Source organism: Amblyomma americanum, chromosome 10 (assembly GCF_052857255.1).
Source record: "Amblyomma americanum isolate KBUSLIRL-KWMA chromosome 10, ASM5285725v1, whole genome shotgun sequence".
Lineage (NCBI taxonomy): Eukaryota > Metazoa > Arthropoda > Arachnida > Ixodida > Ixodidae > Amblyomma > Amblyomma americanum.
Genome location: NC_135506.1, coordinates 132,193,035 through 132,337,213, shown reverse-complemented (window position 1 = coordinate 132,337,213; position 144,179 = coordinate 132,193,035). Strand labels below are relative to the sequence as shown.

Genomic DNA, 144,179 nt, shown 5'->3' with positions numbered 1-144,179 from the left:
GAGTCGCACGTCCTTCAAATATCAATTGGTAAATGGTCTTCTGCGCAGGGAATGTGTAATAAGAACACAGCACACTACTAATACAGCACACACAGCACAGTAATAAGAGCACAGCACAGTAATAAGCACAGCGTCACGAACAACCAGCCGAGCCGTCCAGGCACAGAACAGAGACCGCGTTCAGTCCAGAGCACGCACGAGCGACCGAGCGTTCGGCGCTCGAGCTTCGCAATGTTCGGCGCTTCTCGTCGTCTTCGTTGAGCGCCAGCCTCTGAAGATTCTAAAGCCCGTGTCCAGTCTTACAATTCCCCTCGGGCGAAAGGGCTCCATCCTGGCGGCCTAGGGCGATGTGACGACGGCGGGGTCGTAGTAAGGTTTGAGGCGGGTCGTGTGGACAATTTCGCGGCCTCGGCGGCGATGATCAGGGGATGGCGTAAGGGGTTCGATGAGGTAATTGACGGGGAATGTCTGCTGAAGACTACGTTAGGGTCCCTGGTACTTGCTAACAAGTTTGGAGGAAAGGCCGGGACCTGAGGAGGGTACCCAGAGCCAGAACAAAGAGTCAGGAAGGTAAGCTGGAGGAAGTGGAGGGGGATCACGGGTGCTTTTCTGCTGCTGCTGGGCGTGACAAGTGAAGGACCGGGCAAGCTGTCGGCATTCTTCGGCATAAGTTGCGGCTTGAGAAAGAGTTGTAAATTCGGAAGCATCAGGGCGGTAAGGAGAATGGTGTCCATTGTGCAAGAAGGCTCACGGCCGTACGGGAGAAAGTACGGAGAGAATCCGGTGGTGCATTGAGCAGCGGAGTTATAAGCGTATGTGACAAAAGGGAGAACGCGGTCCGAGTTACAATGGTCGGAAGCAACATACATGGCCAGCATGTCGCCGAGGGTGCGATTAAAACGCTCAACCATGCCATTTGTCTGGGGTTGGTAGGCGGAGCTGGTGCGGTGAACAACGTTGCATTCCTGAAGGAGAGCTTCTACAACTTCTGAGAGGAAGGCCGGACCTCTATCACTGAGCAGCTCTTTGGGCGCACCATGGCGAAGAATGATGCGATGGAGAATGAAGGATGCAATGTCGTGGGCTGTAGCGGATGGTAAAGGCGATGTTTCAGCGTAACGTGTAAGGTGGTCGATGGCAAAGATGATCCAGCGGTTCCCGGATGATGTGCTGGGAAGAGGGCCGTAGAAGTCGATGCCAACACGCTCGAAGGGCTGTACTGGGCAAGGCAGCGGCTGCATAGGAGCGGCGGGTCGGTGAGGTGGATGTTTTTGTCGCTGGCATGTGGTGCAGGACTGAACGAACTGGCGGACATAACGGGCCATCCCACGCCAGTAGTACCGCTGCCGTAGACGGGTGAAAGTCTTCAAGAATCCGGCATGGGCACACTCTGGATCATCGTGGTAGGAAGAGCAAATGAAGGAGCGCAGGTGTGTCGGAATGACGAGAAGCCACTTGCGACCATCCGGGAGATGGTTGCGGCGGTAAAGGAGGTCGTCTCGGATGGCGAACTGGTGGGACTGACGACGGAGAGCACGGGAAGGAGGTCGAGACGATTGGCCAGATATGAGATCAAAAAGACAAGTGATCCACTGGTCTTTGCGTTGCTCGGAAGCCATATCAGCGAACTCAAAGCGCTGCCTCAGATGGTACAGGGGAACGTCAGAGGGCATCAGCATCGGCATGTTTGCGGCCGGAACGATAGATAACGCGAATGTCATACTCTTGGAGTCGCAGAGCCCATCGCGCCAGTCGGCCAGAGGGATCTTTCAAAGAGGACAGCCAGCAGAGGGCGTGGTGATCGGTGACAACGTCAAAAGGGCGCCCATACAGGTAGGGGCGAAATTTGACGATCGCCCAAAGGATGGCTAAACACTCCTTCTCGGTGACAGAATCGTTGGCTTCAGCTTTTATGAGTGTCCGGCTAGCGTAAGCGACAACGTATTCGTCAAAGCCTTGCTTGCGTTGAGCGAGTACGGCACCGAGGCCGACGCCACTGGCATCGGTGTGGAGTTCCGTCGGAGAACCAGGGTCGAAGTGACGCAGAATTGGTGGAGTGGTGAGGAGGCGACGGAGTGTCGTAAACGCTTCATCACAGGCTGGCGACCAGGCCGAAAGGTCGTGGGTGGAAAGGAGCTTGTTCAGAGGGTCGATGATAGTGGCAAAATTGCGGACAAAGCGGCGGAATTAGGAGCAGAGGCCGACGAAGCTGCGGAGGTCTTTGACAGAAGTGGGCTTTGGAAATTCGGCCACAGCTCGCAACTTGGCCGGGTCCGGGAGAACGCCATCTTTCGATACGACATGACCGAGAATGGTGAGCTGCCGAGCTCCGAAGCGGCACTTTTTCAAATTAAGTTCGAGGCCAGCGTCGGCCAGGCAGCGAAGAACAGTCTCGAGGCGCTGGATGTGAGACGGAAAGTCCGGGGAAAAGATTACAACGTCGTCTAGATAACAAAGGCATGTGTGCCATTTGAGCCCTCGGAGTATGTTGTCCATCATGCGCTCGAATGTAGCAGATGCATTGCAGAGGCCGAAAGGCATGACATTAAAATCATAGAGCCAGTCGGGTGTGACGAATGCAGTTTTTGGGCGATCGGCTTCCGCCATCGGCACCTGCCAGTAACCGGAGCGCAAGTCCAATGAAGAAAAGAACTCAGAGCCCTGCAGGCAGTCAAGGGAATCGTCGATACGGGGGAGAGGGTAAACGTCCTTGCGTGTAATCTTATTCAGACGACGGTAGTTCACGCAGAAACGAATGGAACCGTCTTTTTTCTTGACCAGAACCACTGGCGATGCTCACGGGCTGTGCGACGGTTGTATCACGTGAAGCTGGAGCATGTGGGTCACCTGGGCGTCAATGATGCTGCGCTCAGCGGCTGACACGCGGTACGGACGTTGGCGCAAAGGGGCATGGGTTCCAGTGTCAATACAGTGGGTAATGGTGGTGGTGCGGCCTATGGAAGGTTGCTGGTAGTCAAACGAAGCTTGAAAACGCTGCTGAACGGCTACAAGCTGGTCTCGTTGGGTAGACGTCAGGGCGGCGTCGACGGAACGGTGAAAAATATCTACAGACGACTGATTCGTGATGGGAACAGGCGTAATGGCGCTGACGTGAAGGCCGGCCGCGCTATCGACGAGGGGGTATGCGGAGGCGGGAACGAGAACGGCAACGCTACCAAGCGATTGGGCATGGAGTAAAGTGGTAGTGCAAAAAAAGACGAACTGCGCAACAAGAACACGGACGAAAGGGAGGCAGACACACACTAACGCAGACTTACAACTTTACTAAAGGAAGGAATACAAGGCAAATATATATAGCGATCCCAACGCACTTCAAATCTGATCAATATGGCTCGTGACAATCTGCCCAGGCGATAAACAGACCACACAAGAACCAACGCTTACAAGATAATCTTATACCGGGCCGGCCCTTTCTATGAAAACAAAAAGCAAAGGAACGCTTAGCGACAGTGCACTCTTGAGAATTACGCGTTCTCCAAAGTAAGAAAATTCAAAACAAAACCACACCACTGTAGCCATCTGATACCACTGAAGCTCGAACCGCTTACAAGCGCAGGTGCTGACACCAAAACCAAGAGACGAAGCACAACCCCTTTTGAAAGCAAACAAAACGGGAAACAAGAACAACCACATCGGTTATCGTCAAAATAAAAAAAACAGTGAAAAAAGGCACCAGGTCAAAAGGGTAAAAACACCATGAATCAGCTCAAGAAGCTACGTCACAAAAACAGTGAAAATAGGCACCGAGTCATTTAAAAAACAAAAAGATGAAAGACGGGACAACAGTTTAAGACAACAACGGTTTTAAAAAAGGGGGAAGGGTGAATGAAATCCGAAGCGTAGGAAAACATCTCAAACCATGACAGAACCGAAACAAAACTGAGATCGCTAATCAAATGAACAACGAAAGCATCAAACGCAATCAGGAGGCACTGCTCAATCACCAGGGCACAAACAGGCCACTAGGCTACACATGCCCCCGCAAAAACGAAAATTCTTTGGATGATAAGGAAATGGAAGCCTTGCTAACACAGTTGTCCGTGGTGCCGATGTAAAAAGTTTCGACGACGAGACGCTCCCATTTGTCATTCAATCTGGCCAGAAATTCCGTCTTTTCGAACCATGGTACACAGTCCCGTTGCTTCATTTTTGTGCAGTCCGCACAATGCTTAGCCAAAAACCCTCCATCGTTGTTTGCCACGCTCAACCGGTGCTCCCTTGCTCTTTCATTAAAGCATCTGCCGGTTTGGCCTATGTAGACTTTTCCGCAACTAAGGGGAATGCGGTAAACAACGCCGGAAACGCAATCTTTGAACTTCCTTAGATGTTTGATTTTGCAAGGGGTCTTCTTAGTGTTCTTCATCATCACGCACACCTTGGACAGTCTGCATGGAGCCGAGAAGACAACGTTGACGCCTCCTTTTCTCGCCACTTTCTTGATGTTGAGCGAGAATTTGTGGATGTATGGAATGACATGGGCCTTCTTTTGCTCGGCGTCTACTTTGTCTTTGCGTTCTCTCTTAAAGACAAAGTAGACGCCGAGCAAAAGAAGGCCCATGTCATTCCATACATCCACAAATTCTCGCACAACATCAAGAAAGTGGCGAGAAAAGGAGGCGTCAACGTTGTCTTCTCGGCTCCATGCAGACTGTCCAAGGTGTGCGTGATGATGAAGAACACTAAGAAGACCCCTTGCAAAATCAAACATCTAAGGAAGTTCAAAGATTGCGTTTCCGGCGTTGTTTACCGCATTCCCCTTAGTTGCGGAAAAGTCTACATAGGCCAAACCGGCAGATGCTTTAATGAAAGAGCAAGGGAGCACCGGTTGAGCGTGGCAAACAACGATGGAGGGTTTTTGGCTAAGCATTGTGCGGACTGCACAAAAATGAAGCAACGGGACTGTGTACCATGGTTCGAAAAGACGGAATTTCTGGCCAGATTGAATGACAAATGGGAGCGTCTCGTCGTCGAAACTTTTTACATCGGCACCACGGACAACTGTGTTAGCAAGGCTTCCATTTCCTTATCATCCAAAGAATTTTCGTTTTTGCGGGGGCATGTGTAGCCTAGTGGCCTGTTTGTGCCCTGGTGATTGAGCAGTGCCTCCTGATTGCGTTTGATGCTTTCGTTGTTCATTTGATTAGCGATCTCAGTTTTGTTTCGGTTCTGTCATGGTTTGAGATGTTTTCCTACGCTTCGGATTTCATTCACCCTTCCCCCTTTTTTAAAACCGTTGTTGTCTTAAACTGTTGTCCCGTCTTTCATCTTTTTGTTTTTTAAATGACTCGGTGCCTATTTTCACTGTTTTTGTGACGTAGCTTCTTGAGCTGATTCATGGTGTTTTTACCCTTTTGACCTGGTGCCTTTTTTCACTGTTTTTTTTATTTTGACGATAACCGATGTGGTTGTTCTTGTTTCCCGTTTTGTTTGCTTTCAAAAGGGGTTGTGCTTCGTCTCTTGGTTTTGGTGTCAGCACCTGCGCTTGTAAGCGGTTCGAGCTTCAGTGATATCAGATGGCTACAGTGGTGTGGTTTTGTTTTGAATTTTCTTACTTTGGAGAACGCGTAATTCTCAAGAGTGCACTGTCGCTAAGCGTTCCTTTGCTTTTTGTTTTCATAGAAAGGGCCGGCCCGGAATAAGATTATCTTGTAAGCGTTGGTTCTTGTGTGGTCTGTTTATCGCCTGGGCAGATTGTCACGAGCCATATTGATCAGATTTGAAGTGCGTTGGGATCGCTATATATATTTGCCTTGTATTCCTTCCTTTAGTAAAGTTGTAAGTCTGCGTTAGTGTGTGTCTGCCTCCCTTTCGTCCGTGTTCTTGTTGCGCAGTTCGTCTTTTTTGCATTATGATCAACCAACTAGCCCGACAAGTCCTGTTTAAAGTGGTAGGGCAGGAGAACGGGTTGGCCACATAAATAGCGCTGGAGCCACGAACAATTGTCAGCACAGCATGAGGCAGCAAAACAGACTTCTGGTCAGCGCATCGTAGAGATGGGGTATAAGTCACTGTTGCATCTGAGAGCGCAGCACAAGAATGAGGCACCAGCACTGAAGAGAAAGGTGGAATGTCTGTGTCCTCTGAGACGACCACAGTAGCGGCAGCAGCACCGGTTGCGTCCAAGGGGGCGTCACTGTAGGGTAACAAGTCAAGCTGAGCACGGGCGCAATCAATAACGGCGTGATGTGAGGAGAGGAAGTCCCAGCCAAGGATAACGTCGTGAGAGTAGCGGGCGAGGACGATGAACTCGATTGTGTAGGGAACGTTCCCGATGAGCAGGCGGGCGGTGCAGGCGGCTAACGGTCGAATTTCCTGAGTGCTGGCCGTCCGGAGAGAAACGGCAAGAAGGGGCGTCGTCACTTTTTTGCGTCTGCGACAGAGGGTGTGACTGAGAACCGAAACGGCTGCGCCAGTGTCAACAAGTACTTCGACGGCGACTCCTTGAACGGAAACGGTAATAATATTGGCAGGCGCAGAAACAGGTCTTGAGTGAGCCGCTGGTGACGCAGTTCTTGCCTCCGGAACTGCGGTGGTTAGTTTTCCGCATGGACGGCGGGTTGGCGACGGAGCATTGTGGAACGGGAACGACGGCCAGGAGACGGCGAGCGGTGGGAGTGGTGATGGTAACTAGGAGAATAATACGGAGGCGGCAAGTGTGACGCAGGCGAGGACAACGGCGGAAGGTCGTACGTCGGCTCACGCCTATAATCGTAGAGACGGTGGTCACGACTGCGACACAAACGAGCAACGTGACCAGCGACGCCACAGGCGTAGCAAATAGGGCGGTTGTCTTGTGTGCGCCAGGGGTTGAGTGGCTGCGGCTGTTATCGGGGGCGGGCAACCGGACGGTAAGGTGGGGTTGCAGGTCGCTGGGGTTCTAACTGCCGGGTAGGTGGCCTGTACACAGGGGCAGCAGGTGAGGGTCACGACCGCACCAGCCATCGGCGTATGTAAGAGGAGCCGCGATCAGGGGTGGCTGAGAAGGAGGTGGCAGGACTTCAGCGACCTGCTCCTCAATAACACGCTGTAGGTTGGGAGTGAGCGACGGCGCAGGCGTAGGCGGGCAGGTAGGCAAAGATAGCTGGCGTGCGACTTCCTCACGTACAAACTGCTGGATGCTCTGGAGGAGCGACAGTTGGTCCAGAGCGCCGTCACCTGGCAGGGCCAAGCTGCAAAGTGCGGCCTCCTGTAAGCCTGCACGCCGGGTAGAAAGGCGTTTGCGCAGCTCATCGAAACTTTGGCAGTAGCCGATGACACCGGAGACAGTCTGGGGATCTTTGGCGACGAGCATCTGGAAGGCATCATCCTCAATGCCTTTCATAATGTGTCTGATCTTGTCGGCCTCGCTCATAGAAGGGTTGACACGCTTGCAGAGGTCGACGACATCTTCTATATAACTGGTGAAGTTTTCACCGGTTTGCTGGGCCCGACTTCGCAAGCGTTGCTCGGCGCGAAGCTTTCGCACGGCGGGACGGCCAAAGACTTCTGTCAGACTGGTTTTTAGAGCTGCCCAGCTTGAGATGTCAGCCTCGTGGTTTCGAAACCAGAGATTGGCTACGTCGCTCAGATAAAAGATAACGTTGGGGAGCTTGACGCTATCGTCCCACTTGTTGTATGCGCTTACGCGTTCATAGGAGGCCAACCAATCCTCCACATCCGTGTCATCGGTGCCGCTGAAGATGGTCGGGTCACGCTGCCGCGCAGCGCCGGAACAGAAGACAGCCGACGGAAGCGGTGAAGCGGTTTGGGTGAAGGTCTCATTCATTGCAGAGGTGGTAGTCAATGCGCGGGTGCGAAGCTGCAGGGCGAGGGATCGTTGGCACCTCCACCACTTGTAATAAGAACACAGCACACTACTAATACAGCACACACAGCACACCACAGTAATAAGAACACAGCACAGTAATAAGCACAGCGTCACGAACAACCAGCCGAACCGTCCAGGCACAGAACAGAGACCGCGTTCAGTCCAGAGCACGCACGAGCGACCGAGCGTTCGGCGCTCGAGCTTCGGAGTGTTTTGCGCTCGAGCTTCGCAATGTTCGGCGCTTCTCGTCGTCTTCTACGTTGAGCGCCAGCCTCTGAAGATTCTAAAGCCCGTGTCCAGTCTTACAAATTCATATTTAGTTCCGGAAGGCGGGTCCAACAGCTGGTGTTACCAAGAGATATGCGAGAGACCGTGCTACGGTTTGGACATGACGCCATTATGGCCGGACACCAGGGTGTTCAAAAAACGGTGTCTAGGATAACCGAGGAGTTCTTTTGGTCGGGTGTTCAGAGTGACGTTAAGCGCTTTGTTCGCACATGTGATGTGTGCCAGCGCACAGTTCCGAAGGGAAGAGTTAGTCCCGTAACTCTGGGCAAGATGCCAGCCATCGACCTGCCGTTTCAGCGAGTGGCTATTGACATTGTGGGGCCAATCTCTCCTGTATCCGCCAAAGGGAATAGATATGTGCTTACTCTAGTTGACGCGGCCACTCGTTATCCTGACGCTATTCCTGACGCGGTAGCGCACACGGCACATCTGTTGATTGTCGCCTGTCTACGCAGATTCTTCATCGGCCGCTGTCTTCCTGGCTGTAGCCTACGTGACGCCCATCTCCCGGCTATCGTGCTGCATCGCGCCGTGTGTCACCTGCACGTGGTGATTGCTCGACTGTGCTGCTATCTCCAGCTGAGGAAACCACCGCTGGGTGCCACTACCATCACCAGTCTTCGCTATAAAGCCGTCGACCCCTGAGGACAGCAACCTTTTGGCAGCAGCGGTAGCGCACACGGCACATCTGTTGATTGTCGCCTGTCTACGCAGATTCTTCATCGGCCGCTGTCTTCCTGGCTGTAGCCTACGTGACGCCCATCTCCCGGCTATCGTGCTGCATCGCGCCGTGTGTCACCTGCACGTGGTGATTGCTCGACTGTGCTGCTATCTCCAGCTGAGGAAACCACCGCTGGGTGCCACTACCATCACCAGTCTTCGCTATAAAGCCGTCGACCCCTGAGGACAGCAACCTTTTGGCAGCAGCGGTAGCGCACACGGCACATCTGTTGATTGTCGCCTGTCTACGCAGATTCTTCATCGGCCGCTGTCTTCCTGGCTGTAGCCTACGTGACGCCCATCTCCCGGCTATCGTGCTGCATCGCGCCGTGTGTCACCTGCACGTGGTGATTGCTCGACTGTGCTGCTATCTCCAGCTGAGGAAACCACCGCTGGGTGCCACTACCATCACCAGTCTTCGCTATAAAGCCGTCGACCCCTGAGGACAGCAACCTTTTGGCAGCAGCGGTAGCGCACACGGCACATCTGTTGATTGTCGCCTGTCTACGCAGGTTAGTCCACGCCCTGTAAAATTTTGCTCTCGTTCTTAGTGTGTTGTCTATTCTTCCGCTGCTGCCACGTAAAATTGATTTTTTTTTTGTTTCTCTGTGCTGCATTTTCTGCTTCTATGCCTGCGCACAATGTATGTCCTGCGTGTAACGAGCCTATTAGCCCGGATGAACTGTCTCTGTCGTGTGGTGAATGTAGCCACTTTTTCCATGTTGGAGCATGTGCCGGAATGTCGGAAAAACAGTATAAAAAGGAATCTGAATCCGCCAAACAAAAGTGGACCTGCTCTATCTGCAAAGATGATGGAAAAAATGCCGAAAGCACAGAAGGGAGACCGACAGCTGAAGAACTTACTGATATCAGGTCTATTCTGGCTGTTATAAGCCAAAAGTTGGACGAGTTGTTGCCGCTCAAAGAAACTGTGCCAAGCATCGAACGGTCGGTGCAGCTCATGTCGGACAAGTACGACGAAATGTTGACGCGACTAGCTGCACAGGAAAAAGAATCGAAAGAAATACGGAAAAGGCTAGAACACCTTGAACAGAACACTCGCGCTTGTGACGATGCAACTAGAAGACTTGAGGCAGATTTGAACGACTTAGAGTGGAGAAACCGGAAGCTAAATTTACAAATTCACGGTGTTGGTGTTTCTGAGAATGAAAATTTGCTTCTAAAAGTAAACTCTGTTGCCAGTTTGATTGAGGTTCCTGCACTTGCTGAAACAGACGTCGCCGCTATTCACCGCCTCCCATGCAAACCTGGAAAAATACCAGGTATAATCGTTCGGTATATCAGGCAATCTATCAGAGATCAATGGCTGAATAACCGATCTAAACTAAAAGAAGAGAAATCTAACCTGTTCATCCAAGAAAACATGACCAGTCAAAGCCGGCAACTGCTTCGAGAGGCTAAGGATTGGGCCAAACAAAACGAGTGCAAGTACGTGTGGCACAGGAACGGAAAAATCTTGCTGCGCAAAGCGGACGGTGACTCTGCGGTAGTAGTGCGTCACAGGTCAGACCTTCCAACCTAAGCCTGCTGACTATAGACCGTGTCAAGATTAATTTTTGTTAAAAATGGCTAGTCACAGTCATATTCTTCCGCATGAGTTAAACACCTTTGTCTCAAGTCACCATGCTGTTTCACTGAAATGCCTTCACCTAAACGTTCGCTCGCTGTACAGCAAAGAAACCGACATAAATGGCTTCATCACTGGTTTTAATTTTTTGTTTGATGCAGTCATGCTTAGTGAAACTTGGTGCAGGGATGACCGCGAGCTGCCCAATTTTCCGTCCTACCGGTCGTACAGTGTGAATCGAACAAATCGTCGGGGCGGTGGTGTAATGCTGTTGTTAAGAGAGCATGTGAACTGCGAGTTGCTTTCCGACTTTTGTATCTGCTGTGATGATTTTGAAATTATAACAGCTTTCGTGATTGACTATACGTTTTCTGTTTGCTACAGACCACCACATGGAAACCTTTCTAGCTTCTTTTCTTTTTATGAGCAACAGCTGTCATTTACTTCAGAAACTGGTAATTACTTGGTGTTTGCCGGGGATTTCAATATTGACATGTTGACCATCTCTGCACCGCAAATGGCCATGCTAACCATTTTAACCTCAAACGGATATGAAAATGTCATCCGTGCGCCAACTAGGATCACAACCGAAAGCGAAACACTGCTTGATCTGTTTATTACAAATGCCGATTCTACAAACGCTGCTAGTGGGGTAATATCATACGACCTAAGTGACCACTTTCCAATATTTTTTCTGTTAAGAAAACAATCTTATATCAAACAAAAAGCATCAGTACGTTTCCCTCCAGACCATTACACAGACTGGTTTAGATAGTTTCAGAGCTGAGTTACAGTGTTGCGACATGAAGGAAATTCTGGAAACAGATAACGTAGACATCGCGTACTGCAAGCTTATTGATGAGATCTCTCAAATATATAAGCGCCATTTCCCAGAACAGAAGTTTAGACTGGGTAAAAAGATAAGAAAGCCATGGATAACTCCCGAATTGTTAAAACAAATAAATTGTAAAAATGCACTCTACCACAAGTTTATTAAGACCAAGGATCCATGCGTATTAAAGGAATATAAATCATTTAGAAACAAACTGAGCAGAAAACTAAAAGTGCATAGGAAATTCTATTTTCATGCCGAATTTGACAGCTGCTCGAATAAACCTGATATTTTATGGCAGAAGTTAAATACCCTCTTGAATCGTCGCAGGTCATCTCCGCGTGTAGAAAAGCTACTTCTTGGTGGCAAAGAAATATCGGGAATTGCTCTAGCAAATACGTTTAACGATTATTTTGTGGGCTACTCCAATAGTTGTGCATCGACTGATATTTCGACATTACTGCCTGATAGAAATCAATTTTCACTTTTTTTTCGCCCTTTTACGGAACTTGAGGTACAGTCAGTTTCCCTTTCACTCAAAAATAGCTCAAGTTGCGACGTAGAAGGCATGCAGGTCCGGCCAATCAAATATGTGCTCGATATTCTTTCTCTATATCTCACTTGTATCTTTAATATGTCTTTGGCGAGCGCTATCTTTCCGAGGAGGATGCAGATTGCAAGAGTTTCGGTCCTGTTTAAGAAAGGTGACGTAAACGATATCAAAAATTACAGGCCTATTTCCATTTTACCGGTGCTATCCAAGGGATTAGAGAAGCTAATACATATGCAAATGTCTAATTTTTTTGATAAACATAATCTTATTTCCTCTGCCCAGTTTGGATTTAGAAAACGCCGATCGACGGAATTAGCACTACTTGAGCAAAAAGAATTTATTCTGTCGCAGTTTGACAACAAGAATTTTGTGCTCGGCCTTTACATAGATTTCACTAAAGCATTTGATTGCATCCATCATTCCATATTACTTGAAAAGCTTGAGACTTACGGCGTTCGAGGACACAGTCAAAATCTCATAAAATCGTACCTAGATCATCGCCATCAATATGTACAAATAGAGAACTGCCGTTCAGATTTGAAACAAATCAACAGAGGTGTTCCTCAAGGCAGTATTCTTGGCCCGTTCCTTTTTATGGTCTATATAAATGACTTAGTTCATATCTACAAAGATGCAAAATACATTTTATACGCTGATGACGCTAGTACATTTTTTTCATCACCTGAACCTAGTAGCCTTCAGAATAAAGCCAACTCTGCTCTAAGATCCCTTCATAAATGGTCCGCAGCAAACAGTCTACAAATTAATACAAAAAAGACAAAAGCCGTAATTTTCAGACCGAAATCGAAGCAAATAAACAGCAGTCTAATCACCCTTCTTTACGAGAACGAAAAATTCGAAATAGATAGTAGTGTTAAAATACTTGGAGTTATCTTCACACAAAATATGCTTTGGGATGCGCACATTGAATCTGTGTCAGGGAAGCTATCTCGTGTTGTTGGTATGACGGCGCGACACAGAGCTATATTGCCTTTCAATATCAAGCTTCTTATTTACAATACTCTTTTTTTCTTCTTTGTATTATTGTGTATTGGTATGGGGTACCACGACACGTACAAATCTTGAAAGAATACATATACTTCAAAAAAAATTGTTCGAGCACTTTTTAATGTACCGTATCATTCCCATACTTCACAGCTATTTTCGAAAGCAAACATAATACGCGCGTTTAATCTTTATAACTATAAGTTAAGTCTGGCTTTCAAACGGGAGGTGAAAGAAAATCTCAAGTTTTTTCATGAATTATCAGATCTCGATAAAAACACACATTCCTACACCGCCCGTTACACAGAACCGTGGAAAGTGGTCACTGCGCGGGTAAATTATTCCAGGCAAAAAGTGTCATACACACTGCCAACCCTTTTAAATTCATTTCATAAATCAGGTATAGATTTGCATACGATTTCTGTACGAACCCTACGCCAACATTTCATTAACAATCCTTGCTTACAATAACAACTAAAAGTGTTATCTTGCCTTTTGTTATGTTTACCTGTTGTGACTATCAAGTGTGCGTGCATTAATTTTGAATATTGTGCTTTCTGCGAGTTTTTGTTTTTTTGTTGTTGTTGTCCTATCGCTGCCTGCTTTGTAGGGAGGCTGCGGGCTTCAGTAAAGTCGCTTGTTGTCAAGCGGCTTTTATCCGCAGTCTCCCCCATCACTGATGGAAATAAACAAGTTGTTATTATTATTATTATTATTATTAACTATTTACAGTATCCAAGTGGCGGAGGGTCTCGTGGAAATGTTTTCGCGTTACCGGGGCTCGAATTTCACATAGGAACTAATGAAGAAGGCTAACCGCCTTTTGTCAGTAAGACAGTTACTGACGACGCCTTACAATCCCATGTGTAATGGGCTTGTAGAGCGGTTCAACGGCACCCTCAAAAATATGATCAAGAAAATGTGCCAGGAGAGACCTACTGATTGGGATAGATATCTCCCAGCTCTTTTGTTCGCTTACTGCGAAGCAGCACAAACGATTCTTGGTTTCTCGCCCTTTGAGATGGTGTATGGGAGAATCGTTAGAGGTCCACTTACAATATTCAAGGAGCTGTGGGCTAATAAGGAGATTAATCAGATCTGAAGACAACATACACATACGTTCTGGAGTTGCGGGACAAGTTTGGAAGAAACATGCAGGCTTACACATCAAGATCTGGAACGGGCGCGCGAACGCTATAAGGGCTTGTTGGGGACGAGGGGTCCTTGAGTGAGCTGACTCTTTCAGCGCCGCAGGTCCCTTCTCCGAATGACTTTGTCGGACTTGATTATGAAGGAAACTGTACAGGGGGTTTAATTTACATTAATTTCAAGATTTTGGAACCCATTGGAGGGTGATGGGGGAAGGTCGGAGGATCTGAGAAGATCTGAGGACGATCGAGGATTCCCTTCTCACGGCACTCGTCGTCCGGTTTTAAAAGGGTCCGGTCCCTAGGATTCCCTAGGTCCGAGAATGTCTTCGCCAGGTTGGGCGTGGCCTAACTTGCGCTGTCGTACACACACACCACTTCACCTAGGGACACGGCCCCGTCACATGTCTCGCCGGAGAGAGAGGGTGCCGCTGGACAATCGCCCCCACCAGAGAGAGCGGTGTCTTCGCTTCCGAACGACAGTTCTCACGCTCCAGCCGAACACGTCTTCCGGGAAGTCCGAATGGGCGAGGCGCCGGCGAGCAGGCATAGTTGAAGGGGTGAGTCACCCCTGCTCGATTCTGGCGGTCGCTAACTGCCTCCGGGCCACACGATCTTCCGGGAACAAGGCTTTCAAACGGCAGTGGAATCCTTCGTCTGGAATCCAATGAACCTCGTGAGGACCGGCCGTGGGAACCAAAATGCCTATCGCCGTGCAGGGACCCCGGCTGCAGGTGTCCTGGCCGAATACGCAGCTGAATCAGACCACCGGCTGTCGCCAGAAACCTTACAGCTCCTCCGCGGCCCGAAAAATCTCGAATGTCCAGCGTTGACGACCGCTGGGCAGGAAGAGATGAGATGGCGTCCGTGTTGGTCCCCTGGATTGCAATATCATTGCCCCCAAGGCAGAACCCAAAGCACCACCAACAAAGGAAAGCGCAGGTGGGACGTTCCAAACAGCAAAGCACTGCCCCACCCGCAAGCGCTCGGACTTCGCCAAAGAATCACCAGGCTTCTTCCATTGACAATACACTTTTTAAAAAATGTGTTCAAATTTGGGTTAATGTTGTGCCGACTGAGCGCGAAACATCTCCTTTTGAAACTGCCACAGCCGGATTACTCGGAACAATGTAAAAAAAACACTCACACAGGAGGATATTCCTCTTAGTTCTCCCGCTTACATCAGTCTGCTCAAGCCATCAGCATTTCCGTGCAGTTTCCACATTCTTATAACGCACTGAGAAATTGTACTGTTGAAGAGCCAGACTCCATCTGAGCAAGCGACCATTTTTGGGGGACATCTGTCGCAGCCACGTTAAAGGACAATGGTCAGTCTCAAATACAAACTTTGCTCCGTACAGGTAACACGACAACTTCTGCGCTGCCCAAACTAAACACGCGCACTCTTTTTCGGATGCGCTGTACGCTTCCTCTCTACTGGTCAGTTTGCAGCTGATGTACAGAACTGGGTGTTCTTCATGGTCGTAGCCAACTTGGCTTAAGACAGCACCCAGCCCTCTATCACTGGCATCACACTGGACTATGAACTCTTTCCCATAGTCAGGGGTCCTGAGCAAGGGTCGGGACACGAGTGCTTCCTTCAGGCTTTTGAAGGCGTTTTCTTTTTGGTTATCCCAACTTACGTTAGTAGGTGCTCCCTTTCGCAAGGTGTCAGTTAGAGACTAGCCCGCTGTGAGTAGTTAGGAATATATCGCTGGTAGTACCGAACTAATCCCAAAAATGAGCGAATGGCCGTTTTCGTCCGTGGTTGCGGAAATGCTGCGATCGGGGCAATCTTTAACTTGGATGGGCTCCTAGTTCCCTGGCCTACAACGTGGCCCAAGTACGTCACCTGTGCGCAACCAAATCTACACTTTTCTGCCTTCAGTGTCAGTCCAGCCTGTCGTAAACTGGAAAACACGGTCTTTAGGTGTTCTAGATGTTCTTGCCAGATTTCCGAAAAAATTGCCACATCGTCTAAATAAGGGAGTGCAAAGCACTGCATGTCCTTCAGTACGATGTCCATGAGTTTCGAGAAGCTGTAGGGGGCATTCTTCAACCGAAAACTGAGCATTAAGGGTCGAAAGGTGCCCGCTGGGGAGATGAAAGCGGCATGCATACCTGCTCGCGCTTTCTGAGAGGGGACCTTGCCAATATCCCCGTACGAGATCGAGGGTGGAAATGAATTTCGCGCCGCTCACCCTTTCTATCCTTTCCTCTATGTTGGGAATCGGGTATAGCTGATCCCTGGTAATTGCATTAAGCTTTCTATAATCCACGCAGGGACGAGGATCTTTCCCTGGGGCCTCAACAAGAATTAGCGGTGAGGTATAGTCACTTTCCGCTGGCTCTACAACCCCTAACTCCAACATGCGCTGAATTTCCGCGTCCATTATTTCTTTTTGCCGCGGGGATACCCTGTAGGGTTTCGACCGTACCGGCTCATCAGAGGTGAGCTCGATTTCGTGTGTCAGGAGGTGTGTCTTTCCCGGGCGACTGCTAAATAGGTCAGCGAATTCGCTCAACAACTGCTTTAGCGTGTCGACCTGTGTCCCGCTTAGGAAATCTGCATTCACGGAGTGAGCCAGAATGTTTTCCACGTTGTCACTAGCGTCCACACCTCCCTTCCATCCCTGACTCTCGCTGTCCAGCTCTTCTGGTTCATTTAGAGTCAGATTGACGATCCCGCTGCGTTCCACGAACGGCTTCATCAGATTGCAATGATAGATTCTCACCTGCTTTCCCCTGCCTGGAACCCTTAGCGCGTAATTCGTCTCCAAAAGTTTTTGCAACACTTCTACTGGACCATCCCAGTGAACTTCCAGCTTGTTTTTTTCTCGATGGCCGGAGGATCATCACGCGATCGCCCGCGGTGAAACCTCGAAGGCGAGCGTTTTTGTCATAATAGACCTTGGCGGCCTCCTGGGCAGCTTTCATATTTCGATTTACTAATTCCCTCGTGTTGTTAAGGCGGTCCAGTAGCTTAAGCACGTACTCAACCACTGTCTGGTTCTCTCCTGTCCCTTCCCACATTTCTCTCAGTATTCGGAGGGGAGAGCGGAGGGCTCTTCCGTACACGAGTTCTGCTGGCGTAAACCCCGTAGCTTCGTGGGGGACTGTTCGTAAAGCGAAAAGTGTGGCCGGCAGACAATCCTCCCAGTCTGCTTTATGCTCATAACAAAGAGCGCGTAGCACCCGCTTCAGCACCGAATGCCATTTCTCTACACTGTTGGACTGCGGATGATACACCGAGCTGTGCAACAGTTTTATTCCGCATCTTTCTAGGAATGTGGTCGTCAAGGCGCTTGTAAAGACCGTCGCCTGATCGGCTTGGATTTCGGCCGGAAATCCTATTCTCGCGAACACTAACAAAAGGGCATCAACTATTTCTGTGGAGCTCAAGTCCTTCAACGGAATTGCTTCGGGAAATTTTGTGGCGGGACATAGCATAGTAAGCAAGTACTTATAGCCTGATTGCGTGTTAGGCAAAGGGCCTACTGTGTCTATTACAAGCCGGCGGAAAGGTTCCGAGATCAATGGTACAATTTTCAATGGAGCCTTCCATGTCTCTCCCGGCTTGCCCAGGCGCTGGCACGCATCGCATGATTTTACGTAGCGTTCTGCATCTTTGAAACAACCCGGCCAATAATATTGCCGCCAATATTTGCAGTGTCTGTTCGTTTTTCAAATCTGCCGCGACACCACCTTATCGCTTTGTTTGCGACGCAAGACGCGACTAGATTTATCTCGATTGATCGCAGCCAGGCAAAGCTGATTCTACGTTGTTCCGGAATGTTCTAGTAACTTTGCGCCCTTTATCTCGAATGTTCGCTATCAGCTTTAAATTGAGCACGGCCGACAGCGGCGGGCATTCTGTTCGACGACCGCCGAGCACGCTTGTCGCTTCGCCGCCGCCGAGTGATTCAGTCCATTTTGGGTGCAAGTCAGCCCAATAAACAGTTCTTTTAGAAGACCCTTTCGTCCGTCTTCATCGCTGCTTCGACTGCCGTCACCACTACGTGACATCTGGTGGAGGTGCTGGGCAGCCTTCCATGTTCCAGTAGTAGTAGTAAAAACATTTATTTTCACAGAAGGAAGAGTAAGGGAGTAGGGTGTTGGGGATAGATAGAAGTGGAGCTGCAGTGGTCGGTATTCCCTAGTCCAGGATCCCGTTGGCCTCCGCCGCTGCCTTGACCCTCGTCACCAGCATAAGCTGTGTGCTCGGGTCGGAGTCAGCCAGGAGGGCCTCCCACTGCTCTAGACTAGGGCTATTTATCTTTGGTAGTAAAGGGCTTTTTTCACAGCCCCAGGTGGCGTGGTACGTTGTGGCGTAGCCCCCACACCACACGCACTCTTTCGCATATCTGTTCGGCCACATTTTATGATACATGGCTCTGCTTTGGTAGGTGTCTGTTTGTAGTCTTCTGAGCGTGGTGGCCTGCTCTCTGTTGAGGATATCCGCCGGAGCCGAGTACTTCTTGCGCGCTCCCAACAACGCCTTCATTGCCTCCCCGTACGATTCTGGCGTGCTGAAGGGTTCGACCGGCAAACCCGCCCTCCGGTTCGTGAACCCTCGGACAACGGTGTCTGCCATGAGATTTCCCTCAACCCCAGTGTCAGGGACCCAAATGATGGTGTGTTGAATGTGTGTGTTGTTTGATCCATGTCTGTGTTGGTTTTGTGCGAAGAGAATCCTCGCGGCTTTTTGGCCGATCCTGCCATCTCTGTATGCCCTCGCTGCAGCCTGAGAATCCGTCGCTATCCAGTAACTCAGTCCCTGCCGATGGGCTTCAGTCAGGGCTAGAGCTATGGCGATCTCTTCCGCTGCTTGAGTTGTCCTTGTGCGCACTGATGCACCAGTAATTATCTTCCCATTGGCGTTCACTACTGCTACCGCCCTAGCGTTTTCCTTCGTTCTGTACTTGGACGCGTCAACATACAGAACCATCTGTTTCTTCTTTAGGAACCTGTCCAACTCCAATGATCTCGCCGCCCGTCTTCCTTCGTGGTTCTTCGGGTCCATGTTTCTGGGCACTGGTTTAACCAAGAAAGTGCTCCTAATTTGGCTGTCAATGTCTGTCTTGTCTTCGCCCTCGCCTTCTGCCGGGTATCCTAGCTTTAGCAGTAGTGCGCGGCCAGTGGCTGTTCTTTTAAGTCTTTCGAGTTGAAATCTGAGCATAGTTTCACTGTGCTCCTCATAGGTGCCGTACACACCCATGTTCATTAACTTTTCTGTCGAGGCGCAGGTCATGACGCCTAAGGCTTGCTTATACGCCTTTCTGATGCATGTTTCCATTTTGTTCTTTTCCCCTTTATTAGGTTGTAGGTACGGAAGCGCGTACGTCATCCTCGGTATGATGAGCGCAGAAGTGATCCGTAACGCATCTCGCTCCTTCACCCCTTTTCTCTTGTTCGTAATCCGGCTTAACATCCTGCATATCTGTTTCGTGGAGTGTTCCAAGAGCTGGATGGTATGGTCTCGTTTGCCTTTCTCCTGCAGCCACATTCCCAAGATGCGAAGCTTATGTGTCCTTCTTACGGGTTGTCCATCGATCTCTAACTCTATCGATCCCCTGTCCTCTTTGTTTTTGTGAAGTCTAATAAATTCTGATTTTTCTGGAGAGCACTGCATCCCGCTAAATAAAGCAAATTGACCGATCTCATCCGCCGCTCTTTGCAGTATTTCTTGCTTGTGTCCTGTCGATCCTTTTGTCGTCCACACTGTTATGTCGTCCGCATAAATTGAATGTTCTACATCTTTGATGTTTTTCAGTCTCCTAGTTAATCCAATCATTGCTATGGTAAAGAGCAAAGGTGAGATGATGGATCCTTGTGGTGTCCCTCTGTTTGGCGTCGTCTTCTTTTCTGACCTAATATTGTTGATGCCGATCGTTGCTGTTCTGTTAGACAGGAAGGCCTTTACGTATGCGAAGATCCTCTCCCCACAGTTTGTTGTCGAGAGTTCTGCGAGAATGGCGTTGTGGCTGATGTTGTCGAAGGCCCCCTTGAGGTCTACAGCCAAGATTACGCCTTCTCGAGTCCCCGATATTTGTTTTAGTACCATGTCTCTTAACTGGAGCATCACGTCTTGCGTGGAGAGTCCCGTTCTGAACCCGAACATAGTATCCGGAAACAGACCGTTGTCCTCCATGTAGTTGCTCAGTCTAGTCTTGACCACTTTCTCGTATAGTTTACCAAGGCATGAAGTGAGCGATATCGGCCTAAGGTTCTCTAAACTGGGTGTTTTCCCTGGTTTAGGTATCACGATAATCTCAGCGTGTTTCCACTCCGCCGGGACCGTGCCCCTTTCCCAGTGCTCGTTGATTAGTCCGGTCAGGCTTTCCATTTGGTCATCACTGAGGTTTCTGATCATTGCATTGGTTACTTGATCTTTTCCCGGTGTTGTGTTCCTCGTGAATGACCTGGCAGCCGCGTATACCTCGTATTCTTTTATCGGGTCATCCAGCTTCGAGTTCCTTGTCCCTGAATATACCATGGTGCAGGGTAGCACCTGCGTGCTTCCGACGTACCTGGACCAAAGAAAATCTGTAATCTGGGCGTCCGTGCCCTGAAAATTGTGCGTGATACGTTCAATCGTTTTGCTGTTTTCTCTCTTCGATTTTGTCGGGTCTATGAGGTGCCTGAGCAGCGCCCATGTTTTAGCGCTACCCAAGTTGCCGTTTAGTTCATCGCAAATTTGGTGCCAATTATCTCTAAGTAAGTTTGCGGTGTGGTCTTCTATCTCCTTATTGATTTGAGCTATTCTGAGTCTCAATTTTCTGTTATGTTTTTGTTTCTTCCATCTTTTCGTCAGTCCCCTACGAGCCTCCCAAAGATGTAGCAATCGTTTATCCGCACGTGGAAATTCATCGGTAACCTCTAGCGTCATAGTATTTTCTCTGTGGACCTCCCGTAGTCGTTTGGTCCACTTTTCGATGTCCGTTATCGCATTTCTTCCGCCTTCATTCTCCAACTGTTGTCGGAATTTTTTCCAATCTGTGATTTTTGTCTTCCTCTGGATTGTGCTGAACCTTGTAAGTTTAATTTGCGTTTGAATTACGTAGTGGTCGCTTCCGAACTGCTCCCCGGTGTTAGACCATTCGTAGTCTAGGATATTTCCTATGATGGTCAAATCAGGGCTAGTGTCTCTTGAAACGCTGTTTCCGACCCTAGTAGGGTATCTGCTATCGGTAACGATTTCCAGCCCGTGCGTGTCCACTCCATCTAGGATAGTTTTTCCTTTCTTTGTATTCATCTTGTAGCCCCACTCTTTGTGCGGAGCATTGAAATCTCCTACAATCACAAGGTGGTTTTGTTTTACCAGGCCGATCACCGCTCTAATGATTTCTCTGAAGTCATGTCTCCTCTTGCGCGGTGGGGAATAAATGTTAAGTACGAACAGGCTCTTCTCCCCGCGCTTCTTAGGTATTACCTCTATTAAAAGGTGTTCTATATCTTCTTCTGGCGTCGTGTGCTTGTGCGTAGTGACCCCCTTCTGACATAAAATGGCCACTTTTTTATATCTTTCATCTACTATGGTGTCGTAGCCGACTATCTTCGGCGAAGTGTTAGTTTCTTGCAGCGCTATTACAGTAGGTGGGTGTTTATGCTGCATTACATGTACGTTGAAATCGTTTTTGTTTCTAAATCCTCTACAGTTCCATTGCCATATTGTAAATTTTTCTTCTGCGTTAGCCATGATGTGACACTACTGCTGCGCCGCGAAGATCTTCGCGCTTTCGTTTAGGTCGACCTGTTCTGGTGCTCTCTTGTTTTGTCTCCTGAACAGTTCTGCCAGTCTCTGATCGGTCGCGTTCAGTCTGGTCATGATTTGTTCCAGCGTCGTCAAGACTGTTTTCTGTTGTTCCTGTATTTGGTGTAGTGGTTTAGTAGCATCTATTGATTCCGTTACTTGCGGTTGTACGGCTGCTGGCCCCTGCGTGCTTGTTGTCGTCGAGGGCGATTGTACTCCGTGTACTTTTCCTTGGTTTGTTTGTTCTCTTTGTTGTCGCTGTTCTATAAACGAAAGCCTCCTGTTTAGTCGTTCGTTTTCCTCTCTAAGTTCCCTGTTTGTTTTTTCTAGAGCTTCGAATCGAGCCTGTATGGAATAGTCTAGAGCAGTGGGATAGACTGGAGACTCGCTCCTAGACTGACTCACCTTCTTGGACTTCTTGGTCTTCTGTTTGGTTGCGGAAGCGTCATGAGCGTTCCCAGGAACCCAGGCGTTGCCGCCACCGTGGTCGGTGGATCTCGCGTCTGCTAGCCCCGGAAAGTCTCCATCTTTGAAGAACGGCGTTCGGCTTCTGCTGCCGCCGCGCCTGTTCCGAGACGCAGATCTCGAAGATCCGTTCTTTCCTCTCGTTTCGGCTTCCTCGCTGTCGAACCACCGCGGCCTGTGGCCACCGTGGTAATTACTTTCTTTTTTCTTGCCTTGCTTGTTCTGCTGGCCTTTCTGCTTGAGGCGTCTCTTGCATCCTATATCGCCCGTGGCGTGAGCGTCGCCGCACCACTCACACCTGGGCTCCCCACACTCGTGTCCGTCGACGTTGGCACGTTTGCATCTAGGACACTGCGGAATGGGTTGTGGTTCCGGGCAGACGTCTGATCGGTGCCCCTGCAGGTGGCATCTGAAGCACACCTGCTTCGTAGGTTGGTAAGGGTAAACTCTGTACAGTCCTCCCATCACTGCGACTGTCTTGGGCAACCTCGGTCCATCGAACGCGATGAGCGCTGACTCTGACTTCCCGTGCATTCTGGCGTAGACTGCACGAATTCCCGGCGTTGCTACTTGGATGTGGTTCATTAGGATTTCTTGCGTGGTGCCGGCCATCACTCCGTGCACCACACCCCGGACAGTTCCCTCCGCTGTGGAGCAGTAGGCATTGAACTCGAATTCTTTGTCTCCGAGGCACAACTTCCTCGTCTTTTGCAGAGCTTCTGCCTTCGCACCATCTGGCGTCCGGACTATTATTATGTTTGAGATGGCTTTCACCGCGACAAGCATGTCGCCGATGTAGACCAGGTTGCATTCCTTCACCAGGGCTTGTATGTAATCGCTGGGCTTGAAATCTCCCACTCTTAGGTTGTGGCTCTTCGGTCGGAATACGATTTTGTATCCTCCTTTCGGGAGCTGTACGAAATCTCGCCTGTTACCAGCGAGCGTCTTCAGTTGTTTGTTTACAGCGGACGCCGGTGGCGCGTTCGGGACCATGGCGTTCGGTCCCAGCGTCCCAGGTTTCTGCTGCTGCGGATCGCTCGTACTCACTGGAGTCTTGTTTGCCTCGGAAGGTGTACTTGCTTGACCGGTAGCTTTCCTATCCTTCTGGGCTCTGCGCTCCACTAATTCCTTCATCACTCGCCACGGGGTCTCGTTGACTGGGTAGACTCTTGGTTGTTCTTGCGGTCCCCTCGTACCTCCGGCGTTGCTGATGCTTGCAAGCTCCATGGCTTGGGGCTGGTCCATACCCGGGCTATTTTCAATAACCGGGGCCGTAATGTGTGCCGCAGTCGATGCTGATGCCATGCCGCCGTCGAGGCTGCTCAGCCCCGGTAGGGCCAGCGAAGCCCATGCGTCTCCTGCTTCGGCCACGGCCGACGCTACGTCGGCGTTAGGGTTAGCGTGACTCTCGCCGCCTCAAGATTTCAATGTCCCGTAAGTGGAAATAGATTCTACTCACAGAGATAAAATTGGTGTTCAGATGGTCCTCGTAACTTCACGGAACACATCCAATAAACACTTTGCATTAAACTCGGGTTGTCCGGTCAAAAACACTGACGATTCACGGAGCCCATGCAGAGCACGTCCGCGTTCCCGCGCAGTTCACTCCAACCTCCCTCCATGTTCCAGACGCACCCTTCAAGTCGTGAAGCCAGCCCTCAGCGCATCGCACCCGAGGACGAGGCAGCAGCTCCGCGAGCCAGCCGACGTCTCCAGGGAGAAGAGCCTGAGTTCGGGAAACTGCCGGACCGCAACAGACAGCGAAAAGACGCTGCTACGAGCACCGCAATCTCGCCGAAGATGCCGACACTGATCATACTACAGCAGCCGCGGGTGCCGCCAACTTTCAATGGATCCCTAGGCGAAGACCCTGAAGAATGGTTGGATCAATCTGAGCGCGTGGCGTCATTCAACAAGTGGGATGATGCGGCAAAAATTGGACACGTGTTCTTCTCATTGGATGGCTCCGCACGCACGTGGTACGAAAACTACGAGTCGTCCCTTACGACATGGGAGGTATTCAAGAGAGAACTATCGAAGGTATTAACCAGTGTCGTGAGGAAAGAAAGAGCCGAACGACTCCTCGAGTGCAGGATCCAGCTTCCGAATGAACCCGTCCGCGGTTACGTCGAGGAGATGAAGCGCCTATTTCACCGCGCAGACCTTGGGATGACCGAGGAAAAGAAAGCTCAGTTTTTAATGCGCGGCGTAAAAGAACAACTCTTTGCAAGCCTCGTCCGCCAGCCGCCAAAAAGAGTCGAGGAGTTTATGCAAGAAGCACGCACGATTAATAATACCCTCGACGTTCGAGCTCGGCAGTACGATCGCCCTTCCTCTGCCTGTGCAATCCGTTCGGACACGCCGGCCACCACCAGCGACAGCTTGCGGGAAGTTATCCGCGAAATCGTCCGAGAGGAGCTACGCCGATTACTGCCATCTTCCCCACAGCCACAAGCAGCGACTCTGATGGATGTGGTACGGGAAGAAGTGCAACAGGCACTTGGCACCCCGACGGCCACAGAACCCCAGGCCATGACATACGCCGCTGCAGTAAGTACTGCTCAGCCCCAGCGACAACCCCCACGTCCTCCCCGAGATGAGCCAATCGTTCCACAACGCCGCCTCCCAGCCCCCGCCCGCCCAGCCTATGACCGACGCTCAAGCCCCAGGAAATGCGACGCCTGGAGGACTTCCGACAACCGGCCGTTGTGCTTCCATTGCGGTGAGGCCGGCCATATTCTTCGTCACTGCCCGTACCGACGTATCGGTCTTCGAGGATTTGCCGTTAACGCCCCACGACCACGCTTCGGACAACGTCCGCACGAAATCGACGAGTACCTGCGTCGAGAAGAGTACACGCCGAACCGCTTTTCGCGCTCACCATCGCCGTCAACCTCGCGCTTTGCGTCGCCACGCCGCAGCTACGCAGCCGCGGTACGAGGAAGGTCGCCCAGCCCCCGTAGGGGAAACTAAAGGCAGCAACCTCTGGAGGTGAGGTTGCTCACGAGCTAAACACCGAAGATCCCCCACCCACCACGCCCCATGAAGACGCTGCACCCGCGACGCCGCATGAAGAACCGACACTCGCTGCACCGACGCCGCACACAATGAGAACCTCGACCACGACGCAAGCTACCTTGAAATCGACGCCGCCACCCAGAGGAGCTTCGACCACACGCCCAGCCCGTGACTCGCATACGCGACGAAGCCGTGACCCGACGCCGAGAGCGACATGCAATGCAAGAGCCAGGACCTCCGACCTAGAAGTGACTATCGACGGCCGGAAAGTTACCGCTCTAGTCGACACAGGAGCCGATTACTCGGTGATGAATGGAACATTCGCTGCGCAGCTCAGAAAAGTCACAACGGCTTGGGACGGCCCACAAATTCGCACCGCTGGGGGCCACCTTATTACGCCATCAGGACGATGCACAGCGCGAGTGACTGTCAAAGGACATACCTATCCTGCGACCTTTGTTGTGCTACCGCAATGCTCCCGCGAAGTGATCTTGGGTATGGATTTCCTTAATGAGCATCAGGCGATCATCGACCTGCGATCCAAGCTGATCACGCTTTCGACGGACGAAGCCATCGCTTCGATGAAAACTCGGGAAAATCACGTTGCCCTATGTGTCCTGGAGGAAGAAGTGAGCGTCCCACCCCGTTCAAGCGTTGTCGTGACCGTAGGCGCCACGAAAGCCATAAACACTGAAGCCATCATCGAGGGGAACATGCAGTTGCTACTAGACCGAGGAATCAGCATCGCAAGAGGCATCGCACATTTGCGCAATGGCCAGGCCGAAGTACTGCTGACTAACTTCAGCGAAGAATACCGGCATATTAACAGAGGAACGACGATTGCTTTCTACGACGAAATATCTGACGTACCAGATTCCTTCGCCCCCTCCGACCCCTCCGCAGAAGATCCGCCTGACCAAGAGAACTCGCCCACTTTCGACATCAACCCAGCCCTGCACCGGAACAGACAAGACCAGATCCGCAATCTGCTTCAAAACTACAGTGAGTGCTTTTCGACATCGCCGAAGGTGCGACAGACGCCAATTGCCAAGCATCGCATTATAACGGATCAACACGTCCGACCTCTCCGTCAAAGCCCCTACCGTGTGTCTCCGCGAGAACGACAAGCCATCCGGGACCAAGTCGAAGAAATGCTTCGCGACGACGTCATCCAGCCTTCAAACAGCCAATGGGCGGCACCGGTTGTTCTAGTGAGAAAGAAAGACGGCGCACTTCGATTCTGCGTGGATTACCGCCGCTTGAACAACATAACAAAGAAGGACGTCTACCCCCTCCCCCGCATCGACGACACACTGGACCGCCTCTGCAACGCCAAATATTTCTCATCGATGGACCTCAAGAGCGGCTACTGGCAAATTGAGGTCGACGAAAGAGATCGCGAGAAGACAGCATTCATAACTCCGGATGGGCTGTTTGAGTTCAAGGTGATGCCATTTGGTCTCTGTTCCGCACCAGCGACGTTTCAGCGAGTAATGGATACAGTGCTGGCAGGCCTGAAGTGGCAGACTTGTCTGGTATATTTAGATGACGTCGTTGTCTTCGCCTCGAACTTTGAAGAGCACCTCAAAAGACTTCGAACAGTACTAGACGCAATCAAGTCGTCTGGCCCAACCTTGAAAGCAGAGAAATGCCACTTTGCCTACGAAGAGCTGCTGTTTCTAGGCCACATCGTTAGCAAGGAAGGAGTACGCCCAGACCCGCAGAAAACAGCTGCTATTGAACAGTTTCAACCGCCGACCGATAAGAAAGCAGTGCGCAGATTTCTCGGACTATGCGCATATTACCGACGATTTGTGAAAAACTTTTCGCGCATCGCCGAGCCCCTGACCCAACTGACGAAGGCAGACGTGCCGTTTAAATGGGAAGCGCCGCAAGCAGAAGCCTTCAAGGAACTTCAGCGTCGTTTACAGTCCCCACCGATCCTTGCGCATTTTGATGAAAACGCCGATACTGAAGTTCATACCGACGCAAGCAGCGTGGGACTAGGCGCCGTTCTCGTTCAAAAAAGTGACGGGCTGGAGAAGGTCATCGCATACGCTAGCCGTTCCCTTTCCAAGGCCGAGGCTAACTATTCGACCACTGAGAAGGAGTGCCTTGCCATCATCTGGGCTACGTCGAAATTCCGCCCCTACCTCTACGGACGGCCGTTCAAGGTGGTCAGCGACCACCACGCGCTCTGCTAGCTTGCCAATTTGAAGGATCCCTCTGGCCGACTCGCTCGATGGAGTCTGCGTCTCCAGGAGTTTGACGTCACCGTCGTTTACAAGTCCGGACGCAAGCACACTGACGCCGATTGCCTCTCACGAGCCCCTGTAGATGCACCGCCGCTGGACGACGATGAGGACGCCTTTCTGGGACCCATCAGCGCAAGCTCTTTTGCTCAGCAGCAACGCTCGGACCCCAACCTAAAAGGCCTCATCGAGTACCTGGAAGGCAAGGTTTCTTCACCCTCCGCTTCATTCAAGCGAGGACTATCTTCTTTCTGTGTGCAGAATGAGGTCCTTGTGAAGAAGAACTTTACAGCGAACAAAACAGCCTACCTCCTTGTTGTACCTACTTGTCTCCGCGAAGAAGTTCTACAGGCTTCACACGACGAGCCGACAGCTGGACATCTCGGGTTTACTCGCAACCTCCGCCGCATTCAAGACAAGTATTACTGGCCCCGACTGTCTGCCGATGTCGCACAGTATGTGAAAACATGCCGAGATTGTCAGCGACGAAAGACTCCTCCCACACGACCAGCAGGATTTCTGAACCCCATTGAACCTCCCTCAAGACCCTTTCAGCAGATTGGCATGGACTTGCTTGGCCCTTTTCCAACGTCAACATCTGGAAATAAGTGGATCATCATAGCGACCGACTACCTGACCCGCTACGCCGAGGCGAAAGCCCTACCGAACGGAACAGCAGCAGAAGTGGCCAAATTTTTCGTGGAGTGCATTCTTCTTCGACACGGCGCCCCCAATGTACTCATCACGGACAGAGGAACAGCATTTACGGCGGAACTCACGCAAGCCATCCTGCGCTACAGCCAAACCAGCCGCCGGAGTGTGCACAGCTTCTTAACGACGCATTCGTCTCAGTGTTCACCCATGAAGATACCACTTCCTCGCCCATGTTACAGTCATCTTCCGTCACTTCCATGCCAGAAATTATCATTAACGAATCAGGAATTCTAGCCCTTTTGAATAACCTCAAAGTTACTACTAGCTCTGATCACCTTGGATTTAATAACAAAATACTAAAGAATGCCTCTCTAAACCTCTATCAAGTATTGACATCACTTTTTTCACAATCATTATCATCTGGTACAATTCCTGACGACTGGCGTACAGCGAAAGTAATACCCATTTTCAAATCCGGAGACCGCACCATTCCACTTAACTATCGCCCTATCTCATTAACCAGCAACATCTGTAAACTCCTGGAACACATAATTCATACTCAAGTAATTAATTATCTAGAGGAGCACGATATCATTTTCAAATACCAGCACGGTTTTCGCAGGGGTTATTCATGCGACACACAACTCACTGGATTTACTAACGACATATTTTCCGCAGTAGACGCTGGCTTACAGGTTGACGCAGTATTTTTAGACTATTCTAAAGCTTTTGATCGCGTTCCCCATCACAGGCTCCTAACCAAATTGACAAACTTAAATCTCCATCCCAGCGTTATTTCATGGATAAAACAATTCCTCGATAACAGAAAACAATTCACCTCTGTCAACGGCTTTAACTCGTCTTCTGTCCCCGTAACATCTGGAGTCCCCCAGGGAAGTGTACTTGGCCCTCTGCTCTTTTTAATTTTTATTAACGATCTACCCAAGTGTGTATCGTCTCAAATTAGGTTATTCGCGGATGATTGTGTAATATATCGTAATATTACTAATGAAACCGACCGCCAATCACTTCAAACTGATCTTGACGCTGTAACGGCTTGGTGTTCTTCCTGGCTAATGTCTCTAAATGCATCTAAAACAAAGTTAATGTTGTTTACTAACCGTTCCACTCGAATTGCTACAACATACTTCCTCAATAACGATAAAGTTGAACTTACAACAACTTACAAGTACCTAGGAGTTCACTTTCAGTCTGACCTAACTTGGCATTACCATATTAACACAATCTTAGCATCAGCAAATCGCGCACTCGGCCTTCTTAGGCGTAATCTCAAACACGCGCCTTCACACTTAAAAAAACTTGCTTACATCACGCTAATCCGCCCGAAAGTTGAGTATGCGTCTGCCATATGGGACCCTCATCAAGCTTACATCATAAACAACCTTGAATCCCTGCAAAACCGTGCTGTTCGCTTCATCTTTTCAGATTATTCACGCTTCACCAGTGTCACAGCATTAAAACAACGTGCCGAGTTGGAACCGCTATCATGTCGACGCCATTTCGCTCGCCTAACCTTGCTTCACAAACTGTATCACCATCCCACCCTCCACGACGACTTCTTTTTGCCACACCCTGCAGTCTTTCCTCGCCGCGACCACGTTAACAAAATAAAACGCGTCACATGCCGTTCATTGCTCTACTCGAAATCATTCATTCCTCGCACTATAATAGATTGGAATAACTTGCCATCACACATAGCTACTGAGGTTAACCCACAATCGTTTCAGCATTCGTTAAAACAAACCATGGACTAACAGATTTGGTATTTTTGTTGTATTATGTGCATTTACAGAGTATTTTCTTCTGCGTTGTTTGTTGTTGTTATTTGTGTACATTACTAGTTTTTAATTAATTATTACGTGTATTTTGTTTCTAATGCCTGTACCATATTTTTATGCTTGTATCGCCCCCCCCCCCCCTATGTAATACCCTCGCACGAGGGCCCTTAGGGGTATTGTAAATAAATAAATAAATAAACTGCATACCATCCGCAGACCAACGGACTGACCGAGCGCCTGAACAAAACCATCGCCGATATGCTCGCTATGTATGTCGATGCCGAACATAAAACCTGGGATGTCATCCTGCCTTACGTCGTCTTCGCCTACAACACCGCAGTGCAGGAGACCACCCAGATGACGCCTTTTAGGCTCGTCCATGGCAGGGATGCCTCGACCACGCTAGACGCCATGCTGCCCAACGTTACAGAAGAAGAGAACGTCGACGTTGCCGCCTACCTTCAACGCGCAGAAGAAGCTCTAAGGCTTGCCCGATTACGGATCAAAAATCAGCAGCGGTCCGACGCCAGACGCTACAACCTACGAAGACGCAACGCGGAATACAAGCCAGGAGACCAAGTCTGGGTGTGGACGCCCATTCGCCGCCGTGGATTGAGTGAAACGCTTTTGCGCCGATATTTCGGCCCGTACAAGGTTCTTCGTCGGCTGGGTGAACTGGATTATGAAGTCATCCCTGACGCAATGACTGCATCCCAGCGACGCCGCGTACGACCAGAAGTTGACCATGTAGTCCGTCTGAAGCCGTATTATGCGCGCTAAAGGCCGCTGCATTTCCATGCTCTATTTTCGCAAGATCCGTTTTTTTCCCTTACTAGTCGCATTATTTGTTTTAATGCATCGGGTCGATGCTTCTTTGAGAGGGGAGTAATGCTGCCAATATTTGCAGTGTCTGTTCGCTTTTCAAATCTGCCGCGACACCACCTTATCGCTTTGTTTGCGACGCAAGACGCGACTAGATTTATCTCGATTGATCGCAGCCAGGCAAAGCTGATTCTACGTTGTTCCGGAATGTTCTAGTAACTTTGCGCCCTTTATCTCGAATGTTCGCTATCAGCTTTAAATTGAGCACGGCCGACAGCGGCGGGCATTCTGTTCGACGACCGCCGAGCACGCTTGTCGCTTCGCCGCCGCCGAGTGATTCAGTCCATTTTGGGTGCAAGTCAGCCCAATAAACAGTTCTTTCAGAAGACCCTTTCGTCCGTCATCATCGCTGCTTCGACTGCCGTCACCACTACGTGACAATATTCCATTAATAGGCGCTCCTTTGTTTTGTTGATTCCCAGATGTCCTGCCCAGCCATTTCCGTGGCAGAGACTCAGAATGTCCGCTCTGTATTTTTCGGGCACGACCAGTTGATCAAATGTTTTGCAGTGTCGGTATAGTAAGCCTCCCTTCTCATGCATCGTTATGTTGCGTTACGCGATACCCTCTTTAGCTGTAAGGTGCAGTCTTTCCAAAGTGGGATCCTGCTTCTGTTCTTTTGTTAGGGACTCCCTGTTCACCTGCAGAAGGCGATCAAAACTACGCGATGTTGGAGATAAAACGGATCCTTCAGCGTTTTCTGATTCCTCTACCGACTTAGTGGTTGAAGTCCCTCGTCGCTCATTTGCTCGGTCAGCTGTCTGGCTTTCATTCCTCGTTGGTTCACTTCCCTCCTCATTTGATTGCAACGATATGCTGGCTGGTGCGTCTCTGGCTACCTGAGGTTCGGGAATCTGACTTAGTTGAGATGCGTGCTGACGAGTTTTCGATCTTGTCAAAGCTTGTATCACCCCGCTTCCAAGTTTCTGGCCTCTCTCGCGTAGGAATTGGTCTGATCGATTCGAGAAGAGGTAAGGATATTGAAGTGGCACGGCCTTCGAAACTGCGGCTTCAGTGATTAGCTCTCCAAACGGTCCACAAATTATCACTCTACCTATGGGAAGGCATACACTGTGTTCTTCTACTGCCTGTTTTATCCACGAAACTTCTCCCGTAAAATCGCCCACTGACACGTAAGACGGTTGGACAACGTCCATCGTCGCGGCGCTATCACGAAGCACCCTGCACGGTTTCCCGTTAACGTGCAGCTCGTGCAGGTATGGCTTAAGGAGCTCTAGATTCTCGGCGTTATCCTCGACGCACGAGAACACCAAACGTTGCTTTGTACACTTGGCTGCAAAGTGCCCGACACCATTGCAGTTGTAGCAACGAAATGGCCTACTAGCCTCAAACTCTTTTTTCGCGGCTTTGTCTGCTCCCTGTCTCTTCGCCTGTTCTTCACGCTTTTCTGGCGCTACCTTCGTTGCTTGTGATTGCTCCGAACTTCTAGCACTTCGCGTCTTTCCGCTAGGCCCTTTATCTCGCATCGCGTTTCGAGCGTGTGACGCACCCTCTTCAGTGATCAACCTTCTGCGCGAAACGTACACCTCTGCTAGCTCAGCTGCCCTTTCAACTGTGTCGACTTTTTCCCTGTCTTGAACCCACAGTTTCACCACTTGGGGAATGCTTCGGTGAAATTGCTCAAGGCAAAAACACTCAATGATTTTGTCTCGGCCTTCATAAACCTCGGCTCCTTTTAGCCACTCTAGCAGATTCGTCTTAAGTCCATACTCGAAATCCGGATAGCCCTCGCTATCGTTTTTCATTGCGTTCCTGAAGCGCTGTCGGAAAGCGTCGGCTGACAGCCGGTACCTTTTTAGCAGGCTGGCTTTGACTTTTTCGTAGTCAGCTGCGTCTTGTGTGCTTAGTCTCGCTATGACTTCAGCTACTTCACATTGCAAGAGTGTCCGAAGCCGTTGCGGCCATGTATTCCGAGCAAAGTTCTCCCTTTCGCAAGTTCTCTCAAAGTTTCCCAGGTACAATCCTATGTCCCTTCCACTTTCATAGGGCTGCATGAATCTGTTCATTCTATATGATTGTACATCGCTTGCTCTTTCAGGAGACCCGGCTCTCGAACTGTCGCCTTTTTTTCGATTTTCGCTTTCAAGCTGCAATCGCTTTAGATTTCTTTCTTCTTTTTCAGCTTCCCAATTTTGCCGTTCTTTCTCTTTTTCCCATTCCACTTCCCTTTTTCTTTTTTCTTCCTGTACCAAATTCCACGTATCTACAAGCTGATCGCCATCTACGTGCTTTTGAACTGTCTTGCATATTTCAAGTTTTGTCATTTTTCCCTGTACTTCTATTGACAGTTTCGCGCATAACAACAGCAAGTCCGACTTTGACAATTTCATAAGGTCCATGACAATGCCTTCTACGCTTTGGCAATGCTATCTTCAAAATGTCGTGAAATTACCCTTTCTCAATTGACTTACACTTCCCAGTGATTCTAGATTATTCTCTCAAAATCTGAAGCCTAGCGAATCCTATAGCAAAATGCCGAAACGCTTACCGGATGAGAAAGCACGATGTCGCACGGTCCATCCCAGCTGCTGCCAACCAGTTGTTGGGGACGAGGGGTCTTTGAGTGAGCTGACTCTTTCAGCGCCGCAGGTCCCTTCTCCGAATGACGTTGTCGGACTTGGTTATGAAGGAAACTGTACAGGGGGTTTATTTTACATAATTACAAGATTTTGGAACCCATTGGAGGGTGATGGGGGAAGGTCGGATGATCTGAGAAGATCTGAGGACGATCGAGGATTCCCTTCTCTTGGCACTCGTCGTCCGGTTTCAAAAGGGTCCGGTCCCTAGGATTCCCCAGGTCCGAGAATGTCTTCGCCAGGTTGGGCGTGGCCTAACTTGCGCTGTCGTACACACACACACACACACACACCACTTCACCTAGGGACACGGCCCCGTCACATGCCTCGCCGGAGAGAGAGGGTGCCGCTGGACAATCGCCCCCACCAGAGAGAGCGGTGTCTTCGCTTCCGAACGACAGTTCTCACGCTCCAGCCGAACACGTCTTCCGGAAAGTCCGAATGGGCGAGGCGCCGGCGAGCAGGCATAGTTGAAGGGGTGAGTCACCCCTGCTCGGTTCTGGCGGTCGCTAACTGCCTCCGGGCCGCACGATCTTCCGGGAACAAGGCTTACAAACGGCAGTGGAATCCTCCATCTCGAATCTAATGAACCTCGCGAGGACCGGCCGTGGGAACCAAAATGCCTATCGCCGTGCAGGGACCCCGGCTGCAGGTGTCCTGGCCGAATACGCAGCTGATCAGACCACCGGCTGTCGCCAGAAACCTTACAGGCTACTATGACAAGAAAGCCACTCACAGGAATCTGAATCCAAGCGACAAGGTTCTCATCTTGCTACCCACGGATCATAATAAGTTACTGATGCAGTGAAAGGGCCCTTACCTTGTGACGCAGAAGAAAAATGACATGGATTATGAGTTACTGATAAATAACACCAAGGTTTTCTATGCAAACATGCTGAAAAAGTACGAAGAAAGAGTTCCCGTACAGTGCGCCCCCAAGGTAGCATGCTCGGTAGTAGCCGAGGAGACAGATGATGTTGTCGAGATGCCCACATGCAGTGGGAAGAAAACTGTAGGTTGGGATAAGGTGCTAATAAACCCCAATTTGAATGAATACCGAAGTTCACAGATAAAGGCCCTACACCAAAGGAAAGGGGATGTGTTTTCGGATGCGCCGGGCAAAACGAATGTCTTATGTTGCAGACAAGATCTCTCTACAGACAGACCAATCAGCGTGAAGCAATACCCACTACCTTTAGCAGTTCAAGAATCAATAGAAAAGGAGGTGCGGGATATGTTGGAGCTTGGTGTGATTGAGAGGTCGTGGTCAGCATACAATGCGCCTCTCGTGGTTGTCAAAAAACCCGATGAAACTAACCGACTGTGTGTAGATTTTCGTCGGCTAAATGACATCATAGTACCCGATGCAGAACCCATACCAAGAGCGGACGTGGTGTTAGCTAAGGTGGGTCACAAAAGGTTATTTCTAAATTTGACTTAGCCAAAGGGTAGGGTATTGGCAAATACCAATGGAAGATTCGTCTAAAGAGAAGACTGCCTTTTCGTGCTTGGCTTGTTTATTCCAGTTTAAATTCATGCCTTTTGGTTTGAAGGCAGCATCTTCAATATTCACGAAGCTCATGAGGAAGGTTTTGGATGGGCTCCAAAATGTAGAACACTATATTGATGATATCCTGGTGGCAACAGACACGTGGGAAGAGCTTGTGATTACGATGGAAAAACTATTCGATAGAATTCAGCAAGCCAGGTTCACCATAAAACCGGCAAAATGTGAAGTGGGCTTTGAAGCCATTTCTTTTCTCGGACACAAGCTGGGGATGAGCCGCATCGCGACGAAAGACATCATGGACAAAATACAGCAGGCTCAGACACCGACGACCAAGAAGGAGGTACAGTCGTTCATGGGGTTAACGGGATACTACAGGGACTTTATTCCCGATTACGCCCACATAGCCGACCCGCTTGTCGAACTCACTAAGAAGGGGGCAAGCAATAGGCTAAATTGAACTGCTGAACATGAAAATCCTTTCGTGATGTTAAAAGCGTATATGGCAAAACCGCCCATACCGCTTGCTCCGAATCTGGGTAAAGAGTTTGTGCTTCGCACTGATGCATCAGACCGAGCTTTAGGAGCCGTACTCTTGCAAGAAGAGAATCGCGTGCTACATCCGGTATTTTTTGCAAACAATAGTAAATTTATGAGATGGAGATTGGCCTTGCAAGAATACTCATTTCAGGTGGAATTTATTAAAGGCAGAGATAACGTTGGAGCGGACTTCATGAGTAGAGCCAACTGAACAGCTCTTAGGTATCTCTGGGATGTATCTTGTTGCTGTTGCTGTGTTAATGTATCTCTGAGATTTATCTTGTTGTTGCTGCTGTTGTTGGTGTTATGTGATCATACAAGGGCGCGTGTTGTGGACACGAACATGTTTATTAAGGACTCTGTACGGAAAACGGCAGTGGTGTGTTAGTGTTCTGAAAACGCATTTTGGTGTGCTGTGTTAGCGGTGTGCGTTTGGTGTGTGCTGAGTCCAGATTTGCCGCAGAAGATAGTCGGCTGGCGGAATGGCTTGAAGATGAGGATGACGTGAGCAGCTTTTCATAGAAAAACTCTTGAGAGAGGCGGCCCTTGTCACATATATTAAGGAGCCTAAATTAAATTTTAAAGGAAAAAGGTGTGAAGAAGACGAAGTGGATTAACCGAAGAATAAAGAAGAGGAAGAAGAAGCATTCGGGGAGGTGGAGGGAGATGATTGGTGGAGAAGCATTCGGTAAGGTGGAGAGAGATGATTGGTGGAGAAGAGAACAAGACGACGACAAGGCATACGTGGACTAACACAGAGGCTATAAAAGGGCGAGTGAGAGCGAGGCCGGGGGGGGGGGGGGGGGAAGAGCAGAGAAACGGAGGCTCCGGCGGGCCAGGGACACTTTGGCTGGAAAAGAGCGTCGCTGGCTACTGCTCCGGTGAGCTCGCGTTCTACGGCAATGCATCGTGGACTTCCTGCCCTGCCTTAGCCCGTTCCGGGGAGTCAACAGAGGACGCTACGACCTGCTACGGCCAGGGGTGTCTCCAGCGGTGTTGCCACCCATCTGGGTGGTGCCCTCAACGCCAACAACACCGGCATCACCTTTACGGGCGCTTGGACCGGGAGCTTGTACGACGCAGTCAGCGACGCCGCCAGCGACGCCGCCAGCGACGCCAGCCCAAGCACGTCGAACGCCACTTCGATGCCGGCTACGGGATTCATACAACGCCGCAGCTACACCGAACCAACCGTGAGCACGAACGCCGACCGCTAATAGAACACTAGTAGTAGACGCTAGTTGCAGTGTGCCCGGGTCGTGTGTATTTATAATCTTTGTGTTTTGGGTTAGTTTTGTTAGTTTTGTGTTCTAGTGTGTGTGCCACGTAGGGTGTATTAAATGTGCGTTTGTGGGTGTACACCCGTCGCCTAGTCCATTATTTCGGTCCGAGTGTTCTCCGGAGAGATCTGTGACAGATATAGACCTAGACAAAGCGGCACAGCTCGCAGACGAGTATTACGTTCGCCTAAACCTCCAAAAGGAAAGGGAGAAACCTATTTAAAGAGAATCCCCGACCAAAGGGTGCCTCCAGCACGCCGGGATCACCGAGCAGAGGATGCGGGATCAAAAGGAGGAAATAGCGAAAAAAAGATTGAGTCACCCAAATCTGCCGATTCGCCGAAACAGCAGGCACCTGGAGCTCGCGCGTTTGAAGCGCGAAAACCCATTGTCTGCTATAATTGCAACAAGGAGGGTCACATCTCATTGAACTGCAAACGGCAAAAGATGGCTTTCGCGTGCATGCGGAGTCGGAGGAAAACCTTAAATTGCTGGAGCCATACATGCGGGACGTGGTGATAAATGGCAAGAAATTCAGAGCACTATGGGATTTAGCGGCTACAATGGATGTTGCTCACCCGTCCTGTGTTTCCTCCACGGACTACACTGGCGAATGCGCCTGGATTAAGCAGGTCGCCGAAGAACCGAGTGTATGCTCGCCTATAGCGAAGGCGACTCTAGAGGGGACTTTTGGCAGGCTAGACACAGATGCGGCACTTAGCGCAAACTTGCCGACACACTTGCCCTACCTGTTTTCGAACAAATCCGAGCAGCTGCTGAAAGAGAAAGGTCTCTCTTTCGCCTCGGGCTTGGCTTGCATGGCGCTAACACGCTCTCGAGCGCGAGAGTTCGCAAAGAAACTCGACTGCGCTCCGATAAATGAGCAGGTACCGAACCATTCTCCCTACCAGCCAAGGAATCATTGCAGGAAAACTGATCCGCCTAATCCGCATGAGCATGACCATGAAGATGTTCCCGAACCAGCGGTAGCTCATGAAATCCAAGGAACTGCTGATTCCGTAGAGAATGGGGCAACAGGAACCAACGCGAAGGGTTCAACATTAACACCTGCTTCGACTTGTTGGGAGGAGTTGACTAAGGTTGATAGGAAAGCACTCATTGCACAGCAGAAAAGCGACCCATCGTTAAGAGCTCCAAGCAATAAGGTGAGAGAGGGAGTGGCCAGAAAGAACATCAGCTTTCATGAAAAATCAGGCCTTCAGTATCGGAAATACTGCGACTCAAAGGGACGCGCATATGAACAACTCCTGTTGCCTGAGAAGTACCGGCAGCAGCTTCTAAAGCTCGCACACGGAAATGCATGGACGGGCCACCTGGGCATAAAGAAAACAAAAGCTAGATTAGCCCTCGAATATTACTGGCCTGGCTGCTGGAAAGATGTGGAGCACCTTGTTAATTCTATCGACGCCTACCAGCCGGTCGGCAAGTCGGCGGATAAATGGAGAGCGCTCATGACACTAGTTTGCATCAATACAGAGCCCTTTCGGCGTCTTGTAATAGATATTGTCGGCCCGCTGCCAGCGTCCAACTCTGGTTGTCGCTACATTCTGACCTCACTGTGCGTGGCAACCAAATTTTCTGAGGCCATTCCCTTCTAGGAGCTAAGTTCCGCATGTGCTAAAGACGCCCTTTTGTCAATTTTCTCTCGCGTGGGGTTCCCTGCAGAAATAAAAAGCGATAACGGGAGCGTGTTCACAAGCTGCTTGACAACACCGTTCTTTGAACGGTGAGGGATTAAAATAATCCGCAGTTCCATTCACCACCCTCATTCAAATCGAGTCGAGCGTATGCACTCAGTGCTAAAGCGGACACTTAGGTCTCTGTGTTTTGATCACAAGGGAGATTGGGAAGGCTGCATTCCAGCAGCACTCTTTGCAATGAGATCCTTTCCCCAGGACAGCACAGGATTTAGCCCAGCTGAACTAGTCTACGGGCGAGACTTGAGGACCCCGTTGCGCATGCTCAGGGAGTCATGGGAGGGTTACGGAGAGGATCCCTGTGTATTGGAATACGTTCAAAAGCTACTAGAAAGACTTGCGAAAACCAGAGACCTCGTGGAAGCAAATGTCAGAGCACCGCAGTCACTGTCTAAAGTGTACTACGACAGATCTCCACGCAAGCGCACCTTTCAACCTGGCGACCAGGTGATGTTGCTGCGTCCGTCAAAAAGGAACAAGCTTGAGGTGCAGTGGGAAGGGCCAGCTAAGGTGGTGTCCAAGCTTTCGGACACCAACTATGAGGTAAAATTTAATAACAAACACCATCGGATAATCCACAGTAATTTGATGACGCCTTATGTGCAGCGTCAGGCCATGGTTAACATGGCGCTGAACATTCCAGAGGAAGAGATCTCAGACATACCTTATATCCCACATGAGGACGAGCAAGCCGCGAATCAGCTGCTAAATGCAATCGACAGAGAGCCACTTTTGACGGAAAGTCAACGAGGAGACATGAAAAACGTCGTCCGCGACCTTGAGGCGGTGTTTTCAAACAAGCCAGGAAAAACAACCCTCATCGAACACGACATTCAGCTGTCCAGCGAACAGCCGATCAGGAGCAAACCGTACCGTGTCTCTCCAAAACAAAAGGAAATCATTCAGGCGGAGATCCGCCGTATGTGCAAACTTGGTGTCATAGTGCCCCGCGAAAGTGACTATACGTCACCAATCATTAATGTAGAGGTTCCAGGCAAGGATACGAGACCTTTCGTGGACTACCGGAGACTGAATTCAACCGCAGTGGACCAGACCTACCCCATTCCGAACATCGAGGAGAGGGATGAGAGAGTCGCTAAATCAGAATATATATCCACACTCGATTTAGTTCGTGGTCACTGGCAGGTGCCACTCACTGTGCGCGCCAGCAGGTACGCAGAATTCGTGTCCCCCGCGGGCACGTTTCGCCCTGTAATGTTGAGCTTCGGCTTGAAAAATGCTCCGTACTGTTTTTCAAAGTTAACGGACCAAGTGCTGCGGGGACTTGCAGATTTCGCTCTCCCCTACCTTGACGACGTGGCCGTTTTCTCACAAAACTGGGAGGGGCACATTGAACACCTGCGTATTGTGTTGAGCCGACTGCTTGAGGCTGGTTTAACGCTAAGGGCGAGAAAATATCTATATTGCCCATATTTTCTAAAGGCCTGGAAAAAATAATTAATGTCCGTATAGACAGTTTTTCGAAAAAACATGACCTAATTAGTGACTGTCAGTGTGGATTTAGAAAAAAGCGCTCTACTGAGATTGCTCTCTTGCTACAAAAAGATATGATCCTAGATTATTTTGAAAAAAGACTAATGACGCTAGGTATATTTTCAGATTTCAGCAAGGCTTTTGATTGCGTAAATTATAAACTACTTCTTTGTAAACTCGAGTCCTACGGTTTCTGTCGGACACCACTAAACTTAATTAAGTCTTATTTAAGCATACTCAGACAGTTTGTCCAAATACATGAAGAGAAATCGAGTAACCGACCGATAAAATCTGGTGTGCGGCAAGGTAGCATCCTTGGCCCGTTACTTTTTCTTTATTATATAAATGATATTGTAGCAATCAGTAATACCTGTAAGTTCTTTATCTATGCAGACGATTACACCATATACGTGGAAGGAAAGGATTTGGAAGCATTTTAAGACAGGCAAGCTCTGTGTGTTGTAGCCTTCAAGATTAGTCTGTAAAGAATAACCTAGTACTAAATGAATCTAAAACAAAATGTGTTCTTCGTGCAGCAGGGTCCCAAATAAAAGTGGCTGGAAACATTACTGTAGGCCCCTACTCAATCACAGTCGAAAAACACGTTAAAACTTTAGGAGTAATTTTCTCAGGAAACATGTCCTGGAATTAACATAATAATGCTATGTGTACGAAAATTCGCAAATCAGTTGGCGTGCTTAACAGAACCCGGCATTCACTTCCTGTCGCCATAAGAAAAAACTCATATACCATTCGTGAAAGACATAAGAGCGCAAACTGGCAACACGGACGAGGAAGGAAACAGGACGAGCGCTGCATCTGAATGATCTGCAGCTTGTGCAGGCTGACAAAGAAGGCGGTTTTGTTATAATACCGTCCGGATTGTACAACAAAAAGGCAATAGAAGCCGTCAAGAAGAACTTCAGGTCCGTGGAAGTGAAAACGAAGCAAATGAAGAAAGGTGCAGTGTCGTTTTGTGAGGAACTGCACCTGCATAAACTAGCTAGTGCCATCAGGAAGTGTGAAAAGAACTGCCTTTCAGTCTTTTTCTCGGCGAAAACTCACAAGCCGGAAATACCTTTCCGGACAATAGTAAGCGAAAAGGATACTTGGCAACGACAAATCAATTTTTGCTCATGAACCTGAAGACTCTGGAAATAGAAGACCCCTTTGGAACTAAGAACTCTGATGATGTGATAGCCTTCCTTCAGACTAATAGGAACATTAGGTCTGGTTTTTCCATTGATGTAGAAGATCTTTTCTACTCGGTTTCGCATCGACATCTCTTTGCTGCAGTGCGTGATTGCATTGATAGGCATGGAGCCACGGCTTTTCAAAACGCTTCTGGTTTGAATGTGGACAACTTCATGTCATTACTTGAGTTTTATCTGAAGGCCACTTTTATTGATTTCAATGACCAAATGTATCTACAAAAAAAGGGCATTTGCATTGGCTCGTGTGTCGCCCCGGTACTTTGTAATATATTTTTATCTGAAATTGACCGCTCCTTGAGTGAAGCACTTGACACGGATTGTATAGTCCACGTTTTTAGATATGTAGACGATTACCTGGTCCTGTTGGCAGATAGCGATTTTAGTTTTGACGAAGCAGTAGCTGATGTTTTAGGTACGTTTGGTCGAAACAGCATGGGCCTCACCTTCACTCACGAACTGCCTAGCAGTAATAACCAATTACAGTTTTCAGACCTCACCCTAACCTTTCACCCTTCACATGTTTGCTGGCGATACTGTCCACGCGCCCAGAAAGGTTTGTTGCCATTTCATTCAAACCATTCTAAGACCGTTAAGAGGGCTATCGCTTCCCAGTGCCTAGCGTCCGCACTAAAGAAGTCCTGCCACCATGTCATGCACGCCAGCTTTTCATCTCAGGTGTCCAGGTTGCAGAATGCAGGCTCCCCGGCTCCCCTGGTTCTCTCCGTGACGCAGACCTTGCTGAAAAAGCTGAAGGGCAGCAATGAAAACAACAAACCTCAAGAAAAAAGGCTGGAAAGGCCGGAAGTTGTACCCTACGTACACCACACCTCTCATAATCTCAAGAAGGTGGGCAATAAGTACGGCGTCAACGTGGTATTTTCAGCGCCGCGAAAACTAGCCGGAATGTGCTCACGTATTGGGAGAAAGGAAATGCAAAAGTGCGCCATCAGACACCGAACGCCACTTGTTGGCTGCAAGAAAGGAGTGGTTTACAAGTTCCCGCTTACATGCGGGAAGGTGTACGTTGGACAGACCGGCCGGTGTCTTAATGAGCGCCTGCTTGAACACAAGAATTCATTGAATAAGAAAGGAGCCCATCTTCCAGACCACTGCCAAGCATGCTCGAAAGAGAAACGTATAGTCTGCAAGCCCCGACTGCCTGAATGCAAAGTGCTACTCAAAAGCCGAGATAAGACCGAACGTGAGCTCGTGGAAGCCTTTTATATCAAGAAACGAGGTGACAATTGCATCAGTGATACTTCGGTTATTATTCGGCACAGTGAAATGACGTTTCTTGAGGCATATCTGTGAAAGGTAGATGTTTGTCAAATTGAGATTAAGAACATGAATAAGGTCAGAGGCTATATATACGCTCTTCCCTGAATAAACCCTTTTGAAAGAATGCAGCGCTCGTCCTGTTCCCTTCCTCGTCCGTGTTGCCAGTTTGCGCTCTTATGTCTTTCACGAATATGCACTAACAAGCCCAGTTGCAAGTACTTCTTAGTCATATACCATTCTCTTTTCCGTTCTCATCTCTGTTACTGTGTGTCAGTTTGGGGAAATACGACGTCCCAAAACCTGCATAAATTGACTATTTTACAAAAGAAAGCAGTACGAGCCATACAAAATGCACATTTTCTTGAACATACGGAAGGATTTTTTCAGACACTTAAAATACTTAAAGTGGCAGACGTGTATAATAACTAACTACTAAGATGCTATAAAAGTGCAGTCCATGGAGAACTGGACTCATTTTTACGAAATGCCAACCTCAAACGCTCCCACTACGTGTACTCATATAGACACCAACCCCCATGGCAAATACCATTCTCACGCGTAGAGTACGGTCAGAAACGGGCAAGTTGTACTCTACCTAAACTAATAAACTTCTTTCATCAACTAGGTATCGATGTATTTACACTAAATAATCGGCGCCTAACAGAATTATTCTTTTAGGTAATATGCATCACATTTTACTAGACAAAAATGAATGAAATATTCAATTACAAGTGCAAACGTGTTTTTCTGTGTTTCTTGTGTACTGCATGCATCTGCCTTCCAAGATTTACATATTTGATAACCATGTGCTATTTCGACACAGTTTTCTGTTACAACATAAGTTGTCATAAATCACAGATCTGAGTGGTATTTCTGTCTTTGTAACTCTTGATCAGCATCGATTACATGTTTTTTTTTCTTTTGTTATCAGTGTGTGTGCATGCGCGTTTTTTTTACATGTACTATAGCCTGTCGGTGCTCGAGGGGCGGACGGGGCTTTTGTCAAGCTGCGAAACTTGCAGCTTTTACTCCGCCGCCCTTTTTCACCACCTGTACATTTTGTTGGTGAAATAAATACTCATTGATTGATTGATTGATTGATTGATTGATTGATTGATTGATTGATTGATTGATTGATTGATTGATTGATTGATTGATTGATTGAGAATGCCACCTTGGGTGCGCCGAAGTGAACTATCTTGGGCACGGGGTTGTACGAGGCCAACGCAGACCTGCAGAACTTAAAGTGGTTGCCGTGGTGGAGTAGCATCGCCTAACCACAAAATCGGAACTCAGGGCTTTTCTTGGCCTATCAGGCTATTATCAGCAGTATGTAACGGACTACTCTGATTTAGCCAGCCCCTAACCGACGCGCTGAGAAAAGGTGAGCCTGCCAATCTTTTTTTTTGGGACCAAAAGAAAGAAAAGGCATTTCAGAGTCTGAAAACCGCCCTAAGCGAGCGCCCAATACTGGCAGCGCCAGATTTCTCAAAACCCTTTCTCATACAATGTCATGCCAGCGACCGCGGGTTAGGCGCTATTCTTTGTCAGGAAAGTGATGGCAGGCACACACGGCCTGTCCTTTACTTGAGCCGCAAGCTCAGCACGCCGAAGAGGCGTATAGCACGTCTGAAAAAGAATGCGCATGCCTCGTTTGGGCGATAGACGAACTGGCATGCTACGTCTCCGGGTCCTGTTTCACAGTAGAAACGGACCATTGCCCTTTCACTTGGCTGCACATCATGTGACCCAAAAATGGTCGTCTACTGAGGTGGAGTCTGGCGCTCCAGCACCACAGCTTCGAGGTTCGCTACAAGAAAGGCAAACTCCACACAAATGCCGACGGCCTAAGCCGAGCCTTTTAGCTGGTAAAGATTTTACCAAAAGGGGATGTCCCCCAAATGTTTAGTTTTGGAGATTTATTTCATATTCTTTTCCTTATAGAGAGCGTATATCTCCCACTTTCTTTGCAGTAATGTTGTTCATAATCAGGTAACATACCTAGGAGTACGTTTTCCTTCTTTCGGCCAAGGATAAGCAAGAGCGAGTGGTGTAACCTACCTTTACTCTGAGATATTGGGGCGGGCAAATTTGAACGCCGCGTCGGCCAAAATAAGTCACCGATTCCCGTACAGCGTGCCCACTAAGCACCAACCTGATTTCATTTAGTGAATTTTTTTTTCCTTCCGAGTGCACCTCGAGCGGGAGCACACGCCTTGGACAGGTGCCCTGTCTAAACTTCTCGTCGGGAGACACCATGTGTTCATTCTGGCAAAACATTTGATCTCTTCAAGTTTTAGTTGAAGTTTTTTAGCTAAGTGCAGTTTTGGTCCTGAGTTTTGGTCTGGCAGGATGAGTGGGTTCTGAGGGCGCTTGCTTTTGTCAGGTGTGGTTTGGCGTCTGTGATCCCTTTTGGCTAGCATTGCAGAGAATGTCCCAAAACGGCCATCTGACGAGGGGAATCGATGCCGAGCTTCGGCACAGAAGGTCATTCGAAGACTCCCAATGAGCATCTGGTTCCTTGCACGCCTAGTCAGCCGAGCTACGTGCGAGCAGTTTATCTTCCGGGCTCAATATCTGGCGGCGGAGGTGCTGTTGTGCTCGCGCTCCCTTCCTGCTGTTGAGTTCGGCGAATTTGCACATAGGAAGGATTCCCTGAAAACCACCGCGAAGATGAGTGAGCCCTCTGGAAGAAACGTGGCTGCAGGAACATCGAGTGCAGCGACGATAATAGCTTCCCCACGTGTTCGAACAGGCCATCGGGTGTAGCGACGACAGTAGCGTCCCCACGTGTTCGAACAGATCATCGAATGCAGCGACGTTAATAGCGTCCCCACGTGTTCGTTCCGGTCATCAGACGACAAAGTACAAGATCAGTGTTGCCCTCTTCAGTCACGCTGGTGTTGAACAATTGCCCGAGAGCTGCGCCTTCGACAGAGTTTCCGCGTTCCCGTTATGAGTACAAGATCTTTCAACCCCTGCTGGGAGACAGCCCGCATTCCTATGTCACGCAGGTGCCTTCCGGTTCTACATGGGCGCAGTCAGGACCCACGTGCGCGCCTACCTGGAGGCCGCGTGGACGACAACATGACCGGGTCCTGCTCCCTTTCCCTCGACCAAGCTGCGAGAGAACATCAGGACCGCCTTGCCGTGGGTGGTACCCTCCATGCCATCGTATGATTGGACATTCTTCTTCGAACAGTATTCTCCAGCTGTGGATCTGGGGAATACGAAGAGTATTTAACGAGCTGCTGGTTTGGTACAAGGAGAGAGCCCCCCCTTGAGAGACACCACATACTCCCGACGGCTAAGAAGCTCTCTTTACTGAGAAGACTCTCAGTTGCCCTACTTGTACATTATGTAAAGAGTCTTTGTATATAGTTTTCCAAGTTTCCTCCGATCGTCCTCGTCTCTTCTCCGGCCCAGTCACGATACCTGAATCCCAACAGCCGCCACCCATGTACACAATCTAGGCTTTCACTTCCACTACCACCCCTTTCTTAACTTTCTCTGAGGGGTAATCATTTCGTATTTAGCATCAGCACAGGCAAACTCATGCCACCGAGAGAGAGAACCGACACGATTGATAACGCAAAAATTTTGTCGTGCTGCTTCTGCTAAAATGCACTGTGAACGCTTCATATTCATGCACATGACTCAATCTCTTCGAAAGCAGAATTATCTTCGCACGATCGCGTTCCACCCTCACATCCCGACTTATTTTGGTGCACCTTCTCGACACAGACAGGTGCATATTCTGAACTGAGAACACAACATACCATCTGCTTGACGTGTCCTTTTCTGACTGCTGCAAAGAAGTTAGCGGCAACAAACGCGCCAGATAAAACGCTCGACGACCGGAGTCACCTCCGGCGGGCGCGGAGTTCCCGTCCCCCTAGTTGCAAAGACGCCAAGGTCCTTACTTCTAGCAATGGATAAACTCGTTGCCAACACGTTTCCGTTTCCACAGGCACCATCGACACAGGAACACTTAACCTTCTCCACGGCAGATTTCGCAAAGACGTCCGTCTGTTACAATCACCGTCCCCTCAAATTCGGTCTGATGGTCTCTGGTGCACTCAGAGATTGTCAAAATTAAATGCCTAGCGTCCAAGACGCAATTAACCCCCCGCAAAACAGCGAGAATTTCGGCGCAAGCAAGCAACGCCCATACTTTTATAGCCGAAGAGCTTTGCGTGGACCTCCACTCATGCCATGTTGCCAGACTTCGCAGCGCCCCTGAAGTTGAGTTTACTCGCGATTACCTTCAATTTTTCTATTACAATGTCTTACAATTATTGAATTTTCAAAATTTTCGCCACAGACAGGTGGACATGATACATGGGCTGTCGAAAAACACGCACACAAATCAAGCTTCCCAGTGCGCCTAACTAGGACACAAAGCCAAATTTTCTCTAGCCACAAGGATAATAGCGTTTTCTAACTGTAAAACTGATGTGGATATTTCTAACGAGCGGTTACAAATATCTAAATTAATCTAGGCGTCTATCTCTGGAAATTAAGAAGTTAATTATTGAGAAATGGCTGTGGTTTAGCTCTGGTTTAACCCGGAGTGACGCGATAGCTACATCTGGCCGAGTGGAACTCGCTCAGTCGAATTGCAAAGTCAATCTTTCGTCGCTCCGTTTCGCTCGGCGTTCCTTCTTCATCTTCGTCCCTAGACGTGGGTACACCGTCTCCCCCCCACTTGACACGGCGCATGCGCACAGCTTTTGTTGGCAGTTCGGTTTCGCCGGCGCACCACACCGGCAGCAGCTGCTCCGTGCCACATGACCAACCACGTTACCAACACCTAACTGGTCACGGGACTGCTCACGGGACCAGCCACGGTGCCACCAGGGAGCTCAAGGGGTGCCACGCAGCTCAAGGGGCGCCACGCTGGAGGCTCGAAGTGCTAGCGTAGTGTAGCTGTCGCTACAAAAATTGATTCACCAGCTTACTACTTAAAACGATTCACCAGTTTTCAGCTGTTGGGTAACACTGGTTATACTATGGTAAAAAAGATATATTTCTACCTCAAAAATTACGTAGTCTTCCCTGAAACACCTCGTGTATGGAAACTACGCGGGAGTTTTATGAACAAATAAAGAAGTTAGGCTTGTTGGTGCACTGTCGTTTCTAAATAACACTAAGAATGGCAAGGAAGCGTTTTATTGATATATGATCACACTCCGGGAGCATATAGTCAACGCTTGCGATATAGACTTACATACGCTATGTAATGTCTATACAAGAAGATTTAGCCCGTTTCACTGACAGCTTCTAGAGTGCTGACACGAATGCATGTTAGGAAACGTCTTCCAGACTCAAATCTTCGGCATATTGAACGCTTCTTGACTTCTTGTCTCCAGAACCAGCATTCGATGAGTAAGTATGTTGGCGAAAGCCTTGTTTATTTTGTCAGCCAATAGAAACCTTGTCACTGCTTTGTTTACCTTGTGAATAATTAGGAACGGATGTGGGTAGGTCATATTGAGGTTAAAGTGGTGTAGGTGAGCAGTTTCTCCCATTTAAGGCGTTAAAAGAACTGATACTTACTGAGGCACTGGACATCCTCAAACCGGAAGCACAATGAACTGCTACGGTGTCCTGCTTTTAAGGCGCACCTTAAGCAGCATGGTGTTGGGGTTCAATCGTTATTAATTAGCACTTCTGCTACTGACGGCCGACTGAGGCAAAATTGAAGAAAACTGTGCATGGAGACGTTTCTATTCAAATTGTCACAATTTCTGGACGCTTTCCTTGGTATTAGTGGTTATGCAAAATGTAACGCTAATGATTCCCTCGAGCCAAGGCGACTGTGCGAGCTTCCAGGTGCACTGTTTATTGGAACGCCTAAGGATGGTTAGCTAAAACTGTAATCTCAGAACACTGGCGTTCTCCTTGTGGACTACATCAGCTGCACATCTGGCCGCTTATTTTTAAGGCATAGTCACGTAATCGAGTGGCCTGAAATGTGCCAAGGTATGAGGGAACGTGGATAGTACATCGGCTGGTAACAATAACAAGCGACTGCGATCACGAGAGAAATCAACAATACACATTATTCAAAGAACTCCTGTCCCCAAAAATTACGACGTGAAGTGGTTGCCACCGCGTTAGACTGAATGCCAGTGTGGCAGATCCTCTTGGGTGCCTGAAGAATCGACAAACTCATTTTGCATTTCAAATTGGTCGCTGGTGGCGACAGTTGCGTTCATTTTTCTTTTCTTGCTTATCATACCTCGGTTTTGTGGTAAGAACAGTTCTCTTGTTCAATATAACGCAGTAACCTTATCGAAACAGACCAACTTCCATTCGTGTCGGTGTCCCTTAAACGTCTAGTGATCATGAGTGTCACTGCAGCTTGCTCTTTGACTCAATATTAGCCGTCTATTTGAGCATCATCTCCGTACATGTTAGACCATCAGCGCGTATTGTTGCTTTTTCATTCAGAAACGCCGAGTGGACGCAGGATATCTGTGTGACGCTGTGCTGCGCCTGCCTCGCCCTCAGTTCCGTCATGTGCGTCGCTCTCATCCTGGCGTTCATCACTTCACGTGAGACCTCCCCTGTCCTTGGGGCAGCCACATTACTTATGATACCAGAGACTTAATGTTTCTGATTCTATCGCATCCGCTTGCCTGCGCTGTCCTTCGGAAGTGATTTGGCATATTTTGTGAAAGAGTCGAGCCAATAGCCTCGTCTTGCCTAAAGTCGGCGGTGCCCCGGTTTTTTTTCAGAGGCTAACATACTCGCATCTCAGCCTCACCGTTCTATTGCCGAACCAGCCTTTATCGGCTGCTTAAGTTCTAATGCATGGATTATTAGATTTAAAGCAGCTAGCAAAAAAAAGAGAGCTATGCGTATGCATTACTGGTATCCACTCCTGGGATTACTTATACTTGTTCTAAGAAACAAATAAAAGAAAAAAGAATTTACATGAGGGAGATCCAAGTTCGAGCTGGCAGGTATGCAGTTGACCTGTTCAACGATAACGAAATCTGAAAGCTAATTTGAACCACCAGAAGCCTGATATTTTTAGATTTACGGTGCACGGGCCTTGGACAGAACTGTTATAACGCAATATCTTTAGCTGTTCCATTCGGCGGAAAACCAGGTGGTTTTGTCGTCGTCGTCGGCGGTAAAGGCAGTCTGAGCGAAATGTTTTCACCAAAGCAGTCTTGATGGGCCGGCTAGTTCACGTGACCTTGTGAATAAGCACAACCTGCCCACTTAGTTGTGGCTAAGCTACAGCAGCATCAGGTGCAGTTAAAGACTGGTAGCGAGAGGCTACTCCGGGCGAGCAACCTGGATCTCTCAAGTCTCACCAGTGGCTGTGTTAGAAACAGGCACCTCCCGAGGCAGAGGCGCCTTCGGTTGCATTACTGTGACAGGGCCGGCATGTAAATTCCCAGCAACTTACAAATGCAAACTAGAGGATGTCCAATTACACGTACGTAGGCATCGAAGACGTTCTTGTGATCTTCTGAGGTGAATATTCTGAGGATCGATGAGAGTGAAGCCATCGCGAACGTCCCAAAGTTCGCCGAAGAAACCAATCGTCGTTCCAACTGCCCCTGCCCAATCTACTCCAGCAAATCGAAGGCGTGGACCATGCGTTCCACGCCGACATTACGGTGTGGACGGCCCGAGCCGGGTCCGATGCCTTGATGGAGGAAGACTTGCACTGAGCGCAAACGACCGTGCACGAGTACGCAAAGTCGTGCGCACTGAGCTGAGCTCCGCAGAAATCAGAGCTGCTCATGATCCAACCGGGAAAATCCAAGAAGGAGCTGGCGCCGAACGTGATCATCACCATCGACGGAACAGCCATCAAGCCAACACAGCAGATTAGGGTTCTTGGCCTACTACTTCAGAGCGACGGGAAGGCACACGCGGCCGTCACAAAGATCAAGGCTGCAACCGAACAGATACTTAGTATGCGTCAGAGGGTATCTAACAGAAACAGAGGACTTAAAGAGGGCGATGCCTTGCGCCTGGTACGTGCCTTCGTTGTGTCGCAGGTTACCTACTCCGCCCCGTATCTCCAGCTGACGAAGGCAAATAAGGACACCCTAAACACGATGCTTCGTAAGGCAACGAAGCAAGCACTGGGCATGCCCATATACTCGTCCACGCAAAGACTGCTAGACATGGGCGCCCACAACACGGTGGAGGAGCTTATCGAAGCCCACCTCTCTAATCAGAGTTTCCGGCTCAGTCACACGGAACACGGACGAGCCGTCCTACGCAAGATAGGATGGCAGATCGAGCCAGTACCCATCAAGGCGGCCCTTCCGGAAGACTGGAAGACGACCATTCAGAACAAACACCTTCCCCGGAACATGATGCCGGGCAAAGACGACGAGAGGAGCACAGCGCGGGCCAAAGCCATAGCCCGGAAGCTGGAAGAGAACCCAAGGGTCCTCTACGCGGACGCCTAGCTTTGAAAACACAGTAACTGCGCAGCTGTGGTAGTTACGACAAAAGACAGGCTGATCGTCAGCGCGTCCCTGAAGACAACAGACCCCGCAGTTGCCGAAGAAGCGGCCGTGGCCCTCGCACTCGCACAGCCGAACGTGGACACCGTGGTCACCGACTCAATGACAGCCTACGGAAGCTTACGCAGGGGGGTAATCTCCTCGTTATGATAAATCAAGGCGCTCACAAACAATGACACAGAGGGGACACAGCGCTTAACAAACAATGCCACAGAGGAGACACAGCGCTTTGGGAGCGCTTGGATTTATCATAAGCGTAATCTCCTCCGCGGCCCGAGCCATTCAATCCAAGTGCAAGCCCCCGGGAAGAGCCATAGAGCTCGTGTGGGTCCCGGCTCACTCGCAGGTAGCAGGCAACATCATCGCCGACTTCTATGCCCGATAAATGTCAATCCGGTCCGAGCACGAGCCGGAAGAGCTACCGCACCCGGTTACCAACTTTCAAGACATTACACGTATGTACCGAGAGGAAATGTGCAGAATGCCAGAACCGCACGCCAAACTCAACAGGCAGCAGACGATCCTGTGTCAAGCACTGGCGGGATCGCTTGCGCATCCCGTACTGATGAACCGCATGTACCCTGCGGAGCACGATATGCTCTGTCCTTTTTGCAAAAAAGAAAAGGGCACCTTGCTACATGTCTTGGCAGAGTGCACAGAACTGAAGACCCCCGCTCCTCCCCTTCCCCTCAACACCCCTAATCCCCAACCCCTTGAGCGATGGGAAACCTTGTTATCCCGCCACACCCTACCGATTGAGATCGCACTTACGGACTGGGGCCAGGAGCTGCTGGGAACATATGGGCCCCGTAACTAGGGAACCACCCCGTCTCGTGCACCACCGATTTAATTCGGGCCGAAAAAATGTTGATTCGTCATCCTTTGTTAACGAGCCGGTATTCTTCGCTGATGTTCGTCAGCAGCACTACAGCTTGAGCATAGCGGAAATGTGCAATATCTATTGCAATGCCGATTCCTCGCTCTAGAAGCAACTCCATGTTCCGCTCGATGTGAGCTTCCATGTTCTTGGCATCCGTGGCACCTATAGGGTGACAACAGCGCTTGATCAAAATGAGACGCTCGCGGGTTCATGTACAACACTCAGGGCAGCATGCTGCTCTATAGTTGTCATTGAAGGGACAGCTTCTTGTGTCGAAAACGTGATGACATTGGATCGAAGCTCGATTATCGCCTGATGTTCATTTAGAAAATCCATGCCCAATATTACGCCGCGAGAACATTGCTGTAACACTACAAAGGTCGCAGGATAGGAATTTCCCTGGACAGTCACTCGCGCTGTGCATTTTATCTTCCTGACTGCGTAATGAGGTGTGCACCTGGGGTGCGAATTTGTGGGCCATTCCAAGCGGTCATGACATTCCACAGCTGCGCCGCAAATGTTTCATTCATCTCTGAATAATCCGCCCCTGTGTCGACTAGAGCGGCAACTTTCAGGCCGTCGATAGATGTCCAGGCTCTTCAGTTGCAGGTCATCCTCGACATCGGGTCAAGGCTTCATCGGGTACGTAGATCGCGGATAAGGCGTGTCGTAGGGAATTTTATGGGTGGGGGCGTCATTGAGAAGTATGGTCGCTTCGAGGTCGAGCTCATTTTTGTGTGCGACGTGTGCATGCGGCGTCTTCGTGAGGTGTGGCCATTGAAAGTTATCTGTTTCGTTTGTGAGCATTTTCATCTGCAAAGGTTCCTTTCTTTATTTTACCCTGTGGGGGCAGGGGGACCTTCCGCGTGGAACCGCTGCGTATCTGCGGCCCGGCCACACAGAACTTAGCGTGGACGGTGAAGGCGAGCGGGAGACGGCTAGATGACACGCGCTCCACTCAGCGCAGCTACTCGTCGATATCGCGCGATCTTTGACGGGACGAAGTCTTGGACAGCAATTGAGAAGTCATGCACGCCCATCTTTTTGTAGGGACAGTGCCGAAGAATGTGGCCAGGTTCGCCGCAATGTAAGCAGAGCGGGCGGCGCTGGTCGAGGGTCCTCCAGATGTCGTCTTTTCTAGGGTGAGCTTGCAACTGAGTTGGCCGGCTGGCGATTGGAATATTTGGGGCAGTGTATTCAGCTCCTGGTGCTGAGTGGAAAAACGCCTTTGTCCGCGCACCGTGGCGGCGTAAGTAATGGCCAGGGTTGTGCGGCCGTAGGAGTCGGGGTGCCAAATGCCTGTGGCACTTCTCGCACCACATACATGAGGTCAGTGCTTGAGACTGTGGGGAAGTCTCCTCAATCATGCAGGCTTCTTGTATGAATTCCTCGACGGTTTTTGGCGATTGGCGGACGTGGCAAAAAATTGTTCTTTTACGCCGCGCATCAAGAACTGAGCTTTCTTTTCCTCGGTAATCTCGGGGATAGCATGACCAAAGAGGCGCTTCCTCTCTTTGACGTTACCGTAGAAGGGCTCGTTCCGAAGCTGTATACTGGAGGAGTCGTTCGGCTCTTTCTTTTCTCGCGACACTGGCAAATGCCTTCAAAAGTTCCTTCCTGGACAGCTGCCATGTTGGGACAAATCATGGTTTTCATGCCACGTACGTGCTGAGCCTTCTGGCTGAAAATACGTGTCCGATTTTCGCCGCGTCATCCGAAGTGTAAAAATAAGCTACGCGCTCAAATTGGTCCAACCATTCCCACGCAGTCTTCGCCCAGGGATTCATTGAAAGTTTGCGGCACCCGCGGCTGCGGGAGTGTGATCGGGGTCGACATCTGTGGCGAGCCTGTGGTGCTCGTTGCAGCGTCTTTTCCCTGTCGAGTGTGGTCTGGTAGGGTTTCAAACCCAGCTTGCGCCCCTTGGAGACATCGGCTGGCTCGGTGAACTGGTGACACGTCCTCCGGTGTGAAGCGCAGAGGGCAGGCGTCACGGATTTCAGGGTGTGTCAGGTACATGGACGGCTACCCCGCACTTCCACCAGATGTCGCGTAGTAGTGACAAGTCCAGCGTGCAGGAAGAGAGCTAAAAGGGTTTCTACCCCAAATGATTAGGCTGACTTGCGCCCACAACGAACTAAATGACTCGGCGGTGGCGTAGTAACAAGCGTGCTGGGGGTCGTCGAACAGAATGCCGGTCGCTCTCAGCACCACTCAATTTAATGGCCCACTACCACTACACCAAATTTCCGGCGAGCGAAGCAGATTCACTTCATCGGAAAAAAAAGGTGTCTGTTCGCATCTGTTGACGCCCGGGAGAGGCGGAACCACGGCGCCGCAGCTGTTTTTCGCTTTTCCACGCAGTTCCCGGCAACGACGCCACCGCTTGCGGCGTACAGAGATATGGTTAGAAAAGAGCATAAATCGATGCTCTCTGTGTTCCATAACCGTATACACGCTTACGTGGGTTAAACGCAGGCACATTCCCATTTTTATTTGAGCATCTGCAAACAGACGCGCAACAACAAAAAGCCCAGCCTTGGGGCGCCATCTGTTTATCAGGAAGGGAACCACGACTACCAACAAAATCAACACTCCTCTTAAAGGGCCACAGAAAGGGGTGCTTGAGCTTGGCTTTAAAATGATTGCACTATGTAGAGTACAGGCCACCGAGCGTCCATGCCGCGTACCTGACCTCAGAAGCGAGCGGGAAATTTACAATACATTTTTAAAATACCCGCTTTCGCACCTCGCGGCGACGCGCGGTGCCGTGCTTTCGCACGAAAACCTGGCAGACGACATCAAATCTTGGTAAAGACGTCAGCAGCCGAGCGTAATCATTGGTTCACAGCGCCAAATTCTTGCAGGCGTCACGCGCTACCGCGGCCGAGGCCACTCCGCGCGCGCTGCAGCCGGCGGAGGTAAGGGAGGGGCCGAGTCAGTGGGTCCGGCGGAGGACCGCCGCCGTTTTGGCGTGCGAGAGGAGAGGGAAAGGCGCGTAGTCGCGGAAGTTCAAATTTTGTCTGCATATAACTCAGCTTCCACAAAACGCATTGAAATAATTCTTGCTGGGGGATAATTACGAACCGTCGTCTTTTAACATCCCAGACATATCGCACCTTTATTGAGACACCCTTTCTGGGTCCCTTTTAGCCTATTAGCCGCAAAATCGTCACTTACAAAGTAAAGCAAATTTATCACTTAAACGTTTTCTTATGGGTGAGGTGAGACGAAGTGATGAACCGGTGTCCCATTTACGGCCAGTGAACTCGCTGAAAAAGGCAGTCACGACGACGAACTCATTCCGGGGCAAGGGGTCCTGCTTCGCAAGGCGCCGCCATGTTTGTCGCCGCGGAATTTCTCCGGCGGCGGAAATCGGTCCCGGACCGATCGGCTTCGCTGCGATGCTTTGCGCCTTGCGTCGGCGTCAAATCGGTCAAATCTGGCCGAGTCCCCTTCGTTCGCCGGAAATTTGGTGTAGCGCGAATGAGCCTTAAAGCTTATAGCGAACTTTCGAGATAAGCCTGCAAAGTTACCACAACGTTCTGGAGCAATGTAGAATGGACTCCGCCTTTATATGGTCAATCGAGAAAAATCTGGTCTCGTCCTGCATCTCAAACAAAGCGTGAAAACTGCGTCCCGGCAGCTTTGAAGAATGAATCAACACTACAAAGATTCGCGCCCATATATTTACAAAGGGGTGAGAATGGGCAAAACAAAAGCGAATGCAGCTATTTAGAGAGACGTGTCGCGTTTAAAAAAGCCGCGGCAGCACAGTATGTGGTTCCATGCGGGCGAGCAGGGCGCCTCCATGTTGCCAACGTTAGAGGTTTATAGCATATCGTTATCGTGTTTGTGTTGCCGCTTACCGTATTTCCGGACGCCGTACATTCCGGTTAGCGCTGCGCACGCAAAAAGACGTTTTAGAATACCGTCTCTCCCGTAACAAGATACTGTAAGGCTAAAATAAGCGATGACGATGGCAGATGCCCTAGCTTTTGTTAAAAACAAAAATACGGATGTATTCCTAGCATTTATGTGCCGTGAGATGCTACTTGTACTTTATTATTTTTCTCTGCATATCGTGAGCAGCACGGGCACATTTAAAAAGCGGCTTTTCAAATGCACCCGTGAGGCCAGGCACCTTGCTCACCCAGGCCAGTAGAGAAATTTAGTGCGCAGAACACAGTAAGCTTAAATACGCACCGCTCATTGCACTGCGAACGCTGTAAAAAAGATCAACTACGACACCTTTTATTTGCCGTGGCGCAGCTTTGCTTCTTTGGATATTTGGCTCACTGGTTTGGATGTACAGACCGTGGCGCCGCCAAGTCACAGTAAGTCACACCGCGTCAACTCTGGGATGGAGAAATGTTTATTTTGTGCACCTCTTGATGAATATGGTAACGGAATTACCAGTCCTTTTTTTTCTTTTTCGGAAGAACACTATAAAGATGTAGGTAAATGTTAAAGCGGACACAAAGCTGAAGAAGTGCTGTGCTGTCGTTTCTATTTTACCTATCCACACGTAAGAGCACTATATGCACGACATATAGTCAAGCTTCACTGCTGGAAAATTGCCAAATTATCTCAAAACCATGGACGGTTGTTACTAAAACTTATACGTATGAGTGAAAGTATGCGAATTAAATGCGAATGCCTTCATTTATGGCGAAAATTATGCCGAAGGATGTGGCAGTGGTGCTATATTTGAACCGATGCGGCCGCGCAGTGCGCCATGTTTATTTACGCGCGAACGCTACCTCTTCGCAGCGCTATAAAAGATTCCGTAAATTGCTAGCGGCCCGGAAATGGCCGTGCCTGCGCGGGTGTCCGAGCGCAGATGGAGCGGAAAATTGTCCATCTAAACACTACGCGCGGAAAACATGAAAAACACAAGGAGAACATTACGGACAAGTAGGAGTGCAAAAGCAACTGATGCTGGTCGAAGGAACACTCTGGGTTTTTTGCGCAAAAGACACGACACAAAAGAAACGAGGTAGACAGGACATACTCGCAAGGAACACCTCTCACTCAGTGAGCATACGCCAGGGAATTCAGCATGTGCCAACAACATAAAAACCCAAATCAACAACATGACGTAGCTGTACGATAAAGATACGGAAGAAACCAAGAGAAGCACTAGACAAAAAACCTAAACCCATCGGGTGACCGAAGCACGCAATCGGCTCATAAAAAAGGCTAAAACTGCATGAAAACTTTGCCACTTCGGCTAACAGATACCGAGGAATTTGCGTTCTTTTTCCAGCAATATCACCAATTTAGACCTGGCACACAAGTCGCTACCTGCGGCGATTATGTTCGAGGCCTCCAATATCTCTCTATCAACCTTTTTTTTCGCGCCCGATGATACTTGTCGCACCCAAGTTGAGCACACAACCTCCGTCGCAGTCCTTGCATTTTGTGCATTGCAGGGGCAGGTTCGAACCATGACCCGCTCTCAGTGACGCCGCGTAGTCGCGCAACCTTTCGTTCACGCATTTCCCCGTCTGTCCGCCGTAAATCCGGCCGCAGCTAAGGGCAATGCGATATACGACACTTGTCGCACAATTAACAAACCTAGTCCGGTGGTTGATCCCACAGGAAGTTTTCGTCGTGCTCCCTTCATCAACAGGCCTGCACAGCTTGGAAACCTTATGCAGAGTGGAAAACACGAGACAAACGCCAGTCTTCTGGCCTACCTTCTTAAGATTGTGCGGCACCCTGTGCATATAAGGTATCACCTCGAAGGCCTGTTTGGAAGGATTCTGTTTTCGAGTGCACAGTCCACCCACCGGTTTCTTCTTCTTTTGGTATTTCTACTAACTTCTACAAACTTTCATCAACCCTATGTCCACGCGACTTAGACAAGGCGGACCGGAGACACGAAGACACCAAGCTCCTTTGAACTAACTTGGAATGGCAGAATGTCAAAGGTAGGATAGCATTCTTCGAGCTCGGCATGTAGGCTCAAGAGACGTGGTCGACCCCAGAAACAGCCGCAGGTCATGAAACTGAATACACCCACGTTTTGGAAGTTCAGCAGTGAATCTCAGCGAATTTGAACAACACCACCGCATCTGCGACACAGTCCAGCGCAATATCAACAGGGACCATAAGAAACACCAGAAAGTCGTCTACATATCTGTAAATTTTCACCACCACCCTCTCCGCAGAGCTTAATTCCTGATCCAGCCTTCTACCAGCACGCCATCTTGAGCTGGGAGGACTGGGAGGTCCTGCTTATGTCTGCAGACCCGACATCGCAGCTTGCTGCGGTGACTCGGGCTGCCGACGTCATGTCCCGGCATGACCTACTTGATGCAGTGCGGGACCGCGCAGTGGCCCAGGGACCCAGCTGGGTCTAAAACTCAATTGGTCAATAAAGTTTTTCTGTCTGTCTGTCGGGCCACGAAAATTTTGGCCAGAACTGCAGCCACACATGACCCTATGCGCATACTCCCCTTTTGAAGATACAGACTTACGTCGTAACTAACAATTGTGGATTACAAGTGGAAATTAAGCAACTGCAAAAAATTGTCAGAGACGACACAGGTGTTCTGAAAACTAATGCATCTCGTACTCTCTATTAACTCGTGTACAGCAGATGACAACTCATTGGGCGGTATAGAATAAAACAGTTCTTCCGCGTCCGCAGCTTTTGCACAGAAATCCCTTCCTCCAAGGCAGCAACAACCATTTTCGAGTTTGCGACCTTGCAGGGGTCTTCCAGGGTCAGACTACTAAGATGATGCTCTAGGAACCTGCTGACCACGCAGCTCTTGCCAGCTCTCCCGTTCCGTGACTATCGCTCGCAATGGGCAAACCTCCTTATGAGATTGAGAGTATGAGACAAAAGCGTTACCTTTGCCATCCTTCACTTCATGCGCCAGCTTGTCCAGCTTCTGATAGTAGAGCTACCGCCCAAGACTTGGCACTGACCGATTTAAGTCTCGGAGTCTTGAAGTTCTTGTTAATGGCTTCAATAGTCTTCATCTTGTACATACTGGTGGGGAGGACCGGGAAGCTTTCTTTGTCAGACAGCATCGATGACAAGTCTTTGTCCCGAAAGTGCCAAACTATTCCCGAGAGTTCCGAGCAATGGTGCCGCTTAGGTGTAAAAGTTAGGGCCAACACGTCAACGCATTCAGGGAGTCTCCCTCCCTAATGTTTGCCTTTCCCGAGATCCTGTGGATGCACCGGAGTAGTTCATGCTTGTCCAGCGTGGAATAGTGGCAGGACTCTGGGCCACACTTGAGAACGCCAGCCACCGCAGTCGGGAGCTTCATGCCCCGAAGGTGAAAACGGAGCAAGGACCTAAATGGTTTGTCTTTACCTTCCTGGGTAGCGAAGGGCGAACATTGTGCCTCACGAAATCCGGCACGTCGTCAGACGTCCGTCTGTACTCACTCAGAAGCTCTACGTCCAAAGGCCCTGGGCCAAGCCACCGCAAGCATAATATCTTTAGCCATTCGCTAGTAGCCGTACCTGCCGCGAACATTCGTACTTGAGAGTCCTACATATCTTTTTCCAGCGACTGACAGCCAGCACCGCGGAAACCGCCATCAACGCGGCAACGACCCTCTCGAAGGCAGTAGGCGCAGGACCTCGCTCTGCATGTCGCAGAAGCGAAAATTGCAGAACACACAGCACATTGCTCACCGAGCGGAACAGTACACAAAAAATAGCCCAGTGCTGGAGAAATAGAGTCATAGACATGGAACGGTGCGGGGAGGGGGGGGGGGGGGCTGCTGGCAAGAGCTTGTCACCAGGTAACTACAGCGCCGTCTCAATAGTCTTAACGCGGAAGACCTCGACAAGATCTCAAACTCGGGAATGGTTGTGGCTGCCTTGGAGGAAGGAAGTTCTGTGCAGTTTCTGCGGACGCAGACGAACCATTTTATCCAAGACCGCACAATGAGTTGTTCCCTGCTGTACGCGAGTTGATGGAGAGTACGGGATGCATTAGTTTTCAAAACGCCTGTGGTGTGTCTGTATATTTTTTTAAGTTACTTAGATGCTACTTGGAATCCCGAATTGTTACTTACAACAACAACCGTAAGTTCAAAAGCGGGGTATGTGCATTGGGTCCTGTGTGGCTCCAGTTATTGCCGAAATTTTCATGGCCCAATTTGATAGAAGTCTGGAGCTGGAACTAAGCTCTGCGGATGTAGGGGTGGTGAAACTTTACAGATATGTAGACGACTTTCAGGTTTTTCTTAATGTCACTGTTGAAAATTCCCTGGACTCTCTCGCAGATGCGGTGGTGGGGTTGTTCGCGGGTTGCTCTAATTCCCTGAGATTCACTGTGGAACTTCCGAAAACTGAGTGAATGCAGTTTCGTGACCTGCGGTTGTTTCAGGGGTCCACCACGTCTGTTCAGGCTACATGCCGAGGTCGAAGAAGGCAAATTTACTTTTCACAACCTTCCATTCCAAGTTAGTGAAAAGGAGCTTCGAGTCTTCGTGTCTACGGTCCGCCTTGTCTTAGTCGCGTGCACGCAGGGTTGATGAAAGTATTTACAAGTTAGAGGAGCTACCAAAAGAAGAAGAAACCGATGGATAGACTGTGCACTCGAGAACAGAATCCTTCCAAACAGGCCTTCGAGGCGGTACCTTACATGCACAGGGTGTCGCACAATATTAACCTAGAGATGTTAACGGACAGGTTAACGGACTAGATTGCAAGGAATCACAACCGTAGCAGGGGACGGCAGGAAGTTAGGTGACGACAAAATACAACCTGGGAAACATCAACTGTTACTATTCCTCAATTTTCATCAGGCCTTTGCTAAAAGGCTACCAAGAGGCCCACCGCAGCTTCTGAATACCAGTGGGCGAGCGCATACGTTTGCAGGATTTCTTGAACGGCCTGCTTTGCGCCTGCAGCCAGCCTGGAAGTGTTTAAAAATGCCAAGCACTTGGGTCGGCAGCTTCACCTTTATCGTCATAATCATGCCTTCCTTTCCTGTTCTCGTTAACATGCGAAACGCTTGTCTCTTCTTAGCAAATGCCGACGTGAAGGGTTCGGCGAAGGTAGCCTATATCTTAACGTTGAACCACTTTCTAACTGATATAGCTCTTGACATGTGTAGCTTCCCATTCAGAATCATCTGTCATAGAATCACTTAAGGCGCGTTGTTGGGGTTATACCACGCAGAATTGGGTGTCGAAAACGCTATCATTCTATAAAAAATACATCGATTCATCGAGAACTTAACGACACAACTGAAGCCCCTGAGTGTGGAAGCAATGTTTCAAGTAATGATACGACAAAAGTTATTGACGCAGTAACTTATGCATCTATTCTTCTAATTGAAGGTCAGTACGATAGAATTTGCATTGCGGCCAGTTTGTTCTAGCATTAGAAATTGCAGCTTGCAGAATCACGTATCATTCATTTTCTCTGAAATTTCTGGCGAGAAACAGTATTCTGAACCCCCATATTCCGAAATGCTGACCACTGACTCCCCTATTACCTACCCTACGAGAATATTTTTGCATTATGCGATTATGTGGATTATGTGGGCTCACCATAGACAATGTAATCAGAACATTAATGAGATACACAGTAGCGCAGAGCAATCCGTCATCCCGCCAGTAACGAAATACGAAGTAAAGAAAGCCTTTGGAGCAATGCATAGGAGAAAAGCTGCTATTGAGGATCAGGTAACAGCAGATCTATTGAAGGACGCAGGGGGGATTGTGCTAGAAAAAAACAGCCACCCTCTATACGCAATGCCTGCTGACCTCGATTGTACCAGAAGCTTGGAAGAACACCAGATTTACCTTAATCGTTCAAGGACTTGAAAAATTATACACCGAACAGCTTACTGTTCGTTGCCTACAAGGTATTTACTAAGGTAATGGCTATAGAGTCAGGGCAACCTCACTTTTTAATCAAGCAAATGATCGGGCAGGCTTTAGTAAAGGATATTTCACAATAGATCATGTTCACACTATCAATCAGGTAATATAGAAATGCACAGAATATAACCAGCCCTTATATATAGGCTTCATAGATTACGAGAAAACATTCGACTCAGTGGATACCTCAGAAGTCATAGATATATTGCAGAATCAGGGTGTAGAAAAGCCTTGTGTCAAAATACAGGAAGATATATATCGCAAATGTATAGTTACAATCGTCCTCCATAGAGCCAGCAATAAAATTTCAATAAGAAAGGGCGTCAGGCAGGGAGACACGATCTCGCCAATGCTATTCACCGCCTGTTTACAGGAGGTATTCCGAAGCCTGAATTGGGAAGAGTTGAGGATAAGAGTTAAAAAAATAACTCAATAATCTACGATTCGCTGATGGCTTTGCCTTTCTGAGAAACAAAGAAGATTAACCGCAGATCATGATCAATCAGTTGCACAGGCAAAGCAGAACAGCGGGTCTAAAAATTAACAATCAGAAAACCAAAGTCATGTTTAACCGTCTAGCAAGGGAACAGCAGTTCACAATTGGTAGCGAGGTGCTTAAAATGGCAAGGGTCTACTTAGGGTAGGTAGTGACCACTGATCCGGATCATGAGAGGGTAACAACTAGAAGGATAAGAATGAGGTGGAGCGCATATGGCAGGTTCTCTCACATGAGGAATGGCAGTTTACCAATATCCCTCAAGATAAAAGTGTATAACAGCTGTATCTTGCCAGTACTCACCTACGCACAAACGTAGAGGCTAACAAAAAGGGTTCAGCTTAAGTTAAGGAAACGCAGCGAGCCCAAGAAAGAAAATTGATAGGTGTAACGTTAAGAGACAGCAAGCGGATAGAGTGGCTGAGGGAACAAACGCGCGTTAATGACAGCCTAGTCGAAATCAAGAGGAAGAAATGGGCTTGGGCAGGGCATGAAATGCCAAGTGAAGATAACCAATGGTTCTTGAGGGTAAAGAAGTGGGTTCCAAGAAAAAGCAAGCGTAGCAGGGGGCGGCAGAAGATAAGGTAGGTGGATGAGATTAAGAAGTTTGCAGGCATAGGGTGGCCGCAGCTGGCAAAGAACAGGGTTAACTCGAGAGTTATGGGAGAGGCCTTTTACCTGCAGTGGGTGTAGTCATGCTGCTGATGATGACGACGATGATGATGAATTATAAGAATGCATTTGCATGAAGGCTGCCTGAAGCTTATAAAGAGTAGCATACAATCCTGGGAAAACTAACGTTATTCCCACGGCCACAAAATTTAAGCACAACTACTCTGAGGGTTGTGAATTCTATCAGTATCTAACTTTTCTGAGGAATCGTCGCACACCGTTCGGACGAACTAACTCCAATGCTTGGTTAGCATCGTGGTTACATATGAAAGAACTCAGGGATCAGTGTGTTGTGAGCCGTTCGCTGTGTTCTATGCTACACAGCACAGGTTCAGGTAGTTTCAGGCAACGGTCATATATTTTTTTCATGAGGTCATCATGTTCAATGATTACGTCTGTGTGCACCGTCATTATGAAATCAATATTTCTAACACTTCGTTTCTTCGCGTCAACCCACCGCTCTGCCTTAGTATAGTAGCCTTTGCGTTCGACTGTTGGTACCAACGTCGCGCCAGCCTCATTACAAACGAAGCGATACGGAAAAACGCCCTTGAGCTGAGAGATGCCAACGTACGTTGCTGAACTCCAGGTGCTCTGAATTGCTCTCTAGGCACTACGTTGGTGTCTCTTTTAGGCCATGGGCTCTATCCGGACGTTAAATTCGTCATATCACCACCGTATGCATGTATCTGCTCTTTCTTTTCAGGCGCAATGGTCTCTTAAGCATGAGCGCTAACATAACAGTAGCGACATCTTTAGCTCTCTAATTTTATCCTGTATTGCAGGGCTCAGAGCAGATGACACAGCACACACTCAACTGAAGCGTACCAGGGCAGCTGTGGGGCGTAAATACCGGGTATGTTTGGGATGACTAACAAGGTTAATGCACTTAGTGCATTGCGCGTTAGATTTCAGTTGTATGCGCCGGTATCTCTATCTTATTCATATAGTAGTTATTTTCCATCGTGATAATTTTTAGCGCTCACGAATGTGTGGAGTACAGGCCTAAGATTCATCGTTAATTGATCAGCAACATTTTTACTAAGTCAGTCCCTAGCGTGCCCTTTGAACGACACATCTCCTGGTATATCATGTGCGCAGAGATAGATGAAGACACAGAGCTTGGCGGCGAGGACCAGGACGGCATTAGTGGGCAAGCTCGGCTGCCCGAACAGAGCGTCGTGAGGAACCCGGTCAAGTTACCCGGAGGCCGTTCGGTGGAGCCGTCACGAACGTCGACAGGCAGCCTGAGCTCCGTCCCAGAAGTCACGCCGCCCACAATGCCACCCACGGGGAGCCAGCCTGATACATCCGGACGGCACACAGTCACCGCACCGTTCACCACGACTGCGACAAGCACGCCCAGTAAGTCTTCATGATTCGAGTGCAGTTGAAAAGTGTGATTTCTGACCTCGGCCTTCAAAAAAAAAGTGTGATTTCTGACCTCGGCCTTCGAAGAGCCTCGAGGTTGCCGCGCGTCGCGGAAGCGTCTCTGGACGTGTCCCATATGTGCTCCTCGATTTCTCGGCAAAAGGTATAGTCATTCACCCCAACTCATGCAAGTTCTCACACAACAGCATCCGTGACGTTACAAGGACCGTGTGGATACCAAATTTGAGGTGGGAAACCATTTTTTTTCCAACTTTGAAGGGTCTTTCTATGAGCACCGTGTCGCTGCGAGCTAAGCCTAAAGATAGCAGGGCCTAGCGCCCGTGCTTAGGCGTGCTCCGGCGGGGTCATCGACCTCACCCAGGCCCTAGAGGCGCAGAGTTTCAAGAAAATGGCATCCGCTATGCGTGTCGAAGTGGAGGGTGAAAATATCACGCCGGAGGAAGTTTCCGAGAAGTTCGGCTGGCGTGTCGCTGGAGAGAAGAAGACCCAGGAGCAAGAGAGCAAGCTAAGTCTAACGCCGCTGAACGGGGGGCCGGCGGCTGCCGGGCATCGTCGCCCGCAGCGGAAAAATTTCAAGAGCAAGCTACTCAAGGCAGCGAGAATGCCTGAGCTGCCGAGACAAGATATCAAGATCGTCATGCGTCCCAGGGGAGGCTTGAACCTTGGGGAAGTATCTAGATTCGAGATCAGCCGAGCCATCATCGCAGCTGCGAACGTGATTGGCGAGGAGGTGACGCAAGATGTTATCTGCCCGAACAAACAGCAAAACATAGTCGTTATCAGTACGCCTAACCGACAGAACGCCGACCGCTACTCGGCAGTCAGAAACCTCACTATCAGCGGCACGGCACACGACGTAAGCGCCTACGAGACCGCCCCCCACGGCATCGTTAAGGGCGTCATCAGGGGTGTTTCGATGACGGACACTATTCAAGAAATCAACGACTACATCGTTCAAGACTATAATCCCACTGCTCTGCAAGCCAACCGCATCGGCAAGACGACGACGGTGGTCATCGCATTCGACGGCGACAAGGTCCCGAACTACATCCGATACGGCAACCTGCTGGTCGAGTGTTCGCTGTATCGCAAGCAGATCGATATGTGCTACCTGTGTTGTCGCCTCGGTCACCGGATGGACGTATGTCCTAACCCCGAAGACAAGATATGCCGTGGTTGCGGCATGAAGAATCCCGAAGAAAGCCACGTTTGCACTAACCCCAAGTGCAGCCTCTGCGGGGGCAACCACCTCACCGCGGACAAGGAGTGTAAAGCGAGATTCAAGACACCATACGTCGTTCTAAAACTGCGTTGGGAACGCCAGCAACGAGAAGAGGTGCAGCAGCAGCAGCAGCAGCAGCAGCAGCAGCCGAGGGGGGCCAGCGTGGCAGGCGCCGGACGGGCGTCGCAGCCGCTCCCAGACAAGACGAGGGAGAAGCAAGAGCGATACCAGGTCACCATCGGCAGCTGGGGCTCGCAGGCGCGAATCTCGTTCGCGGTCCAAGTCGAAGACGCGGCGGAGCAACGGCGCCGAGAAACAGGTGGGCTGGGCAGCGGCGTCTCCCGTCGCTCTCGACAATAGCAATTTCCCTCCCCTCCGCTCCTCCCACCCTTCCAAAGACAACGAGTGTAGACACTCTCTGGAACTCAAACAGATGATAGAGAGGCAGAATAATCAAATCAAGAGCCAAAACGATCAGATTCAGGCTATGATGGAGCGCATCGAGACGCTCAGTAGAACAACGAACAGTGATAATGATGTCAGTGTGCTTAAAAGGAAAGTACCCAAGAGAGACACCTCCAGCGCTGCTCCGGCGGTGACGAAGCCGACCATGCCACCGGCGTTGACGCAGTCTGTGACGAAAGCTCCACCGACAGAAACGGCAGCTGTTGCCTTGGAGGAAGAGAAGGTCGAGGCTGCTGTTCCTCCGACAATGGAGTCAGTCATGAGCATGCTTACGCAAATCTCCAGCCAAGTTTCTCAAATGTCTGCGCAAGTGAACAGCCTAACAGTTAGAATGGATAATGTGGAGGCCAAATGCAGCCAACTCTCCGTTAGAGTCATGACGTTAGATGCAAAAAATAAGCATCTCACGGTTGCCAAGATGAAGTTACCACGACTTAATCTAGGGGTCAGGCCGCGAAAAGTTGGTTCCGTGCGCAATTCTACCGCTCAAAAAGTACAAAATGACGAAGACTAAAGGAAAGCAGAGACTGCGACGTTACTTCAATGTAATTGCAGGAGTATTAGAAACAAGATAGGGGAGTTACAACTTTACGTAGATAAATTGGACCAGAAACCGGAAATCATAGCGTTACAAGAGACCAACGGCCGGGCCAAGCTCGCGGGCTACATTACGTATACCGACCCCAGAGAAAAGGGTACTGCGACCTTGGTCCGCAGCAACGTGGCACCTACACAGCACGTCACCACTCAGCGAGGCTGCGAACATACGCTTATCGAAATACACAGCAGAAGAGTGGGGGGTGAAAAGAACATTTTCGTCCTGAATGCGTATTGTCGACCGTCCAGCAGGGTCATTGACCTTGAAGGCACCATATTAGACTGCATTAAAGAAGCAAGAACAAGACCGCTTTTAGTGCTAGGAGATTTCAACTCTGCCCACACGATGTGGGGTTACAAATATTCGTCCAAAAGAGGGAACCAATTGGTAAAAGCTATAGATGATCACGACATGGAGGTGCTTAATGAACCGGGCGTAGCGACCAGGACAGGCACTAGCACGGTCAGAGACACCACGCCTGATCTGACGTTAATTCGGGAGAACCTCGACGCTACTTGGCGTACCACGGGGGAAAATCTTGGCTCAGATCACGACATCATTTGTGTAACCCTCGGGGGGGACCGACATCAAGACGAAACTGGGTCAAGCCAACATCACAGACTGGGACCGGTTACGTAGAAGCGCAGCTAGTGAAGGCGCGGACGAGGACCAAGACACCAAGACGTATGAGGCGTGGGCCAAAAAGCAACGCGAGTTTGTAAAGAAATTTACGCAGAAGATTACTACGACTACGAAAGTTCCCTTCGCAGACAGCAGGCTTAGCCACATGTGGGCGGCCAGGCACGGTCTTACTCGAAGGTGGAAGAGGCAAAGACATAACAAGAAGCTTCGCAGACGTATACATACGCTCAACAAGCAGGCGGCCGAGTATGCGGAGCAGCTATGCAGGAACTATTGGATGAAGATGTGTGAGGACCTGCAAGGCACACTGTCTACAAAAAAGACTTGGAAGCTGTTGCGGCACCTCATAGATCCGTTAAAAAGCAAGAGCGCATGCGCTCGAGACCTCACGAGAACGATCAACAGTTACGACGGGGACGGGGAGAAGCTCATTAGTGAACTCACAAGTAAATACCTCAAGACCGAGAAGAGCGGTAAACCGACTCACGAGTATGAAGGGGAAAGCAACGTCGAGATGGACGAACCCTTCACCGAGCTGGAGCTGGTTGCGGCCATCGATGAAAGTAATCAAGGCAGCGCGCCGGGCATTGACGGCATTACATACAAGATGCTAAAAAATATGAGCGACAAAAGCCGAGCTGAACTGCTAAACCTCGCCAACGCGTCCTGGGAGAAGGGTTCGTTACCAAAAGAATGGAAAGAAGCGGAGGTGCGTTTCATTCCCAAGCCGGGGAAACCACCCCACGTCGACAACCTGTGCCCCATCTCCCTCACGTCGTGTGTGGGGAAGGTGGTCAAGCGTATGGTTTTCAAGAGACTACAGAGACATCTGGACGTCACTGATCAGCTACTACCGACTATGTACGGATTCCGGAGGCACCTGAGCACGCAAGACGTCTTGGTGCAACTACACGAGCTAGTTATCAAGCAAGCGAAGCCTCATACGCCAAGAGCTATCCTGGCGATAGATCTAAAGAGGGCCTTCGATAACGTCACACAGGAAAGTATCCTCCGTAACCTGCGCCAAACGGGGTTCGGGAAGCGCACCTTCAAGTATGTGCAGGATTTCTTAACCAACAGAACTGCAACAATCGAAATTGGAGAGGAGAAGTCGAAACCAATAGCCCTGGGAGACAGAGGCACCCCGCAAGGGTCGGTTCTTTTGCCGCTTCTCTTCAACCTGGCACTCCTTCCTCTCCCGACTTTGCTTCAAGACATAGAGGGCACAGATCACGCTCTTTACGCAGACGATATCACCGTGTGGACATCGAGGGCAGGGTCGGAGAGTTGGATGGAGGAGACCCTTCAGAGAGTGGCAAAGACCGTGCACGAGTTCGCTCAATCGTGCGGCCTGAGTTGCTCGCCCCAGAAGTCGGAGTTACTCGTCATCAAGCCCAGAAGAAAGCAAGTAGACCAAGAGAACATCCGCATCACCATCGATGGGGCGAACATAACGCCAACCACGCAAGCACGTATTCTGGGTGTCATCTTCCAGAACAACGGCAAGGCGGGGGCGTCGATAGACAAGATAAAGGTTTCAACGGAACAAATTTCGCACATGATCAGAAGAGTAACGAACAGAAAAAGAGGATTCAAGGAGGACGATGCACTGATGCTCGTCCAGGCCTTCGTGACGTCGCGCATCGTTTACGCGGCGCCGTACCAGAAGTTACTCAAGAAAGACCAGGACCAGTTGAACGTTATTATACGCAAGGCAACCAAGATGGCGCTGGGCATACCGACGCATTCCTCGACCGACAAGCTTCTCGGCATGGCCAAGCACAACAACGTTGAAGAGTTAATAGAAGCTCATCTGTCCAATTACAGTCCGGCTCAGTCAAACTTCGGTGGGACGTCGCTTTCTCGCCAAGTTGGGCTGGCAAGAGGCAGACCGGAAGGAAACGGGACCGTTACCCAGGTTGTGGGCGCATGAAATCTACAGTAAACCGCTGCCTCGAAACATGAGGCCGGGTCCTAACGACGGCCGCAAAGCGGCTCGTATAGCGGCTTTGACGGAGACATTAGATCAAATAGAAGAAGAACAGGGCGTCACTCTCTTCACAGACGCTTCATTACCCAAGTTTTCATCGAAAGCCACGCTGGCAGTTACGACGCGGGATATGCTCGTAACCTGCGCCTCTATTGAGACGTCTTTTCCAGAGGTGGCAGAGGAGGCCGCGATAGCGCTAGCAATCGCGCAGCCCAAAGTGGGAAGAATTGTCACTGACTCGCAAAAGGCGTATAACAGTTATAGAAAAGGGTGGGTGTCCCTTGCGGCACTAGGAATTCTCAAAAGTAAACGCGACGTTCCTGAAAGGAAAGCTGAGTTGATATGGACACCGGCTCACTCTGGGCTGGAGGGCAACGAACTTGCCCACCAGTTCGCCCGAGAGATGGAATACCGGGCAGAAGAAGGTGAGCCACAGTACATTATTAGTCATAAGGACATTACAAACTATTACAAGACGGAGAGGCGACGTTACCCCGATCCTCACAAATCGCTTACCAGAGAACAGCAAGCGATCTACAGGCAGATATAGGCAGGATCCTTCGCGCACCCTTATCTTCAAAGCAAGATATACCCGGAAAGGTACGAGAAGGGATGTGATTTCTGCAAGGCGCAGTTAGGCACGCTCCAACATGTCATTCGAGTATGCAACTTCAACAAGGAAATCCCCCACCTCTTACCTGCCCCACTACCCCACCCCATCCCTCACCCTCCCTTACCGAGCGATGGGAGACCTTGCTAACCAGCCCCGCCATGGAAGACCAGCTCGTCCTGATCTCCAGGGGCCAGGCGGCTAGGGAAGCATATGGGTCCCGTGAAGAGGGAACCACTCCCATCGACGGCGTCTAAGTAGACGTCGAGCTCGAATCAATAAAGTTTTCTCTCTCTCTTCGAAGAGCCTCGGCCTTCTCTCTGGTGAAAAGAAATTCCTTTTGAGGTGTACCTTTCGGCACCACTTTTCACGCCTATCGCTCCCGCTGTGTTGATAGCTTGTAGAAATATGGGGCTGCTGTACGAAAGAAAAAATTCTGAGGGCATTGAAGTGTGCTTACGCGGAGGAATCGGAAACGTGTTTTGAGGAAAGGGGCGCAATAGCGCTCTAATTTCGACATCTCGGTGGACACCTCAACCGCGCCTTAAAGCATGCAACTGAAAGGGCATATGTCATCGGTACGAACTCCTGTTGCGAGTATCAGAAAGCATGCAACTGAAGGTGCATATGTAATTTGTCCAAGCCCGTGTCGAAATGTAAACTGCAACTAGTCTGAAACATGTAGGCTATATGCAAAGAGATATGCATATACACCAACCAGAATGCTATACGACGAAGGGTTGCTCAAAATTCAAAATGTCATCTGTCGCGACACCATAGTGGACCACATATGGTAAGGCCTATATACAAACGACTTCTGGCTCACTTGAAGGTCAACCGACAGCGCACAGTGTAGTGAACCTTTCGCTTGAAAAGCCTAGTCACAGACACTGTTATCTTGAAGTGAATCAGATATTTTCGGAGAACTCTTTCTGAGGCTATGCGCGAGACGCTACGATGGCGTCACGGTGGTGTCTGCATCTGCATGGTTCGCGCACGAGTGCGCAAAAAATGCGGCACATAGACACCGGGACCCTACTATGCACGGGCAGCCATATATATGTTAGAAAACGCAGAGCTGCTGCCTTATATCGGTACTTGACTATCAGCATTGACTTCAAAAATGCCCAGTTTCTTTTTTTAATTTGATGGATATAATACGACTAAGGGATGTGCCTCCTGCAGTGTTCCCTGGCACTCGTACTATCACTGTAAATCAAACGCGACCAGGATATCTGAACTCATTACTCAAGAGCACAAAAATTTTAACACCAGGAAAATAATTATAGGCGAGCTTTGATTAACACATCTGTGCAGTGGAGTTTCAGGCATGGAAGTAAAAAAACAGTAAAAAGTATCCAGTCTAAAATAACGAGAAGGTTCAATCGTTTAAAAGCTGGTTTTTGAGGAAAGGAAATGGCGCAAGTAATCGTCTCACATTTCTGTGGACACCCGAACCACGCCCTAAGCGAAGGAAAGGAAGTGAGAGTGACGTCCCAAAGCGACTCAGGCTATGAGGGACGCCATAGTGGAGGCCTCCGGAATAACGGCGACCGCCTGGGGGTCTTCAACGTAAACTGACATCACACAGTACACGGGCGCGTTTGCGTTTTGCCACCAACGAAACGCCGCCGCCGAAGCCGGGTTTCAACCCGGGAACTCTGGCTCAGTAGCCGAGCGCTCTAATCACTCAGCCACCGCGGATGGTATCAATCGTTTGCATCTTCCGTTTCAACTGCTACACGAGCGCTTGATGTTCGGGTGATCCCTTGCCAGCGTGGGAAGCGAGGGAATCTGGTAAAAGAGGTGGCATGTAGGACAGCTAGGTCACGTAAGCTTATGCTGTCATTAAAAGAGAAAGGAAGCGGACAGAGTGGGTGGGGGAACAAACGCAGTTTAATGACATCGTAGTCGAAATCAGGAGGAAGAAATGGGCTTGGGCAGAGCCTGTAATGCGAAGACAATATAACCGTTGGTACTTAGGGGTAACGGAGTGGATTCCAAGAGAAGGCGAGCGTAGCATGTGGTGGCAGAAGTTTAGGTGGGAGGATGAGATTAAGAAGTTTGCAGGTATAGGGTGGGTGCAGCTGGGAAAGGACAGGGTTAATTGGAGAGACATGGTAGAGGCCTTATTTTCTCTGCGGAGTGTGTAGTTAGGTTGATAATGATGATGATGACATTGTGAGCAATGTGTCCACCATAGCGTGTTGCTGTTAAATTGATGATTGGTCGCGAGATCGTGCTAAAGAAGAGCTAGCAACCTGCGTCGCAGCAGTCCCACGGTAGGCAGCACCTGCAACAGGGCAGCTGCGCATCGCTTACCCACTACATCACTGTGCCAGGAGAAGAATGCGGACTCCCCAGGGAATTATTAGAGAATGACCAATAACAATTTTCTGTCATACCTATAAGGCGGAGCTTATGTGTCCGCTCCAATTTTAAAGTGAAGCTCTTCAGTGCCTGTTCGTGGGTTTAACCGCTTTGCCTCCGGCAGTGTAGCCAAGCCAACCCGATAATAAATAAAAAACTGCTGCAACTGGGATTGAAATCCGCCGCGCCGCGAACAGATCGGCTTCACCTGCCACTGCACGAGAGCACTAGGCTATCGCCGCAGCCCATGACAATCTAGCGTTAACTGCAACACACTCTCGCGCTCTGCATTGCACATCAAGGTCTTAAGCTAATACTCCTATCAGGCTAATATACATATTCTCGCGCACTGTGCATTGTACATCGTCGTCTTCTTCAACTAGTGCTCCTGTTGAACTAATTATTTCACCAGACATGCCGACGACCCAGCAAAGCAAAACAATGAGGGAGATATATGAACTTTGGAAGCCTCTGGTTGGGCCCCGGTTTCGCCGTTAACATCGAAGGAGCCAGCAACCTTTCCTCATTAGAGTTCGCACGGCTCTTCTGTTAACGCATGTTGTATTTTCCAATAATAGGCAGCCATTTGTTTCAACTTGTGTGTTTATCAAATTGGCAAAACCGGTAACTATATATCATGAAAGTTTTTAAGGTATGCGCTGTCAATTACACTGATTTTTCCTTTTCTCCGCAACTGAAGGCCGGCCGAGCGTGGGGAGCCCGTTCGTGTGCACCGTTAGCACACTGTACCACACCTTCGTTCTCCGCCCTCTCGACGGCGTGTGCAGCGTGCTCTTCTACGACTCGTTGTACAAGGAGAAAGCAAGCAAGCTGCCTGTGGAGAAAAACTCTAAGGCGGAGCACTTCCTCCAGCTGACTGCCCACATGACTCAGACAAAAATCGGCATGTCCTTCAAAGTCGAGTGAGTAAAGCTCTTGATAATTCAGCACCGCAATAGACAAATATTAGCCTTCTGCCAACTCAGTTAATTTGACTGCATGCAGAAAAGGTGCGTATCGCTCCTGCGTGCGTGTCAAGAGATTCATTATCCGGACTTTTTTTGCAAAAGAAGCCCAAGACCGAGCAGGTGATCTAGTCGAATCTTCATATTTACTCGAAGAAACTGGCCACTGAGGCCTTCTTATAATTTCCAGAAGCAATGCTATGTAGTTATATTCCATTATGAAGAATGGAAAACGCTCTAATTCCACCGGACTCCAAATAAGTTGCCGGCGAAACGCGCTGGATATATGAACTGATAATTTTATTCGTCTAATCGCGAGTATCTGCAGAGTAAGATGATAGCGCATTCAAAGCAAGAAAGGATAAGACATGCCATTCGATACGCCAGTTGACGAAGAAGTCGTGTAATGAAATAATCTCTTTCTTTGCCCACAGGACTTTCGGACGGCGTGCTTGCCCAATAAGGGTCTCACTTATTATTAATCACCCCCTATGAAGATCTCCCTTACTCACGGATTTTGTATCTTCTGAAGACACGAGGACTATAAAAATCAGACGTGCAGGATTTTGAAATTAAAGCTTTGCAATGTACGGCAAGAATGGCATCCGTGCCGCTGCCCGTTTCTACATGCGTGGGATGCTCGCATGGTCTTTTATGCTAGGTCTTTCAAAAAATCGCACAGGCACTGATCAGTCCATACTTTTCAAGACTTTCCCCTCTAAATCTTGCACATCTATATTGAGTGCCACCCGTTTCCTGAAGCTATAAAGAGAAAGATCTTTGAGACGCTGAGTATTCCTCAACAAGGACTGTTTAGCAAACGCACTCCGTTCGAAAGTGTTTTGGAGAAAAAAAATAACATTCCTAACCGCATTACAAGAAAGCCGGTGGTGTGTGTATATGAGTGTGTCTCCTCGCTGGAGATACAGATAATCTCAGTGATGAGAACACAGATAAGGTGGCATCGTCAAGCTGCTGTAGGTTTCACACACCATGCCGAGCGGCGCAATTTCAAGGAATCATATGCATGTTCTTTCGTCTTCTATACCTCCTATTGCTGGCCTCAATGTGGCGCCAGTTTTTTCTACTATATTCGTGCCAAAACTGTGAGAAACACTTAGTCGTACGGCGTTCCGGGTGGTGTAATGCGATTTCTCTTCGCATATAGCTTAGATATGTCAAATGATTCCTACGCCGGCAATCATTTAGTACGTGTAACCAACTAGCCCCTCAGTTCGTTCTGAGAAAATTCGTTACATATGCTAGTAAGGCTGCAGGCTCGATTCCGACAGGGAGTCGAACCAACGACATATGCACCTTCAGCTGTCTTCTTTTAAAAAAGCTCTGAAAAGGGCGATCAAAAGAGCTGTCATACGCCTAGCATATTAAAGGACGCCGCTTAATAAATATCCTCCAGCAAAAATTTTTTCAAGCTTGGTCTTAAGACCTATCTAGCAGCAGATAAACAGCTCAGCAGGAAAGAGGAAATCATGTGGAGGAAATTGCAAACCGGGGCGTTTCCAAACCCTCAACTGTACTGTAAATAGCATCCTCAAGTCTTTACTCCTAAATGTACGCACTGCGATAGCATAGCAGGTCTTGTCCACATAGTCTGGATCTGCCCTTTCTATAAAGACCCGAATAGAAATGTACAATCCTGGGATACCATATTACTCATCCAAGAAGCACAAGAACAACGCAAAGTCATCGGTCTCGCCCTGACCGCCGCCGAGTCTCAAGGGATTCCAGCCGACGGTTAGGGGAATGAAGAGGGGTTTAGGCCTTCTCCCCCATCATTTTTGAAGGGTGCGATTTAAAGATATTTCTCTCTCTCATGAGTTTTGTGGAATCTAAGCTATCTCCTTTCAAAATTTCAATTTAAATTTACGCGTCTTCGCGCCTTTCCCTCTCCTCTCGACACTTTTTGCAGGTTGATATGTCGACGTTCCTCCCCCGGCCACACTCATTCAGCCGCTCCGCGGGCTGCAACAACGCGCGCTGGCATTCCCGGTGGGCGTAGTTGGCGCTGCGAAGCAATCATAGCCTTCCGCTGCTGACGTAACGAGCGCTACATGACGTGGTACACGCGGATTCAGGCAAAAGACCGGCACCGCTCGTCGCTGCGAGGCGCGGAAGCGGGATTTTTTAAAAACGTCAATTATCATCTCGCGTTTGAGGTTTTGTACGCGGCATTAACCCTTTAAAACGAGGTAGACGTTTGCATTGAGATGTGAGGCAGTTACTGCGCCGATTCCGTTACTCAAAAAGCAATTTTCATATTAAAATTATGGCGCAACCGTTCATCGTACACCGTTGCGCGTGGTGCCATGCAACTTCTCGTTCCATATATAGGATAAGTTACCTAATCAGGTTGGCGGTTAGCTCGCGACAGGTATTCGAATTGAGTGTCCAAGTGTTTTATTCGGACCTTTGTGGACTCAGTGTTCGTGGAAACATCATTCTGAGGCGGGTCTTCGTTTTATTTCTCAGTGCGAAACCTCCTGCATCGCAGTCCAACGCCCACGATAACACACTAATGCTATCGCCTTCACAGCACGTAGGCAGCATTAAGTGCCCTCCGAATTTTCTTTTAATGCATAGCTTATACAAAGCGCCCTGAAACTATTTTTCCTTTTTATTCCTCCCTCTCTTTTCCTGGATTTTTCCGCGGTTAATTGACTAAAATAATCATATTTAGAGCCGAATGTGCCGTGCACTTTATTCTGTTCCTCCGGATGCGCTGTGTTTTCTATTCTTCAGAAATGTAGTGCTTTTCAAATTTTCAACCTTAGCCCAATACAAATAAAAACAAGTGCCCTTGTTCAACATTTACAACGAGGCCCGCCTAAGTATTGCAATTCTCTGATTAGGCCTAGGTCAGAACGAAATGTTATAATAATCCGGTTTTCGTTCATGGATCCGCCTTTTTGATAGCAGTTTGAACTTGCAGATATATTTGTAAGTATGCGAAACATGCCGTGTGAAACATTAAGCACACTACACGCTCTCCGCAGCTGGCGAAGAGCACGATTATTTGAACATCAACAGGAAAGGCATTTGGCCCGGAGCAGATGTAATTGTTTTGATGTTGTTCTTGAGGTGATCAAAGACTGGGAATTTTGGTGCCAAGAGAAGGAAAAAAGGGGCAATAAACAAACATTTCATTCATATGTTATAATAATATCGATGATAAAATTAATAGAGATGGCTTGCTCATGGCGTGCTTCAAAGCCCACGCGCATTTTTTGCATGCGGTATTGATAAATTCCCCCCCGCCCCCCCGTAAAAATAATCCGACCTAGATGGAGCTGCAATCCCGCCATGAAAGCTGACGGCAATAAACTGAAAAGCCTACTGTGAATAAAAATTGGCAGTGGCTCATCTATGCCAGGATATACGTAACGAGAGCTGCTGTTCCCCCTGGTCTAGTCACGTGGTAAGTTATACGACGAGCCTTTACATCCTCCTGTTCAGTTCCTATTCTTCGGTCGTATCCATCTTCGCCTCCCTCCGGCCATGGCATGCCGCTGTTTCCGCTCCGCGTCCTGGCGTCTGCGCTTGGGGATGCGCTCTTCTCTCTGCTTGTCACATATATTAAGGAGCCTAAATTAAATTTTAATGAAAAGGAGTGTGAAGAAGACGACGCAGATTAACCGAAGAATAAAGAGGAAGAAGAAGCATTCGTTGAGGTGGAGAGAGATGATTGGTGGAGAAGCATTCGGTGAGGTGGAGAGAGATGATTGGTGGAGAAGAAAAGAAGACGACGACAAGGCTCACGTGGACTAACACCGAGGCTATAAAAGGGCGAGTCAGAGCGAGTCACGTCGGGGAACAGCAGAGAAGCGGAGGCTCCGGCGGGTCAGGGACAGTTTGGCTGGAAGAGAGCGACGCCGGCTACTGCTCCGGTGAGCTCGCGTTCTACGGCAACGCATAGTGGACTTCCTGCCGTGCCTGATCCCGTTCCGGGGAGTCAACAGAGGACGCTACGACCTGCTACGGCCAGGGGTGTCTCAAGCGCTGTTGCCACCCATGCGGGTGGTGCCCCTACGCCAACGACACCGGCATCACCTCCACGGGCGCTTGGACCTGGAGCTTATACGACGCAGCCAGCGACGCCAGCCCGAGCACGTCGAACACCGCCAGAGACGCCAGCCCAAGCACGCGAGGCAGAACAGGATAAAAGAAGGATAGAACGGGGGGAGTTTTTGTGGAAACAGGCACATGTCGCGGGAGGATATGAGGAGATCACGGACAATGATCAGCGTTTCTTAGCGGGTACAGAATCTCTTAGACCAGCCAGAGTTTGTCCAAGGAAGCTGATGGCTCCTTTTGATGACAAGAGAGATGATTTGGATGCATATCTGCAACGATTCGAGCAGATAGCTTTGGAGCAAGGCTGGGAGCGCAGTGAATGGGCCACGGCATTAAGCATGTGTTTAGTCGGAGAGGCGCTAAATGTGTTTGGAAGCATGCCTGCTGCTGATTCCATGGAATACGAGAAAGTCAAAAAGGCACTCCTCCAAAGATTCAGGTTTACCGCAGAGGGTTTTCGTGAGTGATTTCGAATCGCGAAACCTGAGGATTCGGAAACCGCGAAGCAGTTTTCCTGCAGGCTGACCAACTATTTTGATAGGTGTCTTGATATGTCAAACACAGAAAAGAGTTTTGAAGGTGTGCGTAACAAGCTGGTCACAGAGCAATTTTTAGCGTGTTGCAGTTCAAAGCTGGCGCTATTCCTGAAGGAAAGTTGTGTTCATTAGAAGAGTTCGCCGACGCTGCAGATCAATTCCTCGAGGCTCAAGGTTAAGGAATTTGGGTAAGGCAAAAGAGGAAAGCCCAAAGACCCTAGAGACAGATGCGGCAAAACCAAGAGCTTATCACGGTGCCTCTAAGGCGACAGTGAGGTGTTTTCTCTGCGCAAGGTGGGACACCGTGCCGCTGACTGTTGGACTAGTAGCGCTGCCCAGAAAACACAGGTTGTGTGTCAAGGTTGTAAGAGGAGGGGTCATAGTATGTATGAGTGCCGATACAGAACGCAGGACCGAGCTGCATGCGTTGTCGACTCAAGGGTAGAACTTGTCACGCCACCCGAAGTTCCACAGCTGAAAGGAGAGCAAACGCCACTGGAAAATGAGGCAGTAAGTGGAACACCCAAGTCGAAAGCAGCAATGCCAGTGGTGGTTGGGCAAATAGGGGACCGTCCTATATTGGTGCTTAGAGACAGCGGAGCTAACACAGTCCTGGTTCGTAGAAGCCTGATGAAGGACGAGGATCTTACAGGGGAAGCGTCGGCCGTCACTCTGGTAGACAGCACAATAAGGTACCTTCCTGAAGCCAGGATTTTAGTGTCCACGCCATATTATACTGGGCAGGTAGTGGCAAAATGCGTAGACCAATCATCTACGATCTCATCTTGGGGAACATTACGGGTGCAAGAGGTGTCGAAGACCCCGATCCCGAGTGGAGGATGCTCGACGTTGAAGAACAGCCAAAGGAGGAAAGGCCTGCGACAGCTCAGACGGGTGCAGTCAGTTTCTCGTCGGCAGTGGAGACAAGAGCTCAAGCTACAGCCCGAGCAACGCAGCGTCAGCTTTCTACTCCTAGTGCGATGTGCTTGAGCGTAACACCGGGAGAAATTGCAATTGGGCAAAAAGAAGACCCTGGCCTGAAACCTGCTTCGAAAGAGTCGGGGAAAAAGTGAAAAGAAAGAAGAGTCGCACGTCCTTCGAATGTCAATTGGTAAATGGTCTTCTGCACAGGGAATGCATATTTAGTTCAGGAAGGCGTGTCCAACAGCTGGTGTTACCAAGAGATATGCGAGAGACCGTGCTACGCTTTGGACATGACGCCATTATGGCCGGACACCAGGGTGTTCAAAAAACGGTGTCCAGGATCACCGAGGAGTTCTTTTAGCCGGGTGTTCAGAGAGACGTTAAGAGCTTTGTTCGTTCATGTCACGTGTGCCAGCGCACAGTTCCGAAGGGAAGAGTTTGTCTCGTACCTCTGGGCAAGATGCCAGCCATCGACCTACCGTTTCAGCGAGTGGCGGTTGACATTGTGGGGCCAATCTCTCCAGTATCCGCCAAAGGCAATAGGTATGTGCTTACTCTGGTTGACGTGGCCACTCGTTATCCTGACGCTATTCCACTGAGAACTATTGACAGTATCCATGTGGCGGAGGGTCTTGTGGAAATATTTTTGCGTTATGGGTTCCCGAGGGAAATTTTGTGTGACCGGGGCTCGAACTTCACATCGGAGCTAATGAAGGAGGTTAACAGCCTTTTGTCAGTGAGGCAGTTACTGACGATGCCTTACCATCCCATGTGTAATGGGCTTGTAGAGCGTTTCAAAGGCACCCTCAAAAACATGATCAAGAAAATGTGCCAGGAGAGACCTACTGATTGGGATAGATATCTCATAGCTCTTTTGTTCGCTTACCGCGATGTACCGCAAACGAGTCTTGGTTTCTCGCCCTTCGAGATGTTGTATGGGAGAACCATTAGAAGTCCATTTGCAATACTCAAGGAGCTTTGGGCTATTAAAGAGGTTACATCAGATCTCAAGACAACTTACACATACGTGTTTGAGTTGCGGGATAGATAGAAGGAAACATGCAGACTTGCACATCAAAGCCTGGAAAAGGCGCGTGAACGCCACAAGGGATGTTATGAAAAGAAAGCCATTCACAGAAATCTGAACCCGGGTGACAGGGTTCTTGTGTTGCTACCCATGGATCATGATAAGTTAATGATGCAATGGAAGGGCCCGTACCTTGTGACGCGGAAGAAAAAGGATATCGATATGATTGATGTATTGATAGAGGGCATTAAGAGGGTTTTCTATGTAAATATGTTGAAGAAATATGAAGAAAGAGGTCCTGTGCGGCGGTAGGCCCCCAGGGCAACTTGTTCGGTAGTGGCCGAGGAAACAGGTGATGCCGCCGAGGTGTCCACGTTCAGTGGAAAGAAAAACGCAATAGAGGATGAGGTAATTGAGAAGCTCAATTTGAATGCAGACAGTGGATTACAGGTCTACTCCAAATCAAGGGGGAGACGTTTTGGGATGGGCCAAGACAAATTGAGGTCATATGTCACAAATTAGACTTGTATAGAGATAGAGTTAACTGGTCAGCTCTGGGCGTCTCTGGGATTTACCTTGTTGTTGTTGTTGCTATTGTTGGTGTTATGTGATCATACAAGGGAGTGTGTTGTGGACACGAACATGTTTATTACGGACTCTGTACGGACAGCGGCAGTGGTGTGTTTGTGTTCTGAACACGCAATTTGGTCTGTGCTGGATTCAGAATCGCCACAGAAGATAGTCGGTTGGCTGGATGGCTTGAACATGAGGATGACGTGAGCAGTTTTTCATGGAAAAACTCTTTAGAGAGGGGGCCCTTGTCACATATAATAAGAAGCCTAAATTAAATTTTAAAAGAAAAGGGGTGTGAAGAAGACGACGCAAATTAACTGAAGAATAAAGAAGAGGAAGAAGAAGCACTCGTTGAGGTGCAGAGAGATGATTGGTGGAGAAGCATTCGGTGACGTGGAGAGAGATGATTGGTGGAGAAGAGAAGAAGACGACGACAAGGCTTACGTGGACTAAACCGAGGCTATAAAAGGGCGAGTGAGAGCGAGGCACGGTGGGGGGGAACAGCAGAGAAACGGAGCCTGCGGCGGGTCAGGGACAGCTTGGCTGGAAGAGAGCGACGCCTGCTACTGCTCCGGTGAGCTCGCGTTCTACGGCAACGCATAGTGGACCTCCTGCCGTGCCTGATCCCGTTCCGGGTAGTCATCAGAGGACGCTACGACCTGCTACGGTCAGGGGTGTCTCAAGCGCTGTTGCCACCCATCCGGGTGGTGCTCCCACGCCAACGACACCGGCATCACCTCCACGGGCGCTTGGACCTGGAGCTTATACGACGCAGCCGGCGACGCCGCCACCAAAGCCAATACCGGCATCATCTCCACGGGCGCTTACACCTGGAGCTTGTACGACGCAGCCAGCGACGCCATCCCGAGCACGTCGAACACCGCCAGCGACGCCAGCCCAAGCACGGCGAACGCCACCTCGACGCCGCCTACTGGATCCATACAACGCCGCAGCCACACCGAACCAACCGTGAGCATGAACGCCGACCACGAATAGTAGAACGCTAGTAGTAGACGCTGGTAGTAGTGTGCATTTATAGTCTTTGTGCTTTGTGCTAGTTTTGTTAGTTTTGTGTTCTAGTGTGTGCGCCACGTAGGGTGTATTAATTGTGCGCTTGTGTGGGTACACCCGTCGTCTAGTCCATTCTTTCGGTCCGAGTGTTATCCGGAGAGATCCGTGACACTTCTACGGCGTCTTCGCATTTCTCTTGGCCTTGTGCTGCTCGTTGTTTCTTGCTTGGACGGCTAACTGCCAGACTACAATGTCGGCATTCGCCGACTCGAGTTTATCCCATGTTCTACGCCGCGCAGTGTCGGCCTCGTTCTCTTTGGCCGCCATGTCAGTGTGGTTTCCGCCGCCTAATCGCCACCACCCCCTATGATATATACTACACCGCGACCCCTGCTCTCCTTGCCGCGTACGCGCAGTAGAGCGCAGCGGCATGGCGCGCCAGCTGCGTGCTCTGACGTCACTCGTCTCCTCGCGAATGTGCAGTCTCCTTGGATGAAGGCGAGCGGCGTCTGATCCGCGGTCGGCGCGCCGCGCGGGCAGCTGTGCAACTCTCACGTCACTCGGCTTCTCGCGCATGCCCAGAAGGGGCGACCTACAGCTACAACGAAACGGCGAGACTGCGGGTAATGTAGCTCTCGCTGCAATAAATAATCCTAAAACACTCAACCCTTCAACTGTTTCTTGAGTCTGCTGCATAACTGCGCCGCTGGATATTACGGAAGGTTTTGACACCGAGGACACGTCAGTTAATTTCAAGTCTCCTGCCCTTTTCAAAATTAAATCTGAAGTAAATGCTGAAAGGGTGGTACGTGTAAACGGTTCCGATGAGTGAAGAGAGAAATAGTCTTTCACTGTCTCAGAAGAAAAATATAGAAAATGTCGGACATTTATTCTTCCATCAATGCTGGTGTCTAAGTAACTTTGACGTTCGGCTGAGTCTGAGGACGCGGTGTCAAAGACGGCAGTGGCCACCTCATTTTGGTGGAAGTGAAATTAGGTTTTAAAACCTAAAGGTATTGTTCTAAATAACGGTCTCACAGCGCATCGCATCAAAAAAAACCGTACAAGATGTTTCTTGTCAAATAACTTCCCAAGTATCACACAATGAGTGCCCTGGTGGGTCCCACATGGGCAAGTTGGGCTGCGTCAACCACTAGAGCACCTGCGTCGTCCCCCTCTGGAAAATAATTGGCCTAGCCTAAATTGGGCTTGCCCCTACTTGATTCTACATGGGTCCCATATCGGTTTTGCTAGGACTACCTAATGCCACATTCTCATATCTATCCCACATCGGTCCCTTGTCGGGTACTTGATAGCAGATGAAACATTAAGGTGGGCTCTGTGCTGGAAAACCCTTTGCTAGCCCAAATGCGGCTGCCCACAAGAAACCGCTGTAGGTCCCACATGTGAAACGGGCGTGCCCAACTGCTGCCCACAATGGTTCCTTGTAGGTTACATGAGGGCAGATGCATCTTTTATGTGGGATAAAAGGGGAAAACCCCCCGCTAGCCCTAATGTGAATGCCCACACGAAACCTCTGTAGGTCCCCCATACGCTGTGTCGAGGTAGGAAAACATCCATCTTTGGGCCAGCATGAACTTTGGGATGCATCAACGTAGACAGACACATGGGACACGGAGCACACAGCTGTGTGTTCCGTGTTCCATTTGTCTGTCTACGTTGATGCATCCCAGAGTTTATGCTGGCCCAAAGGTGGATTCATACCAACTGGCCCCGAGGAATGCCATTTAGGGAAACAATTGCGCTCAATTCCTGCCCACATCAGTTCCTCTTAGTGCACAAGAGGGTAGATACAACGTCAATGTGGGCTGTAGGCTGAAAAAAACTCAGCTAGTCCAAATAGGGTGCCAGCCCAAAACCGCTATAGGTCCCACACAGCCCGCGGTAGGGCTGGCAAAAGGCGCGCTTACATACTCGCCACATATGTCTTTTGCAGGGCACTTGCCCGTAGGTGGAACAGATATGTTGGCTCTCTGCTGGAAAAATTATGTCAATCCTAATTGAGGCTACAAACACAAAACCTCTAGGGTCTAACATCAGCCTTGCCGAGGCTCGAAAGCGGGCGTACACACAATATGCCCACATCGGTCCCTTGTTGGGGTCTTTTGGACAGATGCAACACGAATGCGGGCGCTATGCGCAAAAACCACGGCAAGCCCAAATGGGGCAACCGATGCCGCAGGCAGTCCTACCTCGGCTACAGTGGGGCTTAACCCTCCGACGTGGCTCCATCCTGTTAAGAATGCATATTAAATTCACAGATTTGTATTATGCGCACTCATTACTTACTTACTCTTATAGATAATTTGTGACAAAATTCTTGCCATATTTACTCATTTACTTGAAATTGCATGATTTAGGCTCTCACACTCAACGAAATTGTGCAAAGTATTTAGACCGTGCACTGGAATCTCTGCACCCACTTAACAGGTTGCACTGGATTACCTGAGAGTCTTGAAACATCATTATAGATAGAACACATAGATGAAGTGTCCGCGCAACATAAAACAACAAGGTGTGCTGCTTGCACCAAGTACAATACGGGTTCATTTTGGGCAGCCCGCACATAGCCCATGCTTACAGAGAAATGAGTTGCTGGGTCAATGAGTTGCTAGATCAGGCTTACATAGAAAAATATACTGCATGATATTATGCCTCGAGGGTACAATGGGGGCGTTTGGGGTGCGTCGGCAGCTAAAGAATTTACATTGGCCCCATGTGGGGATCTTGTGGGCTGGCCCCAGTCATGCATGCCTGTTTAGGACCCGCATCGGTCCCATAAATATTTCGCATGGTCTGAATGCGACAAAAACCCAACCTTCACCCTCAGGGCCAACCGACATCTTATCAAAACCGAACCGATGGGGAGCTCGGTGGGCTACGGACATCAAGAAACACAGGCCGAATGTGGGCAACCCCATAAGGGCTACCCGCATTGGTCCCAAGTGGGACCTATTGAGGCGTATGTGGGCAGCCCACTGGGGCCGACTGGGGCCCGCCCACATTGCAAACCCCACATTGTTCCCAGAGGGGCTTCATGGGCTTCCAACATTCGGCCTTCAGAAGGTCTGACTTCATAGCCCGCTTCGTACAACAAGGTGTAGTTTTACGAACTCATGTTCATATCGCTACCTATAACACAAAAAGGTGGCGGTTTGGGCTTGTTGGTTGTGCATGACGTATAAAATAGTGCAACATCAGACAAGGACATGAACACACGCGGGCGCTAACTTGTAACAGTTTATTGCGGGAGAGAGCCTGTAGGTATATATGACTTGGCGATACATTGCGAAAGCGCGGCAGACAGTCAATTGTTAGTGACTTCTGAAGTAATCTAATTCCTTACGAGATATCCCAACAGAGGGTTTCGCTACGCAGTTATCACCTAAGCTATCTATCATTTCTGCTTCGATTATTTCTCGCGTGAGTTTGCAAGTGTTTTGGCAATGACCGTGCATGCTTGAAAAAGAGGTTTACACTTGGATTCACATTTTCTTCAGTGCGCATCTAAAAACCACCTTCCTTTTCTTTAACATTGTAGCGATGTTCACGAAGGCGCTCGTTTAAGCACCTTCCACTTTGACCTACATACTTCTTTTCACATGTCAATGGCATGCTGTACACAATGGATTCCGTACATTTAACGAACTTAGTTTGATTTACCTTGCACTCACTCTTTGTAGCAGGGCCTGGTCTTGTCAATCTGCAGTTTCTGCAGCTTCTCTGGAGCTGTAAAAATGACTTTCACTTTTGCCCGTTGTCTAATCTTCTTCAAGCGGTGGGACTTCTTCAAGCAGTGCACAAAGGCTCCTACAGGAGATCTGTTACCTTCATGCTCTACCACCGTCCCATTTTCTAAACAAACAGAAACTGGCTGTGATTCCGTACACTCACGGCTTGTCCCACCGCTTGAAGAAGATTGGACAACGGGCAAAAGTGAAAGTCAGTTTTTCAGCTCCAGAGAAGCTGCAGAAACTTTGCGGATTGACAAGACCAGGCCCTGCTACAAAGAGTGGGTGCAAGATAAATCATCAAACTAAGTTCGTTAAATGTACGGAATCCATTGTGTACAGCATACCATTGACATTTGGGAAGAAGTATGTAGGTCAAAGTGGAAGGTGCTTAAACGAGCACCTTCGTGAACATCGCTACAATATTAAAGAAAAGAAAGGTGGTTTCTTGATGCGCACTGCAGAAAATGTGAGCCCAAGTGTAAACCTCTTTTTCAAGCATGTACGGTCATTGCCAAAAACACTTGTAAACTCACGCGAGAAATATTCGAAGCAGAAATGATAGATAGCTTTGGTGATAACTGCATAGCGAAACCCTCGGTTGGGCTATCTCGTAAGGAATTAGATTACCTCACAAACCACTAACAATTGACTGTTTGCCGAGCTTGAGCAATGTATCGTCATGTCTTGTATATCTACAGCCTCTCTTTCGCAATAAACTGTTGGAAGTCAGCGCTCGTGTGTGTTCTTTCATGTCCTTGTCTGATGTTGCGCTATTTTATACGTCACGTATAACACATTTCTGTAGGTTACTCAGACAGGATTTACACAGGAAAGCCCCATTTGCCTTCTCTGTCCTATTCAGATACTCGGACCTCGAGCACGAATACGAGACAAGGGCTTTCGACGCTGGCCTGGACCAACTTTTGCGCCAGAACATATCGCACGTCGGAATTCTGAACGCCTCTCTCAACTACACACGTACCGGCAACATTACCTTGGCGCTCAAAGTACTGAAGGTACCTGATGCAGGCTTGTGGTGATGTGTTTGTCGCTCGTATGGCGAGCCGTACAAAATAGATACAGACCGATAGCCCTGCGCCATAACTGGGATATGCAACCATGCCGTTCATTGTTTTGAGTTGAAACGTTTCTGCAGTGATTTAGAAATGAGCATGTTTAACAAAGTATCTATTATTGGTTCTGTTCTCCATACTGATTATTGAAGCTTTAGCCTTAGCAGTGTCACTGCAAGCAGAAATGGCGAGCTACGTTATCAAGTTCTCAGTGGCAGGTGCCCACCTGCCAATGTGGGGCAGGTAGAAGCCTGTGCACTCAGAATGTTAGTTTAGTATACTCTCTATACGACCGAATTGTACTACTAACCTCGGGTTCACCAAACCTTGACATGCCACCTTGGATATAACGAACTTTTCTGGGTTAACCCACGATAAACAGGCCCTAAGCGTGCCACCTTAGAAATAATAAACTTCCGTGTGTAAACCTTGGATATAACAACAATATATGCATAGGCTTCTAGCGGAGCAGCTGGCGTTCCGCGTGCACCCGTGCGTGCGCGATGACCGGGTTTGTTAGGCGGCACCGTGGCCAGCGTTTCCCCTCAATGCCACATTCGCACAGCCGGTTTTTCGCTTCCTCCGTCGCCTCCGACGCCTCCATCGCCGCCGGAGCTGACAGTGGGGGATGTTTTTGAACCGCATCCCCCCCCCCCAAACTGGGCGGCCGCTGCCGCTGGACTGCACTCCCTTGCACGTACTGCGACTTCTTATTAAATAATATGTACTACCATTTATTTGTAATATTTGATTTCTTTTTAAAACAACCTATTTTTTAGTGTACGGCCCCCGAAAAAGCCAGGCAGTCGTGGGCCGGGCTCCCGCGAGGTCGCGCGCTCACCGATTGGCCGCTGGCTTCCCCTTCTCTCTCCTCCCGTACTTCGCTGTCGTCATTTTGACGTCACTCCGAAAAGGAACGGTTCGGAAACGGAACCGAAGTGGAATCTGGCCCCTGCTCTACGCTTCTGTCGAGCGGCGGCGACGGAGCCCCGCCCCACAAAAAAACTTGCCAGTCGCAACGCGAGCTCGCCTCACGTGAGCGAGAGATGAGTGCGAGAGCGCTGGCTAGCGTCGCGCCTTCCCTATCACTGCTTCGGCGGCGGCGATCCGCCGATGTGTGGGTGCACGGGCGGAAAAAAAGAAGCCCCTCTTTTTTTCTTTTCGCCGTCGATAGATGCGCGCGTCTTGCGCCCCGAAAAGCGCCCACTGCCAAGGAACAGACAGCGGATGACGGTTTTATTTCATTTGGCAATGTACGAAGCGTTCCAGGTAAACGAGTCTCCGATGAGGTTTGTGTATGCACTGGGCGCGGGATATACGATAAGCGAATTTGCATATGTTGCGCTCAAGTAGCACCACTGTTGTGTACTTGGATATCTCGCGCTATCTTTTAGAGCTTGAGCAAAAAATTACTCGGACGGTACCTTGCTGCGAGCAAGAAGTAAATATTTAAAAAGCCAGCAGCTATTCAGTATAAATTAAATGATCGACTGTGCAGAGCTAAAGAGAAAGGTAGACAGGGTTTAATTATGGTTACACCTAAGTTCGAGCGAAAGCATTTTGACAATGACCCGAACCAGATTTGGAGGTCGTCATCGTGTCGGGCACGCTCACTTATGGTTGCACGTTCAATATGGTTGGAAGCTCAGTTATGGTTGGTCCAAATCGGCCGAGGTCAAATTTCGGGGCTGGTCCAGGTCAAATGTACACTGCCATCGTATCGAGCACATTGAGATTAGCCTGAAAATAGATTTTGGTCGAAATCAATGAAGGTCGAATTTTGGGGTGGGATGGGCAACATTTCGGAAACGACCCGGGTCTAATTTGCAGACACCATCGCATTGGCCATAGTCAAAATATGCTTGTCATCTGACCTAAAGCTGTCGCTATGAAATCGCTAAGTGCGAAGGTCAATTCAATGTCATATATGCACACCAGACTGAAACTCAAGTTGTGCCTTGAATATATACTGCAGAGTAGGCCACAGGACCCTCAGAAGTAAACCCATTTTACGCGCCTAGGACACTCCCTCAATTGTTAAAAACGTGGTTACATTTAGCTGGACACCTCTTCTATTTACATGGAGCGAGAGAGAGACGTAGGGCAAAAATTCATCCCTTTACTCAAGAAAACATTGGCTATGGCTACTTCGAGCACGTACAGTAAACACACAACTGTAAAATACAAGCATTTGCGACAGATATGGCTGTACACACGGATGCATATCAGAATAAAATGCATGAAAACAGACAGGAATGTCAGAAAACGATCCGGTTTGGAATGCTACTAGCATGACGGATTTATCTTTTTCAGACACTCATTGAGTTCTGCTATCGTGAAAAATCTGAAATTTTGCATGTGTATCAGCGTAAAATGTGTAAAATATTCTGCAATCAGTTTTGCTAGCCAAATTCTCGAACGTTAGTGTAAAGACCAATCTAGCAAGCCCTGGAAAACCATTCCTGTATTGATAACAGAGTTCATTACCCCTCACATATGTTCGATTTCGCTCATATTGGCCAGAATATTGTGACTGCAGTGCGCGCAGCACTTTAATAGTAGCTTGCTACATTCGTATAAATATGTTTTGGTGCTTTACGTGTGGTGTTTCACAGCGCAAAGTTATTCAACTGTATGGTATTTACTATATGTGCTCGAACTAGCCAATGTTTTGTTGAGTAAAGGGATGATTTTTTGCCCTACGTTTCTACAGCGCAAAGTTATTCAACTCCAAACTGTTTCCACCACTTGCGAGATCGCATTGTTTTTTCGGCGATAATAGTCAATCAAAGGAACGCAAGCAGGCGACAAACGACTTTCACCGCATCTTCGGCATCTCCTTCCGACTCCGCCGCCGCTGTTTGTTTTTTTTTCCACGCGGGAGAAAAAAATGCACTGGCGAAGAGTCACGTGGGAGAAGCGAGCGCCCGCCACAACTTGTTTGCCGGTGTCTGGCGCCTCTTTTGAATAGAACACCGCTCCGCCGCCGCCGCGCAGTAGAGGAGACCGGCTGTGAGAATGTGGCCTAACAAGGACACCACGGCTTTCGTCTGCAACCTCATCTGCTTCTGTGATGTGGGCAGCACGTTGGACAACGCTGTTTCTCCGTGTTACGAGGAGTGTTCCGTGCTAAATGGATTCGATCAAGAAATGTTTTAGCTATTCTTCTCGGATATACGGGACCTAAGCCTGCTAAATCGGATATATCAATCATGTGTTAACATCAGACATAAAGAACATTTGTGTTTGGACTTCTGATATAACAGACCACCGCGTACCACATCGCATATGAGAAACTCTACTGTTTCAAACTCGGATAGAACGAATTTTCTGTAGATATCACATTCAAACTATCCACCGGGTATCACCTAGGAAATTTTTGCTGTGCATGTGAGAAGCAGTACTCTGCACATGTGTTTTCGTAAGACAAACAATAGGCTTAATGAATATAATGCAATCGACATAAGATGCTCGAAAAAGACCTGTTATCCTTCAAGGCGGCATTTGCTTACCATGGGTGGCCTCAGTTAAGTACGTTTAAAGAAGGTAAGGACTGCTGCTCCTACGGCCCGTTTAATTTTTACTCCCTATATGTTACCGTTGCAGTTCCCAAGCGGTGACGCTGGTTTAAGGTGTATTCAAGAGATGGGTTGCTGCCTAATTTCTTTACCATATTTGTATTTGTTGTGTTTTTCTCGCAGAAAATAGACATCTACCTCAAAACCAAGGACGCAAATCGGCGCGTGTTTACGTCACTAGGTATCATCCCCGATAACCCGTTCTTTCGTTTGTACGGAGACCTTATGCTGTGAGTTTCACTGCGTCGCATAATGTAAACGTTTTTTCCTCTCGTAGTGCGGCTCAATCTTCGACGTATGACAAAGCTATAACGACGGATCGGCACTGCCTGAGAACGTTGTGTGTGAGATTGTTAGGGCTGAATAACGTTTTCCAGATGCTTAATACTGCTTTGGTTTTCGTCTGCTGCAGGCAAATATTCATTCCCGACGTCTTCGTAGCGATCGGGCACATTTCCTTCCCAGACAACGAACTGCACAACTGCAGAATTATGCCACCGACCATATCGCAACTGCCGCCTTCCTTCCATCTTCCGTACGGATATACCTTGGTGAGGACTTCATACCTTGGCCCTGAACACATCTCCTTGTCTAGGTATAGTTTCCAGTGAGAGTGCACAGAAACGTACGTACAAAAGTGTCGACAGCGCTGATACTATGTTCTCGTAAACGAGATGTGATACCAGATGTAATGTCCCATATGAGTGAACGTGGCCTCAACGAAACGATAGGCATAAAAGCCACCCCCCGAAATCCTCCTCCAAGGCATTTGTTCGCTAACGTAGCTTGAGTGGAACACTAAGGCGTAACGTTACAAGAGAACCTCAAACTTCGCCTAACACTGCTTTGTAAATAAGATTATACAAGAAGTCACAGCACAGGTGCATATATACGGCCATAAATCCTATGAGCAGCACCTGCCCTCTTTATAAACCGATTGGAGTGCAAGTTTTTTTTTTAATTATTCTTGACCTTCACCTTAACTACGATGTTCCTACTCTTCCTTCCTTTCGTCAGGTATGTTCGCTGTAGACGGTACCTCTGAACTGACGCCACCGGGAAAAAAACACAGTCGCCTTTTCCTCTCCTCTCCTCACCTTCATCTTTCATTTTCCTGTCTTCTTTCTCGCAACACCCGGCTCTTCCTCTCCTTGGCTCTTCCTTGTTTCCCTGCGGAGGCGGCGGCTACGGTTAACCTTGTCTGGCTAACTACACTATGTTACGCCATATAGGGTTATAGTTAAGATGTGCAGCTGCATTTCGTACGGGTAGCTTGCAACTTTCTGCCTCTCACCCCCTCTTTGGGCTCTATGGAGGGCAGGGGGCACCGTAGTAGAAAAATATACACATTCCATGGCGCCTCATCTGTCATCAAATCATCGCCAATTCCCGGGATACCTCATGGTCCTTAGTGAAAAACCAAAAAACCCAACAAGAAAAATATCTCAATATATAGTGCTTAAATGTCTTAAAGAAGCCTTAAGCCCAAGTAACTTGACTAAACTGGATAGCAGTCCCTTGCTCGTACAATTCAGCAACAAAGCGCAAGCACGTAAAGATTCCAACATTCTGTCCTTTTAGAACATTCGTGTCTCCGCCACACCACTCAGGTCGCTAAGTACAGGTTTTCTGCATCTCACCGAGGAGGAAATGCTGGATGGGCTCGCTGGTCAAAATGTCACCAAGGTCCAAGTAATCAAATTTAAGGTTAGAGCGCTCGTCTACTGATCCGGAGTTCCCGGGTTCGAAGCCGACCTCGGCGGCTGCGTTTTTGTGGAGGAAAAACGCTAAGCCGCCCGTGTTTTGTGCGATGTCAGTGCACGTTAAAGATCCCCAGATGGTCGAAATTATTCCGGAGCCCTGCACTACGGCAGCTTTTTCCTCCTTTCTTCTTTCACTCCTTCCTTTATCCCTTCCCTTACGACGCGGTTCAGGTGTCCAACGATATATGAGACAGATACTGCGCCATTTACTTTCCCCAACAAAAACCAAATATACCATTTAAGAAAAATAACAAAGAACTCCCATCGAAGCACCTTGTTTTGAGTTTCATTTGTTACACACTCCATGACCCTTTTGAATCACTGCAGTGCGTCCTACTCATCATACCATGAAAATTGTTTCAAGTGCCAAAAATCTGGGCGATGACTCCCACAGATTCTGCGGCCAGCAAACCTGCTCGAAATGATGTAAAGAAACAAAGAAACAAAGGAGCAGAAACAGCATTTCCGCAGAAAGAAGCGCCAAGCTTGGGTAAAGTACTACAAAGCAGGAACAGACGGCAACAGAAACCCGGGCGCCCTTGGAGACACCCGAAAGGCGGCGCCCCAAAGAGAGCGGACAAAAGACCACCAACAGCACGTCGCCTTTAATTGGCAGCGACATAGAGGAGAGCCGCGCGTCGGATACAGACGGCGCTTCAGCTCTAGACGCCCGCAAGCGGTCTCCTTCCCGAATGAACTCCAGATGTCAAACACGGCGATAGTGTGGGGGTGGGGACGCGACCACCAAACCATGTGTACGTGCGGGTGAGAGAGAAAAAGTTCCTCGTGGACATTGAGGGGGAAAAGCGTGTGGACGGGGCCAGTGCGAAAAGAACAGTCATCGGAAGAAGGCGTGTGTTATGTCTCTTGAATATAGCCAATGTTTCTGTTATCGTTAAGCAGTTTTGTTCCCGTGTGATTTATACGCTATTATACGAACCCCAAATTTTAAAGTTCAAAGTTGTAGCATTGTCGCTAGAATCAAAAGCAGCTACTATGTACATTACATGGTGCCGAAACCCGGGATGAGAAGACAGCGGTGAAATCCGAACGGACCACGAGGGACTCCAAAGACTGAGCTGAAGAAACAACAACATGGAAAAGCTCAAGGCCAAGAGGAGAAGTTTGACGAGGGCGGAACACAATCATGATCAACGAGGCCAAAGCAGTACTGCCGACAGCCGACGTTCATCAACTGACAGCTCTGCTGCACAGACTACAAGTAAGCAACGATGAACTGCGGAAGTTAAACGACGACATGGAGGACCATCTACCAGCGGAAGCCTTCGGGACCGAATTCATCGAGGTCATCGCATACCACGACCGGGCCATGAACACAATCGGTCTACTCAAGGTTCGGATAGCAGCTTCGCAACCGACAAGGCCTGCAGTACACAGCGCCGAATCCATGCAAGCGTCGCTGCCGACACCAAGGCACAGTTGCTTAAAGCTCCCTAAGCTGCATCTAGAATCATTCAACGGTGAGCTTGCCAATTGGCAGACTTCTTGGGAATCCTTCCGCGAGACGGTGCACGAAAATTGGAGCTTGTCGAAAGCGGAGAAGTTCCATTACTTAAAGAGCCTCCTCACCGGGCCCGCCTCGCCGGCAGTAAGAGGATTGCAGGCAACAGAGTCCTGCTATAGCGACGCAGTACAGATACTGTAGCGCCGTTTCGGCGACAAGGGACGAATAGAGCAGGAACGCCTTGCCAAGTTAAGGATGCTGCCGTCTGTATCGTCTTCAGGATATGTGAGGGGACTCCGCCGGCTTTACGACCTTGTGCAAGCACACATTTGCGGACTCACGTGACTGGGAGTGACCACGTATGATTACTCTGCAATGCTTTGCGACGTCGTACTAACAGCGCTGCCGCGAGACATGGTAATAGAGTTTCATTGACTGAGAAGCCGAGCTGCAAAGACAGGTGCGTTGTCGTAAGCCGATAGCAGCCCCGCCTCGCCAGCCCAGCAGTCCGCCTCTTCGCACACAGCAGACAGATCTGACGACAGGTTAAATGAGATATTAGAGTTTCTGCTGGTGGAGACCGAATGCCGAGAGCGGTGCAAACAAGATCCTGTCATGGTGGCAGAGAAGAAGCCATATCACATGGACCGCTCAGGAAACCGCCCGAATCAGCATACTGCCAGTGCCGCTGTGCTTTCTACGCAATCGGCAAAGGCTGAGAAATGTGCCCTCTGTGATTCATGCAAGCACGGCACAGAGTTTTGCGACAAACAAATAAAAGACAGAGAAGTTAGCCAAGACAAAAAGGTGCTTTCGGTGCACGAAGTGGGGGCACATATCTAAAGATTGCAGGAGAAAGATTAGCTGCGAGTATTGCGAAAGAAGACACGCCACCTCAATGTGCAATCCAAATTGGAGAATAGACAAAACCGACGCACCAACGGAGGTCACTGCCATGAACGTGCATGCAGCCGCTAACAGAAAAGAGACTCACGAGACAGCGCTGCAGACTTTCCGCGCCTTTGCTGTGGGGGACCCTAAATACGGCTACATCCGGGGCGTAATGGACGGTGGAAGCCAGAAAACGTTCATTCGAGAAGGCATCTCAAAAACACTTGGTTTGAAGACGTTGGGAGACAGCGAATTCCTTTTGAACACCTTCGGGAAGCCTGCCGCGCCATTGCAAAGATGCCGGCTCGTCGAACTTCGCCTTCGGAGCCCGTTTAGCGGCCAAGAAACCAGAGTAGAGGTTATTTAGGTGCCCTTTATATGCAAGGATGTCCAGCAGGTGCCCGCAGATCACAGTTTTCTGCAAAAGATTGAAATCGGAGGAGCATTAATACCAGACATTTTTCTATCCCGGCATGGCATCTGTCCCAGGAATTGGATTATTAATTGGCGCCAATCACCTCTACAAATGCCAAACTGGTGAAGTGCAGCGAAGCGACGAAAACGAAGGGTTGGCAGCCGTTAACACCAGGCTTGGTTGGACCATCCAGGGGCCGTGCAGTGTGACCTCCAACCTCGTACTGGCAAACAATGTTTGCATATTACGAATAGGTTTGGAGATGACTGGAAAAGTCCACACTACGCTGCAGAACTTCTGGGAGTTGGACGCCATTGGCATAAAAGATTCCACAGAATCGCCGAACGCACGACCACTAGACAAAATACAGTTAGAAAAAAAGGTCGGCGTTATGAAGCTGCACTGCTATGGAAAGACCCATCGGAAGAACTCAGTGACAACAGACACATGGCGGTGCAACGGCTAAACAGCTTGACGAGGCGACTTGGCCGGAACAAAGACCTTTTGGAATAGTACGACTCGGCTATTAGAAGTAACATGGAAGCTGGGCGTGCAGAAAGAGTTCCCAAGGAAGCGAAGACCACCAACGTATACTACATGCCGCATCAGCCAGTATTCAGAAGCGAGTCGAAATCTACCAGATTGCGCGTGGTGTTCGACGCCTCATCGCACGCACCCGGCAAGGAGTCATTGAATGTTCACCTGGAAAAAGGACCGGAGCCGATTGCTGACTTGGTGCGCATTCTAGTGCGATTCCGCCTGCACGAAGTAGCCCTCGTTGCCGATATAGAGAAGGCCTGTTTACAAATCGGCGTCCGACCTGAGGACAGAGATGCATTGAGATTTCCTTGGTACAGAAGCACACCTGTCGCTCAGGAACCTTTGCCTAGCGTAGAAGAATGGTTAATGTGTAGGGTACCATTTGGCACTACGGCAAGCCCCACCTTCTCACAGCCACCCTTCTCCACCATTTCGATAAGCAGAAGGGCGCACTGAAAGAAACAGCGGGCATCCTGAAGGACTCCTTCGACGTGGACGACTTCGTTACAGGGGCGAACTCAGACCACGAAGCCTTAAAGGTAGCGACGAAAGCAGCATGGATAGTGAGGAATGCCGGAATGCGCCTATGAAAGTGGATATCGAATTCGATCACAGTGCAAAAAGCCCCATGCAACGAAGACTGCGGCGCATCAGAAAAGACACAAAAGGTTCTCGTTCTTCACTGGACTCCCACGACTTACCGCATGGGAATATCACTGGCCGGCGTGCTAAACACCATAAGCACAGAGAAGAACACGAAACGAGGGGTGTTGCAAGCGTCCGCCAGTGTGTTCGATCCTTTGGGCCTTGTTTCTCCATTTGTCATCAGAGCAAATATATTATTTCAACGAGTGTGGGAGAGAGGTATCGAGTGGGATGAGCAGTTACCGAGTGACCTTGAAGCGGAATGGACGCGCTGGTGTTCGGACCTCGCCTGTTTGAGACAACTTTGCTTTCCGCGTTGCATTGCGCCCAACGGCCAACTTTCCTGGCAGCTCCACATTTTCTACGACGCAAGTCCGGCTGCCTACGGATGCTGCGCCTACCTCCTGATCGAAGACAGCGGAACGGTGAGCGTCAATCTCATCCTTGCCAAGTCGCGCGTGGCGCCCCTAAAAGCCTTGTCGCTGCTTCGATTGGAGCTAATGCCTGCGGTAATTGGAACACGTATGGCCACATTCCTGGGGGCCGCAATCGATCACCAAATGAATGTTTCCTTTTAGACTGACTCAATGATAACGCTCCACTGGATTCGAAGCACAGCAAAAAACTTGAAACCGTTCGTTCAAAACAGAGTAACAGAAATACAGAGCGCAAGTAACCCGGAGAGTTGGCGGCATTGCCCTGGATCCCATAATCCAGCAGACTGCCTCACGAGAGGTATGACAGCAGAGAGCCTCCGCAACAGCAAAATTTGGTGGCATGGCCCAGAATGGCTGAAAAAGAGCGCACCTTCGTGGCCAAAGATTCAGTCTGCTCTGCCGTGCAGCCCTGAGGTAGTTGCAGAAGAAAGAGACAAACAATTCAACTTTCGTCTCTGAGGCCAATACTCCATCGCTGCGAGGAGAAAATTAGAGCAGCCTTACTCGCTTGCTGAGAGAGACAGCCTGGATAAGAAGATTTGTAAACAACTGCCGGAGAAGAAGTGTCGTTGCTGAGGAGTTCCTTACCTCGGAGGAGATTGACACGGCGCGAAACTTCTTGATTAGATGTGCCCAAAGAGAAGGCATCGAGCATGAAATTATGACGCTATCCCGTGTAGAAACGCTACCTAACTCGCAAGCTGCTCAGCTTCAACTCTTTCTAGATACCGAGGGGTTGCTCCGGGTCACTGGAAGACTCCAATTTGCAACGCAGCCAGAAGAATTGAAGCACCCTATTCTCCTCCCGAAAGATAACGCTTTTTCAAAACAAAGAGACGCCGACCAGTAAAACGAAAAAAAGAAGCGCCTACAGCAACATGCTCGTGATGTGCAGAAAGAAGATACCCGCAATAACGCCTTGGCAGAGCACGCGGTGACGGCAAATCACAGAATAGATTGGGAAAAAGCAAGAATCATCGAAAAAGAGAAACTGACTACATCACGGCTTCATCTCGAGTCCCTGGTGATACAGACAACGGCTCACACGCTTAATCGTAACGAGGGCAATCTTAACCCGATTTACGCGCGATCTTTACGGCGATTACTATAGCTTTTAAAAAGACGAACCCTCTTGGTGTGTTTCCATTGTGAACAAGGCCCCCGTTCTGGGCGCCGAAACGTCAATACAATTTTTTCGTTTTACTGGTCGGCGTCTCTTTGTTTTGAAATGTATCCCCCCGGCCAGACGGGATTCCGTCACACTCTCGACTTCATCAAAGATAACGCTGTTGCAAACCTGGTGATGAAGGTGATGAATGCAGCGCATGTTACGTTTCGCCTACGACGCGCGGTATAGACGGCGCGGATGCAACGGACGCCGAGGCTTCGTTCAAAGTGGCGGTCATTTTGGGCCCGTTCAGTGCTGCCGTAACGCCTCCCGCCAAGCGCGTCCAGGCAGGTTTCAATGCCACGTGTCGTCGTGTGTGCGTGTGTGTGTGTGTGTGCATGTTGGTGCCCACGCTTGTCAAAGCGCGCCAGCCGGGGAGAGGAGCTCCCCAACTGGGAGGCGAGGAGGTCTGACCGGCGCCGGCCCGGCGGACGCGTAACTTCACGTCTCAGCATGTCCGTGCGTCGCCGTCTAGTTCGACTCATCCCAAGCCGTCCCTTCTTGCCCTCGACTCCGAGGGTATAAAAGCCGCTGCCCCGGACGCCAAAGGGAGACTTCGATTTCTTCCTTCGAGTAACGTGGTCGCCCTGACCGGCTGCTCTTTTGCGATGCCAGAATAAACAAGTTCTGTTGCCAGTCGACTCATCCTTTGCCGGGACCTTCGGATGTTTCCAGCTTTGCCCCAGGCCGCCAGGCCAACGCTACCCTTGGGGCTTGCAACCCATTTGCAACACGCACCGCCGCACCTTACACGGGGGGAGGGGGGGGGGCAGTCAAGTATGACAGAACTTCGCGAGTCGTTCTGGATTCCTAGCGCCCGGAAACAACTAAAGAAAAGCATAGCGTCCTGCCCTGTGTGCTGCCGGCAAAGACTTAAGGCGGCAAGAGCACCCACGGCACCTCCTCCATGCGATAGAGTGAGCGGCAATCAGGCTTTTGAAGTTGTGGGCATTGATTTTGCCGGCCCATTGTACACAAGAAGGAAAGATGGCAGGTCCAAAAGTTACATTGCCCTATTCATCTGCGCAACAAGAGCAGTTCACCTGGAACTAGTCTCTAATTTAACTACTGAATGTTTTTTTGCTAGCTCTACGACTCTGTCGGGCGCCGGGGACTGCCATCGACTATATACAGCGTCAACGCTCTGACGTTTGAGAAGGCTTTCAAAGACTTTCAGATGCTGTGGAATATTCTTCGCAGCCGCGAATCGCAAAATTACACCACTTCTCAGCAGCTTTCTTGGAAGTTCATCGTAGAAAAAGCAGCATGGTTGGAAGGCTGGTGTGAACGAATGGTAAAGGCAGTCAAAGAAACGGTGCGGAAAATTCTCGGACATCAAAGCCTATCATTTGAGGAGCTAGCCACAGTGCTGGCATACATAGAGGCAACGATTAATTCCTGGCCACTAGCATACGCCTCCACAGGCCCAAGGGCACCATCGGTCCTGGCGCCTTCCCATCTCATCACGGGCAAACGGCTAATCGCTTTGCCCGAAGCAAGGACAGCGTCCATTCCTTCGGCCACTGCAACAGACATAGGTCGAAGATGGAAATACCGGCAAACTATCATGAATTCATTTCGGAAGCGATGGTTGAAGGAGTACATCCTTCAGTTACGGTCAGCCCACTTCGCCTCTTCAAGCCCTGCGAGTGTCATAGCCGTGGACGACTTTGTGATCGTGCACAAATAAAATCCCTTCCCTTACGGCGCGGTTCAGGTGTCCAACGATATATGAGACAGATACTGCGCCATTTCATTTCCCCCCAAAAAAACCAATTGTACCAATTAAGAAAAATAACAAAGAACTCCCATCGAAGCACCTTGTTTTGAGTTTCATTTGTTACACACTCCATGACCCTTTTGAATCACTGCAGTGCGTCCTACTCATCATACCATGAAAATTGTTTCAAGTGCCAAAAATCTGGGCGATGACTCCCACAGATTCTGCGGCCACCAAACCTGCTTGAAGTGATGTAAAGAAACAAGGACACAAAGAAGCAAAAACAGCATTTCCGCAGAAAGAAGCGCCAAGATTGGGTTAAGTGCTACAAAGCAGGAACAGACGGCAACAGAAACCTGGGCGCCCTTGGAGACACCCGAGAGGCGGCGCCCCAAAGAGAGCGGACAAAAGACCACCAACAGCACGGCGCCTTTATTTGGCAGCGACATAGAGGAGAGCCGCGCGTCGGCTACAGACGGCGCTTCAGCTCTAGACGCCCGCAAGCGGTCTCCTTCCCGAATGAACTCCAGATGTCAAACACGGCGCAAGTGTGGGGGTGGGGACGCGACCACCAAAGCATGTGTACGTGCGGGTGAGAGAGAAAAAGTGCCTCGTGGACATTGAGGGGGAAAAGCGTGTGGACGGGGCCAGTGCGAAAAGAACAGTCATCGGAAGAAGGCGTGTGTTATGTCTCTTGAATATAGCCAATGTTTCTGTTATCGTTAAGCAGTTTTGTTCCCGTGTGATTTATACGCTATTATACGAACCCCAAATTTTAAAGTTCAAAGTTGTAGCATTGTCGCTCGAATCAAAAGAAGGTACTATTTACAATACAAATGATCTTAAAAGCAACATCTTTCTGGAAAACATCGTTTCTCTAACTATGAAATGATCTATCATCAGAATCACCATCTGCTTGACTACGCAAACTGCAGGGAAAGCCTATCTCATATCTCTGTAATTAATCCTCTCATATGCCAGCTGCAGCCAATACGCTTTACGTCGACATAAATGAACCGTGCCTGAAAGATTGGAGAAAAGCCTTTATGTGCGCTTAGTACTGAAGATAAAGTCCTTACCGGAACACCTCTATTACTCCATAGTTATGGAGTGCGTTTCCAATACACTGCTCAAAAATACACTCCAATCGATGAGACCTTTGTTACTACGCCTCCAAGATAAATGCAAGGAGTTAGAATTAAAATATGCCTTACGTATAGTTGTTCCAAGACACTGTTACTGTGGTACAGCCTTCGCGCTGCCTGCGACTTCTCATTCACGTTAAGGAAATAAACACCACATGAAAACGAAATACAGGAATATCTGTGTCTTAAAGAAAAACACGCAATATACGTAGAATTTTACAGATATGACAGAATTAATCTAGAAATGTAAAAACAAGCACCACATGAGCATATAGTACAGGAGATCTCGCTCTTAAAAAAAACTGACCAACGATTAGAGAGTCGATAATACAAAATTTGAGCGCAGCTCATGAAAATCCCCCTTACCGCAACGTCAGGTGGAATTTACGATGCTAGCCACCCACCATGGCAGCCACCTTCAAGCTGCCCATTCCCCTCCGCTCTCACCCCGCCAGCTGGCGTTGCGCCCTGCTACTGCTTTTCTGTAAAGCGCTTCACCGTACAGTGGAAAGCAGCGGGGCTGATTTATCCAAGGCATTGGGGTTTAAAGACAGTGAAGGGAAAGGAAATTTTAAGCGGGTAGAAGTAACCAAGCGAAGGTTATCTGATTGGTGCTAAAATCAAGATAACAGTAAACTTTCATGTCATGGCTAGATGGCTTGAGCCACCGCCCAATTTAAAGGGTTCAGCCGTATTCATCCATCCGTCCATACATACATGCCACGATTGACAGGCGACGTGTTAAGCCAACGGTGCGGTTGCCGAATCCGACGCGGAATCCATCAACGGGTGGCTAAGCGCTGCGCTATAAAATATGCTAGCTACACAGAATTTTACAATCATGCTACACGCTACACAAAACACGACAAAATACATGTTTCCCACAAATTATGCGGGAGGGCTGCAGTGCAAAGAAAATCAAAAGAACACTAAGAATGGCGAACTGAGCATCAATTATCACTGCTGATTGGCATGCTGTGTATGTAGATACCGCCAGAAAAAACGATCACAATGCTTAATACAGCGTAATATACACTAATTCAGTGAGCCTACCTCGTGCACGCCACTCTCGAAATGCATTTGAACTCCTAGTCAGAAGCATTACACATAATGTAGAGAAAATCGCAACACAAGAAAACATGGTAAGGTTCTGTTTTGTATCGAAAAAATAAACTGAACTATAAATTGAAAGTGGCTTCAGAAAACAAAGTAAACAATATGCTGCACTTCTTGAATTCAACCTTGGAAAAATGCAAATCATGCAGCCATTAAAAACACTTTATAGAAATAATCTCATTTCGTCTTCTCACTGAACACATTAACACACATTTGACACAAAAATTTTAGTCGAAATAAGACTACTACGTTAAACATTTGCAGATGAACTCACACTGAACCGCATCTTATTCTCCCGTACAGGACATTAAGCATGGAGAAAAATTGTTCTCTTTATAACACACACATTCATTTACACACAAAGCTGCTGTAGAGTGAAGAGGCACTTATTTCACGTTTTTTCACGTTTTAAAGAGAGAAGATGCCTTAAACAGGCTATGGATTGGATAAATTGTAGTGCATTTATTACAACAAACACACTTTCTTAACCTTGTGTTTGACGCGTGACGACCTTAGTTGCCTTCGTGTCATAACGCCCAACACAACACGCAGCATGCTCACATGGCATTAACCGTGCACTCATGGTGCGGAAAAGTAAATTAAGAGTGTGCGTGGAACGAGTCACGCAGAGCGTGGTCGTAGTTGGCAGTATGCAGCGAGTAGGTTGGAGAAGGGGGACTGTTATTAGCGACATCGATGTGGTACGGAAGAGTAGAACATCGAAAAAATTGACTCTCACCGCGAAAGCGCAGTGAGGTCCACTTGAGTTCTATTATCCCTTTGTAGCAAGCTTTTGCTCGCGACAAACGAGATATGAAATGCATAGACTCTTATGCGAGCTTGCAGAAGGAATGGCTGTTGCTTCGTTTTATTCGTTTTTTTGTTATGAACCATTTTGTTATAAAGAGGCTCAAATCTACAACACTGTAGGCACAGGAAACAAACATGAGGACGCAGATAGGAATCCACGCTAAACTGATAGGTAGCCGACACTGACAGCAATGTTTGTAATAGATGATCTGAAATCCTGAGCAAATCACTCTTCATTCAACGACTCCCCCTCCTCAATTCCCGCTCTTCATCTACAGCCCTAGATACACGAGACGTGTTGCGGCATTTTACAGCGACAGCTGTTAAGCGCCTGTTCCTGGATTTTGCGTCGGTGCAGTAAAATTTGTAGCAGAAGTAGACGGCGTGACCGGCGATTGGTTGCGAAACGAACCACCTAGAGGGTGGTTACCGTAGAAGAAAGAAAGCGTGACGAGAGCGGAGCAATGTGCAAGTGTAGCGTTGGTATACCGCCGGAACCATCTGGACTGTGGACGTAGAAAAGGTCTTAGCGAGGGAGGAGATAGGTATGTCTACTGTGAGGAATGCGGAACTGCAGGCTGGATGCCAAGGGAGCCACACTCCGGGTTGTAGCCATTGAAAATTAGGGCATGGCAACTGCGTAAAATGGTGGAACCGGAGAAGGGTACTGGATATTGTATAGCAAGAGCGAAGGACTTAATCGGAGAGTGTTTACAGCGGGCAGCGTGCGCAGATCGGTTACCGTGGAAAAGGTAGTTAATGGGTAGAGTGGAGAGAGTGCAAACGGTAGGTGGTTGCCACGGGAAGAACCGGACGAATGGTAAGTATGGAAAGAGGACACAGGCTAGTAACTCATCTTCAATGACTGAATTTCTCGTTATATAGTGTAATCGTCTTGCAAGTTTTATTATTGCTTATAAGCTTAATTGCTCACCTCAAATCGAGGGAATGTTGTTGGCCTGGCGGTATCGAATGTTTATAGCATATTCAGCAATGAATTGTCCAAGCAAAATTTATAAATATAATGCCATGTGCTTGCAACCATCATACAATTAGGCCTCCTTCTCAATACATAAGAATCTTACCACTTTGAAATCAGTCTAGGACACTGACAGCTTATGTTTTGATGAGCTTCAGAAGTCGCTGTGCAGGACGGCTTCACGCAGACCAAACGAACAGCTTACAAAGAGAGGAATGCTTCGTACTGTTTCATTTCTTTATTGACCCAAAGTACCATTTGTGTTTCTAAAGAGAGGGGGAAAGGTTCCGTTGTAAATTGTGAATTAGAACAGAAATTAATAGCAGGCGTTCACCCTAACTTAGAAAAGCTGCGAAATTTTTACTAGCCTTCCCTACCTACAGTATTAGCTGCCAGCGACGAGATTATTCCAATCGTGCACAGTATTATGAAGGAAAAGCATTAAAATAAATCGGTGTCGCACTTAAAATCGTGTTCGTGATAAACTCATTAGTACCTAGTACAGGCCGGTAAATTGTTTCTGCACTGAATGCCAACGAGGGATTAATAGATAATGTGAAAAACTTCTGCCTGATCTTCTTCTTCCTAAGAACAATACCAGCACTAAAGCATGCAATCACAAGACAATAGACAGCGCTTGTGTCCTGTTCCTTCTTCTTCTGTGGTTGCAGGCTGTAGGTCTGCTATTTTTATTAGGTTCAAAATGCATCAACTAAGCTGAGAATAGGTTTGGATAATTTGGTGATTCATCCTTAAAGGGACACTGAGGAGAAATTGAAGTTGGCTTGTATCAATACCAGCTCCTGGTCACAAAAACGCCGCTCTTGCTGAAAACAAAGCTCTTGTAAGTTATAAAATAGCAAGAACCAAAATACAGGTATCGCCACCACAGGCCAATCTCGCAAGTGCAAGCGTGGTGACCCCATAGGACAAGAGACGCCACCGTGGAGGGATTTTCCATCCTACTTGCAACCGCGAATCTCTGAGGCTGACAACGGTAGGTTGCGCAGATCAATATTAAAGCAAGTTTTGTTTTAAAACCAATAGTGCACTTTTATCACACAAGGAAGGCAGGCAAAAGACAACCTTAATGTTGGAAGGAAAGAAAACGGATGTTTGGCGGCGCCACAGGCGGCCAGGAGAGTATCGGTTTGTTATGGCGCTTCGCGACTATGAGCTTTGCGTGCCCCGTGGTTTTGTTTTTGACGCGCTTCGATTTACAAGCGCTGAACAGCAGAGGAACACCAAGTGCCGCTTCAAGTGCTAGTTAAACTTTGAAGGAGCCTGTTAAGGCTTGTCAGATGGTCGCCACGGTCGATGAAAAGCTATGATGGCACGATGGTCGGTGATCGTACAAGGCAGCACTTGAGTATTCGCACGCTTGCCCGGCGAAACATTCCTGGCTGTGCCAGTCAACTTCAAACTACTTAACGGAAGTCGTTTATTAGGGACGGGAGACAAGGTACAAGGCAGTTCAGAAAAATTGCTGATGGCCTAGCTCTGTTAGGCCAGGATATACGTAGCGAAAGCCCGGAGATTTCTGCATCGGAAGAGTGCATTCAGTAGCATAGAAAAGGAGCCAGCGAAAATAGACGCAAGACAAGAACAAAGGAGGCACACACCACAACGCTGGACTTACAACTGATTTATTGCGATGAAGAATCGCTCATTTTAAAAGAATTTCCTGCCTGCGCACCCACCCTACAGACAATACACTTCGCGCACCACATGATGACATGCCTACTATAACGATAAAAACTTGTACTCCTTTTCAGTGATAATCACAGACGGCTCACTGACGCATTTCTGCTTATTCTTTCTGATCATGAATGCCTCCAATAGCTCACGCTCACGTTTAGATTTCTCCCGCCCGATAATGCTGGCAATGTGAAAACTAGGAGAACATTTGCAGTCCTTTACATGTAAGGCTAGATTGCTGCTTGTGCCTGTGCCCAAAGTTGTGCGATGTTGCCTCAGGCGCTCATTCACGCATGCTCCAGTTTGGCCTATGTAGATTTTCCTAATGCAGCCTTCTCTGTGGACATTGTGGACTTGTTTTATTCTGTGCCCCATGGCGAACTTTTTATTGCTGTGCGCGAATTGCCGTATTGCTATAAAAAAAAAAGCTACGTAATCATCATTTCGCAGCTTGTGTTCAAATTTTCATGTCAGCATGCGTTTGTGTTGTTGCTGATCCTACTTTAAGCAGTGATGCTCTATACCATTGGAAAAAAAGTGTTCAAGTTAGATCTAAAAGGTTTTTATGTATGGTACTTTTCTCCTGCAGTGGTTTTTAAATTTTTCATTTTGGTCCTAGTTTTAGTACACAATATCTTTTTCATTAATCTTCAATATTTGTTGCGATTAGCGAAGGCCAGAGCTCGGAAATGTGCCAAGTATGCTCCATATAGCGCAAAATTTAAAAAGGAACAGTAGATGGGACGACTGCTTCACAATCAGGTTTACAAGCTTTAGTAAAACGAGCTTTTGGGCAAATTGGTTACTTTGCTTCCACATAACTGCAGCGTAAAAAATTACGAGCACAAAAAAGGGGAGAAACACATACGACACGGCCAAGCTTTATTCAATCAAACTTCACTCCAAAATGTTAACAAAACTGATGAAGCATTTAGCTTAATATCATGGACTAAACGTACTCTGGCTCTTGTGAGCTGAATATAGATAACATATTTTCTGCAATGGATAATAACTTAAAGGAGCAGGAAAAAATAAAGTCAATCTTGAAATATTTTCTAACTTCCTAATGTCCTCTAGACTAACGAAATCTCACTTTAGCCAACATGATGCCATTGAGAAGACAAAGCTGATAGTGGCGCGGGGCGGAGCGCTTGCTCTAGGCCGGCGGTCATTAAAATCATCGTGTTGCCATCGGTCACCACGTCTCATTTTCGGCTGGGCACTTAATAATATAATGGACTGTCCACAGTATGGCCTATTGTTCATGAATTGGCATCGTGAAAAATACAACAGGACAGAGCGCTGCATTCGCGTCCAGCTTTAAAACCAACAGATTAGAAGAACTCCTATTTGGGCTAGATGGTTCATTGTACTCGAGAAAGGAAGATAGTCGCGCCGAGAAACACACACACACACACATCAGAAGAAAGACGTAGGACAAACGCTTGTCCTACGTCGTTCTTCTGCTGTGTGTGTTTTTCGGCGCTTCTGTTCTTTCTCTAATACAGAACCAGCAAAGCTATCTAATTTTCCTGCTAATTCCTGAAATTGCCTTAAACCTCAAAAATATTATTATTGTCCTATATTTCGGTTCAATTTTTAGTATAAAACTTCTGAAAACAATCCATTTCGTCAATTAAGCGTCATTACACTGAGTGCTTCTTTCCCTTCAGTAAATATTTCGCTCTGTTTTTCGCAGAACGACTCAATCGACCTTCTACGACAAATCGCCCGGGTCACCAGCTATTCTTATCTGGCACTCTCTTTCGACCTCCCAGCTCGCCTCTACTACTATATTTATGACACGGCCATGACTAGCACAGGCACGGGTGGCGCTGGCCCATTTACGCCATGCAATATGAGTCAGTACCAGCAAAGCCGCTCCCCGGCATCAGTAAGTATATGTGTGCCCTGAAGCAGCGCATCCTTTAACATTCTTAATTTGCAAATTATAAGCTTTGATTCTGAGCGTTTCTTTTCTCAGGTCAGTTCAATGCTCATCTCAGAGTCGTTTTCGCAGTGGCCGTCACTGCATTTTTGCATCCAACATGATTTTCGCTAAACTACTTTAAATGAACGTTAAATTGGACGAAGAGAAATGGCGCAAATGGTGCAAATTGTGCATTAACTGCTCGACATCTCGAGTGCACCTTAGCCCCGTCGTAAGGGAAGCGATAAACAAGGGACTGAAAGAAAGAGAGAAAGAGGCGCCATATTAGACAGTAAGGAATAACTTCGACCACCTGGGGATCTGTAACGTGCACTCACATCGCAAAGTACACTGGCATCTTTTTCAGTTCGCCTTCATAGAAATGCGGCCGGGAATGAACCCATGTATTCAGACTCAAACTCGTGTATTTCGGCTCAGTAGCCGAGTGCGCTACTCATTGAGCCACCGTGGCTGGTCTTTGAAACGGTGTCCGACTCTCACGAACGAAGCTAAAGGTTTAAATCGCAGCCTAATCTTATCCAATGCTTTTGAGAAAAGAAAAAGGGCAGTAACTGGCTTACATTTTCGGGGGACACTTAGCGATGCCATGAGGGGTCCGCCGCTGGCCAAAAACACCAACGAGTGTAAAAGTATACACGAACGTTAGCTGTCGGCTGTGGTTCTAGACAGGTTTCGTGATTTTCTTTCCCTTTTGGTTTGGTAGAGGTGTCTCCGGTGGAAGAAAGCCAGTTGCTGCTCATTTCCTTTCCTGAAACCCAACGAAGAGCGTAGACTGCAATTAAGATTTGACTGGGAACTATGCTGTCAAAGCTAGTGCTCTTGCTTGCGCTCCCTAAATCCGCGATAAGTTAGTAGTGCGTTACTTGTGGCGAGCGAAAAACAATAAGTGATTTCCCTTCATGCAGGCTTATTACATGAAATATTCGTAATCACCTTGATGAAATTCGGTCTTATCGCTGACGACACCCTGTTGCTTGCTGGTGCCTTTGAACATTCGGCCACACGGCCACCGCGGCCGCGTTTCGAGAGAGGCGAAACGCAAAAGTCTCCAGTGTACAGTGCGATGTGAGCGCACGTTATAGATCTACTGCCTCTTTCTTTAGTACCACCTTCGTTTCTTCTCTAAAAGCGTAGATGAGGTGCTGCAGAGAACTAAGACAGTTTTTTCACATTTCCTTACTTAACCAAACATTTCCAAAACAAATGCACAGCAACACGCCTTTCCATATTGTCACGAGGTGGTGACGGGAACTCCGCCGGGGTCACGTAGCACCGACTGGGGTCCGGTCTTGAGGAAGGCACAGAGCAGCTCGTAAGAGAATACTTTAATAGGCTGGCTTACGCCCACTAAGAACAGCTCTGAAAACTCAGCGGCGGCGATAGCAGCGAACGTGCTCGGCGGTCGTCGACTAACATAATGCCCGCCGCTCTTAGCCGTGCTCGATTTTAAAGGCGGCAAGGAAAGTTCCAGAACATAGTAGGCACACTTTCGCGAGGCTAGGAAAAATCGAGATAACTCTGGTCGCGTCTCGCGTCCCAGAAAATTGATAATGCGGCGTGCCTGCCGCGATAAGAAGATCAGACAAAAAGCAAGCTTCGCGGCATTACTCCCCCCTTAAAGAAGCATCGACCCGATGCTTAAAACAGGGATAACGGACATAAAGATACAGAGCATACAAAATAAATACTCATAATGTAAACACAAAGAGTCATTAGCGCGAATAGTAAGGCTTCAGACGGGCGACGTGGACAACTTCTGAGCGTGTGCGGCGTCTCTGGGATGCTGTAACTCCGTCAGGGACGACTTCATAGTCCAGATTACCCAGTCTGCGAAGAATCCTGTACGGGCCGAAATAGTGGCGCAGAAGTTTTTCACTCAGTCCGCGGCGGCGAATCGGCGTCCAAACCCAAACTCTATCGCCTGGCTTGTATTGCACTGCGCGTCTTCGAAGATTGTAGCGTCGGGCGTCGGTGCGCTGCTGGTCTTGTATTCTCTCACGCGCAAGTCGTCGAGCTTGTTCTGCGCGCTGCAGGTAGGCGGCGACGTCGAGGTTACTTTCGTCAGTAACGTCGGGCAGCATGGCGTCGAGTGTGGTCGTGGCCTCCCTCCCGTGGACGAGACTAAATGGTGTCATTTGGGTGGTCTCTTGCACAGCGGTGTTGTAGGCGAACACCACATAGGGAAGAATGACGTCCCATGTCTTGTGTTCTGCGTCTACGTACATAGAAAGCATATCGGCGATGGTCTTGTTGAGGCGTTCTGTAAGCCCGTTTGTCTGCGGATGGTACGCAGTTGTTCTCCGGTGACTTGTATGGCTGTGCTGCAGAATGGCCTGGGTTAGCTCCGCCGTGAACGCTGTCCCCCTGTCTGTTATCAGTATTTCGGGGGCGCCGTGTCGTAAAAGAATGGACTCGACGAAGAATTTGGCGACTTCTTCTGCTGTGCCGTTCGGGAGGGCCTTTGCTTCGGCGTACCTGGTGAGATAATCGGTCGCCACAATAATCCACTTGGTGCCCGTCGTTGATGTTGCGAAGGGGCCAAGTAGGTCCATACCGACCTCCTGTAAAGGTCTTGATGGCGGTCGAATTGGCTGCAGGAACCCTGCTGGTCTTTTCGGTGGCGTTTTCCGGCGTTGGCATTCACGACAACTCTTAACGTAGTGCGCGACGTCGGAGGATAGACGAGACCAGTAATATATCTCTTGGATTCGGCGGAGGGTGCGAGTAAACCCGAGGTGGCCAGCCATTGGTTCGTCATGCGAAGCCTGCAGAATTTCCTCCCGAAGGCTCTTCGGGACGACGAGAAGGTAGGCGGCCTTGTTCGGTGAGAAATTCTTCTTCACGACGATTCCCTGTTGCAGACAGTAGGACGATAGTCCACGCCTGAAGAGGGCAGGAGGTGAAGGAGACTTACCCTCAAGATACTCTTGCAGGCGCTGTAGGTCAGGATCAGATTGCTGCTGTCGTGCGAAGTCGCTGGAACTTAGCAGTCCAAGGAAAGCGTCGTCGTCATCGTCTTTTGGCGGCGCGTCGACAGGGGCTCGTGACAGGCAGTCAGCGTCAGAGTGCTTTCGCCCAGACTTGTAGACCACCGTGACGTCGAATTCTTGGAGGCGCAAGCTCCATCGAGCGAGACGGCCAGAGGGGTCCTTCAAGTTAGCCAGCCAGCACAATGCATGGTGGTCGCTCACAACATTGAACGGGCGTCCATAGAAGTAGGGACGGAACATCGATGTAGCCCAGACGATCGCAAGGCACTCCTTTTCAGTGGTCGAATAGTTCGCTTCTGCTTTCAACAATGAACGACTTGCATATGCTATTACTTTTTCGACTCCTTCGTTTTTCTGGACGAGCACGGCGCCTAGACCAAAGCTGCTTGCGTCGGTATGGATTTGTGTCTCGGCGTTTTCGTCAAAGTGCCCTAGCACCGGTGGAGACTGCAGAAGACGCTGAAGTTCGTTGAAGGCTTCCGCTTGTGCCGAATTCCATGTGAATGGTACGTCTGCCTTGGAGAGCTTGGTCAGAGGTTCCGCGACGCGCGAAAAATTCCTCACAAAGCGTCTGTAATAAGCACACAATCCCAGAAATCTGCGCACCGCCTTCGTGTCATGAGGCTGCGGGAAATTGGCAATGGCGGCTGTATTCTGCGGGTCGGGGCGCACGCCGTCCTTGCTGATGATGTGGCCGAGAAAAAATAGTTCGTGGTAGGCAAACCGGCACTTTTCAGGCTTCAGGGTAAGTCCGGATAACTTGATTGCGTCGAGTACTGCCTTTAGCCTCCGGAGGTGTTCCTCGAAGCTCGCTGCGAAGACTACAACGTCGTCTAGATAGACGAGACAGGTTTGCCACTTGAGGCCTGCCAACACTGTGTCCATTACCCTTTGGAAAGTTGCGGGTGCGGAGCAAAGCCCAAATGGCATGACTTTCAACTCGTACAGTCCGTCCGGTGTGATGAAGGCGGTCTTTTCCCGGTCTCTTTCGTCGACTTCAATCTACCAATATCCACTCTTGAGATCCATCGACGAGAAATACTTGGCGTGGCAGAGCCTGTCCAGAGTGTCGTCGATCCTCGAGAGGGGGTAGACGTCTTTTTTCGTAATCTTGTTCAGTCGCCGATAATCGACGCAGAATCGAAAAGCACCGTCTTTCTTTCGCACTAGAACGACCGGTGCCGCCCATAGGCTCTTCGAAGGTTGGATGACGTCGTCGCTAAGCATTTCCTCTACTTAGTCCCGGATGGCCTGTCGTTCTCGCGGCGCCACACTGTAAGGGCTTTGGCGGAGAGGTCTGGTGTGTTCGTCGGTTATAATTCGATGTTTGGCTATCGTCGTTAGTCGCACCTTTGATGACGAGGCGAAACATTCGCTGTAACTTTGAAGAAGGGTGATTTTCTCTTGTCGGTCCCGGGGTAATGCTGGGTTGATGGCGAACGTGGGAGCATGGTCTTGCTTTAGGCTGTCATTTGCAGCTTCTTTGGAGATGATGAAGGCGTCCAGTAAATCAGTTGCTTCGTCCAAGAACGCAATTGTAGTGCCTCTGTTGAGGTGTCGGTATTCTTCGCTGAAGTTCGTGACCAGTACTTCGGCTTTTCCATGCCGCAAATGAGCGGTGCCTCTTGCGACGCCAAGTCGTCTGTCTAAGAGCAACTGCGTGTTTCCCTCGATGATGCCTTCTGCGTCTTCGAAATTTCTTGCACAGACGGGAACGATGACGCTGGACCGGGGTGGGATGGTTAGTTCTTCATCGAGAACACTGAGGGCCTTTGACTGCTCTGGGGTCGTTTTTGGAGGTAAAGCTTCGTCCGTCGAAAGCGTGATGGACTTGAGGTCGATGACTGCGCGGTGCTGTGTCAAGAAGTCCATCCCCAGAATGACGTCACGGGAACATTTCTGAAGTACGACGAATACTGTCGGATATGTGTGTCCGTTGACAGTCAGTCTCGCAGTGCACCTTCCTGATGGCGTGATGAGGTGTCCGCCTGCTGTGCGTATCTGCGGGCCATCCCAAGTCGTCGTCACTTTCTTGATCCGGTCGGCGAAGGAACCACTCAGCACGGAATAGTCAGCTCCCGTGTCGATTAGAGCAGTAACGTTTCGGCCGTCGACAGTCACCTCTAGATCGGAAGTCCTTGCTCTTGCGTTGCACGTAACTTTCGGCGTCGGGTCACGGCTTGGTCGGTGATTGCGACTGCGGCTGCAGGGGCTTGTCGATGTCGGTGGCCTGGGGGTCTCTAAGTTGCGTCGTGTCGTCGTCGGTGCGGCGTCGCCGTGAGTTCTCGTCGTTGGAGGGTCTTCGTTTTTTTTGCCGGGAAGCAACCTCACCTCCTAAGGTTGCTGTTTTCAGTTTCCCCTACGGGGGCCGGGGGACCTTCCTCGCACAGCCGCTGCGTAGCTGTGGCAGGGCGACGTGAAGCGCGAGGCTCGCGGCGAGGGTGAGCGGGAAAATCGGCTCGACACGTATTCGTCGCGGCGCAGGTAGTCGTCGATTTCTTGTGGATGTTGGCCGAAGCGTGGTCGTGGTGCGTCAACGGCGAATCCGCGAAGACCGATGTGTCGGAACGGGCAGTGACGCAGGACGTGACCGGCTTCACCGCAGTGGAAGCACAGCGGACGGTTGTCACGGGTTCTCCAGGTGTCGCATTTCCTTGGGCCCGAACGTTGTTCGTAGGTCGGGTGGGCGGGGCCCGGAGGGCGGCGGTCCAGCACTGCTGGCTCACGTCGAATAGGGCTTGGGGTGGCACGTCGAGGCGCGGGCTTGCGTACTGCAGCGACGTAACTCATGGCTGGAGCTTGAAGTTCAGTCGTCGCAGAAGGGGAGCCAAGCGCATGCCGCACTTCTTCACGGACGACTTCCGTCAGGCTCGCTACTTGAGGTTGTGAAGATGATGGCAGCAGCCGGCGTAGTTCTTCGCGGGCGATTTCACGGATGATCTCCCGCAAGTCGCTGGTTGTAGTCGTCGTGTCCGGAAAGCTGGAGCAGACCTGCGGTGGTCGGTTGTACTGCCTTGTGCGGGCGTCCAGGGTCTTCTCAATCGTTGACGCTTCTTCGGCGAATTCGGCGACAGTCTTGGGCGGATTTTGTACGAGGCCAGCGAAAAGAGACTCCTTTACGCCCCGCATTAGATATCCGGTTTTCTTCTCCTCCGTCATATTCGGGTCAGCTCGGCGGAAAAGACGCTGCATTTCTTCGACGTACAGCCGCGGTCAAAAATACGCGGCCCACGGCTCCGGCGCAAGGAGCGGCTGCGGGGCCGCACCGCGGCGCTGCTACCTGCGTCGGGCGCTCAGTGCGAGGGTGTAGAGAGTGACGACAAAGCTTCGCCCTCACTCTTCCCTGAGCACGCCACACGGCTGATGAATGTTAAGTGCAGCGTTCAACCGTTTCGCGGCTGGCGGTCCGTACGAAAGAGAGCTCTGCAATGCGTGCTGCGTGTGACTTTCATCGCCAACTCGGATATCTCGTATTCCCTATGCACAGACTGGCTACGGCAGGCGCGCGTTCTGCAGTTCGACTAAGCGCGTCTGCCTGCGACGCGTCCGAGTTCAGTTCGCATTCCATACTTCAGTTCAGTTCGCATTCCATTCCATACGCGTTCGTGTACGCCGCACTCCAGCGCCCGGTGCTTGGTCGGGTTAACTCTAATTAGTAGCTGGAGCTCGCTCCTTTAAAATTGTTAATTCAAAGCTAGAAAAAATCTAAGCACGTTCCTGCTGCAACGCAATTACGAGTAACACACCACCAGAAACAAAACAGGCCTTCACAGAGTTCACAGACCGGGGTCCTGACGCGACAATAACTTGTTCTGCGCTATTTCTTGAGCACCGTAATGCCCTTGCACGAAGGCTCACCACGCATGGGCGCGCGGGACATACGAGAGCGAAGCAGAATCGAGGCGGCAACGGCGAACCGCGCGCACTCCCCTTCAGCAGAACGCCGCACTTGACAATTACCAGTCGTGTTGCGTTCCCAGGAGAGAGTGAGGGCGAAGCTTTGTCGTCACTCTGTGCACCCTCGCAGCCAGCGACCGACGTAGCCCGACGGAGGTAGCAGCGCCGCGGTGCGGCCCCGCAGCCGCTCCTTGCACCGGAGCCGTGGGCCGCGTATTTTTGACCGCGGCTGTACATGCTGACAGTTTCGTTTGGGTGCTGCATCCGTGAGTCCAGCAGAATCTGCGCCTTTTCCTTCCGGAGAATGTTGGTAAACGCCTTCACGACTTCAGACTTGAATAATTTCCAGGTCTTCAAGGTAGTCTCGTGGTTTTCGTACCACGTTCTTGCAGGACCGTCAAGGGAAAAGAAAACATAGCGGAGCTTCATGTCATCTTCCCACCTGTTAAATGTAGCCACGCGCTCAAAGTTGTCTATCCAATCTTCCGGGTCGTCGCCAGGGTAGCCGTGGAAGGTTGGAGGCACCCGTGGCTGGTGGAGCATGACAGGGGTGGACGTCGCTGGCTCGGTCATGGTGGGCGCTGGAGCTTGTTGTCGTTGTCGAGTAGGATCCGGTAGTAATCCGTGCTGAGCTTGCAGGCCTTGAAGACGGCGGCTGTGTCGTACCTCGGGATCTTCTTGGCTCTCGTTCTCTACGGTGGATCTTCCAGGTTGGGTTGGGTGCATTACCCAGCACCTCCACCAGATGTCACGAGGTGGTGACGGGAACTCCGCCGGGGTCACGTAGCACCGACTGGGGTCCGGTCTTGAGGAAGGCACAGAGCAGCTCGTAAGAGAATACTTTAATAGGCTGGCTTACGCCCACTAAGAACAGCTCTGAAAACTCAGCGGCGGCGATAGCAGCGAACGTGCTCGGCGGTCGTCGACTAACATAATGCCCGCCGCTCTTAGCCGTGCTCGATTTTAAAGGCGGCAAGGAAAGTTCCAGAACATAGTAGGCACACTTTCGCGAGGCTAGGAAAAATCGAGATAACTCTGGTCGCGTCTCGCGTCCCAGAAAATTGATAATGCGGCGTGCCTGCCGCGATAAGAAGATCAGACAAAAAGCAAGCTTCGCGGCAATATTTTTTTCATGCGCACTGCTTCTGTAGCTTTCTGTAGCTTTCTGTATGCAATGCAGTGTAGGCTGTCTCATTGTCTTCGTGTATGCGGTGAACGATTTCAAGATGCTTACTTAAAAATCGTCTTGGTTGCAGTAATGGAATGCCCACAAGTTTTGAAACGATTGCCTAAAACCTCTGAACAGCACGGGAAAAAAAACGCTGAGAAGTCCCGAGAGCTCGCACCCGAGTTTTTTTAAGCCTGAATTATGTATCGAAATTGTTCGTGGAATAAATTAAAGTATGCAGAAACGTATTTAATAGATAAAAAACATGAAATGGTGTTCTTCATTGCCGTAATTATCTGTGAAATTGCATGGCAGCACGGTCCTGTTGCTGATCAACTATTATGTGTGTACTTCAGTGCATGGACATTCGCGAAGTGAGCCACAGCTCAAGACGTGATTTCAGTTACAGTCTACTTACTCTCTAGAAGAGTAGAACCGACTCAAGAGAAGTAGAATTAGGATACGAAGTTTTCCGGGTTTGGCTATGGCTGCAAGGATGAGTTGGTGCCAAATAAGGCAGCTGTGGAAATGAAAATGATAGGTTTTACGCTGAGAGACAGGAAGAGAGCACAGCAAGTCAGGGTAAAGAACGAGCTTGAATTAAAGAGAAGAAATGTGCTTGGACAGGGCATGCAATGCGAAGACAAGACAGCCGATGCTCGTTAAGAGTACCGGACTGCATTCCAAGATAAGGAAACATAAGAGGGGCGGCAGAAATTTGTGTTGGTGGATGAAATTAACAAGTTTGTGGGCATAAGGTGGTGGCCGCGGCTGGCGCAGTACAGAGTGAATACGTGAGGTATGGGCAAGGCCTATGTTCCAGCCGCGGAGTAGTCAGGATTACGATGATGATATTGATGACAGTGACGATGATGAAGGCAAGAGATTTTGATGTGACCTCACGCCGGAGAGGGTGAGAACTAAGTTCCTTTAGATAATGCGTTATGTTAGCTTTCTGCGTGCTCAGCTTGTCGTCATGCTTCAAATCATGCTGTTGGCAACGAAATATTAAGCAGTGAGAGGTGACGATGGCGAGCGGCACTCCGGAAGACTAGGTTGCGCTAGTCGCCATCGCCAAAGAGTTGGCGGAAGCCACTGGAGTCTTAGACTGAGGACCCCACCCACAATCCCCTCCGGTCTTCTTCTTGCAAAGATATGTTTGTTCTCTCCCTCTATCTACAAAAATCAAACTGCGGTGGTGTGCTTCCCGCTCGCACTGCAGCAACTTTGTTCCGGCCAACGCAATTCCCTGAAGAGCGCTTGCACATGTGCAGTAATGAGATTCCCGCTCGCACTGCAACTTTGTTCCGGCCAACGCAATTCCCTGAAGAGCGCTTGCACATGTGCAGTAATGAGATAGGCTGTCCTACACTCTGTTTGATATGATGCGCTGCGCTGACACGTGCCCAACGTGATTGGCTCTTATGCTTTTGCGTGAGGTAGCTAGGCAATCAGCTTTTATATAGTTCGTTGTCTGCGAACTAAAGCAGTCCTGCGTTTGCCATCAGCCCGACTATGTCGCTCTGTCACTCGTCACAACAGTGGCGACTAGAGGTGCATCTCCGCGGCACTAGGGGCGGCTACGGCTACGGTGCGTCAGCAGTCATGCCCATGGCTGCGAACTTCGACTCTAAGTTTCGACGAAAATCAAGTAGGATATTTATTTCACTCGCCTGAAAGCCTTCTTTGAAGCGAATGATGTTAAGACAGAGGAGATGAAAAGGGCCTTAGTTTCTGCACTATCAACGATGACGACAGGTGTGCATGCCGGATACTGCGCTTCCCGAAAAGTAAATCAACTGAGCTACAAGGATGCTGTCACGTTCCTTAATACCCAGTAGCCCCAAAGTGTAACGAGATTGCCGAAAGTTTCAAGTTCTTTACACGAAACGAGGCTGCCAGTGAATCTGTCCGAGAATATGTTATTTAACTCCGCAAACTTGGTGGTGAGTGTAACTTCGGCACCAGCCTTGGACGCATGTTGCGTGATCGCATCGTTTTTAGCATCCGAGATTATGCTGTGAAACAGACGCTGCTCGCAAAAACTGCGGTCACAGTTGCCAACATGGTAAAAGAATGCAGCGCGAAAAAACAAGGACGAACAAGCCCAAACAGCCGCTTTAGTTCAACAGTTGCCAAAGCCGAAACTATAGCTATGGCCGCAGAGGCAGCCGCACGGGAAATGAGCACCATGATGCAGCCTGATAACGAAGCAGCGGTGTCCAGTTTTTGTGGCCAGTCACGCCGCTATCAAAACAGCACCAAAACTAAATGTCAAAGATGTGCAGACTGCGCACGCTCCGGAAACCGCTATCATTAGGCAAAGCAATGTCCGTATAAAAGAGAAGAGTGCTTTCGTTGTGGAAAGACTGGCCATTTTGCAATAGAATGCCGCTTAAAGTCGTGTGTTCAGACCAGTCGCAGGCATGATGCCGATGCTTACGCCATTTAGTCCGTCAGCGCGGCACCTGAAATGAAGCGAGACGATATTACAACAGTTTTCGCTCTGCTAGAAGTACAGGAAATGTCCAAACGGCTGCAGTCGTTGCGCAGGGCGATTCCCTGGGGCGGTGATTCCCTCACTATGATCATTCACACGGGATCACAGTTTTGTATCATTCCTCAGGAGGTGTATCTCAAGCATCACCTAAGCTGGCCCCGTTTATCAAAATGCACTCAGAAGCTCAGCTGCTACCTAGGTAAACTGCCCATTCTTGGTGAAGTGCGCCTCCAAACACATTTCGCGGGGAAGACTATTCCTGCTACCATCATTGTAATGGGCTGCCCAGGCCCTAGCCTTTGCGGAAGGGATTTAATGCAAGTGTTCTCGCTTTGCAAGCTTGTTTTCTCGCTACAGTGCCACCATCTCCAGCCGCTCCAGTCAGCCTCTTGACCGACGTTTACCTTTTTCAAGCAGGGCTTGGAAGCATCAAGGTGCTGGCTGTGAAATTCTACCTACGAGAAAACGTGCAGTCTAAGTTCCACAAAGCACGCCCAATACCGTACGCGCTTTCGTCACAAAGTGGAAAGAGATTAGGTTTATGGTTTGGTATATGGGGGTTTAACGTCCCAAAGCGACTCAGACTATGAGGGACGCAGTAGTGAAGGTCTCCGGAAATTTCGACCACCTGGGGTTCTTTAACGTGCACTGACATCGCACAGCAAAAGTGGAAAGAGAGCTGGACCGTTTAGTGACCGTACTTGGAAGACGCATTGATAGCGGACCACGAAGGTGGTAACCAATCGGTGCTCAGATATGTTCTTGGCAGGTTACGAGGCAGTGGTGTCAAGCTGGGACAGATAAATGTCAGTTCCGTAAAGACTCAATCGTTTGCAACTTTCATCGCATCGGCAAAGACTGTCTGCACCAGCTTGAAAAAAACCTAGCTGCGATAAGAGGTCTACCGCGTCCTTCGAATGTAAGCGAACCGCGATCGTTTTTGCGTCTTCTGTCGTATTACAGCGGGTTCCCACCACACATGTCCATACTGTTGGTACCGTTGTATCGACTGCTTCATAAAGAACAAATGGCAGGGGGACACGAAACACGAAAATTCATATCGACAGGCTAAACAGACTCTTCTGAGCTCGCCTGTGCTGACATATTTCTACCCCGACCAACCAGTGCGATTGGAATGTCATGCGTCACCGTCTGGTTTAGGTGCTGTTATCTCGCACCGCATGGGGTGAACGGATAAGGGCATTGCTTTTCGTTCACGCACGTTAACATCCGCCGCAAAGAAAAGCACTAAAAGCTCGAGAAGGAAGCTCTGGCGCTGGTGTTTGAAGTAACAGTTTCGAGACTACCTGCTAACTGTTGCGAAACTGCCACCAACCACTAATGGGACCGCTGCGGGAAGATAGACCTGTGCCCCCAATAGCGTCGACCCGTATACAGAGGTGGGCTCTGTTCCTAAGCCAATATTGGTGCCGCATTCTGTATAGGTCCGCGAAGCAAAACGCCAACGCAGAGGCACTCAGCCGCTTGCCCGTGCCTACTCCAAATTCCGGCCACACGGGCACCTTACCAGAAGGCGCACTCGCATTATAGCACCTTGACTAGTCCTTCCTACCTGTATGAACGAGCGCAGACGAAAACCTCAGTATTGTCCAGCATTTTGTAGTAAAAGGGTGGCCTGAACGTCTTTTGCTGTGACACGCTCATCTTCAACCTTATTTATGCAGAAGACTAGATGTGTCGAGCTGAGCTGGCCTGCTCTACTGGCGTTATTGGATGATCGTGCCCGCCAATGCGCGACACCCCATTCTCGCTCAGCTGCATCAGTCTCATCAAAGCGCATTGGTGATGCAAAGACTAGCTTGGAGGCCATTCTGGTGACCTGGGTTGCACAGTGAGATCGAAAGACTTGCACGATATTGCCTCCCATGTATACAACCGCAACCAATGCCACATCGCGAGGTCCCTATCGGTTGGCCGGAAACAGGAAGAAAACGGTCACGGCTTCACATCAATTATGCTGGACCGATCGACGGACGCATGTTGCTGATAGTTGTCGACTGGCACCAAAATGGATCGAGGCACTTCCGGTCCGGTCGTCAACCACTGAAGTCAGAATTTCACGGCTTCGGGAACTGTTCGCACGGTTTGGCTAGCCACAAACAGTCGTGTCAGATAACGAGCCTCAGTTTTCAGGTCAAGAGTTTGCAGATTTCATGACTTACAGCAAGATAACGCACCTACGCAGCGCGCCGTACCGCCCACTGCAGTCTAATGGCCTGGCGGAGGGCGCTGTTTGCACCATAAAGGACGGCTTTCTTAAACACGCTGCGGTGAGCGATCTCGAGAAGAAACTAGCGCGTGATGCTAGGCTACCGACGTACCCCATCACCGTGCAGCAAGTCCCCGTCAGAAATGCTGCAGAACTACCCAGTACGTTTGCGCTTGGATGCATATTTGCCATCTCTCCCTCCGAGTTCTTCGCAGCCTTCCAGATTCCAGTGCGTGGATCGCGTGTGGTGCGCAACTTTGCCCAGGAGAGGCGTTGGTGTCCAGGCGTCGTCAAAGAAATCAAGGGTTCTCCGCTGGTCCCGGTTGATACTTCAGATGGGCCAGCCCGGCGTCAGTTGGACCAATTTCGCCGCCAGGTGCCTACGTCACCCTAAGGCGGAAGCGCCCGACACAGTCGAGCCTAGCCCGGACAACAGCGAACAAGCATCGCCACGAGGTGATCGCCTCAGCCCGGGAAGTTCGTGACCTAACGGCGCCGTTCCATACCCTTCGACATCGCCTCCAGCCGAACCAGTGCAATGTCCAAATAACACCGCCGGTTTTGTGGTGGTCCATCCGACAACGGAAGCCCGTTCAAAGACTGCAGCTATAAAAGAAAAGGAACAATGATATGGTTCGCTGGGCTGACACGTGCCCAACGTGATTGGCTCTTTTGTGTGATGTCGCCAGGCAAGCAGCCTGTATATGTATAGTTCGTTGTCTGCGAAATAAAGCAGTCCTGCGCTTGCCCTCGGCTCGGCTCTGTCGCTCGCTAGCAAACATTTTCGGCCGCTTTTTTTCTTCAGATATGGACTCCGTAATATTACGCAGGTCAAGATGTCAAGCAATATGTAAAACGCAGAACACAGGTACAAGTTTTTTTCATTTCAAATGTATTCATCATGGTATTAAACGGCTTTTGTTTCGCGCCAAGTGTGCAAGTGACTGAGCTTACAATTCCTTGAAAAATAATCAAGCCGAATGACACGCCCCTGCTAAATTTTGATATTAACTGGCGAAGTTTGTTTTTAACACATAACTTGATTATTGATGTGTCGAATATGAAGGATCACCCTCACGACATCAAAAAGAGAACGAGGATGGCTTTACTGGTTGCTGTCTGCTACACACAATGCAATTTTGTACCATCGTTATTGAATTTTTTCTAGCGTGTAGCACATTTCCTTAATGTCGCAGTGCCGTATATGTTTAAACATTTTTATGTTAAGCATGATGTCAGTTGTGATGGACTTCTGGCTTTGTAGGCAGCATTGCATTACATGATGAATTAATGATTATTTCAGGCATGACAAGGCACAAAAAAAGTACACATCTGTCTAAGAGCCTGACAGAAAGGCACGTATGCCTGACGAGTGTCAGTCGCTCAATGCACACAACACCTCAGCATAGGGTGAGAAAAAAAATGAATCGATTACATGCACTGAAGAGCAGAAAAAAACGGTAAAAATAATACAGGGTTTGACACAGAGCGGCATTCGGGGGTATATATATATATATATATATATATATATATATATATATATATATATATATATATATATATATATATATATATATATATATATAAATATATATATATATATATATATATATAGTGCAGGCATTCAAAGCAAGCGCAGGTAATTTCAGAAGTCCAATTCATCCTACAGTGAAAACAAGTATGCGCTCAACATTTTTCTGAAGACTGCTAACGGCGATGATTGATTTACTAAGGTCGCAATGGCAGGTTGGCGATTTAAAAAATCTGGTATACCAAATGATTGCTGTTGTATACCGTAATTAGTTCGTATTTTATGTTTGTTGTGTACCTTGTGTTATATTCGCTTTCGTTCAGGGAGTATTTTCGAAGAAATTCTCATTCATTAAGCCTGATTGCGTGCAATATTGTAATTAATTTTTTCCGGTAAATGAGTTCTGTCATTGTTAATACATTGTACTTCTTGAAGAGCGAAGCAGAATGTCTCGTGAAGGGTGCGTTCTCAATAATGCGTATTATGCGTTTCTGCAAAACAAAACAACTTATCTATATAGGTTTTCTTCGGCGTTCCCTAAACGGATAAGCAGCATTGGAGGCGTGAATGCACTAGATAATAATATAGCTTTTTCTTTAAATGTGGAGGTATTAGATTTCCTTGTATATTTGTAATACTGATGGATCTCGCAATACTGGTTATTAGGTTGATATGATTTGACCAGTTCAAAAGTTCTTTAAATACATCTCCAAGAAAACTATGAAATGAGCAGCGCTGAATGGCTTCATCATTGTGCTTTAATACTATGGTGTCATTCATATGCCTATCATGAGCCCGAAAAATAATATATTTCGTTTTCTTAGTGTTTAATTCTAATTTGTTTATTCTAAGCCACTCATAAACTTTCCTCAGCCCGATATTAACCTCTCGTTGAACTGCGCATAAGTTTTCACCAGAAAAAAAACGTTAGTGTCATCGGCATATACGATTATGTCTGTAGTAAGAGGCACGTTAATGTTATCAGTGCTGTAGAAAAAGAAAAGAAGCGGACCAAGTATAGACCATTGTGGTACACCTAATTTCATTTCTCCTAGTACGGATTTTCCGGAGCCCTCCGCTACGGCGCCTCTTCCTTTCTTCTTTCACTCCCTCCTTTATCCCTTCCCTTACGGCGCGGTTCAGGTGTCCAGCGATGTCTGAGACAGATACAGCGCCATTTCCTTTCCTCAACAACCAATTATAATAATATTTATAGTACTTATTGCAAACTAAGTATTTCTGTGTACTGTAGTCTGTTAGTTAAATAACTTTGAACTATGTTAAGAGCAGTTTCCCTTATCTAATACTTATTTAACTTTTGAAATAAGATATCATGGCTGATGCAGTCAAACGCATTTTTAAAGTTAGGAAATATTCCGATTGTATACAGTTTATTCTTATAGTTAGTTACTATTTTTTCTTTAATGTGTAGCAGCGTTTTTTCGTACACTATTGCTTCCGAAACCCATATTGTTTTTCTGATATAATATTATGTACAGGGCAGAAATTCAGCATACGCTCATTAATTACTTATATAACTAACTTTGAAAAAATTGGTTGGATTGAAATTGGTCTGTAGTTGTGTCATTCATGTCACCCCCTTTAAATATTACCGATACCTTTGCAATTTTTAATTCATCAGGGAAAATACCTGTTGACAATATGAGATTGAAGATATCTGACAGTGGTTTGCTAATTTACAACACGGCTGTGTTTATAGGCTCTCCTGTAATACCATCATCACCACAAGCTGCTAAGTTCTTTAATTTTAACAACTGACTACCTGTCTCCGCGTCATTCGTAGGTGAGAGAAATAAAGACCTGGTTATACTAGTCGAAATAAAAGTTCTAAAAGTAAGGTGGCAAGTGTCCAAAGCGCTTGATGATCCGCTTTTTAGAAAATGTTGATTAAACTTATTCGCGAGTGAATGTCCTGTGTATATTGTTCCGTTAACACTTATCTCAGAAACAGTACTTTCTTCAATGTTAATTTAATTCATTCCAGACTTTTTTTGGGTCATTAAGTATAATAGTGAATTTATTCTAATAATACCTTTCGCGTGCTTAATTTATATGTCGGCCACGTCTATTTCTTACTTTTCTGAATTTTATTAAGTGCTCTGGTTGCCTTGTCTTAATAATAGTGCCACCGCAACTGGCACCCCAAACTATAATTCCAAACATCTGCTGTCGCGAAAGTGATATGCAATAACTTAATGCATTACCCTTGTCAAACACGATATGTTTATTGGTCCGATGTGACGTGACAGGGATACTTGTAAGACGAATGGGTGAAAGTGTAGGGTTCCTTATAAGTCTTTCTTCTGTCTAAGTGGGTTTGTCTAAACAGCAACATTCCTTTGGGTAGCAAGCCATGTGTGGTCATGTAGTATCGGCGCGCCTGGGCATAGTTGCAGACAAGGGGAAATGGGAGTTTGGTTTAAGGAGCAGCAGACATTATCTCGCTACGCGTAGCAACTTAGAATAGACGCGTCTTTGGCTATTATATTTTTAATGCTATCTCACTTGAGATTTACGTGAAGGAACTAGGCGGGTCCGCTTTACCGCGCTTTAGTTCGGAGCCACCATTATGCCATGTTTGACTCCTAACATTTTGACGTACACTCACGTAGGAGCCTCTGTGATCTATGCTCAGTTAACTGACATTAATCCAGTTGAGTGCACAAGTTCTGCTAACATGTTGGTAACATTTGCTTTGAATTCACCAGGGGCCGTTGAAAATATTAGGCTTCAGCACTTACTCGCTACTGCCATTATTCCTCTCAATTTTCTCTGACGGCAGTGGCTGCAGAGTTAATTTCCAGCGGTTTCATTCAATATTATTAGGAATATCATTCACTAAAAACCTATTGAATTGCCAGTTACTTTCTACCCGCAGTCTTCCTTGCAAACGCCTCGCGCATTGGGAACCGGCTGGGGATGGTAACAATTCAGCGGCAAAGAGACTGGATCGTGTCCTCGGGATGCTTACGTTTCTTATTCTGACTCCGTTCGAAACCATTCTTTCAACTTTCAAGATGTGCCCGAGTTCCGGAAACCGGGATTGGGATAACTACCGCTATAACAACGACCTGCATGTGTCATTGACATACAACCCAAAAGAAAAGCAGACGCTGACATTCGACAGTGAACGGGCACTGCGGGCCAAGGTAAGCGTTGACTTTTTTTTGTTCCGATTGCGAAGGCATTATATTTGCAGGAGCCGTCCAATCCGCACTAATAAAAAAACTACTGCACGTTCGTTTTGGTCTTCCTCCATGCTCACGGATTTGTGGCAAACACAGCAAGCTGACATATTTTAACAGCGAAAATACGTGCAGCTGCGCTGTCTGTATTTATTCCAACTATCCACTCAAAACATTCATACAGCAGCAAATGATATGTCGTGCGCTCGGTCGGCACCTCTCCACTTTCAGTTACGAACGGGGTCTTACTCTTATCTGCTTCGCTGCACCTGAATACATCTGCTACGGTAAGTTGGTCAGTGACAATGTCATATTGTTTCCAGCCAGCCTCAGCTCACTACACCTCCAAGATACTGCGACAGCGCGCATTGGCCATAGAGCGAAACCCTCTTCAATGAAACCATCATGAATCTCCGGGCACTACCTATAGGCCATGAACATGCGATTACGGTGAGGTCAAGGCAATGAGCGCTACTATTAGTTATGCATAAAATCAGAATACAAGTGCGTTCGCCTCCATTCGCTGTTGTCCCTGCAGGACTTTCGCTTCCGCCAGTTGGTCTTCTTACGAGCATCGAAGTCTTGCGTGCCCACTTAGCAACTGATTAGAAGGCGCAGATGATACTAAACACTCTCGCTTTTATATAAGTGGCAAGCTTATTCTTGTGGTATATTTAAAATTTCAGAAAGAGCTTAATTTCAATGCGCCACAGAATGTGTTTTGTAATCTTGAGCGAAAGAATCTCCCCCAATGCGCTGCGTCAATTTAAATGCCGTCTGTAGCTGTCAGTGCGATGCAGTTTACTATCACTTCAAAAACATGGTCATCCTAGAGAGCTTAAGTCCTTTGTGCTTTCTCATCCGCATGATCTTGGTTCTAAACAATGGCATATTCTGCTTGGTTCCTGATAGAAAGCTTTTTTGAATTCGCACCCATACAGACATGCGAAACCGTCTTTCACAGCTTCGAAACGACGCATAACTACTTTCTATAACCGAGGCGCCATCCTAGCATTAAGAAAAAATGTTTGGCACGAGAAATACGAGGCGCTGTATCGTTACGCTCACGCAAAGCTGAAAAGTCAAATATGAAACAGGACCTATTCTTAAAGTAGTCTGATGCATAAGAAATAAATGAGTTGCTGCGAATAGTTGGGTACTTCAGTATGATTTAATGCTGTAAATCTAGGAAAGCAACCAGGCGATAACAAAGATCATTACCCATATCCAGTTTTCGTGCGACCAGACGCTTTCCGCGCTTTTCTTCATAGAATTCAGCCATGGCTGTTTGAGACACTGCCTTGGTGCATGAGAGTACTGGCAGAAAATGTCTGTTCCGCTTGCGCCTACGATTCACTGACGGTGCTAATTTTTTCTTATCCGTAGCTTCTCATAAAGCTCCTTGACTACACTGAGATAAAGAAATTGTATCTGAAAATACTTCAAGAGTGTCGAATTCATCTTTTCACTTATAGCAGAGAGGATATTATAGGACTAGATTTTCAAACCACCAGCTCTTTAGCGTGGTTCATCTAGTTCTCGAAACACTCTCTTGCACAGCTGAATGTGCGCTTCTCTTCGAATATTGTTGTAGCGAACTTTTTTTCCTAACTTCTCACGTTTTGCAGGTCTGCGAGACCAAGGAGAATGCGCTGACGGTTACGTACGGGCTCGCAGCGTACAACATCGACTATGACACCTACTCGAGAGCGTGCCCCGAGCTGACAATCACTGGCCCCTACGAGCGGGTCAAGCTGCTGGGCAGACTGCACGCATTCTTGCTCGCGCACTACAAAATAGCAGCGCAGAAGAGCGCTTGTACAGTGCTCACCTAATACTCGTCATTGTGGCCGATGTTCCGGAAGATAATTTTTAACGTTCACCACTTAGCAGTAAAACTTTGTGCGCTCAGTGTGCTCGCTGCGTCTTATTTCGCCTCAGTTATAACTTCGGACGTTGCGTGACGAGTCCATAGAGTTAAGTGCACCATGATAATTTGAAGTAGGTATGGTGACGTCGCGTGATGTCAGCTTAAGGCCGTTGATTATTACTGTCGCCATCGTTTACTGTTAGCATGGGCGCCATAAAAGTAACCTCAGTTTTTTTAAGGACAGATTACAAGGAAAAAAGCACTCTATTTTGTCATTGCAGACCCAAACAGAACTAAAGCACGTGAACTAGGGCTTAATAAGTGCTTTAATTCCAGAGGAATACTGTTGTAATGTTAAGCCTGCAGGCTGTCAGTGCACCACTCCTTTCTTTCATCTTAAGTAGTGAACTCTGGCGGCCAGTGCTGTTACATGGCTTTTAAAATTGCTGTGCAGCTCGTTTCCCGGCTGAATTAAGGGGAGGGGTTTCTATACAGTTTCTTCCTTTTTGTGGAATCCTAATTCGTTCTTCAACCGCATTTGCAAAAAAAAAAAACGAAGACTGCTGCTCTTTTGAAGAAACTTCGAAGTTAGTGCCATCATCTTTGCACGTTTCTGACACCATTCCTCAGGTCCCATTGATATCCTGCTGAATTGTGGCACGTTTTCGAACCCTGCGGCAAGTTACATACGAGATCATAACAACACCGAATTCCTATTTTAAGGGTAGTGGTGGCGAGGCAGAGGTGGCGGTGCTCCTTCTCGCTCAGAGATCGCTTGGTACAGGAGCTTTGTTGCTGATCGGTCTGAAGCAACGGAAGCTAGGGGCCTTGGTTCTTGTCCTGCGCCCAGAGGTGGTTCGCGCCCTAAGAGTTCGCTAGTTAGGCGCTTGTTACTGACAATTAACCTCACGCGCCGTGAAAGAACGAAACAAACACAAGATTATCAAGCTGTACGCGAGAAAACAGTAATAGCTTCCCGGTATGCCCGTTATCACTACTTTGCTGCTGCATATATATGGGGCCTCAAGACTGGTTAACTCTCACGCCGCCTCTCTGGTGGGCTGACAGCAGACATGTGAACACAAGCTTCGTCAGCGCATCGACTACCGGCACGCAGCAACAGCGGCAGCGAAAGCGAAAAAGCCTTTCGTTGTTTGCGGGAAGGACTGGTACGTTACCAACCAAGCCTACAAACTATTTCGGCAGGACACTTACAAAAATGGATGCCAAGTTTTTTTCGAACTTGAATACAGAGACTAATTATCCTAAATGATCTCAATAGGAACTCTCTGATTATCGAGCTAGCTCGTTAAACGGTCTCTGTATTGTTTAACGAGACCTAACTAAAAGATCCAGCTTTTTTACAATAAACAGGGATTCTATAGCATTGGCGCAAGAAGATTGCATAAAGATTGAAATAATACAGCGCTTGATTTTTATTTTCACTATATGAACCCGCTCCGTTCTGAGACAAAACAAATTCTAAAGAATTAGCTTCGTGGAATTTCATAACGAGCCAAATTCTGTAGAGCATGTTTCGTGCTTTCCCTACATGAACTCGCTTATTCCTAGTTAAAACAAGTTCTACAAAATCGACTCCATCAGACTTCATAATCAATCAAATTCTATAAAGCTTGTTTCGTGCCTTTACTATATAAAATTGCTCCGTTCATAGACAAAACAGATTTTGTAGAACGCGCCTGGCAAAACTTCAGAATGAGCCAAATATTATAGACATGAAGGGAGCCATCAGTCGCCGGAACCAAGGTGCACAAGGGAGTGTTTCTATTGAGTGGATTTATTATTTGGTAACGAGGACTAACTGAGGCAGCAGTCGGCGTGCGGCAGGACAGAGCAGCCCGCCGGAGGCAGTAGCCAACACGAGGCTCGCGCCCTGGGCACCACTGATGGCGACAAAGCGCGGCAGTGCTGATTCGTCCTCATCATCTTACAATGGGGCCGGCGGGAAGGAGCAGTCAGCCCGGCGACTTAGGCGAAGAGGCGACCAGTGGGTTACAGTACGGCTTGAACCTGTTAACGTGGGCGACCTCATGTCCACGACGGCGGTGTTCCGAAGAAGGCGTAACTATTCTAAACGCGGTATTTGACGGGATACGTACGTTGAACAACTCAATAAGGTTCGTGGTGTTTATTGGAAAACTTGCTGTCGGCACGAACCCTTAGCTAAACGAGGTAGTCGGCCGGGAATCTCGGAGCAGGCTTGGCATTTTCAAGCCGGTCGTTGCGGTAGCCTTAGGTGTCGGAAGTAATTGTGCCGGCCAGATAACCGCAGTCTTCAGCCTTTAAAGCGACATCTGAGCTGGCTGTGTACTCGGAAGGATCAGCGCTGTAGGGTGAAATCGTGTCGTGGGCAGAGGATGGTTCACGGCCGTATGAGAGGAAGAAGCGGCAGAAGAGAGGAACAAAAATGTTTATTGTGTAGAATGTTTGGGTGGGCCCTCATTCCAGGAGCACAATGATTTCTTCCACACTTTTGCCCGGTTAAACAGCGAAAGCTTGCCCTCCGTATGTGTAAAGACTTTACGTATGTGAGCTGGATAGCGCCGTCTCCCATTCCTCAGTTGTTGGGTTACAGCTTTGTATTGCTGGGGTTTTGTGGCATGCGCATACGATATGGTATAAGTCAACCACTTCAACCGCAGAAGGCACAGTGCACACCGTACGAATTTGGAAGCATAAAGCTGAATTTTAGAGTATTTATGTAAGCATTAGATTGCAATTTCCTGAAAATGACCCTTTTTTCCTGTTTAGATTTTTGTGCGTTTCGGCGTGTACTTTCCTCGTTAGCCTCAAATGTTGGGGCAAATCCCTGTAGCTTAATAGTGGTTAAGAATAATTATGTTCCTGCGAATGCTAGGGGGACCCGGGGTTATAGCACGCGAGCAGCGGCGCGAGCGCCTTCGTTTCCAACACTCCGAGAATTTTCTGGACGCCATATTTCTGTGGATTTTGAGTCTTTATTCTCTTTTGTTCCGAGTATTCTGTTTGCGTGTTTACCAATCTTTCCTTTTTTATAGTTACGACATGCAGTCTGGGAGCGCATAATTAAAAACGAGACCTTCCTGGAAACCATCGCCAAAGCTATCCCCGCTTCCTCAGCCTGGGCTATTCTGTGGCATCGAATTGATGCCGCATTAAATAATTTTCCTTGCGCATCCATGCATGCTGTCGTTGTTATCCAGTTGACCGGTCCAGCCGCGTTCAGGTAAATTGCTGTTCCATCGCGCCCTTGTTGTTCTGATGGCGTTCGCCCTAGCCTTTCTTCGTTTCTTATGATATTCGTGGTACATATTTCTCGGAATCGGCTGCACCTCGATCTTTCTTCTAAGGTGATCTCCCACGTCCTCCCTGTCCGCTGTAGACAAACAGCATGGGAGCTCTAGTCCATCGAGTACGTGGAGAGAAACCTGTCATCGCTTTTTTAAGCGAAATTTATTTCCCCAGAGCATCAATGATGAGTGAAGGTGTGATGAAATATGTAGTAGTGAATAAATGAATGAAAAAAGTTAAGCTGATTTGATGAAGTCCAGTAGAGAACGATGGTACGGTCCCTGCGTCCAGGCAATGTATGAAGCAGGGTTGCTTGGTGAAAGACCTGCTACCATCAGGTGGCGGATCCTTGTAGGCTTGAGAGCTGGGCAGTCCCACAGTAAGTGATGTATGTCGGCTTCAATGTCCTCGTGTTTACATATCGGACACCCTGGCCGAGGAAACAAATCTCGGTACTGATGCCACTTCCGAGTGACGGCTGGTGTGAGGGCAACCCCGACCGGATCCTCCTAAGCGCAACCTCCTCTGCACGGGTAAGACCGCGTGGAAGGTTTACCGCACACGAAGGGATCAGAGCACGTGTGCGGCGCGGGAGGAGTTCTTTTCTTGATGAAATGAGGGTAAAGTTGTCCAAATGAAGGAGCCAAGGCAGTGATGAGTCTAGATTGGCAAGGCGAGTCGCTAAATCTGCCTGGCTTTGATAGGTCAGCAGATCCCGTGAGACCCGTTCAATACGTACTGGCTGCGGGATGCGTGCCGCGGGCCGGTGGATGTCCTGACATATCATTGGACAGCGGCTAACACGTCGTAGGAACCGGACAACTTGAAGGGCGTCAGTGTGGATGACAACGCGGGCCGCAGGGAGCATATGTATGGCGGCCACGGAGCAGAGTGCTTCTTGAACTACAACGAACTCAGCATAAAAGGACGAAGGGAGTTCCGTAAGCTTAAACTAGAAGTTTGATTCAGGGCAGGTCTGCACGGGCACCAGATTGCTGTTGTTGCTTCGCAGGCTTGTATGCTTGCGTCTACGTAGACAACAATGGATCCTTTAGGCAGGCAAGCATCTTGTTGCTCAAATTTCTGGCAAAGCAACGATGCTGAATTAGCAGATGTTGGTCGGCGATTATCGGTTGGCTTGTTGTCACTGAGCTGTACAAACTTCCATGGGGGAAGAGCTGGCGTTGGCGGCTCAAGAATGGAGTGCGACGTTGCATAAGTCATCAGTGCATGCGTGGAGTGCGATAGACTGGCCTTAAGGCTGCGCGCATCACGACGCTGCGGCACCAGCTCATCAAGCTTCGCGTTCTCTTGTAAAGCTATGACCAGGGTGATGCGTGGAAGGCACGTAATGGTCCTCATAGCCTCTCGGTTCACGGCTTGAAGGCGATCCCATTGGGCTCTTGTAAGATGTTGAAACGGCTTGATAAACATTACGTGGCTGCAGAGCTGCCGTACCAATTGCCGTGCAACGAACGAGCGAGCCTGCGCCGCCTGTTTTAGGAGCAATTCTTGTAATCAATCCCAAAGTCTGAATAGCTTGACTTTTTTGCCTGAGAAAGCCATTCAGTCGCTGATCCTGATTGGTGAATCATTGAGCTAAGGATTTTTACACTCAGACTTTCCTGTAGTGGGGTGCCTGAAAGACAAAGACAGGATGGACTGGCAGCAAGTGTCCCCAGCGGTTGACGCCCGACGTGTATGTTGTTTTATGCACGGATAGCTGAAGTCCGACGGATGATGCGTAATTAGAGGTAATATCCAAGGCAGGTTGAAGGGAAGCCTCCTGATTACGCAGATCTTGGCGTGTACTCCATACCATGATGTCATCAGAGTACTGAACTTTTATGTCACGGTTGTCATGTAAGCGCCAAACCAGCGGGATGAAAGCAAAAATAAATAAAGTTGGTGACAATACCGATTCCTGAGGCACGCCGCTGAGAGGAACAAATTACCCGACCGATTCGCCGCTGAGGCGTGTTGCAAGTTTCCTGCCTTCCAAAACTGATTCGACAAAACTACGCACTCTCAGAGGGAGATTAAGCATGTCAATGCAGCTCAAAATGGCTGCATGAGTGATGTCGTCATATGCTTTTTCAACGTCTATTGTTAAACGGTACTCATATAGCGGCTCCGGGTAGATGACAAAACTGCAGATGCCAACCCGTCCGCTGTACCAATATATGGACGAAAGCCGATTTGTGTGGGGTGATAAAAACCGTGCTGCTCTAGCCATCATGACAATCGTGTGGCTAGCATTTTCTCCGCCAGCTTGCACAGCGTAGGAGTTAAGGAGATATGTCGTAAGTTTGCAAGGTCCGTCGGAGGCTTTCCTGGTTTCGGGATGGGAATCACGACAGCGGATTTTCAGCTCTCGGGCACGATGCCATCCAGCCATACTTTGTTTATGGTGCGAAAAGGTTGAGATAGTGCAGCGCTACTCAGGTTCTTGTATACCTCGTACTGAATATTGTCCGGGCCGGGTTCCATTTCGCATCATCTATTGCAGCCAACAACTCAGGCATAGAAAACCGACAAGCAATTCCATCTGCGTCGACATCAGACGGCATTTGATATGCATGCTCTCGGATGCCTGCCATAATTAAACTATCTGCTGAAGAAGGTATAGCATCGTATTTTTGGAAAAACTTACGCGCTGCTTCTTTGGCGAAATTATCTGGCGACAAGTTAGCCGCGAAGCATGCAGTTGCTGCTGCGTCAGTCGAACGGCGACCGCGTTCCATTGTGCGGAATGTTCGCCAGAGACAGGCAATCGAGGATTTTGCACAAAGTTGTTCGCACCACGCATGCCACTGCCGTCGAGAGAGGTCGCGTTCATATTTGCGTGCTTTAGCTGTGAGATAGTGCAATCGCGTACGTGCCTGTGACGAAGTAGGGTCTCGCGTAGCAGCCAGCTCGGCTTGACGGCGTGCCGGTCGACCAACATCAGTCCACGTGGTAGTTGTAGCACTGTTGAGCGTTGTTTGTATGAGCTCAACAAGAATTAGCGAAGAATCTGAAGGGAGGTGGTCCAGACAGAAGCGACAACTGTCCCAGTTGATCAACGAATATTTGTAGCGTAAAGGTCGAAAATGTGAGGTGTGAAGACCGATTATGATAGGTTGATGGTCACTTCCCCAGCAGTCTGGCTCCATGTTCCAGGAGGGAGTACCCGGACCCGACCACCACGTCAAGTCTGGAGCATCGGAAGCACTGGGAGTTTGACGCACTGGCCGTGTTGTTGTCCCAGGATAGTTGTGCAGCACAAACTGGGCATCCGTGAAGGCGTCCTGCACACGCGTGCCACGAGGGCACGAAGTGGGGTACCCCCAATCCTGGTGAGGGGCATTAAAGTCGCCGCTGACCAAAATCGGACAACCGGGATGCTGCCGACGGGCACTTATTAACCAGCCAAGATTAATATGGGAGGAAGCGCCACCGGCGGGTCTAACGTAAAATGAAACGACTACAACGGTTCCCTTCTTAATTTTCGCAGCCACTGCCACTATCTCTTATACGACGTGCACCAGTTTTCGAGAGCAAGGCGTACATGCGGAAAACGTGAATCCACATACACCGCTGCCTTTCCCGGGGGAGCAGCAGTTTGTACACGACAGTCTATCATTGAAGGAGACATGTAGGCACTGAAGCCTGGAATCGATGGCAAGGCGTTTGTTTCTTGTAGCAACATGGCCCATACCTGGAGCTTGTGAATTCGAAGTCGGGTCTTGAGCTCTCCCACCTTCGTGGAAATGCCTCTGCAGTTCCACTGCAGCACACTAGCACGACTGGAACTTGCCATTTCTAGTTACTAGCCCAAGCGCTGTAGTGTCACGGAGGTCAGGTTGGACAACTGGTTGACCATAAACCGGAGCAAATAAGTCGCCGAGTTTTCCAGTGGCATTGCGGTAATCTGGGAAGAGGCAGCAGGAAATGACACTAGTGGGCGGCAGGAAGGCGATGTTGCCGCGCCATTGATAGATGTGGCGGATGATTCCGCTGCCCGTCTACGTCGAACGAGCAGTTCACGGTGTTGCCGGAGCTTGGTGACCTCCGCTAAAAGACGTGCGATTTGTTCGTCGACTGCGGCCATACCGTCCTACGGTAGTTCAGGCACACTGCGCTGCTTTTTTCCTGTTTTCGGAGGCGTTCTTTCGCACAGTATTCTTAGAAGGCTGCTGGGCTGAAGGATCATGCAAGGTGTGCTCAGGAAGCTCCGGCCACTCATCGTCATCCCACTGGAGAGCTGCGAACCGATTTGATGTCTGCAATGAAGTTATACTGTTATGCATTGACCAATGCTTAATCACTCGACGACGAGCCTTTTCCTTTGCCTTTTGTTTTGTCGGACAGGTTGGAGGTGTTATCTCGTGGTCGTCGGATTTACAAAGGCCGCATCGATAAGTCACTTTCCCATCCTATGTACCTTCACTGGTACCAGTGAAGGGGCAGGATTTGCGCAGATGCCCAGTACGGAAGCATTTATAGCAATATACCGCACTCGGTTTATATGGCCGAGGCCGTAAAATCCAGCCGTAATGGTACAGACGGTCTGGTAGTGTCAGAGGGGCTTGCAAGTTGACTATGCATGAGCACCCCTTTCCCATGCGTCGAGCCTGGATGACACGGTGCGTGGGACAGTATAGCTCACGCTGGAGTGCAGTCTGATCCTCAGTGATATCGACGATGTTGACGACGCAGCGCTGCAAGTGGGAGCCTTCAACTAAATACACTTGTATTGGCACTGAGATTTCGCTTGTTAGTGAATTACTTGTGAGCGTTTGCAGCCGTTCTACGGCAGTCATGGTGGGAAGCCACACTGCAGTGGTGTTGGACTTTGTCCTGGCTGTGAAGTTCCGAAAACATTTGGTTCCGAGGCACGCGTCCAAGTTAGCTTGTAAAATCTTGTTTGGTATTTGGTGGCCAGTAAGTTAATGGCCAATTAAAAAGGCAAGATTTAACTTACAGGCAATATAGCTGAAAGCTGTATATCTTTTGTGCCCACAGCGTTGTGTCTCCGTCGCTGCATTATGCAGAATTGTCTTCTAGCCAAGTAAGAGATAATGAGAGATTGAAATTTTTAGGATGTCCACCAACACTGTTTATTTGAAATATTGGGAATATAAGGGTTGGCACCATTCTGTGGCAGAAGATGACGATGAGAGTCACTGCTGGCCTCTGGTCAGTGCTGTTCAAATACAAAGATGTATGCATCACATGGAAGCAAATAAGTGTTGCTGCCATATGATCACAATGATACAGAAAGAGTTAAAAATTAACAGATAATGGTTCACTGCTACAGGTAAAATGTAGATAGCAAAGGCAGCATGGACAACCATATTATAATACAAATAGACAGCAAAGAATTAAGTGCCCAATTCATGGACATTTGCTTGTCCAACTAATTACACATGCCTATATTGCAAAAAAAGAGAAACGTATAATATAGAAATCATATACCGGACTGGTTTGGTGTGTGCTGTTGTACACATCCAAGTGTGTTAGTGCGCTGTGATGTGCACACCAAGGTGGGTTGGTGTGGTCTAGTGTGCAAACCAGACTAAAGTGTGCATCAGAGCGCTGGTGTGTGGTAATGTGCACCTCAGAGAGATGGTGTGTTGTTGAGGATGTAACACTGCCCACAGAAGGCAATTTATTCGCTCTGTTTGGATCATGAGCAGCTCAGGTTAATTATAAAATGGATATGTGAACAATTACTTCACACCACAAAATAATAATTGCATTGCATCAAAATAAAAAAAATATTATCACGGCGGTTTACACAGTCTCTGTAGGAAATCTGACGATTGAAAATGACGCGTCAATGTGACTTCGAGTGCCTTTGTAGGGCTGATTGTGGCCACCCGAAGACACTGAGGCGCGAAGCGCCTTAGTCTAACTGCGATTTTGTAACGGTTCGCAGTAATTATTTGCCGTGACACGAGGAAACGTTCATAGCCACGCGCCAGCTCCTAGCGTGCTTCCCAACGCCGTTCAAATCCAGCGCACTGGCTGCCACGTGACGTGCCAGGATGCAGCAAGTCCTCTCTCCCTGACATCCGGGCATCCCGGTGTGATATCCGGCTAGGCCTTGCGCCGCGCCATGCCATTGTCCGTGCTGCTGTTCTGCGGGTGCTGTTTTTGTCTTTGCTTTCAAAATTGTTGCTTCAAACTTGCGTTTGGGTTTCCTGCTTATCGTAGCTTGCTCCGCGTGTCAGCAGTGCATGCAGCCGTTCGCGTACTTTGTCAAAAAATGACCACGCCGAGAAGCATGGAGCCGTTTCATCTTGACAACACGTTTGACTTCAACCATGGCAGCCGCTGCAGCTTTTTTATTACCGCAGCCGCAAAGCAAGAGAAGAAAGGAGTTACTGCAAGGCGTCGAGTCTTCGTTTCCAGGTGACACCCATAGTGTAGCCCAGGAGTGCGTGCAATTTGGGATCGCGAAAATAAACGAGCGAGCACAAAGGCGAGTCCGGTAGGGTTTCGTGAGATGGGTACATCTCACGAAACTCTACCGCTCTGTCCTGTTAGTTTTCCTTCGGCATTGTGCGTGGTTCACTGGTTGTTTCCGCGGCAGTAAAGCGCATTCCACATCGAAATATCAACATGCTGGTCTGTCAGTGTTCGCAATGTATGCGTTGCGACGCGAACGCCATGGTGTGTGCATAGATGCGCTTGCTAAATGCCAGGTACGCGTAGGAGTCCTTAATTAATGTAAATGTGGCAATTGGATATCGCCCTGCAAGGCGCTGGCCCAGCGAACCGTGTGACTATGTTTTGGGCTTTCGTTAAGGTGGTTGCCCAACTTCCTGTTCATTATTCGACGTGCGAAGTGATTGTGCGCTGCCTGCACGCGTGTTTTCTGACGCCGCTATCGGCCCGTTGCGGACTGCTGATAGCGTGCGCCGCTCGGTCTGTTTCGCGTTGTGTTATTCTCTACACGTATGTGCGTCTTTATTGTGATTGGTGGTGGCCTCTTAAGGTTATAACACACCTATACGAGACGATTACACCAGGTGTCAAGCTCAGGGTTCGAGGGGGGTGACGCGTCAAGGCATGCAAGCGACTGAGGGAATTGAGCGACGCGTAGCAGCGATACCCCAACAAGGAAGCCGGCTGCTCGATCACCAGTGTAACATTGGTAACGTTGTCTGCAGCTGTAAAGTTCTTTTACACTGCTAAATGTTGACGAAGAAGTAGCCCTAGAAAAGGAGCGTCTATAGCCCTTCAAATTAAGTGGTTATGAATAACCTAAGTAGTGCAGCAATACAAATAATTACTAGGATGTGCCAGGCATTGCAGATGCAAGAATACACAGCTGAAAATTATGATGGAATGCAGGTGAAGTGGCTGCTGTGCAATATGAAGAGGTCTGAAAAGAGCTTCATCGAAGAGGATGTCTCACTGTCCACATTTGGGGCTGTTCTTGTCTCTGCCCGTTCAGCGTACATTGCACAGCACAAGTATGTATTGAGTTTTCTAAAATCTGTCTTTTCACCTCTGTGTTGATATCAGTGTGTTGCAATGTCTGCTTCGAACGAGGGCATGTATGGGCATTTCCGTATTCAAAATAACATGTGTGTCTCTTCTCAATAGGTCATCATCAGATTGTGCCACTGTCCTGTTCATTATGAAGCAGTGCTTAAATTCATGAGAAAAGGAGCGCGAAAACAAGACGACGGACTAAGACACACAGCACGAGCGCTTCGTCCGTTGTCTTGTTATCGCGCTCCTTTTCTCGTGGATCGATACCGACTCACCCAACTTTCCACCCTTGTCGCTTAAATTCAGAGGGGTCTCGGCTGGCCTTAGAACCCCTGCCAATACTAACGGGGAATTTGAGCCCCCCGTACTAGAATGTAGGGAGTGTATGAATCCTACGCAAGCAACCAATTTTCTTTTTTTTTTGTTAGTGGTGGTAGGAACATTTCTTCTGTCATTTCTAAACTTTCGCGGCAAATTGTAGCAAGAATCATTGGCACGTTTTCTTAAAGTCGAGATGGAGAAAAAATGCAAAGTTGACAGCACAACTCAAAGGGTTGAAGAAAAATGGAAACCCGCACTCTCACACCACGAGTGAGTCCAGAGCTGGCCGCTGAGCTCCAAGGCTACAGAGCAACAACGAGCACACCGGCATAGCCTCAGCGCAGCCACTTTCTCTCTCCATCTCTATTTCTCTCGCCAGCTGTTCTCGAGTCAATAGATATCCCCTTCAATGCAGCCAAGCTTTAAAAAATACCAATATGAAGTAATGGGCTACAGGGCAGCATTTTAAGGTATTGTTACAGCATCAGGACAATGCTTTTATCCTTTTTCTCTAGTACCCATCTCACATGGCACTCCTCAGACAACTATAGCAGAAGGATAACCATGTCATCCTTCTTCTGTAAGGACGGTTTCACAAGGCACTCCTCAGAGCCTGCCCCACCAAAGGTGGCTTATTTCACTTGGTCAAAAAAATATGAACGGTGTTAAATAATGCAGCTATGAATGCGCTTCAAAACTGAAACATTAATTGAACTGTTAGCCTTCCTCTCACTCCCTCTGCTGACAGCTTCTCTTGTAAGCTTCTCTTCTGCGGCCTCTCCTTGTAGTTGCAATATTTTTACTGCCTCAAGATTTGAGCGCAAATTAAGCACCGTCTACTGCAAACTACTTCAGGATCAGTTCAGTTGTAGCCTGTGCATAAAAATGATAAAAGTGCTTAAAGGGACACTGAGAACCCTATCAACTTTTTTTTGTTAGCAAAATCTGATAGTTCAGCATTTCATGGCTTTGTTGCCGCTTGTCCGGCAGCGAAAGATGCATTTATTTCAAAGAAATTTGGATTAGAAGTTGAAAAAGTTTTTCCCGCCGCTCCGATTCAAACTCGAGAACTCTTATGACGACACGGAGAACTCTTATGACGTCACAGAACGGCGTGACGTGAAACGTGACGTAAACGGAGACTCCGTGATTTCTGGCGGCTAGCGGTGCGGTCTAGCAGCTGCCGAAATGAAAGCTACCGCCGCCGCACGTTGAAGGCATCTATCGGGGGTCGCCACCGTCGCTTCGTTTACGTTTGCACCAGCGTGTTGCCAGCGTTGCGATGGATCCCGTTCCCGAACCCGACGACGTAGTTCTCGCAAAATCTCCGGCCTGCATTTCAGCGACCTCAGCCCCATAGAGCGTGCGATGCTTTTGAGGGAGCACGGTTAGGTTAGGCGCCGGCGGGTCGTTTCCCTCTTCCTCAGTGAGTAGCCGTTGCAAACTAAATATCATAACCACAGTGCGGGGAGTCGCGAGGCGCCAGGACAAGATCGGCGCGTTGCGCCCATCGGAGGCTGGCCGGGGCTTCGGGGCCAACGTATTAGGATTCCTTGAACGACGTGGTTGCACGGGGCAGTAGGCGGTGTCGAGGTCTCCCACGATTGCAATGGCCAGGTTATTTATTTTTTTTAATGCCACAAAAAAAAAACGGATAGGCGCTCAAGGGCGGTCGCGTTTAAAGTGGGCGCCTTGAAACTAAAGCCGACGCACGACGCTTCAACGGCTTCCGCTAGATCCAACGGGTCCACTGGATCGGGCTCTCTCGCCCACTTGCATGTACCTTCAAATGTGTACCGTGAATGGATCAAATTAGCCGAGAGCTCGAAAAGAACAGCTCCGCCAAACTGCCGAAGTTATTGAATTACGTCACAACGCGCACCTCGCCGCGGAGCCGAATCGGTCTGGCCGGGCCGGCGGCGGCTGGCGCACTCGGCACGATATAGACACATGCTCCAAGTCTCCCCGCCAGTGCGGTCAGAGTGCGCCGAAGCCGCCGAACGCGTCGGCGTCGCCGACGTGACGTCGCCGTGTAGCGAGCGCGCGCTTGTTACGCCGGAGCATAAAAGCGCCTTAACAGAGCCTGCGCTTAACCGCTAACCAACGTATTCGGTGGCGGCATCTATGGGAGCCACTGAAACCCCCCGCCCACTCACTGAACAAAACAAAATGCTGTACCGAGGTCTGGAATCGAACCAGGGCTTTTGGCGTTTGAGGCGGAGACGTTACCGCACCTCCAGGACGGCACAAGCAGTAATGAACAATAAAGGCGCATCTACTGAATGCACTCTTCCGATGCAGAAATCTCCGCGCTTTCGCTACGTATATCCTGGCCTAACAGAGCTAGGCCATCAGCAATTTTTCTGAACTGCCTTGTACCTTGTCTCCCGTCCCTAATAAACGACTTCCGTTAAGTAGTTTGAAGTTGACTGGCACAGCCGGGAATGTTTCGCCGGGCGGGCGTGCAAAGACACAAGTGCTGCCTTGTACGATTACCGACCATCGTGCCATCATAGTTTTTCATCGACCGTGGCGATCATCTGACTAGCCTTAACAGGCTCCTTCAAAAGTTAACTAGCACTTGAAGCGGCACTTGGTGTTCCTCTGCTGTTCGGCGCTTGTAAATCGAGGCGCGTCAAAAACAAAACCACGGGGCACGCAAAGCTCATAGACGCGAAGCACCTTAAAAAATAGAAACTCTCCTGGCCGCCTGTGGCGCCGCCTAGCATCGGTTTTCTTTGCTTCCAACATTCTGGTTGCCTTTTGTCTGCCTTCTTTGTGTGATAAAAGTGCACTATCGGTTTTAAAACAAAACTTACTTCAATATTGAACCGCGCAATCTTCCCTTTTCAGCCTCAGAGATTCGCGCCCCATGTAGGAAGGAAAATTCCTCCAAGGTAGCGCCTCTTGTCCTACGACGTCACCACGCTTGTACTTGCGAGTTTGGCCTGTGGCGGCGATACCTGTATTTTTGTTCTTACTATTTTCTACCCTACAAGAGCTTTGTTTTCAGTAAGAGCGGTGTTTTTGTGATCAAGAGCTGGTATTCTATCAATACAAGCCAACTTCAATTTCTCCTCAGTGTCCCTTTAATAAAAAAAGGTGAATGTTCACCATAAAATGTTCTTGGCGAGTTTTGGTGTTTTTTCTGCCATTTCACTTGCTTGGTGACGACACTGTACAAGTTCAGTGAATATACTTGTAAGAAATTAGGAGCTTGCAGTGATCTGTTTGGCTCAGCCTTTCGGCATGCTTCCTGATATCATACTTAAACAAAGCTTGAAAGAAACATATCAGACAATGATGCATGCTGCACTCTCAGCTGTTTACCTTATCAGTTCGCCAAAATTTGTGGCTTACATTCCACATACATAAAAATAGAAAAGACCAAAAAAAGGAAAGAAAACCGGAAAAAGACACGCATAACATGACCCCCTTTTTCATGCTCCTAGCAGCAGTGGGCGTAGTAGTAGAAAGCATTAAACTTGGCTTGCAAAATGCACACCTTTCTGGAAACATCAGGTCGCAGGGGTACTTGCGCCATGCTTTACCGTCTAGTCTTGCTTGGCTCTGCATCAAAGTGGTGCTGTAGTGGATGCCTCCGGAATAATTTCGATCACATGGAGATCTTTAATGTGCACTGACACCGCACAGCAAACGGGCGTCTTTGCATTTCGCCTCCATCGAAGCGCAGCCGCCCAGGTCGGGTTCTAACCTTGGTACTCCGGCTCAGTAGACGAGTGCCTTAACCATTGAGCCACCGCGGCTGATTTCTTTGCTAAATTGGTTTTGAGTTCATGTCATATCTCGCTTTGAGCGACCAGTTTTTTTCGTGCTATACGTCTTTAAATGGGAGCTCAGTGCTACTACTGTCTCAATCCAATTGAACGTTGTTGTTCTTGGCCTACTTTTACCTCGGAAGGTCTTCTGAATTTGTTTTTCTATTTTGCTACATAATCGCTGAATGCAAGTTAGGCTTTTGTGATGACCAGTTTATCACGTTTGACTCTTTTTGTGTTATTGGTATTTGGATTATTTATATTTTGGGCCATGTTTATATTCCACCGCCTTGCGAAAGCTGTTCTTCCTTAGAAGATGCTTACGTTTAGCCCCTCAAAATACCAAGCTTTTTTGCCTACACTATGCTTGTAAGACTGATTTTACAATACGCAAGCACTCTTTGGTAACTATCAATTGCCTTTTACTATGAATTGCATTTTTGGACGAAACCCGAAACAATCCATTAGCGATTCATTTGCCAAATCCTTCAAAGATTTGCCATCTGCGGCCTCTGAGTTTAATGCATTTTTCTCTCAGGTTTCCAGGAAGTTTCCTTTATCCCACTATGAGGTTCCACGGTCTTTGTATTGCACAGCTTCTTCAGCTTTTCTCCCGACTATTACACCCCAGGACTTTCATAGCATAATCTTTAGCTTCAATTCGAAGAAAGCTGCAGGTATTGACAATATAAGAATGAGTGACCTCCAACGGAATTTTACGAATTTGCAGTGGGTACTTATTTTTATGTTGAACGTTTTCATTACTGAGTGCTTCATTCCACACAATTTAAAAGTTGCCATAGTTAAACCATTACATAAAAGTGGTTCTTTAAAAGATATTGAAAATTACAGGCCTGTTTCAATTCTACCTGCGATTGCGCATATTCTTGAAAAGCCGCATTATGATGCATCGTCCTGGCGCACGAAAAACACGGACGAAGGAAGAACAGACACACAATCGCCGGCGATTGTGTGTCTGTTCTTCCTTCGTCCGTCTTTTTCGTGCGCCAGAACGATGTATCATAATGCGACTGTGAACCAACTAGCCCAGCTGTCTACGCTTAGTTCTTGAAAAGCACCTATTCCAAGTTATGTACAGTTTGATTGTTACGAATAATATCCTATCAGAGGCACAGTTTGGTTTCATTGCAGGTAAAGGAACTGTTTTGTTATTAGAAACTTTTACTGATAATATTTACTCATGTTTTGATAATAACCAACTCGCATGTGGTCTGTTTTTGGACGCTAGCAAAGCTTTCGATTGTGTTCGGCATGACCTACTGCCTGAGAAACTTGAGGTCATGGGATTTAGGGGTCCTTTTAATAATTTGCTGAAAGTCTATTTTTCTAATCGGGCTCAAGTTGTTGAATTCAGCGGGCATCGAAGTTCTATTTATTTATTTATTTATTCAAAATACCCCCAAAGGCCCTCATTTGAGGGTATTACATGGGGGGGGGGGGAGTAAGTACAAAGCATTGTTATAAGGTTAAAGATATTGCACTAAAATAAAATAGAAATCACAAAATATTAATCATAAATAGGCATTCACGGAAAGGGTCGCAACAATGCACATAACAGCAAAATTTGAGCATAAATAACAGCACCGCTAGAAAACGAAAAAGGCAACACTGGAAAAGGTGCGCTGAAGTACAAAAAAAAATAAAAAGAAGACAAGGCGGAAAAAAAGAACGCTCAAAAAATACCTTTTTAGTTGTTGAAACATGAGTGCATAAGATGTTGGAATTTATTTAGATCAGATTCAGTGGCAATTTCTGATGGCAAAGCGTTCCATTCGGTTATTGTGCGTGGTAAAAAAGAATAGGCATAATGGAATGACTGGCAGTTAATGCGTTTAACTTTGTAAGGATGATCGCGACGTGGAAAGGTAACTGGCGGTGGCTGAAAGAATTCATCATGAAGGGAAGGATGGTGATAAAGCTTGTGGAAAAGTGACAGACGGGAAATTTTTCGGCGCAGTGCTAAGTTATCTAACTCGGCTTTAGTCTTCAATGAGGTGACGCTGGTGTAACATGAATAATCAGAAAAGATGAATCGCGCAGCACGGTTTTGCAGGGCTTCGATGTTACTGATGATATAATTCTGATGAGGATCCCAAATGGCAGACGCGTATTCGAGTTTCGGACGGATTAATGTGGTGTACGCTAGTTTTTTTACATGTGTCGCGGCCTCTTTTAAATTATGTTTGAGAAGTCCGAAAGTACGGTTAGCGGAGGCAAGAGTGAGATTAATATGATGATTCCATGATAGGTCGGATTGTAGGTTAATGCCAAGATACTTGTAACTTGTGGTGAATTCTACACTATTGTTATCAAGAAAGTAGGCGGTAGGAATACGTGGCTTGTTAGTGAAAGACATGAGCTTAGTTTTGGAAAGATTTAAAGGCATTAACCAATTAGAACACCATGTGCTTATCGCTTCAAGATCAGACTGCAGTGGCTGGCTGTCAGTGTTACAGGTTATACGTCGATAAAGCACACAATCGTCAGCAAATAGTCTGATTCTGGACGTCACGCAATTGGGTAAGTCATTAATATAGATAAGAGAAAGTAAAGGTCCCAGTACACTGCCTTGCGGAACTCCAGACGTAACATTAGCGTAACATGAGTTAGAGTTGTTAACTGATGTGAACTGAATTCTAGATGAGAGAAAATCTGCTATCCATGCAATAATATTAGGGTGAATGTTCAGTTGGGAAAGTTTAAGCAACAACCTTTGGTGTGGAACGCGATCAAATGCTTTAGAAAAATCTAAAAATATTGCGACAACTTGGAAACCAGCGTCAATCAGTGCATGAATATCGTTAATAAAACCGGCAAGTTGGGTGTCGCATGAGTAGCCCTTGCGAAAACCGTGCTGATGATCGAAGATAATGTTATGATCTTCAAGGTAGTTGATGACCTGAGTATGTATAATATGCTGGAGTAATTTACAAACTGTACTTGTTAAGGAGATGGGACGATAGTTAAGCGGAGAAGCACGATCACCTGATTTGAAAATGGGTATTATCTTAGTTATGCGCCAGTCGTTAGGAATGGTGCCAGTTGATAGCGACTGGGAAAATAATGCGGTTAACATGGAACAAATGCTATGTGATGTATTCCTTAAAATTTTATTATTGAAGCCCATATGATCAGCGCTAGAAGATGTTTTGAGATTGTTTAGTAGAGATAAAACACCAGGCTCACTGATGACTATCTCGTCCATAGTTAGTTCCAATAGTGCGCTTAATGTAGGCAAGGATGTAATGTCTTCATCTGTGAACACAGTTACAAACGCATCGTTAAGAAGTTGAGCGCACTCTGAATCAGGGATGGGAACACCAACAGAATCTGTAAGAGTGATGTCAGGTCGAATTACTGGGTTTACCACACGCCAAAAACGGCGAATATTATTTTTCAGCATGGAAGACAAGTCATGAGAAAAAAAGTTGCGCCGAGTAGATTTTAATAGTGCCTTATAATCCTTTTCACATGCTCTGTATTTGTCATGTGT

At 48.6% G+C, this 144,179-nt stretch overlaps 1 protein-coding gene across 1 annotated transcript; it reads left to right on the top strand.

The window, feature by feature from the left end:
• The first annotated feature begins 50,179 nt into the window (after positions 1–50,179).
• On the top strand, positions 50,180–125,751 carry LOC144108720 (uncharacterized). Its single transcript, XM_077641889.1, has 9 exons — positions 50,180–50,354; positions 63,930–64,193; positions 72,818–73,040; positions 85,863–86,016; positions 89,775–89,881; positions 90,064–90,202; positions 106,143–106,337; positions 123,749–123,880; positions 125,545–125,751. Exons 1-9 carry the CDS (start codon positions 50,180–50,182, stop codon positions 125,749–125,751), a joined length of 1,596 nt encoding a protein of 531 aa, XP_077498015.1.
• The last annotated feature ends 18,428 nt before the right edge of the window (positions 125,752–144,179 follow it).

Coding starts and splice junctions, on each gene's coding strand:
- LOC144108720 (XM_077641889.1), top strand. CDS start 50,180: ATGATCCAACCGGGAAAATCCAAGAAGGAGCTGGCGCCGAACGTGATC. Junction 50,355..63,929: donor TGCAACCGAACAGATACTTA/GTATGCGTCAGA, acceptor TCATGTGCGCAG/AGATAGATGAAGACACAGAG. Junction 106,338..123,748: donor AAAGCCGCTCCCCGGCATCA/GTAAGTATATGT, acceptor TCAACTTTCAAG/ATGTGCCCGAGTTCCGGAAA.